The 121,896-nt window shown below is 40.6% G+C and overlaps 1 protein-coding gene across 1 annotated transcript; it reads right to left on the bottom strand.

Annotated features, from left to right (window-relative positions):
* Positions 1–20,107: 20,107 nt before the first annotated feature.
* Positions 20,108–120,080, bottom strand: LOC134205240 (uncharacterized). The gene is made up of 3 exons (XM_062680315.1): positions 119,084–120,080; positions 52,601–52,726; positions 20,108–20,666 (listed from the first exon to the last, which is right to left on the bottom strand). Exons 1-3 carry the CDS (start codon positions 119,436–119,438, stop codon positions 20,557–20,559), a joined length of 591 nt encoding a protein of 196 aa, XP_062536299.1. The 5' UTR covers positions 119,439–120,080; the 3' UTR covers positions 20,108–20,556.
* Between the last annotated feature and the right edge of the window lie 1,816 nt (positions 120,081–121,896).

The raw sequence follows: 121,896 nt of genomic DNA on the forward strand, positions 1-121,896 counted from the left end.
ACAAATAATCAATTAATCGAAGTAATCGATTAATTTGCGACATCTCTACCGATGCTGGGACCGCTCTCCGCGATATTTCAAATGAAATGCCACACGCGCGGGGGAAAGCAGTTTTCTTATAATCAATGAAGATGGCCCATTAGTCCCGCCTCTTTGTTGTCCGGTATGACTGCAAATATTGTGTACCCGTCACACACTTACTAAAGGGGCGTGACTACAGGTTTAACTTTATAAAATTCTAAAATCCAAGCCTCGGCCCATTCCACCTTTGATCCCGCTAGACAATAATGGCTCTAAGGATCGCTTGATAACTCCTGCAGAGAAGGTCGCTGAAATAGGTCGTCACTTCGTCAGCTCACACAATCTTGGGCAGAACATCGTCAGTCCACACGAAGCAGCCGTCAACGAGCATGCTAACAACATCCATTTGATTCCCAACGACTTCTCGGAGGAGTTGGAGATCTCAGCTGACGAATTGACGGCCTATAACAAATCGTCGAAGAACATGAAGGCCCCAGGCTTCGACAGCATCCTGAATCTCGAGCTCAAACACATGAGTGCGCCGTTCTTTGAGCACCTCTCGCTGATCTTCAATCAGTGTCTCCGGCTCAGCTACTTCCCATCGTCCTGGAAGTCAGCGAAAGTCATCCCCATCCGGAAGCCTGGGAAGGATCCTTCCTCCCCCAAAAGTTATCGACCCATCAGCCTTCTCTCAGGGGTATCCAAGCTATTCGAAAAAGCTATTCATCATCGGTTACTTGAGTCTGCCGAAAATCTCAACATCTTGCTCGAGGAACAGTTTGGTTTCCGACGCGGTCGGTCAACTGTACACCAACTGACTCGAGTTACCAACGTCCTCAGACGGAACAAGTTTGTCTCAAAAACATCCGCCATGGCCTTACTCGATGTCGAGAAGGCATTTGACAATGTATGGCATGATGGCCTGGTGTACAAACTACAACGCTACAATCTTCCCAGCTACCTGGTGAAAATCATCAACAATTACCTGTCGGCAAGGACATTCCGGGTCTCAATCAGCGGAGCGAGTTCCAATGCGCACAACATCGTCGCAGGCGTCCCCCAGGGCAGTATCCTCGGGCCCCTGCTTTTCAATCTGTTCACTTCCGACATGCCAGAACCTCCAGAAGGCGGCATTCTGTCTCTGTTCGCAGATGACACATCCATCGTCTACAACGGTAGAGTGATCAGAGCGCTAGTGGCAAAACTCCAACGAGGCCTGGATGCCCTGACAGAGTACCTCACCAGCTGGAAGATCTGTATCAACGCGGCGAAGACCCAGGTCATCATTTTCTCCCACTCCAAATCCCCTAAACTTGTTCCGCCTGGGGACTGTAAAATCATCCTCAATGGCACGACTGTGGAATGGGCCAATGAGGCCGACTACCTTGGCTTGACCCTCGACAGCAAGCTTATTTTCAGGCAACAGGTTGACAAAACGGTGACAAAGTGTAACGTTTTGTTGAAACTACTGTACCCTTTGATCAACCGCCGGTCGTCATTGTCCTTGAAAAATAAGCTTGCTGTCTACAAGCAAATCATCCTCCCTGTGATCGAATATGGCATGCCGGTCTGGGAGAGCTGCGCTAAAACCCACCACCTCAAACTTCAACGGGTCCAAAACAAATTCCTGAGGATGATCCTCAACACCCCTCCCAGGACAAGAACATCCGAGGTCCACCGTCTGGCCGGGATAAAAACCTTACATGAACGCTTTGGTGAGTGTAAAGAAAAGTTTAGGGTCCGTTGCTTGCATTCGGATCAGGCTCCAATTAGGGCGCTAGTTTCAATCTAGGATAACAAATTATTATTGTAAATATTAGTGTACATAGTAGTTAGGTTATCAAATTATAAAAACACACTAGCGCCTCCTAAAGGCCGTCATGATATATCATATCTTAAAACTTGAATAACAATATAAACAAAAAAATCAAATTGAAGTTGGAGGGCCAAGCCGGCCGAGCACTGTACATGTAAAAAATAATTGTAGAACAGAAAATGATGAAATAAAGAAGAATTTTACTACTACTACTAGGTTTAACTTTATTGATTACAAGAAAGCAGCTGATTCGCACGCGCGAGCCATTTCGTTCAAGATGTCGCGAAAAGCAGATCGTAGTCCTACCATCGGCTTCGGCGGAGCTGCTACCGGAAATTTCATTCTCATCGATGGTGTGGTTCATGCGGTCGTTCGCGCTCAGAATAAAATTTTCTTGTCTGAAGTACTAACGATTGGCTACCATCAGAGAAAGTAGCTCGTAAGTCATAACTTGAGGCGAGATGAATGTTGTTCAAAGTAAAACTTAATTGCTTGGTGATGGCAGATTGTTTTCCATCGGCAGCAGAATCACAAGCGCGCGTTATAAAAAGACGCTGCCGATAATTATTCGCGTGGATAGCAGTAACAGTCAAGTGAAACTTCCCCTAAAGAATATAATTTTAGCAGGTAGCCTGCTACTTGTTTCGGGTTTCATTTCCATGCATGCAAATACATTTTTGCAGCTTCTCCTTCTGACACGCGCTCGGACCGGCAGTAATGCTATGATTCCGCTACCGATACCAAACAATTATGTTTTGTTCTATGAAAAAGTTCGTCTTATATCAACTTTCTCAATCACTTATCAATCACTGAATCATTGTTCAAAATTAAATTCACAGCAAGAAGAGTATTTAGTGCTAGACAAACATCATATAATTGAGCTCAGAATCACGCTAGAATATTTCACTGAAAAGTTTTCTAGTTCCTAGCGGTTGCACTATAGACAAATTATTTCAACTTAACCTTCCTCCCAAACATAATGGTGGTTCTGAAAAGATCCGATTCATTCCCAATTATGTGCCTCACCAACAACTACTGGTCTGCGCGACAGCCATCTGATGATTGGGCTCTACGCACGCCGTTAATTGCCAGATCCAAAAATGCTGCTTGTAACACGGATGTAAAGATGTACTGCTGTTGCCACGACCGCCACCACTATCGAACGAAACATTTTCATCCGCACCACCACAGCCGTTGTCGCTAGGACCGCTTCTGGACGCCTTGGTCCGCTTTCCATGAAATCCAGAATGAAAATGACGCGCGCACGCGAAACACGGGGCTTTTTATACACAGGAGAAACGAAGCAGTGGATCAAAAGGCCCGTACCTTACTGCAATCTGATGTCCGTGTTGGGGATTTATGAACGGGATTGATTTTTTGATTTTTCACCCGGTTTGGAAAGAAATAACATTTACAATAGTTTGCCGTTGATAATGAATAGTTTTAATACAATTAGCAAATTGGTGAAAAGTTTCCGAATCTATTAATAACAAAATCTCGAAAATCCGTCGAAAGATAAAGTCGCCATTACCGTTTTAAATCTTACATGATTTCGTGACGGTCCCCAATTTGGAAATTTTCATTTTGCACCCTGTATCCGAGGCTTCCCTTAGACGTAGTTAACGTTAAAATGCGCGAACAAAGAACACGTCCGTACGTGCTGCTGTCTCGAACTGGAATGAGCCACGCGCGCGTAGTAGTAGTAGTAAAATTCTTCTTTATTTACACAATTTTTGTTCTACAATTATTTTTAACATGTACAGTGATCGGCCGGCTTGGCCCTCCAACTTCAATTTTAATTATTATTATTATTATTATTTTTATGTTTCTACTTAATTTTTAAAATATAATGTATCATGACGGCCTTCAGCAGGCGCTAGTGTGTTTTTTAAAATTTGATAACCTAACTACTATGTACACTAATATTTACAATAAAAATTTGATAAAATTTGTTGGTCCGAGTGCAAGCAACGGACCCTAAACTTTTCTTTACACTCACCAAAGCGTTCATGTAAGGTTTTTATTCCGGCCAGACGGTGGACCTCGGATGTTCTTTTCCTGGGTGGGGTTCTGAGTATCATCCTCAGAAATTTGTTTTGGACCCGTTGAAGTTTGAGGTGGTGGGTTTTAGCGCAGCTCTCCCAGACCGGCATGCCTGATTCGATCACAGGGAGGATGATTTGCTTGTAGACAGCAAGCTTATTTTCAGGGACAATGACGACCGGCGGTTGATCAAAGGGTACAGTAGTTTCAACAAGACGTTACACTTTGTCACCGTTTTGTCAACCTGCTGCCTGAAAATAAGCTTGCTGTCGAGGGTCAAGCCAAGGTAGTCGGCCTCATTGGCCCATTCCACAGTCGTGCCATTGAGGATGATTTTACAGTCCCCAGGCGGAACAAGTTTAGGGGATTTGGAGTGGGAGAAAATGATGACCTGGGTCTTCGCCGCGTTGATACAGATCTTCCAGCTGGTGAGGTACTCTGTCAGGGCATCCAGGCCTCGTTGGAGTTTTGCCACTAGCGCTCTGATCACTCTACCGTTGTAGACGATGGATGTGTCATCTGCGAACAGAGACAGAATGCCGCCTTCTGGAGGTTCTGGCATGTCGGAGGTGAACAGATTGAAGACGCGCGCGCGGGAGAGCAGTTTTCTTATAATCAATAAAGATGGCTCATTAGTCCCGCCTCTTTGTTATCCGGTATGACTGCAAATATTGTGTAACCGTCACACACCCCCCAAAGGGGCGTGGCTACAGGTTCAACTTTATTGATTACAAGAAAGCAGCTCTTCTGCGCGCGCGTGGTACCACCTTCGGCATCGGCGGAGCTCCTACCGGAAATTTTATTCCCGGCGATGGTGTGGGTCGCGCGGTCGTCGTCATTAACATTAGCAGCGCTCAGTTTAAATTTTCTTGTATGATGTAGGAGGAATGACGGCTTTGGCAGGTTTTGTTCTATTATTGTCAGGGGGTTTTTGTTGACCAAATTTTATGAAATTTGGCCACAATATTCTTTGATATGATATGATATTTGATATGAAGTACTAACGTACTACTAACAGTACTAACGTCTTGGGAGCGTCCACAAATTACGTAACGCTTAGAGGGGGGGGGGGGTTGGTTGGGCGAAGTGTGACGACCCATACATAATTTTTAGATGCTTCATACCAAAAGTGTGACATAGGGGCGAGGGGGGGTTAAAAATGCCCAATTTTTACGTTACGTAATTAAAGGATCTTCCCTTAAGGTGACTCGGGGAGGCACTACACACCGTGTTATTTTTCCTATCTTTTGTCTCTTTCTAACATTGTCACCTCGTAATTTTGGAGTGGCGTATTTCGGTTTTCAGTTGTTTGATGTAACTGTAAATGTATCAGCATGTAGATTGCGAGTAAGCACGCGCCGGTGATACTTTTTCAAAATCATATTTGTTGTAGAAAAAAATTAAGCATTCAATGATAATCAATAGTATTAATAGAATTGGCAAGTTGCTGAAGGGTTTCCGAATCGATTGATAAGCAAATGTCGAAGATCCATCGAAAGATAAAGACGCTATTAGCGTTTGAAATCTATCCTAGTTTTTGTGACGGTCTCGAATTTGGAAATTTCCGTTTTACACCCTGTATCTGAGTCTTCCCCTTAGACGTAGTTTACGTCAAAAATTAAGCATTAATGATAATCAATAGTATCAATAGAATTGGCAAATTGCTGAAGGGTTTCCGAATCGATTGATAAGCAAATGTCGAAAATAAGATAAAGACGCTATCAGCGTTTGAAATCTATCCTAATTTTTGTGACAGTCTCGAATTTGGAAATTTCCGTTTTAAACCATGTATCTGAGTCTTCCCCTTAGACGAAGTTTACGTCAAAAAATCTGTAGCAAACATCAATACTGACGCCATACATTTTTTTTCAGTCATAATGCGAATCAATTGTTTGCATGGTCTCCTTCCGATACTTGCTTGGGATTCAACTACCGACGTTAGCGTTGCGCTTTGAATAAAGTTCATCTCGGAACCGATTTCTTTTTCAATCAACAGGAAAAAATACAAAATTAGTCTCGCGGGAAAACTTCATGTTGTGCCGACAACATCCAAATCGTTGCAAACGCCACATTAGTGAATAAATTGCTGTAGCAATCTTCCGATGACAGCCTATGCTCGGACCGGCACTAATGCTATGTTTCCGCTACCGATGCCAAACAATTATGCTTTGTTCTATGAAGAAAGTTCGTCTAATATCAACATTCTCAATCACTAAAATCATATAACTCCGAATTACGCTAGAAAATTTCACCGAAGAATTTTCCAGTTCCTAACGGTTGCACTTTAGGAAAAATATTTCAACTTAACCTTCCTCCCAAATATAATGATGGTCCTGAAAAGAACCGATTAATTTCCACTTATGTGCCTTATTAACAGCAGCCACTGGGCTGCGCGACCGACATCTGATGATTCGGCTCATCGAACGCCGTCGATTGCCAGATCGGCCGAAGATGAGACACCGGTGAAAATGATGTGCTGCTGCTTCCACGACCGCCACCACCACTGACCGAAAAAAATTTCATCCGCACCACCACACCGCTGAGACAGCCGTTGTCACTGGGACCGCTTCTGGACGCCCTGGTCCGCTCGCCGTGACATCCAGAATGAAAATGACGCGCGCACGCGAAACACGGGCCTTTTTATACACAGGGAAAACGAAGCAGTTGATCAAAAGGCCCGTACCTTACTGCAATCTGATGTCCGTGTTGGGGATTTATGAACGGAATTGAATTTTTCACCCGGTTTGGAAAGAAACAACATTTTCAATAGTTTAACGTTGATAATCAATAGTATCAATAGAATTGGCAAATTGCTGGAGAGTTTCTGAATCGATTGATAAGCAAATGTCGAAAATCCTAAATGAAATCTATCCTAATTTCGTGACGGTCTCGAATTTGGAAATTTCGGTTTTACACCCTGTATCTGAGTCTTCCCCTTAGACGTAGTTTACGTCAAAAGGGGATAAGTGTAAAAATCGACTAGAAGAATTGGAATTGTACATACTTTACAGTTTTTTACGACATCATAACATTATGCAAGAATAAACATTGATACTCACACTAATACTATATTGAAATTTGCTTAATACATACACTAACACGGTTAACGCTTGAACTGTAATTTTAGGTTTCGCGAAAAGTTGATTTTTGCATTCATAAAATCAATTCTTATTTGCACCAATTGTCCCTGTTTCCAGTGAATTTATATCACAGGTGATCATTATAATACAATTAAACTAATCCCATTCAATTGGTAGTGGTTTGTACCAAGAAAGCAAATAATTAAAAGATTTTACACTTACCCCACGTATCAAACACTGCGGGGGAAGTGGATAATGTTCTGATTACGGATTTTTTTTCTTCCCTCTAGGGTTTATTTCGACAGCTGTGAATCATAATGTGTTCCTTCTTTGTTATCATTGTGATTCCAGTGGTTATTGGACTAATATAAATGAGAAAATGCCTGATTAATCTACCTATCGGTATTGATGCCTTTCACATGTTTTACATATGAAAAAAATGTATAAGAAAGTTAAAAATAGCACTGATAGGTAAATATATTCTATAATTCACATTAATTTTTATTCATAACAAGTTTCGCCGTTGAATGCAATTTTTTTTTGCGAACAAATTGGTTAAGGACAAGTGCTTAAGAATAACTGATAGTTTTGTACGTGCTTTGCGCACACATATACAAACAAATACGCACATACAGACCTCATCTCAACTCGTTAAACTAAGTTGATAAGTCTATAACCCTGTACGTCCCATTTTTTCCTTAAAAAGTACATCTTTGGGGCGAACATATAGATTTTACATACACTCAGTGTTCGAAAAGGCAAAACCAGCCCTCCCCTAGCTATTACGAGAATTCCTTGAGGATCTATTCCGTTAAAGTAATGAAATTATTCCACAAAAGATACTCAGAGCAATTATCGTATTGATTATAGTTATATGTAACTACTCATCACTATTGAAGGTCAAGGTAACATGGGTTTTCCACTTACCCCATCCCACTAGGGTAAGTGGAAAAACAACTCCTTATTTTAAAATCTATTTCCATAAATTTCAAGCGACCAAAATGGTATGAATTACTGCACAGTTGGTGCAAAATTGACTGTTTTTGATAGCCCATTTTGATTGAACGCATTTAGATCATTTAAACTGGTTTTACACTAATTCAAACATGCACTATCGATTTTTCCTTTTCCACTTCCCCCAGTGTACCTTATATTTACCCGAACCTTCTATTTTAATCTCTTGTGATATATTCTCAATTGGTAAAGAACTAATTTTGTGAGGAATACATAGTGGTTTGGTGCAAATTTGTCAACTGACTGAAAAGATATCTCACTTTTACTCAATGTGTTGTACTGCTTACAACACTGCGAGTCCCGGAAGCTTAAGGCAGCGGATCCCATCACAACGTTTGAAAAAAGATTGAAAATGTAGTCTAAATCATTGACAAATTGTCTGTGCCGAAGCTAATGGGTACCATCTGACCGAAATTCCACGCCTTGGTGTACGATCAAATGGATCTCGGATAAGTGGCGCTCAATTGCAGAAAAACATTGTAAAGGACCTAAAAGCGAAACAATAGTATTTTTTACAAAAACCTAGGTCATTATGTTATCTTTAAATCACGCTTATACTTATTTGGACATTTCGTTTTCATTTATTTAGTTTACATCTAAACAGATAACACTGAATCAACAATTTGACGCCACAATACACGGTTCGAGGCCACATCTCTCCATCCTCGAATGCGCCATATGCTCGCCAAGTCGTTTTGCACCTGGTCTGCCCACCTTGCTCGCTGTGCTCCACGCCGTCTCGTACCCGGCGGATCGGAAGCGAACACCACCTTTGCAGGTAAGCTTTCCAGGAAGCTGTTCTCGTTCATAATTTTCCATAGCTCTACGCGGTCTACACGGAGAACATTGGAAAAGCTAGTTAGCTTATTGTTTATCCCTTCTGAAGCTTTTTTAAATTTTATTCTTTTTGATGCTTATAAAATAATCATGACTTTATGCATTGCAATGATTTCTTGAAATTTATTCCTTTTATAGCTTTTTAAGTATCAATTTAAAGCCCTGAAACTCAGCATTATTTCTGCACCGGACCAGGCCGCGTTGAATTTGATTTTTTTTCGAATTTGTTCCGCGTAGCGCGTATGGCTGGATAGGACAAGTATGTCCAATCAACTTGAAGCGGATAGTATACTCTCCTCAGCTCGCTCCTCGGGTAACGCATCAATTGATTTTATCGCATAGAGAATTTATCTCATTATTAACATTCATCATAACCTCTAACTCAGGATATAAACTTGCAGTCTGCTTTCCGGTCACCAAACATGGTGCAACATCATATCGAGCTGATCGCCAACGGATTGCTACGGATTTTTGTAGTTCCCGCAAAATGATCGTGCACGGTTCTGAAGAAGTGCATCATTCCCCAAACTCAGTCATTGGATACCAGACTTTTCGCATAGCTGGCTCATGGATTTGTTCGCAAAATCGAAGTAGGATTCCGTAGGCATCCGCTGCCGGCGGCACAATTGATGCCGAAAATACCATTCCGCTGCCATCACTCTGTGAACACTTGTTAATAATTTGGAAAGTGCCTGGGATAGAGGCAATCGAAAAAATAACATTCGTCTTTGTAAATTTTTGCATGGAATAAAATCATAAAAACGATATTCGACTTGTTTATTTTTTACTATGTTTTGCTCTTAATCAAAATAAATAAAAACATGAACGTCACCGGAAAAAATCCATTCCCTGCAATAAACGCAATTTAATCATTGATAGATTATTTGTATTTGTATTTCTATTTGTATTTGTTTTTTATTCATCGGACTGTGTTGTCTACATGAAATTCTTAAATCTAATGGTGGTCAAACAATAAAAACATTAAAGACGGCTCAGCAAGCGGCAGCGAAATCTGGATGTAGAGATGTTGAAATCAAATTCATCGGACACTTCGTTGAAGCGATGGATCATGGCGACAATAGAACTGTTTGCAGCATAGTTAGTAGCTTGTGGCTCCTCGTGTAGCAGCGCTCGCGCTCGAAGCGTCCGGACAGGTGCGTATAAACTGATCCTCGACAGCAACTCAGGAGCATCGTATTCAGATAATAAAAGCTTGGCAATGAAGACACACTGAGCCACATTCCTCCGCTTGGCTAGAGTATCCAACCCGAGTAGACGACAGCGATCAGCGTAAGCAGGCAAGTTCAACGGGTCATTCCATGGAAGGTGGCGCAAGGCATATCTGACAAATCTTCTTTGGACAGCTTCGAACCGGTCACTCCATACAGCCTGGTAGGGATTCCAAACAACAGATGCAAACTCTAGTATTGAGCGTACCAGAGAGCAGTACAGTGCTTTGAAACACAACGGATCTTGGAACTCATTGGAGATTTTAAACATGAACCCAAGCTGGCGATTGGCTCTATCGATGGTATTTGAGAAGTGGCGGCTATAGGTAAGCTTTTCATCCAAAACAACTCCTAGGTCTTTAACGTGATCAACCCGTTGAAGTTGAGAACCAGCAATACTGTAGTCAAACTGGATGAAATTAGTCGTTCGTCGGAAACTTATGACACAGCACTTCGGAATGCTCAGAACCATCATATTCCGAGTACACCAGTCATGGAAGATTTCGAGAAGGTTCTGTAGCTCATAGCAGTCAGTGAGGTCTCGGACAATTACATACATTTTAAGGTCATCGGCAAACAACAGCAGCATACCTCCACGTTGCAGTATAAGGGTTACATCGTTTATAAAAAGCGAGAATAGCAATGGTCCAAGGGTGCTACCTTGTGGAACTCCAGAAAGGTTCGAGAAACAGTCGGACGAATTGTTTCCAATACTGACCGACATTTGGCGTCCAACCAGATATGATCTGATCTAGGTGCATAAAGCAAAAGAACAGCCATTTTCTTTTTCTAGTTTTGCAAGCAGCAAGTCATGATTAACTTTGTCAAAGGCAGATTTGAGATCGATGTAAACGGCATCTATTTGGAATTTTTTTGCACATGTTCTCCATGCAAAACGAAGTAAAACTGGTAAGATTCGTTTCCACAGAGTGGCCGGGAAATAAACCATGCTGATAGGGGCTGGTGTAATTTTTGCAGGAAGTGAACATTCTATCGTTCATCAGCGACTCGAACACTTTCGACTTCGACTTCACTCCGAGTGATGTAATGCCACGGTAGTTTTTCACATCACGTTTGTCGCCTTTCTTGAAAACTGGGAACATAGTAGAGCATTTCCACTGCACAGGAAATTTACTCTGCTGGAGTGATAGGTTGAATAGTAGACAAAGTGGAACAGCTAGAATATCAGAGCATTTCTTCAGCACGGCCGATGGAAGAACGCTAGGTCCAGGAGAAAATGATGATTTAATCTGACTTATCGCTGACAGAACCATTTGAACGTCTATATCAAAGACGTCCACATCCACTACATTACTAGGTACTCCACTCACAGCTCTATCAGTGTCATCCTGAGAAGGCGAATAGCTCGAGAATACACTTGAGAAGTGTTTAGCGAAAAGGCTGCATTTCTCCTCAGTATTCAGCGCAATGTCGTTATCGAGAAAACACTTGATGGCAGTCCAGTTTCCTTCCTTTTAGAATTCACGAAAGACCAAAACTTCTTAGGGTGTAATCGGAGATTTTGTTGCGTGAGATGAACATAATGTTTGTAACGAAAATTATGTTACTGCCGATAATCATTGCTGGCAATGTTGAAGTTCCGTTTAGTGAAGGCACACCGTCGATAAGTATAAGCGCGAAGAGCTCTAGCGCGCACTCTTTTCAGGTTGCGTAATAGAGCATTAGTCCACGGTGGTTTCCTCGGAGGCTTTCGCTTCGGTACAGTGGCTGAAACGGAGTCACGTAGCAGACAGTTGAAGCGGTCTACAGCTGATTCGATGTCCAGGCGGTCTAAAACATTCCAGTCAATACGGGACAAGCATTGTCGGAGCTGTTGAAAATCGGTTTTGCGAAAATTGAGTCGGTCGTCACTCACAGGTCCATCGAAACGTAGATTAAATCCGTTGTCAATAGATATATCCAACGCAGGATCAGTACATTCAAAGTTAATTGCCTATATGCCGGGTATTAAGCCACCCGGAGTGGAAATTAATTACTATGTCTGAAACTTGATTATGCATATGTACAACATGTGATAGATTTAGTTCGGAAAAGGTATTGGAGGGTAACCGCCCCTTCGGTGGGATCGTGGGATCAAACCCCACCGAAGGGGCGGTTACCCTCCAATACCTTTTCCGAACTAAATCTATCACATGTTGTACATATGCATAATCAAGTTTCAGACAACGCAGGATGATAGTTGTCAAGTGGCACAACGGCGTCCGGAGCCTCAAGGACAGTGCCCGAGTAGCACACATCATACACAACGATCACAGTAACTTATATTTGACCGAATTAAGTCACAATTAGGTTGCTGCAACCAGTTTTCCTTGACTTGTGCTGCTTGGGTGCATTCATGCAGTGAATAATCATTGATAAACACCAAGTCGAGCATGTTTGATTGAAAGTTGGAAATCCTATTGATTTGGCTGAGTCCAAGAAAAGCAATTCCATCGACTAGTTGGCGACTAGCAGGTGTAGTTGTAGACGAAAGCGGATCAGGAAACGTATATCCATGGTGCGAGAGAGACCAGACAAGTCCGGGTTGATTGAAGTCTCCAAGCAGAAGAACCACATCCGATGATAAGGCCAAAGCAGAGGCAAATTCTGTAGCACCAAGATGAAGTTGTATTACACTGCAATCATGTCGTCGGTCGGGAGGAATGTACGAGGCACCCATGAAAACGCTGCGTCTAGAGAGACTTATTTTGGCCCAAACAGTCTCAATTGAATTGAATTGTCCGACAGCGATCTGGCAAGAAATAAGCTCATTGGAAACAGCAAGAGCTATTCGATATACTGCGATCCACTCCATAAACGACGAACTCGTCACCGAAAAGTTGAAGTGAGTAGATTCTCCGATCAAGCCAGATTTCGGTGAACACATAAACATCATACTCGCCATCAAGCACAGCCAGATAAACGTCGTCCAATTTGGTAGACAGTCCTCTAGTATTTTGGTAATACACTCGTAGACTCCTAGTGGGAGCGGTGTCCATGCCGGAAGTTGAAACCGAACTGAAAAGCGGTGAATTTTCAGGCAGCGACAGATCATTAACGTGATTATACTCGCCTGGTGAAGCAGATCGGAAGTCCCGTATACCATCACCGACCACAGGACCGGGACGATGACGATGGCGGTTAAAAAATATTCATTCCAAGGATCAACTGAAATTTAGTTATTATGAGCCTAATCTCCAAATAATCTTTTCGATGAGTGGATAGACCGAATATGCATTTAGATTTAAATTTAAGCTAACTAACTTATTTATTTTTATCCGTGTATACTGTCGTATGCCGCCTTGAAATCAACGAACAGATGGTGCGTTGGGACCTGGTATTCACGGCATTTTTGAAGGATTTGCCGTACAGTAAAGATCTGGCCCGTTGTCGAGCGGCCGTCAACGAAGCCGGCTTGATAACTTCCCACGAACTCGTTCACTAATGGTGACAGACGACGGAAGATGATCTGGGATATCACTTTGTAGGCGGCATTAAGGATGGTGATCGCTCGAAAGTTTTCACACTCCAGCTTTTCGCCTTTCTTGTAAATGGAACATATAACCCCTTCCTTCCACTCCTCCGGTAGCTGTTCAGTTTCCCAGATTCTGAATATCAGTTTGTGCAGGCAAGTGGCCAGCTTTTTCGGGCCCATCTTGATGAGCTCAGCTCCGAAACCATCCTTACCAGCTGCTTTATTGGTCTTTACCTGTTGGATGGCATCCTTAACTTCCCTCAAGGTGGGGGTTGGTTGGCTTCCATCGTCCGCTGAACTGTTGTTCCAAGTGCTGTTCCATCTTCTCGCACTCCGCTTCTTCCAGGCAAAGACTTACAGTCCCCCACTGGCACTCAGACGATGATCAGCTGTTGTGAGCCGATCCTGACATGGAGAACAGACGCTCAGTAAGATTTGCACCTCCGAAGCGGAGCAAACCTTCCCCATCCCTGTCAGAATACGACCATAGTTCCCACCGGGGTTGGTTACCGATCTTCCCTAAAGTTGCTCGTATCCCGGCCAGCACCACTGGAAGGTAGGGATAGGCGTAGCTGGGTAAGATGCTAAGGACCGCAACTTCAGCAACTTATTCGAACATCCTATATGGATAAAACTATGTATGTATATAGACGAATAAAATGATTTACACCGTTTTGACTGTAGCATCCTTTTTAAATGTTGGTCTGAATATATCACTAATGCGAAATTAAACGATTGTATCGAGAAAAACACCATCACCGAAGGGTGATAAATTTGGGTTTTTGAAATCCGATTTAAATTTATATGTCGACATATAAATCGATCCATACGACAAGTCTAATATGAATATGAAAGCACACCGTGTGCTTTATGCTGGTGCTTATCTACTCAGCCTGATGGGTATGCAATCAGTAAAACACGTCGATATAACATAAGGGTATGCGGTACCTTACAACACAATATATAGATCTAATCAGAGTCTATTATATAGAGTTACGCAAAGAGGATCTTCTCACACTTATTCTGAATGGTGCTCTTGTTATTATGTTGGCAACTTTCATTTTTGTTCAACCCTTCAAGTGACTTCACGGGAGTGTTCACTTCTAAAGCTTTTTAATTCGATAACAAAGTCACCCAGAAAGTGAAAACGCGTGAGTCTCTTGTTGCTACTTTATTGGGCGGTGTATTGAAGTTTTTTTTAAGCTGTTCCTAGAACCAATCTAATGCATTTCAATTCATGCGTTTCAATTCGCCATAATAATCATTAGGCTATAACAATACTTTCGCCTTACCAACAAGCATTTGTTTACTTTGCACGATAGGTAGACGGTTTGACAGTTCAATAGGTAGATTTGGCTTCACTCTTTGCGCGACTCTATTATAATAGACTCTGGATCTAATAACTGGTCACAGTAGCACACTCGAACAGGAATAAAAAAATACGGTGTCTCGAATTCCACGAAATATCGTAGCGATAAAACTCATTTTCTTATTTGACTAGTTTACTCAAGCATGGGAAGGGGGAGGGTGCGGGGTGAGCGTTTTCATGTACATGAAAGTATAATTATTAATATAATTATAATTATTCCCCTTGATTTTAATAAAGTTTCAAACAAAAACCTCAAAAAACCTCCTAGACACATGGATTTTAAATGTAGAACATTAATTGTTGTGCAGTCTTCTCCAGCGATCTGTTTTGCCCGATTCTCCCTAGATGAAGAAAAAATCACAACATTTTCTTCAAGGAGTGAAGGAGTCGAATAAAATGGACATCTGCGGTGGTCTGATAATTATCGCATAGGAATCCATTACACTGCAGTTTATTTGAATCCGTTTTTATGTTCACAAAATTCGAATAAAGGAACATGTTTTAAAGAAAGCGGGGTGAATTGAGCCAAACGGACAACTGACGAAGGCTGTACAAAAAAGAACATCCCTAATGAAATTTCAAGCACATTATTTAAGAATGACAATGAATTTTAAGTACACCTTCATTTCCCTTTTCTTTCGAATATCATATGATATATGTATTATGTGGAAAGAGTCAGGTACAACAGATAATTGTCATGGTATTTATAACATGATATTTCCTGCATTACATTCCACCAATTTAATCACGGTATTATAGTTGTATTGACTTCTTAAACTTCTTCCAATTAAAACTTGGGAAGATAAGAAAAATATATTAAGCTCTTTTAGTGGAATGTATTCAACCGTCTAAGACGAATTAAGTACTCTACATTTAATTCCACCAATTATTTTCGATATCTTTGCAGACAAGGATGTTAACAATCATTCAGTAATTTGCGTTCGATCATTTAGTAGTTTGTCCATAACACATTCCAGAAGCTGAATTTCAAAATATGATGTATGGTGGACTTCTAGTGCGAAGGTTTTTCTACAACTCTGCCTAATGGTTCGTTGTTTGAATTCCACTAGTAACGGAGTTATAGCTATAGTTTCAGTAACTTAGACTAAATGATAACAAAATTCCAATCATTTAGTTTAAGTTACTGCAACTAGCGCTCTAACTCCGTTATTAGTTGAATTCTAACAACGAACCTTTAGGCAAAGTTGTAAAAAAACCTTCGCACTAGGAGTCCACCATACAACATGATTTGAAATTCAGCTTCTGGAATGTGTTATTGACAAACTACTAAATGATCGAACGCAAATTACTGAATGATCGTTAACATCCTTGTTTGCAGATACGTATTTCGACCACAACTGTGTGGTCGTCTTCAGTATCTCGTACTTGACTCGACTCGTCAAGTACGAGACACTGAAGACGACCCACCACACAGTTGTGGTCGAAATACGTATCTGCAAAGGTATCGAAAATAATTGGTGGAATTAAATGGAGAGTGCTGAATTCGTCTTAGACGGTTGGATAGGAAGATACTTCGACTGAAGAGCATCGGAAAAAAAACAACTGACGAAGGTTGCACAATGCTATATCTTCTTTATTGGATTCAGAAGACATTTTTTAGAACATGATTGAGTTCGGATTGGTTTTGGATTTGATTCGGTTGTTTTTGAATAGGATTTAGATTGGAGTTGCAAAAAATTTGGAATGGATTTGGATCAGATTTCGATTGGATATGGATTGAATTTGGATTCAAATTGGTTTGGAAATGGATTCGAATTGGTTTTGGATTAGATTATGATTGGATTTGGATTTAGATTGGTTCAGAATTCGATTTGAATTGATTTTGGATTGGATTTAGATTGGATTCAAAATGGTATCGGTTTGGACTTGAATTTGTATTTAGATTGGTTCGGAATTGGATTTGGATTAGATTTGGAATGAATTGGGATTGAATTTGTATTGGATTCGGATCGTATTTGGATTGAATTTGGATCATATTTTAATTGAATTCGGATTCAATTTGGATTTTTAAATTTAAATTAAATTTGGAATGGATTTGGATTGAATTTGGATTTAGATTGGTTCAGAATTTGATTTGCATTGGTTTTGGATTGAACTCGGTTTGAATTTGGATTGGTTTAGAATCGGATTTCGATTAAGATTGGTTCTGAATTATATCTGGATTGAATTGGGATTGGATTATGAGTGGATTTTGAATAGATTCGGATTGGATTTGGATTGAATTCGGACTAAATTTGGACTGAATCTGGATTCGATATAGATTAGATTTGGATTGAATTCTAATTGGATTTGTATTGACATTTGTTTGGAATTGGATGGGAAGCGGATTGGATTTGGATTTGATTTCGATTGGAGTGTCGATTGGATTTGGATTAAATTGGATTAGATTTGGATTGGATTTGGATTGAAATCAAAATTTAATTTGGATTAGATTTGAATTGTATTTTGATTGTATTAGGATTATATTTGGATAAGATTTTGTTTTGAATTAGATTAGGATTATGTTGAGTCGTTCTCATATTGTTGAAAAGGGGGAAATTCAATATTGAGTTAAAAGGAATCGATAATGATATTTCTTCAAGCTACATAGGTATTTTATGTTTATAATACATCTCTAGAGTAGAGGAGGGAAAGAATGTAGTGGATAAGATTGGAATGAGAAGTTATTACGATTTAATTATTTCAAGTATTGTTACGACGAAGCAAGCAAGCTAATTTATGACATACCGAGCATTTTTGGATTGTCCGACAAATCATACACGGAACCGCGAAACAACTCACTTTATGGTTCCTTTCATTCAAATCCGCCCTTGCGTTGAAGAAGCCAAAAATAAGTAAAATGCGAAGAAATCCGGTGAGTACTTTGCCTTTACTCCCGTGTTGAATTTTCACCCACTATGAAGTTTCACCGACTCAAATTTATGTAATTTTCACTCACCCGAGACTATGGTGAAAACAACACAAATTTGGCTTCTTCCACGGAACAACACACGTTGGGTCGATGCAGCTCTCTTTCTTTATAACAGTGGTACCCAGCATGTTTACTATCACGGGCCACATAGAAATTTTGAACTGTTGAAGCGGGCCGCAGTAGTTTTGCAACATTTGTTTTTCAGTTTATATTGAATCATCTTCTTCTTAATTAGAATTACATCCCCCACTGTGACATTGTCGCTTCGCAGCCTAGTGTGCATTAAGCTTTTTCACCAGGTATGAACTGCAGAGTTTCTAGACGAAGTTACAATTTTTATATTTGTATATCATAGCATCTTTTCGGCTCAGTTTTTCCAAATGATCATATGCCGACCGATTATGTAATTTGATCTTATGTTTTTATGCTCGAGGTTCGAGGCTCGAGGAAAAAAATCCTACTGGGATTCTAAGCAACGTCCGGTGGAAATTTTGAGAAACATCCACTCAGGCATCCGTCTGGAATTCTGAACAGAACCAATTTGAGATTCTAAACAGAATCCATTAGAGATTCTGATAAGAACTGATTTTAAACAGAGTTCCGGTTGAGATTTGGATAAGAATCCTGTCGGAATTCGTTTAAAATTTTGAATAGAATCCGTTCAGGAGATTCTGAACATGATCTATTTGAGATTCTGAACTGAATCTGTTTGAAGGTTCTGAACGGAATCTGTTTGCGATTCTGAAAAATGTACGAATGGAATTCAGAAAGAATCCTTAGTTGCTAGTCAACGTATTGTCTGGAGGTAATAATCCAGTAACATTTCAGTTCAATTTCGTCAAACTCATTTTAGTAAATCAAGTATTCTGTATTTTAATCTTTAGTTTCTTTAAATCTGTTTTTAAAAACAAATTGACTATTACCATAACCCGGGGCGATAACATCGAAGTTTTATGTGCTGTTGGCCTACATAACATCCGTGTATGAATTTCTTGAATTATAAAAATACAATTATTCGCTATATATAAATAGTGCTTTAACATCATAATGATGTTAGCTTGTCAGATTTCCTAGTACACCAAAATATTGGGAATTTAAAAAAAGGTTTTCGGTCATATAATGCAAATCAATGGGCCACTTGTATTGTAATCTCAAACATCCTTCGCGGGCCGCAAGAAAAGACTTAGAGGGCCGCATGCGGGCCGCACTTTGGGGATCACTGCTTTATAATATCATTCATGAGAGAGCGTGAGAAAACTATCTAATATTGAGATAAAAATTTGAACTTCGTACTCAAAGTTGAGTTCTTTACACTTTTTTTTTAGGTTCTTTATTTTTTCTGTGTACGTTTTGAACATTTTGACCAACGCCGTCCTAATTCTTTTTTTGTGACACGTGGTACCAGATTCTTCACATTTTCTACAAACAACGAATTCGTCGTTCATTAAAGTGTTTTTTACATAATCTACACCAACTGCTAGTTTATGACACTGTTGACATACATTATTCGCCGTTTTTTCTTCATCGTTATGCTGCTCAAAGAAATGAGTTATGTCACTCGCCAAATCTTTCGATATATGCCCAAAGGAAAGGGGTTCATGCATGTATGTAATCGCCAACTTTTCAGAAAGTACTCTCAAGTATTCCGAACAACGTCCCCACCCTTTAGGTTTAGTGAACAAAAGGTAGATGTTCAGAGTAGCCATGTCCGTGCATTCCAGGCCAATTTTTTTGTTTACCAAACTCGACTTCTTCTCTGCAGAATCGCAGCAAGCCATGATTGCTTTTGAATTAGCAGTCACTTGTTTTCGTTCCCGCAAGAATTAGATTCGGCTGATGTATATGTTTTGCATATGCACTAGAAGGAAAAGTTCAAGTGATCTGAAGTTTGAAGTATACGCGATTGGTGTCCTTTATTGAAGCGTATTTCTTAATTGAGTGCGTAAAATCGTTTGTCAAATTTGTATACAGGGATGTCTTTGGTGAAATATGTGTGGCTGTGTGATAATTTCAGAACAAAAATACATGGATCAATAACGAATTGCTCAGAATAGAAATAGAAAGAGTAAAGAGAATTGTTCAGGGACACTAGAACATTTGATAGTTTTTGCACAGACAAACAGACGTAACACTTGAATAAAATCCATCGTCTATAACTGTTTTTTGCGTGGTTCTGCCTAAAGAAGTGCTAGTCCAATACATATCCAGAAAATTCATTATTCCTGGCGAATATGTTAATAAAACAATCAAACGAATCAATAGGGGTATTCACTTAACGACGTATAGGTTGCTTGTGTCAAGGCTTGTTGGGTATACCATTTGGTTCCCTACTTTTTTTATTTCTGTCTATTCGTAACTAAAAAGAACTTTTGATCATAAATTATAAATACATCTTATTTCTTATCAATAGCACTGTTTTTTTATTCATTATGACACTAGAACCTGCCACAGCCTCAAATATATATTAAGTGTAGATAATGCTGTTAAAATCGCATCTTTAGTACGGCACGAACGATTGCTCCGCTGCTGTTGCTTTGTTAGGTAAGTCTAATTTGGTGAACGATTTATAAGTAGTCATATGCCACATGTCAACCTTTGAAACACGATAGTTTTGATCGCCGGTGGGGACCATCATCGGTAGCCGTGGGTAAATAGTAGTACGGTATCTTTCTTTTGCATTTCTTTGGTGGTGGAACGCGTGAACCATCGCGATCGCATGTCACTGCCACTACTGATGATGTTAGCTGAGTCGGCCGATTGCCGAAATCGCTGTCAGCAGCAATGAGATAGTCCAACCGGCCATGTGCAATCGGCTGCAGGTGGGACTCCCTGCGGAAAATTTTGCCAGATCTGAAAAGAAAAGCAAAGTAGAAGATAAGTTGGTGGTGGATGTAATCTGTACATCTTGATTCTTGAATATATTAGAAATGAAGATAAGTGACAGGTACTTAAGATAAAATCCAACCTTATAGTTGAGCTGACTGGTGCACAGTAGAAAACACATAAATTAAAGGTCCAGATCAGCTCTGCTGGTCATGCATGTGGAGCGATATAATCGATTTGCGGTTTTCCGATCCGATTTCTGTTATGCATCAATGAGTTGAACTTGAGAGTCTCTTACAGTGATAGGTTCTGGCGTTCAACGTGATTTGATTTTAGATCATGATCATCAGTGACAATGGGTACTGCACATTTGGTAGTAATCGTAGTTGATCAGTCATTTAATAGAAACGTAGAAATATTCTTCACATGAATACCGACTCAAATGTGGGCTTGTTCGTAAGGCAGCACAATCCTTGAAATTCTTACTTCATGAAGTAAATAGCACATAGTTCCTGATCGGATGGACAACTGCAACCAGTTATTGAAGCTATTATAGCTTTATCCCCTCAAGTACGTGCCGAATTACTCCAGTTGAGTGCAAGAAGATGTTTAGGCCTTTCCGAACTAGATAGTCAGTAGGAATCTATACCATTTCGTCGAAAGACATTTCGTCGAATGGACATTTGGTCGAAGGGACATTTAGTCGAAATCAGATTTTAGAATTAGGAATTAAAAATATTGGTACATTTAGTCTAATGACGCTCCGTCAAATGGCTATTTGAAATAAAAGTACTTTAGTCAATAACAATTAAAAAATAAATGGTTCATTGCGGTGTTTCTAAAAGTCACATAATTGTTGCTCCAATATTGTCCAAAGAATGATGGGTTCATAAAAAGAATAATCAATAACACGAAAACGGTGAATATTTCGAGAATATTTCCGACTGCGTATTGACTTTGGTGAACTCCTCTTACCGACTACAATGAATTTATACAACCTGGTCAAAAGAAATTCAGTCGAATGATGTTTTGTCATTAGACATAACGTTGAATAGATTAGGTTATCTACACCCAACCTGCGGTTGTTCGATTTTCTAACAATTCTGTATAAGAATCTACCAAAACCTGTATAAGAACTGGGCATATGCGAAATTGTTAGATTCTTATACAAAAATTGTAAGACAAGCTTACAAAATTGTTAGATTCTTATACAATATTTGTATAAGAATCTAACAATTTCGCATATGCCCAGCTCCTATACAGGTTTTGGTAGATTCTTATACAGAATTGTTAGAAAATCTAACAATCGCCGGTTGGGTGTACTATTTTGCGCTCGATAATGGCGGCATCGTGAGTTCCTTTTTGGCATTCAAGAGGTAGAAAATATTTACATCTTTTGATCAATGTAGGCTTTGATTCATTGGCAACATTGGCACTCATCAAGGCTCATACAGCCATACAGCCTAGATATAAACAATCGAGCGTCAAATATTCCGCTTAATACTTTAGTATTTTCTCAGATACATTTTTCTTATACTTTATTTCTATTTTCTATGAATGTTTGCTTTGTTAATTTATGCTGACCATCCTAATGGATTTCCATATGTAGTTTCTTTGCAATTGAAACCAACACTCCTGCTTTGCTTCGGTTTTTCAATTTTAATATAAACTGTTGTACATTGTTATATTCATTATTTGCCTCTTTTTTAGCAAGTTCGTCGATTATTATCGAGCAAAAGACCGTCCACAACTCTCCTTAAGCACCAGGAACAAAATTTTGTTACATTAAAAATCAACATTTTACAATAATATTAACAGTTACGTTTTGCATTAAATCCTACCCATTCAATATGCATAAAACTACTCAAGTAATATTTGTATAAGAATCACACATTCCCGCACCAGTTAAGCTTCCCAAAAAATTGCTAAAGGATGTAATATCTAGTTCAACCCAAGCTTAAATATTCCACAATGCTACTTGCGCAAGTTAAACAAATCACTCTTCTAATGATTTCCAATTTTCTAATCATTCTTTCCATGTTCACTATCCCAAAACTCTTTTAAAATCTTTCAGATAAATTTGTGTACATTTTTTTTCTTAATTAAATCTATCTGTAAAAAGACGTGGGTACTGAAATACCGTCAACTAATAACTTTCTCTTCTTATTTCAAAGCGAAACTGGACAAGTGGAAAGAAGATATATTTCATTCTCTCCAAACACTCCGACCAGTTCGGACGATCTTTGACGAGGATTGTGACACCGCGTTTCGCGAATTGAATTTTCTAAAAGAAAAAGAAACTGAGAAACTCAAAAAACTGACTAACCTAAAGTGTAAATTACTGTAAATAATAGTGATGAGATTACAATTAGTTACTGTAAGTATTCTCCATATAGTTAGTTTCATTGGGTATCAACTTGACGGACGTGTTTTCTGGGCAAATTTCTTGGAAAAAAAATTGCTCAAGGGGACGGTCCACATGTGGGAGCGTGATGGAGACGGGAATTCAAGACAAGATGGAAGACGATGATTGGGGACAAATCATAAGAAAATCGAAAGCTAGACATAAATCAGATGATCAGATGAAATCAGATGACGAAAGTGAGAAGGAAACAAGAGTGAAGCGCAGCAAACAAAATGGCGACAGAAAACGGAAACAAGACAAATATCAAATGACACGTGACATTGCTGGTGACGATGAGACGAAAAAACAAAATGGCGACGCCGACAAAAACACACACACTCACAAATACAAAACACGGAACAACCACGTACAACGACAACGACAACGACAAGTACAAAACCAAAAACAGACTTAATGACAAAAAGACAAAACAAAGACAAGACTGACGGAAATTACAACAATTGGACCAAAAACCATCACTACACGACTTTTATCATTGAAAAGGAAACTAAAGAAAATGACAAGGAGAAAGGTATCAAATATCCACATCCGATGAAAATGCTCAAAACATAGGTGTAACCAAGTACAGCCCAATGAAAGGAGTCGGCCGTGGTAAATTTCAGATAAGCTTCGACAAACCGAGAGATGCAGAACAATTACTAAACTCAGATTTACTGAAGAATAGTTTTGGATACACAATCTTTGTTCCAACCAGATTTAAGGAAAACATAGGAGTGGTAGGTGATGTGCCGCCATCAATAACAGAGCAGGAGGTAATGGAAAATGTTGTATGTGAAAACAACATCAAAGTGTTCAAGGTTGAAAGGATCAACAAAAGAATAGGAGAAAACAGGTTCCAACCAACATACTCCATTAAAATTTTCGTCAGGGGTGAAAAACTCCCGAATTCACTAGAAATTCACGGAACAAGGCGGATGGTAGAACCGTATGTGTTTCCATTAAAAATTTGTATAAAATGTTGAAGATTTGACCATAGGGATAAGTTTTGCAAGTCTAGGGAAGCAAGGTGTTACAACTGTGGTCAGGAACATACTGAGGACAAATGTGATTCAATGGAACCGAAATGTGTTAATTGTGCTGGAATTCGTAAAGCGTCGAGTAAGGAATGCCCAGAAAGATCTAGACAGGATATGGCTAGACAGGACACTAGACAGGATACACTAGACACGCTAGAGAATTTATTCAATACTCAAAACATCCATCACGACTTTTCACCAGAACCATACAGAACCACCGGAATTGAAAAAAATAGCACAACTAATAAAAGACCTAAACAACCTAAACAACCTTTTCGACCAGATTAAAACCATCATCCAAAGTGCTAACAAAACTGACAGTATTGACCAAGATTTATTACTAATAAATATCAGCGAAGAACCTAATAAAATAGTGAATCCGGAAGAAAACGAACTTATCACTAGCATAGATAAAGTGTCAACTAACAATGCATAGTATACTTAAAACTTGAAATAATCCAAAACAATATCACTAGCTTAATACCAATAGACACTAGAAAGACCTTAAAAAACTTCCTACTAAAAAACAAAACTGATATAGTAATCCTCAGTGAAATCTGATTAAAGAAAGACGAACACTACAAATTTCCAGGCTATAAAATTCTGACTGAAACCAGAACCCCGGCTATGGTGATGTTGGTTTCCTCGTCAAAAATGAAATAGAATTTAAGCCACACAAACTACCCAAATTACGTCCCATTGAATCAATTGCAATAGTCACACAAAACACACAACCCAAAATTTTGTTTATCTCAATTTACATTTCACCCCTACCTGTTAACAATAATGATATAAAAGAACCCTTTAAAAAACTATTGGACACAATATATGACTTTAATGGCTCAGTTATATCAGCAGGTGACTTCAATGCCCATACTCAACTATGTAATCCATCACATGAAAACTGTCCGAGAGGAGAACTGCTCGAACATTTGTTAGATAATAGGAACTTAGTATTTCTGAATGATGGTCCGAGTACATTAATTAAGGCCCCTAACACTATTCCATCTGCCATAGATTTGACATTTGCAACACCAGAACTAGCTAGTAAAATAGATTGGAAGGTCATCGAAGGAGACTTTTTTTAGCAATCATAGAGTTATTCATTTCAATATAGATAGCACAGCATCAAGGAATGTAAAATAACAACATTGCCAATGACAACAACATTGTCCTCGCGTGTAAACGTGGGGACAAACTCAACTCGCAATAAGCGTTTGTCCCAAACTGCAACAGAATAGGACAATGATCGCCTGCCGCTCATTTTGAGAAATAGTCGGTTTCCGATGATGTTTTTGGTTAAATCAGTATCAGTTATCATAGCTTAGACATAAACTTAACCATCTGTACACATGATTTGTGTTTTACTTCTGAAATATACAAGTTATCGCAGTTTGAAAAGTTCTCAACAATTACCTCTCCATGTTTGTTGCAAATAAAATGGAACGCAACAATGTCTTTATCCTCTGCAGATGAGGACAAAGAGTTATCGCTATTCTCTTTTGTCGCTTGTTTTTCGCATTTTTCAGCGACAATTACATTCCTTGCACAGCATACAATTACAAGTACAAACATGATTTTTTCAATTAAAACCAAGCCATACAAAAACTAAATACATTACAATCTCATGCTTCCCATACACTAGAAGACATAAGTGAAATAGGAATCTATGACAAAAGGTCGAAAGACAAAAGGTCGAAAGGACAAAAGGTCGAAAGTCAAGAGGTCGAAAAAACAAAAGGTCGAAAGGACAAAAGGTCGAAAGGACAAAAGGTCGAAAGGCTCAAAAGGTCGAAAAGGACAAAAGGTCGAAAAGTACAAAAGGTCGAAAGGGACAAAAGGTCGATCAAGAACAAGTTGATAACAAGTTGGGTGTATTCCGAAAGAATTTATGAAATGCATTTAACTTGAAGTAGAAATAACACACTCATCACATCATTCAAAGTTGAAGAATGAGCAATTTTCAAAGAAGGAGTAATTACTATGGAACAATATTATGAATATCTAGAGAGTTCTCTTGTGATTGTTGATTTAGGAAATGAATAAAACTTGTATTGCGCGAGACAGAGTTGTCCTCTACAGTTGGCAAAAAAAGTTGCTCTTTTATTTTAAACTATTTTTAGCAATTAAATAAAATTCATTCAATGAGTGCAAATAATAGATGAAAATCTAGGTTTTCTGAATGTCGCTTCGATCTGTCAAAATAGTGCACTCCGCAGCCACGCAGGCGCACGCATTGAAAATACACCGGCGTGTAATATACGCCGGTGTATTTGATGTGCGGCGTGCACCATTATGACAGATCGAAGTGACATTTAGAAAACTCAACATCCATCTATTAGTTGTACTCACTGAATGAATTATATTTATTTGTTAAAAATTGAGAAAAAAAAGATCAGAGTTTTTGTTAACTGTGTAGGGCAACTCTGGTGCTAGATTGACTCTCTCCGTTTCAGTTGCTTGTCCATTTCGACCTTTTGATCTTATTGATCTTTAGTTTCTTTCGACCTTTTGTCCCATTCGACGATCTGTCCGTTTCGACCTTTTGTCCCGTTCGACGTTTTGTCCTTTCGACCTTTTGTCCCTTTCGACCTTTTGTCCTTTTCGACCATTTGTCCCTTCGACCTTTTGTCTTTCGACGTTTTGTCTTTCGACCTTTTGTCCTTTCGACCTTTTGTCTTTCGACCTTTTGTCCCTAACCCGTGAAATAGTTCAGGAAATAGTCCAAGATTGCACATACAAGATAAATTCAAACAAAAATAGAAACCCAAAATCATGGTGGACCAATCAGATCAAAGACATGCTAGACGAAAAAACCGTAAATTTAGAGACTTCTTAAGAAACCAAGCAGATCAAAACTTTACAGAATTAAAAAAAAAGTAGAGCCATACTGAAAAGAGAAATAAGACGAGAAAAAAGAAAGAGTAGAAAAAAAAGATAGACTCAATTGACAATACTATGGACAATAAAACATTTTGGAATACAGTAAGAGTAGTGAGTGGAGGTCGACCAGCTAAAAACAACTTAAATCTCTTGAACAACAATAGTTTATCCCAGCAGTTCATGAGCTCAAATTTCCCTCCAATAACAGACAGAATAACATTTACCCAAAAACCAGGAAAAGAAATAGAGGTTAATTACATACAAATAAGTAGAATAATCATATCCAAAAAAGATCATTCAACACCAGGTATAGATAAGTTATCATTCTTTATCTTGAAAAATATCAAATTTAACTTAATAATTCGATTTACGGAACTCATGAAGGAAGTATTGAATAAGGACGAATTGCAAAAGACTGGAGAACAATAAACATAATACCCCTACTAAAACCAACTAAGGAACCCGACAAACCACAATCATATAGGCCACTAGCTATGATAAATGTCCTAATAAAACTAATAAACAACGTAGTTAAAAATAAGCACAATGATTTCCTAAAAGACAATAACGTCATACCGCTTAACTCATACGGTTTCAAAAAACATACCTCTGCTATAAATTGAATAAACAAACTAATTTCAAAAAAAAAATAAAGGTAAAAGAGAAGGTATGGTCCTTGCGACAACTTTTCTTGATCTTACCAAAGAATTTGACAATGTAAATGTTGGTAAACTCCTTTCAATCATGGAACATCTTAGAATACCGAATACCATCTGAAATTGTCAATTGAGTTTATAACTATTTAAAAGAAAGAAAAATGATACTAGAACTAAATGATGGTACACAAATAGTACAAACTACAAACAAAGGCTTACCGTAGGGATGTCCTCTATCACCCATCCTTTTTTATTATTTACACTCATACAATTCACCAGGTGATTAGGAATGACGAAATACTCATACAGTTTGCAGACGATTTTACAGCTTTAGTAATAGGATTTAGTGTAGCAACAGTAGCAGAAAAAATGAACATATTCATAGGAATGGAAATAAACCCATTAAAATCGTCAACAATAGTTTTCAAAAATAAATCCGACCCGTCTAACAATAATCCGACGCATTAACAATTCAATAATACCAGTAGTACCAAATCATAGAATACTAAGAGTTCATTTAGACCATAAATTGTCGTTCAAAACACACATTAATAATAGTATAATAAAAGCAAAGAATAAAATAATATTTTGAAAATGATTAGTAGTGGCGCACTCCCGGAACAAATGTTAAAAATTTATAAAGCTATAGTAAGACCCCACATGGAATATGGTTTCACAATAATCGGAATAGTATGTAAAACAACATTTAAGAAATTAGAAACTGTTCAAAGCTTAGCTATTAGAACTTCTCTAAGATATTTACAATCGACACCCAACCATGTAATCCTATGTGAATTAGGAGAAATACCTTTGAAAAAATGAGCAGAACTGCTAGCCCTGAAAGAAATATTTGAACACTGTTCCATAGAAATAGTACAATAGTAGAAAGTTTATATGCCATCATGAATTTAAACCATCTTCCAAAACAACAAACACCTCCATACTAAATAATAATACACCATTGATTAACATTCTTTAAAAAAATGACCCCAGAGAACACCAACAAATTGTTGAATACCTGAGGAAGATTGGCAAATAATGTTTGAAATTAAAAAAAAATAAAATTGTGATCAAATCACGAAAGATTATCAGTAAAATACTGAAGGGGCTTCAGTTTCGGTATCCCGAACGATGATTTTCAAAACAACACAAATGTCACAATCCTTGGCTTTATGGATCAAAAGGTCTGAGCCATCAACAAGAGAGAAAAAAAGATGTAATTGTGATAGATAGATATATATATACTTGTAAGAGATATTGTAGCACATTTATTCCCAACCCCAACGTTCAGTTTTAAATGAAAAAAAGTTAATATTGTTTAATGGAAATCTTACCGAGTAATAAGGGACGTCACCGGAATCAAGGGACCTTTTCCAAGCAAAACTTATCTTATTGAAATATGGTGGGAATTTTCAGACTTGAACATCATTGGTTCTTTTTTTGAATCCAATATTTTTTTTATTTTCGCCTTTACCGGCGAATCTTCAGTAACCCTGAAGAAAGTATAATTATTAATAATTTCAAATTTAAAAATAATCAGCATTTTTAGATACAAGTTCAACTCTCGTTACGTAAAATCGTTGACATTTGTTTATTTACTCAACAAATTTTTATCTGATCAAGGCAGACTAGATGAGTTCCAATGTTTTCTACCTCTTGAATGTCAAACTGAGAGGAACTTGCGACGCCATTATCGAGCGATATGACTATTTGGTTGGAATTAAATTTTCGGTCAATAATTACCGAATTAGGGTTGGAAGACAATTTTATACTGAGCTAATTTTTGAAAGAAAGAGTGTCAATGAAAAGAATAAGAACACCATTTCTATTCGACCAAATGCCCCTTTGACCAAATGTCCTTTCGATGAAATGTCATTTGACCAAATGTCATTAGACTAAATGTCAATCAACGAAGTGTTCCAACGCCGACTACGATGAAGTATTGGCATAATAACATTGAAATAACAACATAGAATAGAGGGTATTTCACCACCTGTACCTAATATTTGACTGTTTCTAAAGGTTTTCAATTTTTCTTTAATACACCGGGTCTCCAGAAGTTTCTGTTAGCTCAGGTGAAAAATCCTCATCGGCATCCGTATTCGTTTCTTCCGCTGCTGATTGAACTTTCTCACGTCCACTGAATTCCTCTAATCAATTTATTCATGTATCTTGTGGATTATTTATTCAAATTAACCAAAAATCTATTGACGAATTATCCATTTAACCAATTACCCTTATTACCGACTAAACATTTTCAACATTCTACTTATTTTCCATTCGACTTAATTTTCTTTTCTTCTAAAAGTCCTTTCGACTAAATGTCCATTCGACTAAATTTCCATTCGACTAAATGTCCATTCGACTAAATGTCCCTTCGACCAAATGTACTTTCGACTAAATGTCATTCGACGAAATGTCATTCGACGAACTGTCCCAAAGCCAAAAAAAAAGATTATACAAAAAAATGTTATACAAAAACAGGGTTTCATTCAATTTTAGGGCATTTATCCTTAATCGATTTGGTCTCAACAGGTTGTACTCGACGTGGAATCCTGCCTTACTATTTCCTATTAAAAATTAGCCGGTTCGGATAATGTGCTTAGAAGTTATGACCAAAATACATTTTTTAATACAAACAAAAAACGCGTTAAAATGACTCACTATTTTTTTTGCATTTTGCATTCATCCTTAATCAATTTGCTCGCAACAAGTTGCATTCGACGGAGAATTCTCCTCTATTGTCTCATATTGGAAATCGGTCCGATCGCTCTATGCGCTCAACAGTTATGACCAAAATACAATTTTGGACACAAAGCCCATGCAAAAGCTGGGTAAAGCGTACTGTTGGTACTTCGCGGAATAAAATAGACCCCTTCTCGCGGTCCATAGCCTCTTACTCAGCTACTCCCATCCCTACCTCGTCGTGATGCTGGCTGGGATACAAGTAACCTTAGAGAAGATCGGGTAACCAACCCTGGTGAGAACTATGGCCGTATGCTGACAGGATAGGGGGGTTTGCTCATCTTCGGGGGTGTGAATCTGATCTACCGTCTGTTCTCCATGTAAGGAGCGGCTCACAACAGCGCCTGTTCTCCATGTTAGGGGTGGCTGATCATCGTCCGAGTGTCAGCGAGGGACTCCAAGTGAAACTGTGCACAATGGTCCTCCGGAAATGTAGAGGGTTTGGTGTCAGGCCCTGCAAGCCAGCCTTTAAAAAACTCACACAATGAACAATCAACAAGAGAGTACGGACCGGAACCATGTGACGAAAAGGGGCTAGCAATAGGAAACTCGGTTCGTGGAACTGCAAATCTCTCAACTTCATCGATAGCACACGCATACTCGCCGATGTGCTCAAGGACCGTGGATTCGGAATCTTAGCGCTGCAGGAGGTTTATTGGATTGGATCAATGGTGCGAACGTTTAGAGGTAATCATACCATCTACCAGAGCTGCGGCAACACACACGAGCTGGGAACAGCTTTCATAGTGATAGGCGATATGCAAAGGCGCGTGATCGGGTGGTGGCCGATCAATGAAAGAATGTGCAGGTTGAGGATCAAAGGCCGGTTCTTCAACTTCAGCATAATCAACGTCCATAGCCCACACTTCGGAAGCACTGATGATGATAAGAACGCATTCTACGCGCAGCTGGATGTGAGCACGACAGCTGCCCAAGCCAAGACGTCAAAATCATCATAGGAGATTTGAACGCTCAGGTTGGCCAAGGGGAGGAGTTTAGACCGACTATTGGGAAGTTCAGCGTCCACCGGATGACGAACGAAAACGGGATACGACTAATTGATTTCGCTGCCTCCAAGAATGTGGCCATTCACAGCACCTACTTCCAACACAGCCTCCCAGAAGCTATCGGTACACCTGGAGATCACCACTGCAGACAGAATCACAAATTGACCACGTTCTGATTGATGGACGGCACTTCTCCGACATTATCGACGTCAGGACATATCGTGGCGTTAACATCGACTCTGACCAATATCTGGTGATGGTTAAACTGCGCCCAAAACTATCCGTCATCAACAATGTTCGGTACCGACGACCGCCGCGGTACGATTTAGAGCGACTGAAGCAACCTGATGTCGCCACTACACATGATCAGCATCTCGAGGCAGCGTTGCCGAAAGAGGGTGAGCTCGATGGGGGCCCTCCTGAGGACTGTTGGGATACAGCCATAAACGACGCAGCGGAGAACAACGTCGGGTATGTTGGACGAAGTCGACGGAACGATTGGTTCGACGAAGAGTGCAGACAGATTCTGGAGGAGAAGGACGCAGCGCGGGCGGTCGCGCTGCAGCAAGGTACCCGGCAGAACGTGGAACGTTATAGACGGAAGCGGAGACAGCAGACCCGCCTTTTTCAGGAGAAGAAACGCCGCCTGGAAGAAGCGGAGTGCGAGGAGATGGAACAGCTGTGCCGTTCTCAAGATACACGCAAGTTCTATCAGAAGCTCAACGCATCCCGCAAAGGCTTCGTGTCGCAACGAAATTTGCAGGTATAAAGATGGGAGCATCTTTAGTTCAATAAGACCAAAACTTTCAGTTGAATGTCAAATAAATAAATATATAAATAAATAATAATCTTGACGGGCGAATGTGTGGTGATCGAAAGGTGGAAGTAGCACTACGAAGAAATTTACAGAGTACAGGCAGTGAAAGTCAAGGCATCGGAAGTGATGACTATGTCAGTTCAGCGTACGATGGAAGCCAACCAGCCCCCACCTAGAGAAAAAGTTATGGATGCCATCCAAAAGCTAAAGATCAATAAAGCAGCTGGTATAGATGGTATCGGAGCTGAGCTCATCAAAATGGGCCCGGAAAAGCTGGTCACTTGCCTGCACAAACTGATAGTCAGAATCTGGGAAACTGAACAGCTACCGGAGGAGTGGAAGGGGTTATATGCCTCATCTACAAGAAAGGCGACAAGCTGGAGTGTGAGAACTTTCGAGCGATCACCATCCTTAATGCCACCTACAAAGTGATATCCCAGATCATCTTCCGTCGCCTGTCACCACATCGCATTTTTCTGTTTTCATTTTCTTCTTTTTTTTATATCATCTTGTACCTTTGCTCCTCCGTCTATTTCCACCGGAGAGCATTTCTTATCTTTTCTTCTTACTCCTCCTACATCTCTCTTTTACACAAAAAATACCCCGAATCATGGCCAGCTACCAACCGCGCCATGTCGGGGCCGAGCGAATATCCTTAGGACATCCGTCGAATATCTGAATTATCATGGGCTGTGTACTCACAAGTATGCTCTGATAGAACGAGTAGCTCTAGTGATACATAGAAGATGTACCCAATATTCGAATTAGTATCGTCTCGTTCTTTGTTTCGTTCTGTCAATCGAGTTCATATTCGTGTGCTAATGGGCGCCTACTATTCGAACGCCGATTGCTTCGATTTAGAAATTCAAATCTCATTCAAATAATCCATGCTTTCATTTCGTATCTCCGATTATTATTTTAACACAATCCGCTACTACCACACATTAGTGAATAAGTTCGTGGGAAGTTATCAAGCCGGCTTCGTTGACGGCCACTCAACAACGGACCAGATCTTTACTGTACGGCAAATCCTTCAAAAATGCCGTGAACACCAGGTACCAATGCACCATCTGTTAATTGATTTCAATTGATTGATTTCGGTGCTCGCTGGAAACGATAGCGTATCAACGGCAGTTGAAGGGCTAGCCAGCTAAATGGACTACGACGAAGGGAGCGCTGGTTAACGCATTGAGTCTTAGACTGCCAGTTAAGTCTCAATTACGGTTCTGCCAGGCGCGTTAAAGGTTGTGTGTTTTGGTATATTGTTATATCGTGTATTGCGAGGGCTGACAACCGAGTCATTCTACTTCCTTAGTAAAGCCGGGTGAAACCGACTCGAAACGGCGAGTAGGCTAATGGCAAGGCTGCCTTCCGTCCCATAAAACCGTGGCAGGCCTTGTGGCACGCAGTTCTACTTCCTTAGTAAAGCCGGGTGAAACCGACTCGAAACGGCGAGTGGGCTAATGGCAAGGCTGCCTTCCGTCCCAGAAAATCCGTGGCGGGCCTTGTGGCACGCTGTCCAATCCTGCTGCCTGGTTGGTGACCAGACAGAAGTAGGCTCAGATGAACTCCCTGACTAACGCCGATCTGGCTCTGAACACGAGAGTGTCAACCCACGCATGGCCTTCCTGCTTGCTCGCAAGCATAGACAACCATGAGATCACAGAGGCGACTACTTCAGTAGGATTCGATGGCAGCTGCAAGGGGGACCCATGAGCTATGTCAAGTACTCCAGTTTCCAGAGGTAAGGGCGCCGTAGGCGCAGCGGGAGATCCCTTCGCAAGTAGGGGTCTAGCGAGGTCTCCTCCCACTAGGAAGGAGAACGGTGTTGAGGCAGTAGCTAGTTTGCATTGGACTAGCACTACCCCAGCGGGAGGGGTTGACAGTCAGAGCGATGCACAGGCAGTCAACACACCAGGCGAGCATCTAACCGGTATCCAGTTAGTCGCCAAGCGGCTCGATGAAATCATCAAGTTCACGAGCGGTCGAAACAATATCAGCAAGGATCTGAAACAGAAACTTCTGGTACTTCGACAGTCGGTTCAACCGACAGTCGGTTCGGTCCGGTAACGTTAAGCGGCGCCTAACTGTTACGGACAGCGGTACGGTCGAGTTCGATAGGGCGCCCGATTATCAAAAGAGGGCACCTAATCAATCGAAACCACGAGGGAAGGGCAACGGTGCGGCCCAGGCTACTAAACCCCGGGGTGATGGTAGCCACTCTGCGACGGCTGCTCAGCGGACCTGGCAGCTCGTTAGCAGAGTTAAGAGGAGGGAAGAGGGTCCTCACCCCGCAAGGAAACTTAGGGACAGAGGTGAGGCCTTGTTGGTCAAGACCGATAAAGAGAGGTACGCCGACGTTCTTAAGACCATGCGAGGGCCGAAAAGCTTTCGAAACTGGGTGAGAACGTGCGAAGCGTCAGACGCACCAAGGCACGGGAACTGATCTTGGTACTGAAACGTGGAGCAAAGGCGAGCGGTACCGCCTATAAGAGGTTGGCCCAGGGGATCCTGGGTGAGGGAGCGGAAGTGAGGTCTCTGGGCACCGAGGTGACCCTCCGGTGTAAACAGCTGGACGAGGTCACTGAGGCAGAAGACCTCATTTCATCGTTAAAGGCGCAGTGCGATATAGAAGTCGAGCGGTCTTCTGTTCGTGTTAGACGTGGGCCCTTTGGCACGCAGGTAGCTTGGTTCAAGTTACCGGTAGCGGACGCCAAAAAGGTCCTGGCGGTCGGGAAACTGAAGGTTGGATGGTCAATATGCCCAGTAAGCATATTCCAGCCACCTTTAGTCGAAAAGTGTTTTAGGTGCTTCGAATCTGGTCACAAGTCATGGGAGTGCAAGAGGCCGGACCGAAGTAACCTGTGTCGTCGTTGTGGAGAGGAGGGACATTTTGCGCAGGCCTGCGATAAAGCACCGAGGTGCCTTATCTGCGCTAGTAGGAAGCAAGCCCGTAACCATGTTATGGGTGGACCTACTTGTCCCTTCGGTGGTGGCAATAAGAAGTCGCCGTGCGGGTAGCACAGCTGAATCTTAACCATTGTGCTGCTGCCCAGCAGCTGCTGTGGCAGTCGGTCTTTGAGTCAGAGACCGACGTCTCTATTCTTGCAGATCCGTACCATGTCTCTGCCAATAACGGAAACTTGGTCGCGGACGACTCCAAGATGGCGGCGATCTGCACAACCGGTTCCCGATCCAAGAGGTCGTACACACACCTGTCGAAGGTGTCGCCATAGCTAAGATCAACGGGGTGTTCTATTGTAGCTGCTATGCCCCACCACGGTGGCCAATGGAGCAATTCACCCGGATGGTCGATAGGCTATCGCCCGACCTTGTGTGTCGGAAGCCGGTGGTCATAGCGGGGGACTTCAATGCTTGGGCGGTGGAGTGGGGAAGCCGGTGCACCAATCAGAGAGGTCAAGCTTTGCTAGAGGCTTTAGCAAAGTTGGAGGTCGTGTTAGCCAATGTTAGCACTTTCCGTAGGAATGGGGTGGAGTCGTTCATTGATGTTACGTTCTGTACCTTAACAGGGCCATCAGTAGCAGTAAGAGGAAGTGTTTTGACAACCTATGCCTGAACGCCAATGCTAATCCTTGGGGCCTACAGGATTGTAATGGTGAAGACCAGAGGGGGGCTGGCGCGTCCTGTCGCTCGCCGGACCGAGGTTCGCATTATAGAGGTTCTCTTCCCGTCCCATGCCACAAGCCCTTGGCCACCTCCAGCACCGCAGAACGCGAGTGCTGAAATGGCTGAAGTGGCAGCGGTGACGAACGAAGAGTTGCTTGCGGTGGCCCGAACCCTTGATACGAACAAAGCTCCGGGGCCCGACGGAGTGCTAAATCTCGCTTTGAAGGCAGTGATCATGGCTAACCCTGACATGTTCAGGACAGCCATGCAGAGATGCCTGGACGAGCGCAGTTTCCCCGATAGGTGGAAGAGACAGAAGCTGGCGCTGTTGCCGAAGCCTGGGAAACCACCAGGTGACCCATCGGCGTACAGACCAATCTGCCTGCTGGACACCACGTGGAGGTTGCTCGAGAGAATTATCCTCAACATGCTTACTCCGTACACCGAAAGTACGGACGGCTTGTAAAGCAATCAGTGTGGGTTTCGTAAGGGTAGGTCCACGGTGGATGCTATCAACTCGGTTGTGAAATCTGCAGAAGTACCGATACAACGCAAGCGGAGGGGAACTCGATTCTATGCGATAGTGACGCTCGACGTCAAGAACGCATTCAACAGCGCTAGCTGGGATGCCATCGCGCTCTCGGTACTCCGGTTGGGCATTCCGGTGGGCCTGTTTTAAGACTGAAGTTCCCTCCAGGTGTTAAGATCATTGGCTTCGCCGACGACATAACGCTGGAGGTTTACGGAGAGTCGATTGAGGAGGTGGAACTGACGGCGGCCCACGCGATCGCTATAGTAGAGGAATGGATGAGCTCAAGGCAGCTGGGGCTAGCTCATCACAAAACGGAGTTGGTTGTTGTTAACAACCGTAAGTCGGTACAGGAGGCAGTGGTTCGCGTGGGCGACTGTGAGATCATTTCCAAGCGGGAGGTGAAGCTCCTCGGGGTGCTGATCGACGATAGACTGAACTTCGGCAGTCACGTAGATTACGCCTGCAGGAGAGCTTCGACAGCTATTGCGGCATTATCCAGGATGATGTCCAATAGCTCGGGGGTGCGCTCCAGTAGACGCAGGTTATTAGCTGGGGTTGCAGTATCTATCCTTAGATACGGCGGCCCAGCTTGGGCCTCGGCGCTTAGCGTCGAACGTAACCTGCAGAAGCTGGAGAGTGTACACAGGCTAGCGTGTCTCAGAGTGATAAGTGCCTACCGCACGGTATCACGGGATGCAGCTTGTGTGATTGCGTGTATGTTACCCATTGGACTAGTCATACGGGAAGACGAGGAGAGTTTCGACATGCGCGGAACCAGAGGAGCCCGTAAAGCCATTAGAGTCACCTCGACTATCAAGTGGCAACGGGACTGGGATAACTCTTCTAAGGGTAGGTGGACCCATCGGCTGATACCCGGCGTATCAAGATGAATTTATAGGAAGCATGGGGAAGTTCTCTTCCACCCGACACAGTTCCTGTCAGGCCATGGCTGCTTTAGGTGGTACCTACATAGGTTTGGGCATACGCACTCTCCCGTCTGCCCGGACTGCATAGAGGCCGACGAGACTGCCGAACACGTACTATTCGTATGTCCTCGTTTCGTCGATGTTAGGGGCGGAATGCTCGAGGTGTGCGGGAGGGACACTACCCCGGATAATCTTATCCAGATGATGTACCAAGATAAGAAAATGTGGAACGTGGTCTCGGCCGCTACCACTCAGATTGCCTGCATCATGCCATGCAACTGGCGCGCCGAGCAGCAGTCAGAAAGCGCCGATTAGTGAGTAGCTAGTCTCGAGGGTGAGGTACCAGCGGGTAGTTAGTTAAGTAGCAGAGGAACTAGTGGGTAGCTAGTTGTGATTTGAAGCTAGTGGGTAGCTAGTATGTGGGCGTGCATAGTCGCACGGACCCCTCCTAGAAGTAATGCCGCAAGACTGTTCCGGGGAGACTCAGGGTCTGTGAACAGGGTGGTTTTAGCGGGTCGGCAGTAGCTAAACCCCGTTCGCCGGTAGAACACCAGATTTCCACCCTACTGGAAAAAAATATACGCACGAGATAGGCACCAACACCGCTAGGTGGAATGATCAGTTTTTTTTAAACAGACCCTGGCCGGGAATAAGACAACAGACGAATTTCGCGCCAACCCTTCTATGGGGCTTGCAGCACCATCTCAGAATCGAATGAAACTTGAATGGCATAAAGATATGGTATTTTTAAGCCACTCTGCATACTCAGTTTTTCAAAAATTGTCACGAGTAACATTTAATGAGGGCCTAATTTTTTTCAAAGATTTTTTTAAATCGATGTTACTCTGAAATTACAAGACCTACAAAAAAGTGTTGTATGGCGGACTGTCGTGAAATTACCAGAAGTTTTTTGGAAAAATATCTAAAAAATGAAAAACCGATTTCTACATTGAAAAAAATAGTTTTAAAAATTATAATCGATATTACAAAAAAACCTCATCTCAGAAATCGATGAATTTTTTTCTGCAGATAGGTATTTTAATTATAACAACACTTTTTTGTAGGTTTTGTAATTTTAGAGTTACATCGATTTAAAAAAAATCTATGAAAAAAAATTAGGCCCTCATCAAATGTTACTCTTGACAATTTTTGAAAAACTAAGTATGCAGAGTGGCTTAGAAATACCATATCTTTATGCCCTTCAAGTTTCATTCGATTCTGAGATGGTGCTGCCAACCGCTGGTCGAGTTGGCACGAAATTTGTCAACAGCGATATGTAATGACTTCTTGCATGTATCTGTTAGAAAAAAGCCGAATAAGCAAATGAGTTTTTGAAGCACTTGTTTGGTGTTCCATTGTAAATTTTATTCCTGTTCCTCTGAGGTACGCTAACTCCAATGTGAAAGGAGCGGCCTTTCATGTCATTCGTTGCTGACGGCATAAACGTTATTAGGTCCAGTTTTTCGCTGAGTGAAATATGGTACTATAATAGAATGTTTATTACTATATACATTGAAAGTATTTTTTTAAACAAACAAAAATAAAAAAAATCTGGGAAATGGTGCATTCTGCTATTGCAAAGGTAAAGCCATACTGGAGAATCCGTATAACATGCAAATAAGTTCGCTAGTATATTTTGAAAATTTGGAATTAAATGCGTTGTTGAAAGGTTGACTGATATGTGTTTGCAAAAATGTTGCTCATCTGAGCAGAAATAGGAAAAACATTATCCAACAAAAACAAATCCGTTCGCTACGGCCATCACAGTCACAACACTCCCGTGTGGGGTAGGCATCATCTCGGAAACTCATTTCATCACTGAAAAATGCACCACCTCAAAGCGCTCTGATAGATTTACAAACATTCCTCCACAACTAGGTGCTAACCAATTTTCGATGGGTGATACATGAACTAGAGTGGAGTAGTCAAAGTCAAAAAGCCTTCGCTTAGGTATCGTAATTTCGCTAAATGGAAGCGCGCTACGTGCCACTGGTTGGAATATGAGAATCGATGATTGATTCCGCGGGGCATCCAGAGCAGCAACTTGTCGAACACTTAGCACCTCACTGTTTACCGACTACGGTGGTGGTGACGATGGCGACGACCGACGCGCTGCTCCTAACTGGAGACGGGGTCTTCGAGTTTGTTAGATCGGACACGCTCGAGCGATTAGACGTGCGGGGATCTAATAGAGGTAATAAACTATAGAGGACGATTGTCGCTGCGGTTCCCTTTGTTATCGTTCTCAAACATGTTGGGTACCTATCTGTCAAAACGTACTGATTTTTCCTTCGTTGACATTTAGTGCCCTATCTTCGCCAGCAAAATATGTTTCGCCAGTGACGACAGCGACAATCTTCCTCTATAGTTTATTACCTCTATTGGGGATCTGGATTTATTTTTGTTTGGTTTGGATTATGAATGGCTAAAGTAAATATCGTTTGGTGGCGGAGAACAGTACCGAGAGTTCGACACCAGCGTTTCAGCATCACATGACGACGATCATCGGAAGCGGAATTATTGACACAATCGGTCGGTTTGTTGGAACACGCATTGGCAGTTTTCGAACGCCCGCCCGCCGCATCGAAACGGATCGAATTCATGGGCGAGCCAATTTTACGGTTATAAAACGGAACCGCAATTTCGGCGTTGATTTATTTCATGATTCATGGGACAAGCCTGTGATCCTGAACCAATAATGCGGTTAGGGTTGAATATTTGGAATGTTCTATTTTTAAGATCGGCATCATGTCGCAATCGTCGTTGATTTCGAAATAATTAACTTACGAATAACGCGGTTCAGTAATGAACAGTATCGAAGAGAAATTGATGAAGCTTACAATTAAGTTGTACACGAGGCTAAGGGCATTCGAAAGGAGGACAGATTAATTCTTTGGCCAACCGTGATCTTTGGATGGACAACTGAAAGCTCCGGAGGATCGTAATATTTCATCGTTTTCCGTTATACATAGCGACAGTTTATCGACATTGGGTGACCACTGGAAAGCGTGGTGTGACTGGCCTTGCCATATTCGCTAGATATTTGTCACAACCAAGATCAATTGAACGCATGTCATTTCGATGTCATGGGACTAATTTGATAATAACTTTTTTCAAAAGTTATGTACAATCGTGTAACCTTTAAAGGATCCTAAAACATTTCCTAATAGGTCATTGTTCTACATCTGAAAATGGCAGCGTCAGAGCCGAATTAGAGTCAAATGACAATAATGTCATCAAATTCTGTGACATTTTTTAAATTTAGTTCTGATGCCTCCCACTTTGTATTTAGAACAATGATCTGTTTGACAAAGTTCTAGAATCCTTAAGGCATTATATTTTAACCTTAGTAAAATGTTGAGGTCAATATTACCCAAAACGGAACTTCAAAGTAGAAAAACTCTTTAACTGATGTGCCGATCGTTCTGAAATTTCGTCATGATACGAATGCGGCTCTTTCGTCATGATACGAATGCAAAAATGGTAACTTGGCTTAGAAACCTCGCAGTAAATAACTGTGGAAGTGCTTAATGAACACTACGCTGCATGAATTTTCACCAAATTGATGGTTATGCACTTAAAATCGATTAACGACCACATTGACCACTCTTGGAACCTATGAGGTGCCCTCGGGGAATCCGTAGAAGAGAATATTTCCATTATAAAACCAAAATATGCGTGCGGCAACTCTTTATTCACAATTTTCCATCAAATGGATGGTTATGCACTTGAAATCAAATTTTGACTATATTGGCCACTCCTTGAACCTGCAAGGTGCCCTCGGGGAGCCCGTACAAGGGGACTTCTTCTTCTTCTTCTTATTGGCATTACATCCCCACACTAGGACAGAGCCGCCTCGCAGCTTAGTGTTCGCTAAGCACTTCCACAGTTATTAACTGCGAGGTTTCTAAGCCAGGTTACCATTTTTGCATTCGTATATCATGAGGCTAGCACGATGATACTTTTATGCCCAGGGAAGTCGAGACAATTTCCAATCCGAAAACTGCCTAGACCGGCACCGGGAATCGAACCCAGCCACCCTCAGCATGGTCTTGCTTTGTAGCCGCGCGTCTTACCGCACGGCTAAGGCCCCATTTTACACCAAAATATGCCATGCGACGACTTTTTCGGCGTGATTTTTCAACTAATAGATGGTTATGCGCTTGAAATAGATCAACAACCACATTGGCCACTCTTGGATCCTATAAGGGGTGGAGGCTTGAATTTTTTGCCTACATAGAAAACTATGTGTATAGATTAAACACTGGAATGATCGATGAGTCTATTGGTATATAGCTATCAGGCCATGTGTTCTCTTCCTTGACAGGACTAATACATGCTTTAAAATAAAGAATCAAAGAGAGACAAAATGCATGATTTAGTAGCAAATGCATCCTTTCAAAGAAGGGACCATATCACCCTTTGCATTGAACCGAGCAAATGTTTGAATTAAAAGAAGGAGTCATGGCCTCTCTGGCTTCTCCTGGACAAATCTTTCTTTGTTTTTTGCAAATCTGATTGAATTATTATTATACCAAATTCAATTTATTATTTAAAGCTAAATAGTCTAGCTCAAACCTTTGTAGGGGTATTTGGCGGGACGAAGGAGTGTTGGCTTGAGAAATGGTTTGCGAGTGATTTGACTATACGTCCAATTTGAGAATCTCGAGCTCGTTCAGTAGCTGCTAGGTTGCGAAGGCCCACGGAGGTCCTTCGTAGCTTAGTTGGTTAAAGCACCAGTCTAGCGTACTGTAGGGTCATGGGTTCGAGTCCCATCGAAGGGAAAGTGGTTACCTCCAATACATTTTCCAAATCAATATCTTCCACATAACGTACATATTCACATATGAGTTTTCATAACATTGTAAACTAACGTCCAAGTCGGGTGGTTTAATCCCCGGAAATAGGCAATTAACTTTGATTGAACAAGAGAATTTGTTCAGTAATAAGAACTCCGTGTGTTCCTCTCACTACCATTGATCGCCAGTTCATGAAGAGTTGGTACGTATTTAAATACCTAACTCGTTTTTCCAGCAGTCAGTTTAGTCTTAGACCGGGTACCGAGTTTTTTTTAACTAATTGCTTGAAAAGTTGTCTCCGCTGCATACAGTTTAGCCTCAAACAAGAGGAATTATAATAAATATCGCTGCATTTTGTTTCGGGTGTGAAAAGAATTGGTTCTGAGCTGATCCACAATCGATCTAGGTTCCGGAAACTCTAAAAACTGGGAAACCGCATGAGTATGACACAAGTTAGCTACGAGAAATACAAATTCGGTAAGACCAACCTAATTATACTGTAGATAGCCACAACAATCCCGAACCATAAATAGGGAGACGCGAACTATTCCATCAGGGTTCGCTCAACCAGTCAATTTAGCGCCACGGCGTGGCTTACAGTGTTTTGAGATGAGATGGCGTTCGAAGCGCATCTTTCTATTTTCATACTTGCTAACTTCCTAACAAAGCCCGATATGTGTAAGGACATAAACGGGAACCTTCTTACAAACGAGCGTGAGTTGATCCAAAGGTGGCGGCAGCACTACGAAGAGCACCTGAATGGCGATATGGCAGATAACGGTGGCGGTATGGTAATGAATCTAGGAGCACGCGCGCAGGACATGCGGATAATCTCCAAGAAATCCAGGAGGAGATCGGCCGGCTGAAAAACAACAAAGCCCCTGGAGTTGATCAACTACCAGGAGAGCTGTTTAAACACGGTGGTGAGGCACTGCACTGACTAGAGCGCTGCACGGGGTGATTACCAAGGTTTGGGAGGATGAGGTTCTGCCGCAGGAGTGAATGGAAGGTGTCGTGTGTCCCATCTACAAAAAGGGCGATAAGCTGGATTGTGGCAACTACCGCGCAATCATATTGCTGAACGCCGCCTACAAGGTACTCTCTCACATTTTATGCCGTCGCCAAGCATCAATTGCAAGGGAGTTCGTGGGGCTGTACCAGGCGGGTTTTTATGGGCGAACGCTCCACCACGGACCAGGTGTTCGCCATTCGCCAAGTACTGCAGAAATGCCGCGAATACAACGTGCCCACACATCATCTATTCATCGACTTCTAAGCCGCATATGATACAATCGATCGGGACCAGCTATGGCAGCTAATGCATGAACACGGATTTCCGGATGAACTGACACGGTTGATCAAAGCGACGATGGATCGGGTGATGTGCGTAGTTCGAGTTTCAGGGGCATTCTCGAGTCCCTTCGAAACGCGCAGAGAGTTACGGCAAGGTGATGGTCTTTCGTGTTTGCTATTCAACATCGCTTTAGAGGGAGTAATACGTAGGACAGGGATTGACACGAGTGGTACGATTTTTACGAAGTCCGTCCAGTTATTTGGTTTCGCCGACGACATTGATATCATGGCACGTAACTTTGAGAGGATGGAGGAAGCCTACATCAGACTGAAAAGCGAAGCTGAACGGATTGGACTAGTCATCAACACGTCGAAGACGAAGTACATGATAGGAACAGGCTCAAGAGAGGTCACCACGAATTTCTATCGGTGGTGACGAAATCGAGGTGGTTGAAGAATTCGTGTACTTGGGCTCACTGGTGACCGCCGATAACGATACCAGCAGAGAAATTCGGAGACGCATCATGGCAAGAAATCGTACGTACTTTGGACTCCGCAAAACGCTCCGATCAAATAGAGTTCGCCGCCGTACCAAACTGACTATCTACAAAACGCTTATTAGACCGGTAGTTCTCTACCAACGCGCACTTGCAGTTTTCGTAGAATTGCCGCACCACAAGTTTTGATGTAAGTGCGAAATCGTCCGCTTTTACGGGCTCCTCGGGGGCACCTCATAGGCTCCAAGAGAGGCCAATATGGTCAAAAATTAATTTCAAGCGTATAACCACCTATCATGACGAAAGAGCCGTCGCATGGCATATTTCGGTTGAAGGGTGTTTTCGATAAAAATGGCACACACATATTTACTCACCAAAATCAAACCGATTATCGGATTTTCTTGAAATTTTCAGGGAATGAAAAACTTTTAACGAGTTATGATTTGCAACATTTGTTTTATTCGATTTCATCACCCATTCCGAATGCGCGCATATTACTTTTCACTCCACCCATCAAAATTGGCTTAACTAACGAAAAATTCTAGGGGTGCTAACTTTCTTTTTATTTCTATCAAAACACAAAAAAAGATATCGTTCTCGCTCAACACTCGACCAAACTCATGTATACTGTTCGCAAATTGGGCTACAGCTATTTCAACACATGCATTGATGACTTGAACATTACAAATAATGTTCATCGAGGCTCAGCGCTGACACAAAAATCTAGAGATGTCTTAGGACTCTCGAAAACTTTGGTACGTTTTGAAGGAACTTAGCAATAAATCCATCTGAAAGAATTACAAGTTCTTTCACATTTAAATTTTAGTTGCCTTTCCTTGAAATCTCTCTCTCTTGATAATCCTTTTAGAAAGGTCATGCATCTTTTGGGAACATGTCCTAAAGCCAAAGATCACACGTTCGGGTTAGTAAAAAATACTCAGAGTATTGAAAAACGTGTAGTTTTTGGCTGTTGCAGTTTTGTAACGTGACAAAAAAAGAGTTCAATTCAGCATCCGACGGTTTCGATCAATTATTTTACCTTTTTAAAGGATTGGACGATTTTTCTTTTGTATATCTAATCCATGAAAAAGGTAAAATAAATTGCCGAAACCACCAGATGCATGAATAAACTTATTTTTGCTGCGTTACAAAGCTGCAATAGTCGAAAACTACACGCTCCGCTTAAAAATATTAAAGGCTTGATCATTTGCTGCGAAATTAATTGAAAACCAGAATTTGTAATTTCCGGTATCCTATGTCGATTTGAATCTAAGACAATTTGCCAAAAAATTTACGTAGTTCAAATAAATATTAAGATTCAGTATTTCTCTTGCATTTTCTTCATTAAATCAAAATCACAGAAATGGTGTTGGTTGTTTTCAGTCTGTTACTTCTATTATTTATCTGTTCAAAATCACTGCACTGTTCCTACTTACACTTCCTTAAGTTATAATTTCTGGTACTGGAGAATCAAGGTAGCCTAATACAGTCAAACCTCCATGAGTCGATATTGAAGGGACCATCGACTCATGGAAATATCGAGATGAGGAATATAAAGTCATTAGGAAGCTGTTTGAAGGGACCATCATAGTAACCCAGAAAATATTTTTTAATATGGAATAATTTGCTTCCATGAGTCGATATCGAGTCGTAGAACATCGACTCATGGAGGTTTGACTGTATCCTTCGTTTTCAGCATTTTTATCGCAAAACATAACAATGAATCACATACAGTGGTTGGTTTCTAACCCGTCGCTGCCGTATCCAGGCGCTATCGTATATGTAAAATTAGCCAGCATGAATTAACCATCTGAAGTTTGTATGGCGAAAGACATCTAACGCGGGTTTTCTCTACAGTAGGAATTTTTGAGCTTGAGCTTGAGCTTGATTGACTGCTCGTAGTTGCTACTCCATTATGACCAGATCAGCTGTTCTTGCACAGGGAACCAACAGATGTTTGCTTGGGACTAGCACACATCTTCAATGTATAAGTACATGCGCCTGCCACGTCAGAATGCAAGTCAATGTAGGGAAGGGGGAGGAAATGATGATACAATCACTCGCCAACTGCAAGCCGAATATACTTCTGCACTTGCCATGAGTTCATGCGGAATTTTTGTTGGAATTTTTGGGTTAGGTTCGAGAGGCAGAGGTTCGTCTTGGTTAACGAGCTGCTAATGTGACAGATAGGAGAAAGCAACTGATGGAAATTCTTATTGATTGTAGGAAACGCTAGTAGAAGCTAGTTCATTTCCAATTCTAGCAGATTACTGCTAGAATACTCAAGTTGAAGGTATAGGATAGAAATGGAATCGGTATGGAAGTCCATTTCCAGTTCTAGCGACTGCAAGAACATGAGAATTATAGAGAAAGATACGGACCTGGGATTGAACCCACGACCTCCTGCGTATGAGGCAGAAGCAGTAGTTATATGACTACCAAGCCCGTCTCAACAGTAGTACTTTTCACGAAAAACTATTTGGTACCAGTTATGTAGGAAGGTGTCCGCTACTACGCCTACCAAATATTTTTTTCGATTAAGGTGCTTATTTTCGAGATATTAAACATTAGATGCCTTTCGCAATACTGATTTTCAAAAGTTAACTCTTAGTGTGCCGCTGTAAGCACGCTCAAAGCAGGCGATTCATTGTTCAAAGTTTGAAAACTTGATAAAATAGATTCAACTAGCTCGTAGAGAGATGATGGAGAGAATCCATTGCTTACAGTTACGCCTTCATATGACCAGAGAGCTAGATATGAGCAATATGAATGCAAAGTGACCATTATTCTAGGGGGGGCTAATTTGATCCTAGGTGGGGCTATAGCCCCCCTAGCCCCCCTGTAGTTACGCCAATGCCCATCAAATTTTGTACAATCGATTTTTCCAGTGTTTTTGTTGTTTTTACCCAAATTTTCGTTAACTACAGCTCTATTTTACTAATTTTGGGATGTTTGCGAAGTTTTGTCTTCACAATTGCACAGAATTTTTCAATCGGGCGAAGTTCCGGTGAATTTGGTGGGTTCATATATTTTGGTCAAATTTAACTTCGTTAGCTCGGTACCATTCCGGCACATTTCTAGCGTAGGGGCAGGACGCCAGATCAGGCCAAACCAGAGTTAATACTTTGTGTTGTCTTATGAATGGTAAAATACGCTTCTTGAAGCACTCTTCGGTGTAAATCGTACCGTTGATTGTTCCGGAAATAGTGAAGGGAGCGCTTACTTCACCACATTCGCAAATCATCTGCCTTCTGTCCGGAATATCTAACTTAGACTTCGCAACGAAATATTCTTGCCCAGGAAGTCAGCCTTGATGTAGGTTTCATCATCCATCACCATGCAACACGATTTGGTGAACAACTTCATGTAAAATTTCCGGGCGCGAGTTTCTGCAGTGGTGTTTCCCTTTTGATCTCAGTTTGGGTTTTTTTTTTGCATCTTGTAAACATATAACCTAGCACGCTTCATGGTTTTCTGCACAAAACCAACCGACACCTTGGACTTTTTAGCGACATCTCAAATGGACACGTTTTGGAACTTCTTGAGCTGTTGAACCACTCCTAGTCATTTTACTGTCCATTGGACCATTCACTTCCCTCATTTGAACACTCAGACGCTCCTTAAAGGTTCTCATTACACGAGATACAGTTGAATTTGCAATCCAAAGCTTGTTAGCGATCGATCGGTGGGACGCCTCCGGATTTTGATTGTAGATGCACAAAAAATTTTCCCTGGCAATCTCTTCTTCCGACAACATGATCGTCAGCACTGTATATATAACTATGAAACTCTGCAGATGCAAACAGTACACTATGAATAGGATTTGCTCAAATTTTCATGTTTTTTACTCAAACGGTTCAAAAGTTACAGAAGATTTTCGGTGTGCCATTTTTTCCAAACACACCCTTTAAAAACGAAAATGTATCCTTCTACGGGTTCCCCGAGGGCACCTCATAGGTTCCAAGAGTGGTCAATGTGGTCGTTAGGGTGGCTCAAACTAGTATTGGAAAAACTTTTTTCAATTTTTTTGATTGGCCGCCTTCTTATTTGGTTCTATTTGATGCCCTGATGCTCTGGACAAAATTTCAGCCAAATTGGTCAACGTTTGGGCGGTGCTAAACTCGTTGAAAGTTTATATGGAAAAATGTATGCAGAAACATCCTAAAACAGTGATTTGCATTTCGACGGCACAATTTACGATCAAGAACCATGATACTCATTCAGATCTTGAAGAATTTAATACAGAATGTTACGCAGAAAACCGCGAGAAGATTAGAGTTTGCCCGGTTAAGTTATTAGCATTTCTATGAATTGGGGTTTGAGCAAATTTCGTTTCTTTTACCTTTGAAAAGAAATAAATTCACCCCTCACTCCAGTAAAATGCTAATATATTTGCCTTATAAACTTTAATCTATCCCCGAGGGCACCTTGCTGGTTCCAGGAGTGGTCAATATAGTCGAGATTTGATTTCAAGTGCATAACTATCAATTTGGTGAAAATCATGATGAAAAAGCCGTCGCACGGCATATTTTGGTGTAAAAATAGAAGTTTCCCCTTCTACGGGTTCCCCGAGGGCACCTTGCAGGTTCCAGGAGTGGCCATTTTGGTCGGAAACTCTCTTATGGACCATACATCCCCGTTTTATGAGAATCTATGAAGAGTTACCCATCGAAAGACAGATATGGAGCGATTTTTATGCTCCCCTTATATGACCGACAAGGTCCCCGTGGAAGTCGTTTCCCGGTGGCCATTGTCTCTGGAACCAGCGTATCATCACATAGCCATCAAATTGATGAATTTATCTTTCGAACGATATGTAAACTTTGTGATTCGGATATAATTTGACTAGTCTACAAGCATTTACATTTCTGGGTCAATATGACCCTAACATCTTATTTGTAAGTTTTTCCTAATATCCGAAGAAGGTTAAAAAAAATCTCAATTGTAAATATCATTTGAAAAAAGGTCGAAGTTCGAAGGCCATCCTTCATCAAACTTCCCAACTCTCAGGTGGACATCACTCCAGGACAATGCCCGTTCTCGCATATGATCACTTGGCTGATTGCACTTGGAAGAAGTGCATCTTCACTGACAGTTTTAGTAGAATCTATACCATTTTGTCGAAAGACATATAGTCGAATGGACATTTAGTCGAAAATTCATTTTTAGTCCACTGAAGACGCGGAAAATTTAGTCGAATGATGTTTGTTTGAAAGAACATTTAGTCGAAAACAGAGTTTAGAATGAAGAATGCCAAATGTACGAAGGTACATTTGGTCGAAAGTACGTTACGTCGAACGGACATTTTGTCGAATTGAAATTTAATCGAAAGCAGATTGTAGAATGAATAATCTTGGTACACATTTCGTCGAATGTATATTCGAAAGAAAGAAACTTAAGTCAATCGTAATTTAAAACAAAAATGTAATGATTTATTGCGGTGTCTCAAAAAGTGACGCAATTATCCAATATTGACCAGTGGGTTTATAGAAATAATAAATAAAAAGAAAACGGTGGATATTTCCGAAAGGATTCTGAATTTGAAGAGCTCCTCTAGCCAGTTACGATGCATTATGTTGAACTATGTGACAGTTCGTCGAATGACATTTCGTCGAAAGGACATTTGGTCGAATCGACATGTGGTCGAATGGACATTTAACCCTTATGCGGCCGACAGGGTACCCGTGTTCCATTTTCAACTTCAAGTGGTGATATTTCAATGTCTTTTTATAGCTGGAAGCTGAAACTCGGTGACATCTAAGAACTCCATAAAATGTAGCATCTGTGAGAAAATCATGTTGATACAGTGAGGGGGACGTGCGGAGGGGCATCTGATTTTTTTTACCACGTGGATGGCCGACAGGGTATCCCATAAATTGATATTTTCAAAACTTTAACAATTTTCAACCGATTTCGATAATTTTGACAGTTTTGGAAACAGAAACTTATTTGCCCACTATCAAGGTTTATAGTTTCTGTCCATGGTTATAAAAGAAATCCTTGAATTAAGGCTTAAGAGTCTACACGCTTAACCGAAGGACTATCAGTAATCTCTGGAGTAAAACGTTATGGTCTACACGCGTAGCCAAAGGTCTATTGACCCCCTGTAGTGTTTCCCAAGCCACACCACTTGCTTCTCAGTAAGTTCTCATCATATGTTCAAGGATGATCAAGAAACCCATGATGTTCAAGAGTTCAAAGTTTACACTTGTAACTGAAGACCTACCAGCTTGCTACAAATATGGAAGATTTTCCTTGTGGTACTTGGAACAGAATGTCTTCAGGAATATTTTCTGATTCGTCCAAGAAATGGCAATGTCACATTCTGTTCTAACGTGTGTAGATCCTAGGGCCTGATTCCAGAGATATCTGTAATAACGCAGAATATATGTTGTGATCGCATTCTATTCTAAGGACCACAAAAAGCATGCACCACTTTTGAAAAAAGACCCTATGGCTTTCTCCAGGGGTTTCTTATATAACTGAGACCTTATCCTAGAGATTTCGTGGATAGCACAGAACATATGTAGTGATCAGTTTTTAAGACCACAAAGAGCATTTATCACTTTTAAAACTGTCGATAGACCTCTGGTTACGCGTGTAGACACTAAGGCCTAACTTCTGAGATTTCTTGGATAACGCAGAACACATATTGTGAACACACTTTAATTCTAAGGACCACAAACAGCATGTTACACTTTTGAAACCATTTGAACCACCTTTGGTTACGCGTGTAGACCCTTATGTCTTTCTCAGGGATTTCTTATATGATTAAGACCTAATGCGAGAGATTTCTTGGATTGCGCAGAACATATGTTGTGATCGTATTATTTTCCAAGGACCACAAAGAGCATGTACCACTTTTGAAACCAATTGACAGACCTTCGGTTACTCGTGTAGACCCTATAGCCTTTCTCCAGGGATTTCTCGTATGACTGAGGACTTATCCGAGAGATTTCTTGGATAGCGCAGAACGTAAGTAGTCATCACAATCGATTTCAAGGAGCATAAAGAGCATGTACCAATTTTGAAACAAGTCGATAGACCCATGGTTACATTACCTTAAGGCTTTACTCCAGATATTTCTTGGATGACCCGGAACATATACTGTGATCGCATTCTATGCTAAGTACCATAAAGAGTATGTACAGTATTTGAATTTGGATAATAGGCCTTTAGTTACGCAAGTAGATCCTAAGGCTTAAATCCAGAGATTTCTTGGATGACTAAAACCTCACTCCAGGGATTTTTTTCATGACTCAAAGCATATACTGTGAACATCTTCAATTCCAAGAAGCGCAAAGAGCATGTAGCATATTTTAAACTGGTTGAATGGCCTTTGGTTACGCGTGTAGACCCTCAGGCCTTACTTCGAGAATTTCTTGTATAACCATGAACAAAAGCTGTAAACATTGACAGTGGACAGAAATTAAATGAGTTTTTGTTTCCAAAACTGTCAAAATTATCCAAATCGGTTGAAAATTGTTGAAGTTATGAAAATATCAATTTATGGGAACACGGGTACCCTGTCGGCCATCCACGTGTGTTTTTTTGTTGGCCGCATAAGGGTTAATAGAATGTTGAAAGTGACATTCAGCATAATAGGTCGGTAATAGGTAATTTATTAAAATGGATAATTAGTCAATTAAGTTTTGATTGAATTTGATTATATAATTGCTTAAGATACATGGATGAATTGATTGAAAGAATAAAATGGACGTGAGGAAGTTCAATCAGCAGCGGAAGAAACTTTGCAGCCAATAATTAGGAAAATTATCAAAACGTACTTTTGCATGGCCGAAATATCTCAAATGAGAGAAGAACAGTTTTTCTTTTTCAATAAACAAAGAAGTGTTATTTTGAAAACGAGGAGTAAACGGCAATGCACAGGTTGTCTGCTTTTCCTAATTATAATTTTGCCAAAATCGACCATAACCTTGTCAACGATTCTTTGATCGTTTCGCCACTACGGGTAAATAGCGCCTTTATGAAAGTCACATCTCTGATGAAATCCTACTGAAGATATAAGACAAAAAAAATCCAAATATTTACATATCGTTGGAATCGATAGATTTTATTGGCATTTTTATTGCCATAATCACGCTGCAGTTTGTTGTGTTTATTGGTCCGTGCGTGTGTCGGGTTGTGTATTTGCGGCGAATCGAAACTTCCCTCAGTTTAGCGAACAAACCATCTCTGAGCCAAAAGCAACAAACACGCACATATGAGCATGTGCAATCCCTGAGAAGGGATCGACTTGATTTCGGACGTAGATAGTTTGGATAACATTATTTATGGGTTATATGTTCTGAACGAGGTAGTGCTTCCACAGTTCCACTCGCATACACACATCCTTGAGTGGTAACAAGACATACAAAGGCAGGGCTGGCAGCGGTAAAGCGATCTATGCTATGTTTGATTTGGAAACTAGTAACCCTTTTCACGGTGTCTGACTTCAATCAATTGAACAAGTCTCTGAAACGAATCCGATACCAGCCCTGCATCAAAGGTAAACGCATGCGGATCGATTATGAAGATTATTACGGCAGCTGCCAACGCGCACAGCAGGGAAGCCCTCGCTTTCGGTCGAGCACAACCGCAATGCAACGAGCAGCGTGGCTAAGGTTCTGGTTTCTGTTAAGGTTAGACGGCCGCCGGCGCGGTAAATAGTTTCAGTATCTGATGGGACTTCTAAAACTGGGTTAAGTTCGTTCTGGTTCACCGCGTTTCATACTCACACTGTGCGGCGAGTATCCGATCGCAGCAGCACTCCCGTATTTCTCGGTACCGACTGCAGGAACTGGTGTGCGGTTGACATCGTTCCTTGCCAAGGTAGCAAGTGTGCGGGATCCAGGGGAGTTTCTCTGTGAACAGAAAAGCGAGAACAGGAAAAAGATTTTACATCAATTAGGTACCATTTAAACGAGGTGGTTGTAGAACAATGCCAGCTTAGCAATCATTTTCCACTCAATCCAATTACCGGATGAACCCGAACATGAATAATTGTCTTGGCAGTTTAGTTCGAGCGACTGCACAGTTCGATTGGGCACGCGCTCTGTCGCTTGTTTCACGATCAATTGATCACGTCGTCAAACTTATCAAAAACACGCAAATCTACTGTTCTGATCTGAAGGGCTGAAGTGGTTCATTGCGTTTCTATTCCGATGCCATTAGTCACGCCAGGTTGGCTAAGCAGAATAAAGTAAAAGACAAGATGATCGTCGTTGGGATAGGTACGTAGGCTAGAACTTGTTCGATGATTCCATGATTTGGTCGAGTTCATTGAGGGTTCAATAATAGTTTTTCAAGTAGTGTTTGTAGCCAACTGAGTGCTCAATAAAAGAAATTCAAGTCCAAAGAGACCCTTTGATTTAATTCTATTTCATCGAAATATTAGATGTGCAACAGTGTCGCTCTTTATTATGAAAATTCAACAAAACTTGAAAAAAAAAAATTATTGAAAATATATCGATCGAAGTGTCGGCCACCGCTAGCCAAATTATTTGCCCATCTTTTTCTGGGAGAGTTCCAATACAATGACGGTAGAATTGTTTGTCTTCGATAATATTCACAAATCAAGAGATTTTGCGATGTGTTCATATGATTGATCTGCTGAATGATCCAGACCATGTGTCATCCATCGGAAAAAGTAATATTCAAAGGGATGCTATATCCGTGGAAGGGTTAGGGGCCAATGGTCGAAAGACAAAAGGTCGAAATAACAAAAGGTCGAAAGACAAAAGGTTGAAATACTAAAGATCGAAGAGTCAAATAGCCGAAAGACAAAAGGTCGAAATGACAAAACGTCGAATGGGAAAAAGTTCGAAATGACAAAATGTCGAACGGGGAAAATGGTCGAAAGAGTCAAAAAGTCGAAAAGAACAAAAGGCTTTAAATAGAGAAGAAACTGAAACGGAGAAAATTAATCTCGCACATACAAGTTTTACGATGGAAACTTTTTGAGAGCTTACTATGGAGATTTATTGACACTCGTTTTCACTTTATCCGCAACTTCCAGCGTGAGGCTAATACATACAACTTGTAATCAACTTATTGTTGATCGACCTTTTATCCCTTTCGACCTTTTGTCCTCCTACCTCTTTAGACGTTTTGTCCTTCCGGTCTTTTGCCCTTTCGACCTTTTGTCATTTTCGCCTTTTGTCTTTGGAATTTTTGTCTTAAATTCTCTGTGGCATATGGCGGTTAAGGTATAAATTCCCATTTGTCATGCAGGAGAATCATTCTTTCTTGCCTCCGCACATATTGTGGTCGTTTTTCATCCCACGCTTGGCTTAATCGCAGCAATTTAGTCTTATACTATTCCCCATTGATGATTGCACTCGGTTTCGCTACTCATAATAGATAACATCAATTATCACAATCATCACAGTCATCATCAATAATCAATAACATCAATTGAATAGTTTTCTCGGGACTAGAAAGCTATTATCACTGTACATGCTTCGGAGTTTCTTTAACTCAAGACCAATAAAGATGCCGGCCATGTCCTCACAAATTAGTTCGACACTCATTGCTACAAGAGACCAAGGAATCCTCTGCATCTACATGAGCTCACTGGAAAGGAATAGTATGTTAGTTGGGAAGGAAATATATTGGAAATCACCTTGGTAAGCGACTAATCATTTCTTTTGAACGACGCCATATTCATGATGATACAAAAATGGAAAATCAACGCGTGTCTCATGTATTTTCCCGAAGACTACTTCGCGACGACTAAAACACGCACTACACAACGCTTGCTCGATGGCTACTCCGAAAAAACACGCACTGAACTGATTAACTTATTACCGGCCGCGCGATCAATTCGCTAATTGTTTTAAAACTATTGATTATCAACGTCACACTATTGAAATTTTTAGTTCTTCCACGTCTGGTGAAAATTTCAGAACTAACCAATTCCGTTCATGCATCCCCAACACGGACATCAGATTGCTGTAACGTACGCACCTTTTTGACCACCGGTATAGAAGGTTTAGAGTCATTTGGCCGAATGTCGCAAGCAAGAAGGAAGAAGGAAGCAGGAGGGAAGAACAAGGGTGAAGGGAGAAGAAAAAAGGATGGTGAAGGAAGATGGAAGAGGGAAGAAGGATAAAAGGAAAATGAAGAAAGTAGAAGGAAAAAGAAAGAAGAAAATGGAACAAAAACGAAGGAAGAAGGAATAAGAAAGAAAGTAGAAGAGATAAGGAGAAAGGAAGAAAGAAGAAGGATAAAGGGAGGAAGAAGAAAAAGGGATAAGGAAGAGGTCAGAAGGAAGAAGGAAAAAAGAAAAGGAAGAAGTAAGAAGAAAAAAGGAAGAAGGAAGAAGGAAGAAGGAAGAAGGAAGAAGGAAGAAGGAAGAAGGAAGAAGGAAGAAAGAAGAAGGAAGAAGGAAGAAGGAAGAAGGAAGAAGGAAGAAGGAAGAAGGAAGTGTAACCTGCGGCTACAAATGTTATTTGCGGCTCCTCCGCAAGCGGTATTTTCCCGTCCACTAAGCCCTACACAAACAATCTCACTAATATAAGTGGTGAATACTGTGATTACCGCAAAATCACAACACCATACATGCTGCATGGGTAATATTCATTTAGAGCGGTTTGAGCATGAGCAAAACATAAAAAGCTCACCGTATTTCTTTCATCGGCTTCCAGGTGGTGTATGATGGAAGGGTTGCCATACAGAATACGCTATATGTAACTTTTCGTGTTCTGTCGTTACCAATCATACTTATAAACTCAGCTATCGTCTTGAGGAGGATTATTCTGTCCGAAACTCATGTCGGTAGTAGTGCGCGTTGGTTTTATAATATTAATTGTAAGTTCTTGTTGATTATTACTAGGTGAAGAATTCTAAAATAAGTGTAATCTTTAATAGATACGGCATTAGGGCAGTGAGTCGGCAATAGTGGCTATTGTGAAGTAGGGCAGCTGAAAAGAAGTGTGTGCGTGTGTGAAACAAGGAAAAAGGTAAAAATACTATTGAATGGTACTATTGTTGGTGATTATTGTTAAGCGTGGCGTCACAAGGTGTTAAAGATTGGGTCAGGTCCATATTGTGGGCCTTTTTTCTTTTTGTGCCCTTTTGGCGGTGCCGGAGGTGGCGTGTTTTTGCCACAGAGCAGACGTGCTTCAGTTCCCAGGGCCAGGCGGTGCCGAACAAAAGTTTATACGGGCAATTGGACGCGAGATCGCCTCGCACGTGGCCAAACAACTATCGTTTGAGCCATCTCGCCATTGTGCATAGGGCGATACCCATTATCGTCTCGATCCATTGTCCTGGTATAAATACAGCCACGCATGGGCCCGGCCACGACGCCATTACTGCAGTGACCAGCCACTTCGTTCTTTGACCGACCAAAGCTCCGTTCGACCAAACCATCGCCCTGCAAGACCAAAGCCACTTCGTTCCTCGTCGCCAAGCACCGTTCGACCAAACCATCGCCCTGCAAGACCAAAGCACCGTTCGACCAAAACCATCGACCGACCAAAGCCCGCCCGCCAGGTCAGCAGTCGTTCGACTTGTAGCAGGTCCGTCCAAAGCATTCACGGTGGGATTCGACCAAGAAAATCTCGGGAACAGGCCGACACTTCCGGCGATCGTCCAGTGCACCAGCCATCATCTGTGCTCGCGGTGGGATACCTGAGAACGTCGTGGACAAAAGCCATCGGCGAATATGCAGAATCATCGAGAGCCTTCTGCATGTCGCTCGCCAGCAACAACCATCGTCAGCAAGCCTTAGCGGTTACCTACGCCGTTTAAACACCAGCCCGACACCCTAAACCGCAAGTACCCATTCCAAAACCCTATGACGTCACAACGACCAATATTAAGGTTTAATAAATAAGCATGTAAAACATATTGCCGTGTAGGTAGCAAAGCCCTTTAGGTTTCTCCACCTTTTTTGCCTTTCATCGTTTTCCGGGCTCAATTCGGAGTCGTCAAGCCTTGCCTACGGTGTTTCGGTTGTAAAATTTCTCCTCTAGCAGCTTTTGAGTCTACGAGGTGCGACACTGTTTGGCAGGTTTTCGATCGTGTAACACAGGTGGGTACGTGTCGCGCGACACACGTGCGTGTGTAGCTCCTGCTACTGGTGAGTAGTACCGTGAGCGTCTGTGGTGTGTGATTACTAAGGTAAACGACCCTGTAATTGTCTCCCCTCCCTAGCTTCGGAGTTGGCTAGCGGGTAACAGAAGAGGAAGAAGGAAAAAGGAAGAAGGAAGAAGGAAGAAGGAAGAAGGAAGAAGGAAGAAGGAAGAAAGAAGAAAGAAGAAAGAAGAAAGAAGAAGGAAGCAAGAAAATAGGAAAGGAAGAAGGAAGAATAAAAAAGGAAGAAGGAAGAAAAAAGGAGAAAGAAGGAAGAAGAAAGTTGAAAAAAGGAAGAAGGAAGAAAGAAGAAGGGAGAAGGAAGAAGGAAGAAAGAAAAAGGAAAAAAAACGAAGGAGGAAGAAGGAAGAGGCAAAAATGAAGAAGGAAGAAGGAAGAAAGAAGAAGGAAAAAAGAAAAAGGAAGGAGGAAGAAGGAAGAAGGAAGATGGAAGATGGAAAAAGAAAGAAGGAAGAAAGACTAAAAAAGAAAGATGGAAGAAGGAAAAAGGGAAAAGGAAAAAGGAAGAAGGAAGAAGGAAGAAGGAAGAAGGAAGAAGGAAGAAGAAAGAAAGAAAAAAGAAGAAAGAAGAAAGAAGAAAAAAGAAAGAAGAAAGAAGAAAGAAGAAAGAAGAAAGAAGAAAGAAGAAAGAAGAAAGAAGAAAGAAGAAAGAAGAAAGAAGAAAGAAGAAAAAAGAAAGAAGAAAGAAGGAAGAAGGAAGAGGGAAGAAGGAAGAAGAGGAAGGAAGAATGATTTTTTTTTCACTATTCGGCCAAACGGCATTCGGCCAAATGGCCTGACACCGTATAGAAACAACTGGCGAGGCATTATGTTGTTGTGTACCGTTCTCAAAGTTCTGTGCAAAATTATCCTAGCCCGGATTCAGGAGAAGATCGATGTGACTCTCCGGCGGCAGCAAGCCGGATTCCGTGCCGGAAGATCCTGTGTGGACCATACTGTCACGCTCCGAATCATTTTGGAGCAGGTCAATGAATTCCAAGAGTCCCTTTACTTGGTATTCATTGACTACGAAAAAGCTTTCGACCGTCACGAGAATATGTGGGGCGCCCTGAGACGCAAGGGGGTTCCTGAGAAAATCATCGGCCTCATCGAAGCACAGTACGAGGCCTTTTCGTGTAGAGTGCTGCACAATGGGATCCTGTCCGACCCTATCCGGGTCGTAGCTGGTGTGAGGAAAGGATGTATTCTATCACCGTTACTGTTCCTCATCGTAGTCGATGAGATTCTGGTAGATGCGATTGACCGTGAACCAAACCGCGGGCTGTTATGGCAGCCTATAACCATGGAGCATCTAAACGACTTCGAATTGGCGGATAACGTTGCACTCCTCGCGCAACGGCGCTCTGATATGCAGAGTAAGCTTAACGACCTTGGCGTATACGTAACTTCTTTAGATTACGGCAGAGATACAATCATGAGAAAATAGAGACAAAATTTAACGAACTATAAATTAAAACTATTTTTGGGCTGTCCACAAACCACGTAGACCGAAATTTCACATTTTCAAACCCCCGTCCCCCTAGTAGACTTCCGTAGACTTTCGCGAAACCCCTCCTCCCCTCCTTTGAAGTCTACGTAGACTTTTCTAAATTTTACAAAATATCATTCATTCATTTATTTAGTTTACATCTAAACAGATAACACTGAATCAACAATTTGACGCCACAATACACGGTTCGAGGCCGCATCTCTCCATCCTCGGATACGCCCCACGCTCGCCAAGTCATCATAGTCGCCAAAATATCATATGTGGTTTAAAAAATATGGAGATCAACCATCTTCTTCTTCTTCTTATTGGCATTACATCCCCACACTGGGGGACAGAGCCGCCTCGCAGCTTAGTGTTCATTAAGCACTTCCACAGTTATTAACTGCGAGGTTTCTAAGCCAAGTTACCATTTTTGCATTCGTATATCATGAGGCTAACACGATGATACTTTTATGCCCAAGGAAGTCGAGACAATTTCCAATCCGTAAATTGCCTAGACCGGCACCGGGAATCGAACCCAGCCACCCTCAGCATGGTCTTGCTTTGTAGCCGCGCGTCTTACCGCACGGCTAAGGAGGGCCCCATGTTTTAAGCAATTCAGCTATTCAAATCAATTTCAGTATGTAAATATTACCATAAAATGCGAAATTCAAAAACAAAATTAAACTGAACAAAATCTAACAAAACAAAAATCAATTGAAAAAGTAATAAAATTTAATCCTTCGTCCACAGCTCCGGAAACCAAATCTCAAAGCCAATTTAATTTCTGTTGAACTTGATTCCTCACAGAGGTGTGCGCCACCGCCGCCGACACTTTTGCATAGGCACGCCATTGCCTCAAATCTGTAACGCATCTGAAGGGTTCAAATTTGTAGAAAACCGAAGTCCCGAGTCCCAGTCTTCTAGAATCCAAAAGTTTTCCCGTTATTAGTAATTTTCAGTGAAAATTTAAATTTATTTCCCGAGGTAATTTTAAGTTTAAATGAACATTTCGAAATATTTCCCGTGGAATTTTAAAATGGTTTCCTACGATATTTTCAAATTTCTGTTTCAAATTTGGAGCAATTTCCACATTTCAAAGAATTTTCCGAATAATTTTCGATGGAAATTATGAAGAATTTTCTGTTGAAATTTTGGTGAATTTCTTATAAAAATTTGAAATAAATTTTCGTGAAAATGATGAAGGATCTTTTACAAAAATTGCAAATATTTTAGTTGTGGAAACTCATAGAGTTTTTGGTGGGAAATTAAAATAATTTCCCGTAGAAATTTTCAACAATTTCTTTAGCAATTCCGAAGATTTTCCATCAGTAATTCCAAAGAATTTGCCATAGGATAGAACTCTTGAATAAATTGCCGTAAATTTTTCTGATAATTTCCTATGGACATTCCGAAAAGTTTTGCTTATCGTATATTCATCGTCTTGGGAAAACATGAATCAACCTTTTTGTCTAACCCCTGTTGGAAAATAAATTGGCAAATTTCTTCCTTTTGTAATGTAGGTATTTCTACATTGAGCACGCAGCAGTAAAATCTACTTCAAAATAGTTCTAACATAAGGCGAAATAACCTGAGGTTTAAAATTTATTTTTGATAATAATTTTGAATACATTTCTGTCGATCAAAGCGCTCAAATTTATTTCCCGGGATCCCGGGAAATCCCGGGAATTACTAGAAAATCTCCAATGGAAATTCTGAAGGGCTTCTCGCGGAATTTTTCTGAGTATTCCCCTAACAAGTTTAAAAAACTGTCTTGGAAATTCAAATGACTTTTTTTTTGATATTCTATAATGCTTCCTTTGTAAATTCCAAAGAATTTTCCGTTAAAGTACGACATAATTTCCCGTAAAAATTCTTAAGAATCACTTTTCGTTTCCATAGAAGTTCCTGCCGAAAATCAAAAGATGTTCTAGTAGAATCTGTAATAAAATCGGAGAGCAAATTTTAAAAAAAATCGAAAGTTTTTATAGAACACTTCAGAGAATTTTCATTATCAACATAGAAGAATTTCCATGTGAAATCCATGGTAGTTTTAAGCCGTAGTTCAGCAAAAGAAAAATTTAAAAATCAAACAACTTCTCATAAAGCTGCTGCACAAATTGTTATAAAAAAAAAGTCTACGTGGACTTTTAGTATACCCCACCCCCTCCCCCTTCGTAGGCTTACGTAGACTTTTTCAAAACCCCTCCCCCCTCTCAAGAGTCTACGTGGTTTATGGACAGCCCCTTTACACTCGATTACATGCTTTAAACTTAAGAATGTTAAACTTATTTGCTCAATATTTTAGAATGCTACTTGCACAAGGTACTGTCTATGCTTTTGTTCGTTTTAAATCATTTTCACCCTCGGAATTGCTTATGTTGCATTCGCAGTGCACTCGTATTGGTGACTCAGAAAAGATGTTGTCATTCCCGTGGATAATTCGTCTCAAATCAACTATATACGCGTCTTAATGCTTCTTCACAACCACTGACAGCAACCAAATGATCATCCGAATCTGAAGAAAAAAATCACTTTCTACCGCTAAATGGCTGTAGCAGCTACCTACGGGTAATAAATTTTCTATAGCAGTCTTCGCCGACGGCCATCTTTGATATCGTTAGCATAGCTAACGAGGAAATCATAGCCATTTAATTTTATTTCACTTTAAAGAAAAAAGAAAACGATTTTGGCTTCTTGAAACCTTGTTGAGATTTTTTAACATTACGAGAAATTATCACTTTCAATCATTAACTGAGTGACTCGCGCTCGGGAAAGCAGCTTTCTCATAAATAAAAAAAAATTGTTTGGGAAAAATCTTACATGGGGGGAGGGGGGATCGAAAAACCCAGAAAAATTGCTTACTATTAAGTGTACGACCCCTGATGCTGTTGGGATGGGTAACAACGGAATCGTTGCCATTTGAGTGTATGTCTCTTTGAAGAAAATACAGTTAAAACCGATTCTTCTGTTTCAACGAAGAACTGATTTATGCTTATTGAGGCATTTACAACTACTAACAGCAACCAACTGAATCTTGCGAGAATAATTTACTTTTTATATCAGATTTTTTTTAATCCAGTATTATATACAACAGCAAGTTTAATATTGAGAGAAGTTTTCACCACATTACTAAGCACATTCTCATGGTGACTGTCGAAAATTGGATGGCGTCGTACTTGACCTCCGTGCCGGTCGTCGTCAGGTAGATGCAACATAAAATTATAGACAAGGATGCGCCTTTCCAAATATTAAACACAATCTAGCAACAAAATTTCACTTTTTAATACAATTCTCTGTTCCTGTAAATAATATTCGTCACATATCCAGTGTCTTCCATTTAAAATATTGATCCTGAAAAGGACCGGTTTATGCCCCTCGATACATATCCCGGGCAGAAGCCATGAACAGAATAACAAAACATGATATGGACTTGATTGATATAAGAGATAAAAGAACAAGCAACAATATCAAAAATTTGCACCGAAATATCATTTAAATATCAAGATATGCTATGGATAAGAACAAACTAATGGCACATGATATTGATCACTTTTTACAAATAGCATAACTTGATCTCCTGATGATATTTTAGTGCAAAATTTTGATATTATCGTCTGATCTTTTATCTCTTATATCAATCATGTCCATATCACATTTTGCTATCTAATCAACATTTGATATTATTGAGCTATTTTCGTCTACTCGGGATCCGCTGACGATTGTTGCGGATGGTCACTCAATGCTTCACCACGATTTGCTGTACTGCTGTACACCTGAGTACTGCTGATGAAGGCCACGCGATGATGATTCTACAGCAACACGCCGACAAGCACCACCGATATCGATGCTGGGACCACAACCCGCTAGACGCAACAGACTCCGACGACTGCCACTGATGCCGTTGCAGGGGCCGCTGCGTCCAAGGAATCTCGAACAACGTGGCTCGTGTACGCGGAAAAGCGGCTTTCTTGTATTCAATATAGTGAGCCCGATGCCCAGCCCCTTTGTTAATCTTTGTGGGTGCAAGTTTTATGTGCACTCATTACGAATAACAAAGGTGCGGAGCTAATGAGCTTATTTCATTAGTTACAAGAAAGCAGCTTACCCGAGCGCGAGCCACTTTGTTCGAGATTTCTTAGAGTGCGGTCCTATGCGGTTCCGGCATCACACCCGGTAACCAGTTAGTTCGAGATTCTTCGCAGAGTGGTCCCAGTATCGACATCGGTGGTGTTCGCTCGTATAATTGACGGATGCTGCAGATCCGGTTTGATGTGAATAATCGTGTGGCGGTGGTCAGCAACTTCATCAATATTTTGAAATTCATCCAACAATGATGGCCGTCGGCGGTGGTTACTGAAGAAATCTCGTCGTCGGTGGGAGCAGTACCAAAGCGAAATTTTCTCACATACTGATAGTGAATGGCGCATGTAATCGGTCTCTTTTCAGGACCATCATTTTTTTTTTAAAGAAAAAGGTTTTGTTTGCTGTATTGAAAATTGTCACAAAAGTAAAATTTTCTCGCAATGTTCTTACTTTCGTTTTGCTGCTGTTAGTGACGGGGGAATTTTTGCCAGTGGTGGCCGTTGACGGGTAGTTGCTGCAGATTTTTTTCACAAAAATGACATCTGTAGCAAGTAAGCGGTAAATCATTGAGTGACTGCCATCGGTGACAGCAGAATTGTGCAAGTGTATTTTTCTCTCTTATTTTTCATTCGCTACCGACAAATCTGCTCTACTAATATTAAAAAAAATCCTTTTGAACGCTGCCGATACTGATGACAATCGCACGATGATTATTCCATCAAAACCGCAAACACGCGCGGGAAAGCAGGGTTTTTAATTGACTTGAGACGACATCTTCGCCGGTAGCAGTCGAACATCTGTGATGGTCGTCGGTGGTGTTTGAAGAAAATGTTTATGCTGAACAGAACAGATTATGATAATTTTTAGTTGAAATTCGCGATTGTATCATGTTTACAACCTAATATTCATATGATATTACGATTCACATTGCACTAGGAGGTTTTACGTACTTTACGTCGAGCGGTCGTGTCTTGCACGTGTTTTCTAGTTTTTTTTTGTTGGCAGCATTTGCCGGTAATCGTATCGCTGCTGCTTGAGTACCACTGCATTCCTATCATTGTAATCTGCACTTCACTCAGCTTGCATTGTTTGTCTATCGTAATGATCTTTTTCAGGCCTCGGCACTCGATCACAGCCTTTTGCATTAGTGTTCTTACGTTTGATCCTTCTTCAGCTTGAATAGCAAATTCCCCTTTTGGGTACGCTTAGTCCTCATCACTTTCTCACCCACTGGGTCCTCTCTTACCTTCCTTACACGGAGATGCGAAACAACTCAAAATTAAGTCTTTTTAACTCAACTTGACAGCAAAGTGCAACCACTCAAAATTGAGTTTTTCAGCAAGAACTCAATTTTGAGTTATTTTGAAAAACCTTTGGTTGAGTGAATTTTACTTTTTGTCAAGGAGTCGACTTTGAGTGAAAAGTACTAAAAAAGCTGGTTTTCCAATGTAGCCAAATTTAAGCTAAAAGTTTGCTGGAATTTGTTTCGCATATTTTTATCAAAACCCAGAAATATCCACATGTTTATATTTATTTTACCAGAATATCGTAAAATGAGAAAAATTTTCTGTTGGCAAATGAATGGCATTGATGAATTGATGATTTTTAATTATTCAGTCGAGGATTCAGCAAGGTGTAACGATGTCCGCTGCTGTCACGAAAGGAAAGATTTCGATCTGTAAAAGAGAAGAAACATTGGTGAATCAATCATAAGAAGAGGCCATCGAAATTAAGTGGATTATGCCACTAAAAGCAAATGACTAAATATTTCGAGGTTAGATAACGCGTTGCCGTTTACATTTATTGGCATATGTATTTACATGTAAAAAATAGTGTTGATAATGTTGTACTTACATTGTGGAACGTGTGGCAGAATCAAACAGATATTTTGTGGGATCGTTTTCTTCATAAAAGCGGAATTGTCGTCCGCGTCTCCCTCGTTGATTGATTCATTCAGGATATTTCATCCTAAAACTGTATTATTTTATTTATTGATGAGGAATCGATTGTAACTCACGAGATATTTAACTCACCCGAAGCGAAGGACTTTCCATTTTCCATTTCCACTTTCAGTTTAATCATCAAATTCAGTTGAATGTTTCACATTTTAAAATCTTAACAAACGAATCAAGCGTTGTTGAAATGTTTGCAAGTGAATTTTCAGCCAAAATCAGGTATAGCTCCAAAACTTCATTTTGGATAGTTCCGTATAAACAAAATAACTCAATAGGGAGTGTTGGGGGTAAGCTTTGAATTTAAGTTAAAAGCACCCATCAACCAAAACAAAATTGTATCCAAAATGGGAGTGTTGAGAAAGTACTTAAATTTGAGCACTTTTTATCTTGATTTTGGATAGTTTCGAATCACAGTGTAGAATCGCTGGGTGCATCGCAACCGATCACCTTCCCCTATATTTGCGTTTCCCGCTTCCGATTCTGCTTATTTTTCCTTTTTCTCGGATATTTTTTAGGATGGTGTCTTCTGGGATTCGAGTGGCTTCAGCGGCGATGGGGCCGATAAGTCGTGTTAATCTCTTTTCCACGGTTGAAGACTTGAAGTCCATCCTGGGAGCTGCTTTTCGGTTGACCTCCGAGCAGTTTGCTCAATGTTAATAAAGAGACACAAACTATGATGACAAATACCATCCATTTCGTGTAGCTACGTAGTCCTACGTCACCTTTGCGTACAACCCGATTGAGCTGCACCTTTTTTCCAGGGTTCAGCACGCATGATAGCAATAATGCGGCAATAAAAACAACCCAGATAAAGCTCTCACCATTTTGAACAGACAGTTAAACAGGGTCCGTGATTGATAGTGCGAACAAATTGAACAATATTTTTTGATAAAATCCACGATAATCAAAATAGAAAACATGAATGACAACACGACACAAGATTACAGTGTAACAAAACAACGAAAACAGTAAAACTAATTTCCCCAGAAGAAGGCTGCCAAACACAGCCGAAACGTCGGGCAGTTAAAACATTATTGTTTGAACAATTTTGAGACTGTAAAGCCGAATCCCATCACATATATTTAACAGTCGAGACACCATAGAGATAAAGCTGAAATAGTCCTTTTTGCGAATGTTACTAATAGAGTGATACGAATATCCCAATTATGTTAGTTCTAAGTTACAAATCCCTATGTCAAATAATCCGTTGAACCCGTTAGCATTTATTGACCTTAAAGGCTGTTGAACTCAATACGCCGATACTCAAGGGTGTGTATTTACTGCGATATATGTAGACAGGAAATAAATCCGACGCCCTTTCCAGTAGGTATCTGATAGCGATAAGTGGCTCCACTGTGTGAAAAACTTTCTTCTTCCTCATCATCCTTCTAGGTGTTTATTCTCTTCTGTTTCGGTTTTCCTCATACATTCCATCCCTTTTGCAGTAAGTAGCTTGAAAGTCTTATGGGCTTTCCCCGCTCATTTCCAGTTCTTCATGCTGTTCTGGTAAGTATTATAGAGTTATAAGATGCACTTCATATCATCGACAAATGTCATCAAGGTAGCTGAACATGTTTAGTCGCAAGCCCACAGTCTGAGCATAGTAAGTATAAAGAAGGACTGCAGAGTGCAGCTGTGCGTTGACGAACGGCTTCGCACCCACCATAACCCCATCCAACAGACATTTGAATGACAATGAACTGCCGGCTGCCACCTCGCTGGTTTACGTCTTCACCGGCGCGCCACAACGGTCAAACATACGCTGGTAGACACTTAGTCCACATACTTTTTTTTTTTGTACAACGAACGTACTTGTTTGAGAACGATTCACTATAGATAATAAATTCGTAAGAAGAAATCCGAACCGAATGTGCACATTTTGCTCTGCCCTTAGGTTGTCTACCTACATATCTTATCTTTCGATAATTTGCATAACAATATTTGCTCATCGGAGTAGGTTCCAACAACGCGGCAAGATGTATAGTTCTTGTGTGGTTCCTTTGAATACGTCGAAAATCGTTTTAATTTAGAGATAATAATGTTTATGAGTTGTAGATGTGTGCGTAGAAGTATAATAAAAATCAGTAAGAGGATAAAATTTATAAAGCAAAAAACTTTCAACTTTAAGAATATTCATTTCAAATTTGATATACTTTACCCCACTTAGGGTGTCCCAAAAAAAATCGATGTTCGAAAAGTCATGGTGCTCAACCCTAAAATGTAAGATATACCTGTCTGGATAATTTTTGTAGAACAAACCGAATTTCTAAAAAATCGTTTAGAGGTCGCGCCAGATCGATTTTTGAAAATGAGCTTTTTTAGGTCAAAAATCAAATATTGGGCCCTTTCACATTTTTTTTCAGGGTCACCCATTCGTTTTATATTTTTTATTTTTCTGTGGATCTTTGCTCATATTCTCCATGAATTAGTTTTAGTATTATACGTGTTTACAGTCAGAAGAACTTTTAAACATCGAAAAAGCACATTTTTTTGACTAATTTTTTAAGTTATTTCATCCTCACACAAAAAATATTTTTTTCTCGTTCAGAAAAACCTACATACTACGAAGAGCTATTTATAAGGAGTATTTTCATAAAAAAATATCCAAGAAATGTTGTTCTGGGGCTGAGATATTGCAGTTTTAGTAAATAGTCAAAAAGTGTACAAATTCGGTAGTTTTTCTTTACATGTTATAATTTCATCAAGATTGCACCAATATTTTATTTTAAATTAAAAACAATTCAAAAGCGAATAAATGGGAATATTTTCTATGTAACATAGCTTTTATTTCCGATGGAGTTGGTTACCTGAATTACAGGATTTGGTCGGAGTATATGGATGGAGACAGTTATAAAATGATATCACATTCAACAGTGGCAATGTACAAGTAATCAGGTTTACTATGATCTCTTTATAAGTTTTGGTTCAATCATAGGCTGCTTTTCACGGTATACAAAAAACAAGGCAGGCTCAGCACGTATGTAAACATTCAGTTTGAATGTAAACATGTGTTGTCACTACTATCTTCGCACAAGCTGAACTGAAACGATGCTCTACGGTCTCAGCATGCTTACTTTTGTACTCTAACATGTGGCGATAAAATATGCGTCTCACTTGAAGTGTCATTTTTCCATTTTTACTTTACGTTTATTCCGTTTTTACTTTTCCAATATCTCAAGTGAACTCATGGAAAAGCTGTCGAACTGGTACGACGAAAAAAAATGTTTGACTGTCATATGACACATCAAAAGCATCACGGTATACAGACAACAAGGTAGGCTTGTAAGAAAAGTGACACGTCAAGAGTGACGCATATTTTAATGCCACATGATAGAGTACAAAAGTAAGCATGCTGAGACCGTAGAGCATCGTCTCAGTTCAGCTTGTGCGAAAATAGTAGTGACAACACATGTTTACATTCAAACTGAATGTTTACATACGTGCTGAGCCTGCCTTGTTTTTTATATACCGTGAAAAGCATCCTATGATTGAATCAAAACTAATAAAGAGATCATAGTAAACCTGATTATTTGTATATTGTTACATATTAACTGTTGGATGTGATATCATTTTATAACTGGCTCCATCCATATATTCCGGCCAAATTCTGTAATTTAGGTAACCAACTCCATCGGAAATAAAAGCTATGTTACCTAGAAAATATTCCCATTTATTTGCTTTTGAATTGTTTTTAATTCAAATTAAAATATTGGTGCAACTTGATGAAATTATAACATGTAAAGAAAAAGCATCGAATTTGAACACTTTTTGACTATTTACTAAAACTGCAATATCTCAGCCCCAGAACAACATTTCTTGGATCTTTTTTATGAAAATATTCATTATAAATAGCTCTTTGTAGTATGTAGTATGTTCTGAACGAGAAAAACATATTTTTTGTATGAAGATGAAATAACTTCGAAAATTAGTCAAAAAAATGTGTTTTTTCTGATGTTTAAAAGTTCTTCTGACTGTAAACACGTATAATACTAAAACTAATTCATGGAGAATATGGGCAAAGATCCACAGAAAATAAAAAATATAAAACGAATGGGTGACCCTCAAAAAAATTGCGAAAGGACCCAATATTTGATTTTTTACCTCATTTTTCAAAAATTGATCTGGCACGACCTCTAAACGATTTTTTAGAAATTCGGTTTGTACTACAAAAATTATCCAGACAGGTATATCTTTCATTTCAGGGTTGAGCACCATGACTTTTCGAACATCGATTTTTTTTGGGACACCCTCCCACATTCTGCTAGGTTATTAGGTTTCAAGATTGAAGAAGCGATTCTAAAACATTAATTGAAAACTCAATTGATATGATAAAATTTGGAATATTTTGATCATTAAAGCCGATCAACCTACAATTAAGATGTGATACGGCTTCACATTTCCTTCGAAACAAATATTGTAATTTTTTATTTAAGCACTTTTGATTAGATTATGAATAACAGAATGAATCATTTGCATTTGAAGTTAAATGCGAAAACAGTTTTTTTGTGGCGATATCTCAAACAGACAGATAATAACAAAGTTTCCAGAAAACAAATATTAGCATAATCGGTCAGCACACTTCTGTTGCTTTGCATCAATCATGTTTTGCACCACCTGATAAATATATGACCAACATACGCAATCACAATATATATTTATAATGCTTGTGCGATGTGAAGTGATATCACCATAAAAGGGGTGACTAACTGACTCTAAACTCCTCAACGAACTCGTAGCATGGCAAAAGAAATATTGGCGATGCTAGCCTTAAAAATAATATTTAAAACATATGATATTTATTTATTTATTAGTACACCATCTTCGACCATGTCGCACAGATTGCTTCCTTAATAGCTAAATTATTCTAATTCTCTAATCCTAGCACTAAACACATTTTTGGACAGAATAAAATCGAACTTGTTACAAACATCGTTAAAAGAACGCAAACACAAATCAAAACAATTATTGTAGCCAAAGTTTGTTCTGTGAAAAGGGATCACATATAAAGGCGAGTTTCGCAATCTGCGTGAGCGAACATTCCAACGTATGAGCTCCAATAGCTCGGGACAATCCAGATCCCTGTCAGGAGGTCGAAGATAAACAATCTCTGCGGTTCCAGAAACGGGAAGGATTCTCTTTCACAGAAGCTTGAACGTTGTGCACATAGTTTTCGTGGGCAGCAGAAAGAATTGCTTTATATTCCAGCTCGAAATCACGAAGTCTGTCCCTGTCAGAATCGTTCTTTGTTACGAAGTATCGGCTACGCAGCTTGCGGAGATTGTTTCGAAGGTTACGTAGCTCAGGAGTCCACCAAGGTTGATTAAAATCAGACTTTGAGGCACGCTTCTTACGAGGAACGTGTGTGTTGATAACTTCAAAGAAAAGTTCGTAGAGAGCCGATAGCATTCCGTCCACTGTATCAGACCGCAGAGATGATGTCCAATCGATGTCGTCAAAAGTAGAATTAATCAGATCGAAGTTGCATGCCGAGTAGTCATATATAAAACAGTCTACGTCAACAGGTAATGCTGGCATGACATTCTTGTCAAGAAGTACGATGATTGGTTTATGGTGGATATCAATAGGCAGTAGCGGAGATGTTGGCTCAATTATATCAACGATCTCAGGGAGAGTTGTGAATATCAGATCGAGAAGTCTTCCATTTATGTTTACAACATGGTTAATTTACCTCAAGCCATTGGTGAACATTGTTTCCGTGAAGTTGAGCTCGGTGTCAGTGGAAACGTTGGAAGGGACGTACCCGTTGATATCGACATCGAAATTCCAGCGCAAAGATGGAAGGTTATAGTCACCAATCGATAGAACTATATCAGACTCAGAGGAATTATCTGCTATGGAGCGTACAGTATTCGCATGAGCAACGTATAACTGCATACTAAAGTTTGACAGCAATAACGAAAAACGAATTAATGTGGACTGCGATTTGTTCCAGTTCAACCGAGTTGGCTAACGATACAGATGCACTTTCCAGTGAATTTATGACTGCGACTTAAACGCCACCACCTCGCGAATGATAACTACTTAAATCGTTGCGATCACAACGGAAAAAATTGTAATCGGAAGAAATTTCGGTACTTTTGATATCTGATCGTAGCCACGTTTCCGTGAAAACGAGCACGTCATAGTCACAGGTGGATAACGCCAAACGAAGCTGACTGATTCTTATGCGCAACCCTCTCACGTTCTGGTAGTAAATAGAATTCATGTGGTTTGAGGAATGCCGAGCGCTGGTAGGTGTAACTGGCAGAGGCGGTGAATCGTGGTTTGGTGGCCTGCTGGCTGAGACGATATACGGAGCAGCCTGAAGTTCACCAATCACACTGCGGCTGGAATCACGTGAGATGTCAGGCAATGAGCCTATCCTACTAGGAGTGTACTTGCCTGAAGATGGTTGCCGGAAGACCCTCTCCCCTGATTCATACATAGGATATAATAATATAATTATTCTTTTAAGACGAAGTCAAGATAAAGGCGTTTGATCGCATGGCTAATCGCGTCCATCGCTTTTTCAACTCGATTACTGCCGTCCCAAGCATATCTGTCCCATGTCGGAAAATATGCAAATGAGGAAAATGCGATTATATTTTGAAAAATGTTTTTCACTTTGAAGCTAAACTGCTCTACGGAAATTGAATGTTTGTACGTATTTCGATAAATGCAGTGTATTTTCAATGACTTCCCATGTATAAAAATATTGTAAATATTGTTTTTTAGAGATTTTTTCTCACTGGGACAGTTATGCCGTGAAATTTGAATGCAAAATTGAAAGTTCCAAGCATATTTGTCCCAGTGCAAGTGTGCCTTCAAACTTTCATTTGTGATCAGCTAAAATTTGTTTACGTTTGTGAGCATAGTTTACCAGCTGCATAGTGTTTTCTGATCCAAAATGAATGCGCTAGATCTTCTCAAGGTTTATTGTAGTGACAGTGAGGACGAGTTCCTTGGATTTGATCCTGAAACAGGTTCGGGTGAAATGTTTTTCGCTGCAGGTGTAATTCGTTGTGTATCGGCCAGTGTTAGCGCCGCGGAAACGTCCGAAAATGAACCCGTACTTAGTCAATACCCAGAATCAATATCAACAGTGTGTGACCGCATATCCGAATTAACAAATACTGCAGACGTTTCCAATGATTCCGATGGAAGTTTTTTTGGACCAGCCAGTGATGATCCCAGTGGAAGCGAAGTAAACAACAATTCTTGTGAAAACATTTCCGGATCAGGTAAAACAAGAAAAAGGAAAACAAAAAAAGAAATTCGACTAGAAAACTCGGCTAAGAAGCGACGCATGGCTCATGAAATTATTTCGGAAAAATGCGGTTGCCTGAAAGATTGTGCTGAACTTTTGTCGCAAGATGACAGACGCAACATTCATAAGGACTTCTGGGAACTCGATACAAATGACCAAAAGAACTTTATACCGAAATATGTGCAATTCAACTCTGTGGTCTATCGACGTACTGTTGGTGATTTGATTAAAAAAAAATCTTATTTATTCAGTCTTCCTGCAGCAACTGGCGATCCTGTTCGGGTTTGCAGAAAGTATTTCCTCAATGCATCGGATATACTGAACATTGTGCATAAGTGTTGTTGTTGTTGTTATTCAATATTTAACAGTATAGTGATTCTATGCTAATTATTCATGCAGAAACAGTATTTATCGATGTTCAAATAAGGATCAAGATGCACGCGGTAAATATATACGTAATTTGGATACGCATGGCGTTATAAAGGCACACATCCGCGGCTATGAGCCGTCCATTTCTCATTACCGTCGGAAGCATGCACCTAACCGTTTGTACCTTCCGTCGGATTTGACCATAACAACCATGTACAAAAATTTCCAATCAACAAATGATACACCGGCCAGTTATCAACTATACTCACGAATCCTGAAAGAAATGAACATATCATTTGTTAAACTTGGACATGAAGAATGCGAAGTTTGCGTTGCAATGCAGCAGCATAAAAAGGACTTTGGACATTCAGAGGAACAGCAGGACTGCCTTCAATGTTCTAATCACGCCATATTAAAAATGCCAGCGTCACTCGAGAAGAATTTTGTGCTGATGGTGATGATGTTCTACCAGATCAATTGATTTTGTCAGTTGACTTACAAAAGGTAATTAATTCCCTTCATTTTAAATTTATGAATGAATGCTTGAAAGCAGTAATGTATTTTTAGGTCATACAATTACCACGATTGGATGGTCTGAAAACTATCGTGTTTTCACAGCGTGTTCTTGCGTTTAACGAAACGTTTGCTCCTGTTGGTGCATATGCGAGAAAGTTTCCTGTGGTTGCCTGTCTATGGCCGGAATCAGTTAGTGGCCGTAGTGCTAATGATATTCTCAGTTGCTTTCATCAAGTGATCTTGAAGTATGGACACCTCAAAAAGCTGACATTATGGTTGGATAATTGCAGCGCTCAGAACAAGAACTGGAATTTCTTTCAGCATCTGGTTCTCCTGATGAAGATAGTTCTAAAATATTTTGAATCAGGTCATACCTTCATGTCTGCTGATAGCTTCCATGCCAGTGTTGAAGCTTCTATACGAAAGGATCGAGTAGTCACATTTGTTGACTTCAAAGAAGCTGTGCAAAGAGCTAAGAAAAATGTGGATATTATCGACATGCAGCCGGAGTCGTTCTTCAGAACCGAGCTGACCGTTACGCAGTACACATTGAGCCAAATTCATCCTAGACCGTATATCGACCAGATTCGCAAGGTTGAATTCTAGAAAGGCAGATACGATATCGGATACACGGACTCGGCAACAGAAGCTAATTTCGAATGAAGGGTTTTTATTGGAAAACAATCTTCACCGGCAGAAACATCCACGAGGTATTGACGAAGTTCGGAGAAATGCTTTGGTATCTGTGATTTCCTCTGTTATTGCAGAAGAGAAGAAATAGTTTTTTCAAGATATGCCGTTGAAAAAGAAAAACACAGACAGCTGATTTTGTTAACGACAAAATCGACTTTTATTTGATTTTATGTATCAAACAATTCATCAACAAATAAAAATACAGTAAACGTACGATTTAACTTTTTTTCTGTCAACATACCATACAGATATGTGTGTGGTTCCTCTGAGTTGCTTTATAGTGGAAACTGCCCTCTTTGATCCTAATTTATACATGTTTTATGGAATTTGTTCCAATGGGACAACTATGCTTGGAAATTCTACAATGGGACAAAATGACCCGAAATTTTTTTCGCTAAGTTGTCGAACAAACCATCATAATTTATTTGTTTATAATAAAATATACATGTATTTGGAACGTTTGGTGAATAAAATTCGAAAATGATAAAAATCGACATGGGACAGATATGCTTGGGACGGCAGATTAGCCATGTTAAACATTGAAGCCTCATAAGGGATTTTGAAAAGGCTACACCTGACTATACCGTTTTATCACCAGTAAATCAACATCGGTATATTGTATGAACTATTTTGACCTTCTATCGCATTATAACGGGAGCCAATTTGTAATATGATCTACCATCGGTAGCTCTCGATCGCTACTCGATTTCCATTGCCACAGTTAAAATAAATCAACTGGCATAACGTGACACCGCCTTATCGCATCGGCCCATACTTGCTGTGTGTATGGTTGTTGGTTTCGATCTGATCGCGTAAGTTTATCACGGTAAAGGCCATAAGACCAAGACTATCCAATTGCGCTTAATGCCTTCATCGCATCGGTAGCAGGAGCATGGTAAATCGGAACGTTGGGGATAAGGTAACGTGGGGGAAGTGTACAAAGGTGGTTAGTGTACAAATAGATCCGAAAAATTGTAATTATACATATTCCAATGTTTTTGCCGCACCATAACATTGTGCAGAAATATGCCTTTATAATATGTACCGTCGTTCGGGGTGACATTGGGCCTAGGGGGTAAGATTGGGCCAAAAATGAAAAATGTTTGAACTCCTTATATCTCAGAAACTGTTACGAATTTTGATGAAAACTTCAAACGGTTCGAAATTATATTAAAATTCACGTCTAGGAAATCACAAAACAAATTCCAAGAACTAATTGTGCTCGTACCATAATGCTTGGATTTTGAATGTAAAACTATTGATCGAATTTTTGTTTTATCGAATTTCATGAATATTTATATAGCGGTTCTGGTTTTTCTTAACAACGAGCAATGCACGCTGAAAAGGGGTGAGATTGGGCCAAGCCTTTGGTTGATTTGCCATGCTTAGTTGGTAAGAGCCGTAATGTAGGCAATTATTTTTAATGAACGATTGAATCGTTGCATCGTCACCGCGGAACTTTATTGTACTTGGGCCAATATCACCCCCTGTGAGGGGCCCTCCTTAGCCGTGCGGTAAGACGCGCGGCTACAAAGCAAGACCATGCTGAGGGTGGCTGGGTTCGATTCCCGGTGCCGGTCTAGACAATTTTCGGATTGGAAATTGTCTCGACTTCCCTGGGCATAAAAGTGTCATCGTGTTTAGCCTCATGATATACGAATGCAAAAATGGTAACTTGGCTCAGAAACCTTGCAGTTAATAACTGTGGAAGTGCTTAATGAACACTAAGCTGCGAGGCGGCTCTGTCCCAGTGTGGGGATGTAATGCCAATAAGAAGAAGAAGAGGGGTGAGAATGGGCCAATTTTAAACAACATATAACTTTGAAGAATTTCCCTCATTCATTATTTTTTCCTCACACAGTGGTAAATTCATTGTTCAAGCTTGTACCAAACTAATTAAAAGTTGATTCCAATGTTAACTATTAGAGCTTTGTAACATTTCTGAAAATTAATTTGGACTATCTTTCAAATGACATTGATACACTTCTACGATGGTCCTCTTTAAATGGTATGGAAGTCAATGTTGCTAAATGCAGTTCCATAACATTCAGCCGTTTGCGAGAGCCATTGCTGACTGATTACTTTATTGGAAACAGCCGTTTACTACGAGTTTCATCGATTAAAGACTTGGGTGTCATTATTGACTCTAAACTCAGATTTAACGACCACATCAACATGATCACAGCCAAATCGTTTGCCATGCTGGGATTTTTGAAAAGAAACACGAATGCATTCCAGGACATATATGCGCTAAAAGCGTTGTATTGTGCTCTCGTCCGCAGTCTGCTAGAATATGCAGTTGTTGTATGGGCACCCTTTCATGCAACATTGATTAACAGAATGGAAGCGATTCAACGAAACTTCATCAGATACGCCCTCCGGGTACTACCTTGGAACAATACGGCTAGCTTGCCCCCTACGAAGAACGGTGTATGCTAATAAATCTGCAATCGCTAGCTGCCAGAAGAAAACTCCTTCAAAGACTCTTCGTGTTCGGAATTCTCGCTGGAGATGTAGACTGTGGCTTTCTCCTAGCTAAAGTACACATCAACGTGCCTCGAAGACAACTACGGCATTACATACTTCTTGCCGAGTCTACTCACCGTACAAACTATGGATACAATGAGCCATGGAGCATGTGCTGCCGCACGTTTAATGAAGTAAGTCACGTGTTTGATTTTAATATTAGTAAAGAGGCCTATAAGTCAAGAATACAAAACCTAGTATAGCTAAGAAACATCTGTACAACTTTACGTTGAAGATTGAAATAAATAAAGACCAAGCTTTAGACGTAAACTACGTCTAATGGGAAGACTCGTCTAATGGGAATACTCGGATGTAAAATAAAAATTTTAAAATTTGGGACCGCCTCAAAATTATGCAAGATTTTGAACGTTAAGGCGCTGTTTACCTTGAATTGATTTTTAAGATTTATTTATCAATCAACTCGAAAACTCTCCACCAATTTGCCAGTTTTATTGAGACTTTTGATTATCGGTGTTTAACTATTGAAAATTTTAATTCTTTCCAAATCTAGTAAAAATTTCAGAACCAATCAATCCCGTTCATGCATCCCCAACACGGACATCATTGTCATGTAAGCTAGAAAAATGAAGCGGTGGCATTTTCGCTGTGTATAAAAAGACTAGCATTTCGCGCGCGTGCGTCATTTTTTGTTCGAGTTTTCACGGAGAACGGTAGTGGTCCCATCCGGGAGGTAGCAGCAGCATTAGTGGTGTCAGACAGTCAATGGTGGTGGAGCGGCGAATCATCGACGCATCGCTGGCGTCGGCAGAAGAAGAAACTCTCAAGACAGATTGATTTCGCAAGATGTTGTTGTTGTATACAGAGTTAGAGATTAAAGCCCACTTGCCGTTTTTCATTCATAATGGTCAACTTTGGAGATCTAGATCTCGATTGCTTGTGAACCAATTTTGCTGAAAATTTGACCAGAGCTCAGATTTACTTGAATTTTACCACACCTAAGTTTCTACCATACTGATTCATAGGGTAAACAAATATCGCGGTAATACCAAAACGATTTTTTTTGGAAAAAAAAATTGATTTTATAATATCTTGAAAACTACAACTCTTAGTGTACAAGTATATTTCGCAAACTTTTTTGTATTGCCAAAATACGCGTTTTTGCTGAATATGTCATCAGTTTACAACATATAGAATTCAAGATATATAAAAAAATAATTTTGACGTAAACTACGTCTAAGGGGAAGACTCGGATAGGGGAAAGTGGGGTAAGATGGCCATATGGGGCAAGACAGCCAACGTTAATTATGCCTTAAGTGAGCATTATATTCACATTATTATTACAAGGAATGGTTTGCAATAATGTAAAAGGGCTGTACAACTGAAAAATGCACTTTGACAACCTCACTTGTTCTTGTAATATTGATTTGAAGATGGTTTAGTTGAAATTCGAATTTTCTTATAATTTTCTAGTTACATAATTTAACAATTGAAGCCTAAATTATTAATTTTTCAGGACAAATTGATATTTATCGAAGCTTTCATATAACTATAGCCTATATACAATAATAATTTGAGGAGATTCACAGTAATTAGGTTCGATAGGATATAAATCTTTGGATATACGTCGGCCTGGGGCGGTATTGCCAACTGTATATGAACAAGGTCATCTCCAGGATTAAGAGTCGCCTAACCCTTAAATGCATTTAAAAAATGATCAAAATAGTTTCTGCGTGAATCAGAGATGATTTAAAACAAAGGATATGGTTTTAACAGTAAAAATTAGTTTTAGGCAAATTCTGATATTGTCGTAGTGCCAGTTGTCAAGAAATCAACATGAAATACGACATTTTTAAACGAAGCATCATTTGAACATAATCCATAGAAGTGCAAGAAATGTGTCCCCTATTCTAAATAAATTTAGCACACTTTTGACATAGTTTTTGGTCCATGCTCGTCTTGCCCCGAGGGGGTGGTCATATTGCCCCATATAGCAAATATAGGCATCATAGAAACACCTTTTTTAAAACCAGTTTATAAGATACTGAAACTTTATTAATCAGTGTTAATTGATACTTATGTCAAAGACGGGTCATCATAAAGGTGTTTCATAGACAAATCAGCAGAATTTGAAGGAGTGTCACTATTTTACAAGGGTTACCGCTTAGGATGGCCATCTTGCCCCACTTTCCCCTACAGGGTGACAAATGAAAATTTCCAAATCCGAGACCGTCACGAAATCATGTAAGATTTTGAACGTGAATAGCGCATTCATCTTTCGATGGATTTTTGAGATTTTTATATCAATCGACTCGAAAACTCTCCACCAATTTTCTAGTCAAATTGAAACATTTGATTATCAACGTTAAAGTAGGGTATTGCACCATTTTGGCAGCACCTCTTTTTCCCGTTCGCAACGTGAGTCTCATTCGGCCGTCGTTCAGTGTAGGGTAACGGCTGTATTTTGGACCGGGCTCTTATTTTGGACCACCTAGCTGAATTTTGTATTTATATCACACAAAACTAAATAAAACGTGCAATATTTAAATTTCATTGCACAAAGAAACTATCCATAAGGTATTTCCTACATTTGTTTCTTATAAAATATTGCAATTATTAAGAATATTTTCACGTGTTTACCCATGCCGGCTGGATTAGACCAAAACTAAGACGACATTGTAAAATTGAAGTCAACTTTCAAAAGCTGTAAGTTTATTTGTACATAGATTTAAACCACGTTAATGATGTTGTTGACTCATTAAAACCTAATTGAAGCAGTTTCATATCTCGAACGAAACATTGTAAGTTTAAAAACAGTATTCTGAGGCATGTCCAAAATAGGTTAATTTTTTATTGAACCGAACATATTTTCGACATATCTTCTTTTTAAGTTCTAGATCTCTTAAACTTTTGTTTTTAGCAACCATTTGTTTCTCTAGTATCAAACCATTCATAAATTACTGTTCATACCGCATTTATAAATTACCGTTTATTGATGTAAGCCCTAGAAAAATGTCTATTAACCCAACATGTAACTGCTTTTATTATTTCCGTACGAAAATATTGCCTATGATCGCATATCAGTCCCACCTTTGCTGTAATTCCTATCTATATGGGACAAATATGCGATTGTGAGCAGAATAGTTGAGAAATCTCTACGACAAGAACCAATCTTTGCTAGAGCAAAAGAATATGCAATGAGCAAGGAAGAACCAGGCAACCCACTACTATCAATGGCGCAAATGGAACAGATTTAACAAACTACATAAAAAATATGCAGGGTATGTATGCAGGTGTATACATCACGGCAATGGGCCACAAGTTTGTTTTGCTTTGATGATGCTGTACCGAGTGGTACTGACATTGAAATTAGTTTCAATACCCTAAGCTTGTAGATATTGTTCTAAGCTTTGAATGCCTATAAAAATGTATTGCTTCACAAGGATTTTCAGGATGAAAACGCCGAAAATGCTGGAGATCGCTAATTTAATCCAATAGTAACATAACTTTGCAAGCAATACAAAATTGTTCGAGTGGTCCAAAATATGTTCAACAGGTGGTCCAAAATAAAAACAGGTGGTCCAAAATTAAATCTTACATATCTTCAGAATTTATGGTAGTTTGGTTCTTTCGGTGGGATTTACAACATTTTTACCTACAAATCCTACTTAGCATTCACCACTTTTTAGTTGCATAGGGAATTGATCAAGTATTATTACAAAATCTAACTTTTATACGACAAAATTGTTCGGCCATCTCCTAAAGTGGTCCAAAATACCTCCCTTACCCTAGTTGGTTTTTGGGCTCTTCTTTTTGTGCGGTGCTTCGCACCAGTTTGCCACAAAAAGTAGGGCCAGAGCAGTGACCGCAGTCGGCGATATACATAAAGCGCATGTTTGTGCAAGGATAGGATGATCGATTGTTAGCAACGGCAATGCAATGTCATAATGCGATAATCGCAATGCAAATGAACAAACATGTTCGATTCAAAGATAACTTAGGAGCATGGTAAGCCATTTTATGATAAACTGCAAATTGTTATTTATATTTTTATTATAAAATATGCGCCAAAATCAAAAGAATTCAATTTTAATTTAGGAAGTTTGAATTGCACTTCAGATACTCTGTTGGTACAATCATGCGGGGCTTATTGTATACGGCTATAGCTTCGGAACGCATACTTTATTGAAACGGGCTATAGGTTACAATAGAACTATTACTTTCTAGCTCCCGGATCTAAGATTCTTGCAATTATATTAATAATATGGTTGCACGAATATGTTATCCATAATGCCACTGCCAGATAGTGGGAGTTAGATTGTAATAAAATAGCACAGATACCCTATTCCCGTCCGCAGCGTTTACTACTCTGGCGCATCTCAACCGAATGGCTTGGTTTTTAGTACCGTTCTGACTCAAATCCCGAACATGACTCATATTCCGAACACTGGCGTTTTAGCGCCCTAAAGCTAAAACTGTTATTGGTTTTCCGTACTGAGGATCAAGATAACAAACGAATTCAAACTCCTGTGGAGAAAATTGCACAAATAAAGTTAAAATGGTCATTCAAAAGCTAAAGTTCGGAATATGAGTCATGTTCGGAATTTGAGTCAAAACGGTACATGACTAGGAGGAGGTTCGGTTGTGGGCACCGTTCGGTTATGGGCACCCCTACGTATCTTTAGACAGATATTCATTTCATTTATTTAGTTAACATCTAAACAGATAACACTGAATCAACAATTTGACGCCACAATACACGGTTCGAGGCCGCATCTCTCCATCCTCGGATACGCCCCACGCTCGCCAAGTCGTTCTGCACCTGGTCTGCCCATCTCGCTCGCTGCGCTCCACGCCGTCTCGTACCTGCCGGATCGGAAGCGAACACCATCTTTGCAGGGTTGCTGTCCGGCATTCTTGCAACATGTCCTGCCCATCGTACCCTTCCGGCTTTAGCTACCTTCTGGATACTGGGTTCGCCGTAGAGTTGGGCGAGCTCATGGTTCATTCTTCGCCGCCACACACCGTCTTCTTGCACACCGCCAAAGATGGTCCTAAGCACCCGTCTTTCGAATACTCCGAGTGCTTGCAAGTCCTCCTCGAGCATTGTCCATGTTTCATGTCCGTAGAGGACAACCGGTCTTATAAGCGTCTTGTACATGACACATTTGGTGCGGTGGCGAATCTTTTTCGACCGCAGTTTCTTCTGGAGCCCGTAGTAGGCCCGACTTCCACTGATGATGCGCCTTCGTATTTCACGGCTAACGTTGTTGTCAGCCGTTAGCAAGGATCCGAGGTAGACGAATTCCTCGACCACTTCGAAGGTATCCCCGTCTATCGTAACACTGCTTCCCAGGCGGGCCCTGTCGCGCTCGGTTCCGCCCACAAGCATGTACTTTGTCTTTGACGCATTCACCACCAGTCCAACTTTTGTTGCTTCACGTTTCAGGCGGGTGTACAGTTCTGCCACCTTTGCAAATGTTCGGCCGACAATGTCCATGTCATCCGCGAAGCAAATAAATTGACTGGATCTATTGAAAATCGTACCCCGGCTGTTACACCCGGCTCTCCGCATGACACCTTCTAGCGCAATGTTGAACAACAGGCACGAAAGTCCATCACCTTGTCTTAGTCCCCGGTGCGATTCGAACGAACTGGAGTGTTCGCCCGAAATCTTCACACAGTTTTGCACACCATCCACCGTTGCTTTGATCAGTCTGGTAAGCTTCGCAGGGAAGCTGTTCTCGTCCATAATTTTCCATAGCTCTACGCGGTCTATACTGTCGTATGCCGCCTTGAAATCAACGAACAGATGGTGCGTTGGGACCTGGTATTCACGGCATTTTTGAAGGATTTGCCGTACAGTAAAGATCTGGTCCGTTGTCGAGCGACCGTCAACGAAGCCGGCTTGATAACTTCCCACGAACTCGTTCACTAATGGTGACAGACGACGGAAGATGATCTGGGATATCACTTTGTAGGCGGCATTAAGGATGGTGATCGCTCGAAAGTTCTCACACTCCAGTTTGTCGCCTTTCTTGTAGATGGGGCATATAACCCCTTCCTGCCAGTTCCTTCAGTTTCTCAGATTCTGACTATCAGTTTGTGCAGGCAAGTGGCTAGCTTTTCCGGGCCCATCTTGATGAGCTCAGCTCCGATACCATCCTTACCAGCTGCTTTATTGGTCTTTAGCTGTTGAATGGCATCCTTAACTTCCCTCAAGGTGGGGGCTGGTTGGCTTCCATCGTCCGCTGAACTGACGTAGTCATCTCCTCCGCTGCCTTGACTTTCACTGCCTGTACTCTCAGCGCCATTCAGATGTTCCTCGTAGTGCTGCTTCCACCTTTCGATCACCACACGTTCGTCCGTCAAGATGCTCCCATCCTTATCCCGGCACATTTCGGCTCGCGGCACGAAGCCTTTGCGGGATGCGTTGAGCTTCTGATAGAACTTGCGTGTATCTTGAGAACGGCACAGCTGTTCCATCTCCTCGCACTCCGCTTCTTCCAGGCGGCGTTTCTTCTCCTGAAAAGGCGGGTCTGCTGTCTCCGCTTCCGTCTATAACGTTCCACGTTCTGCCGGGTACCTTGCTGCAGCGCGACCGCCCGCGCTGCGTCCTTCTCCTCCAGAATCTGTCTGCACTCTTCGTCGAACCAATCGTTCCGTCGACTTCGACCCATATACCCGACGTTGTTCTCCGCTGCGTCGTTAATGGCTGCTTTGACTGTATTCCAGCAGTCCTCAAGAGGGGCCCCATCGAGCTCACCCTCTTCCGGCAACGCTGCCTCGAGATGCTGCGCGTATGCAGTGGCGACATCAGGTTGCTTCAGTCGCTCTAGGTCGTACCGCGGCGGTCGTCGGTACCGAACATTGTTGATGACGGATAGTTTTGGACGCAGTTTAACCATCACCAGATAGTGGTCAGAGTCGATGTTAGCGCCACGATATGTCCTGACGTCGATAATGTCGGAGAAGTGCCGTCCATCAATCAGAACGTGGTCGATTTGTGATTCTGTCTGCAGTGGTGATCTCCAGGTGTACCGATACGGGAGGCTGTGTTGGAAGTAGGTGCTGCGAATGGCCATATTCTTGGAGGCGGCGAAATCAATTAGTCGTAGGCCGTTTTCGTTCGTCAGCCGGTGAGCGCTGAACTTTCCAATAGTCGGTCTAAACTCCTCCTCTTGGCCAACCTGAGCGTTCAAGTCTCCTATGATGATTTTGACGTCGTGGCTTGGGCAGCTGTCGTACTCACGTTCCAGCTGCGCGTAGAATGCGTCCTTATCATCATCAGTGCTTCCGGAGTGTGGGCTATGGACGTTGATTATGCTGAAGTTGAAGAACCGGCCTTTGATCCTCAACTTGCACATTCTTTCATTGATCGGCCACCACCCGATCACGCGCCTTTGCATATCGCCCATCACTATGAAAGCTGTTCCCAGCTCGTGTGTGTTGCCGCAGCTCTGGTAGATGGTATGATTACCTCTAAACGTTCGCACCATTGATCCCTTCCAACAAACCTCCTGCAGCGCTACGATGCCGAATCCACGGTCCTTGAGCACATCGGCGAGTATGCGTGTGCTCCCGATGAAGTTGAGAGATTTGCAGTTCCACGAACCGAGTTTCCAATCGCTAGTCCCTTTTCGTCGCAGTGGTCTTCGCCGATGGTTCCGGTCCGTACTCTCTTGTTGATTGTTCGTTGCTTATGATTTTTAAAGGCTGGCTTGCAGGGCCTGACACCAAACCCCTAAATTTCCGGAGGACCATTCCTCCTTATTTCCGGTGGACCATGGTGCACAGTTTCACTTAGAGTCCCTCGCTGGCACTCGGACGATGATCAGCCGCCCCTAACATGGAGAACAGACGCTGTTGTGAGCCGATCCTGACATGGAGAACAGACGCTCAATAAGATTTGCACCTCCGGGGAGGAGCAAACCCCCCCTTCCCTGTCAGCATACGACCATAGTTCCCACCGGGGTTGGTTACCCGATCTTCCCTAAGGTTGCTCGTATCCCGGCCAGCACCGCGGGGAGGTAGGGATAGGAGTTGCTGGGTAAGAGGCTAAGGACCGCGAGATGGGGTCTATTTTATTCCTTCAGGTACGCGAAGTACCAATGGTACGCTTTACCCAGCATTTGCCGTGCCCTTTTGACAGATAGCAGGTGCTGTCACTCTGACAATCGTTATTAGTTTGCTTTTGTAACATGATGTTTTGTGCTCAATATCAAACCGGATGGGGATCTCTACTTTGGACTAGGAACAAATCAATTTTATTACAAAAAAAACAACACGAACGTTTTTTTGGCCTTTTTTTAAAGTGTCATAAATTGAAGTGATTTAATTCAAAAAGTGAGTTCCAATGCATATTTATACAGTAAATTTAATCTATTTTGAGGCTCAATGACGATTACCATTTAAATTTTAGCCCGAATTTTTTTCTTCTTTTTCCAAAAAGGGGGCGAAATCCGGTTGTTGGCACCTTTATTGGTTCGGTTATGGGCACCCTTATTTTATTGACAAATCATTCAATATCGTTTTTATTGTCCCCTAAGTTATTTCAAATGAAGTTTTCATGCAGGTAATATATTATTTTGACATAATTGATTGAAATAAAGGGTTTAATTCATATTTTTATTCTTTGGGTATGTCTAGTTATTATATCCACACTTTTTGGAACAAATCGTTGACTGATTTTCTTGCAACAAGTTTCATTCGACGGGGAATCCTTTCCCATTGTTTCCTATTGAAAATTGGTCAGATCGGACTATGGGATCAAAATGTATGGCTAAAATATTATTTTTCAAAATGAACGAGAACTGTTACCGCTAAGATTAATCAGGATTTTTTTGACTGTGAGGTATATAAAAAAACATTAATCAATGAAAAATTGAAACCCATTTACCTAAAGTGGTGTTTTAGACTTTTCTTATGATTTTTTTTTAATATCGCACCGATTGAGGCATCATCACTGCTAGGTGGATTGATCTGATTTTTTTAGTGCCTCCTGGCTATTAGAAAGAATAAATGATTCCTTTTCTTTAAATCTGGGTGGTTTCTATTCATGCTTCTTTAGTTTTAGCTGAGGTTTCAAGGGTGCCCACAACCGAACCACAAAATTGAAATGTCCAAAAATGTCAAATTTACAAAATTTTCAATATTTTTTTTCAAACCGATGAAATCAAACTATTTTTCTCGCTAGTAGTAAGGTTATTAGTCTAGCCATTGTTATACAAATGTGTTCAACTGGGGCCAAAGTTATGGATCAAAGACAAAAGGGTGCCCACAACCAAACCTCTTCCCCTAGTATTTGTTGATTTCTAGTTGGCGCAACCGTGTTTTATCGACTCGCGCTTCTTTGTCGGACTCAACAATACGACTATCCCTTATCTGCCAACTAAAGCCTGTCCACGTTAAATTTCGGACACACATCATACAATGCGATTTTTTTAAATTTTCACCAACCATTGAGAAGATCAATTTACATGACAGCTCAATCTCTCTGCTTTATGTGATTCGTTCAGCGTGTTTTCATTCTTGTACAAAGTGATAAAATGGGTACAAATCAATTGGACATTGTCACAGTGTCCGAAATTTAACGTGGACAGGCTTTATTCCTCGTCACTCCAACTAACAGAAGGCGGAGATTCTGCCAAAGGTCCAAGGCTCGTATTCTTCCACCAGTGATGACTCGATGCTCTGACTACCATTGGACAGAGGCACCTGTTTATCCGTAGCCAGAGCAGAGATTCTTTGCAAGGTCCAGGGCCGATGCGTATCGTCTCGCATCTGTCGTAAAATCGCTAAATCGTGGTACACGCACTCACCAGTATATGTACACCCCCAGCAACAAACATATTGCACATCGATCACAGTAACTTATATATGCCCGAATTCTCTCACAATATGGTTACTGCAACAAGATTGGCTCAAAGTGTGCTGCTTGGGATATCATAACCATGTAACGCTATTGAGTTATTTTTATTTCAGAATAGCAAGGATGTTATCAATCATTTAGTAATCTGCCTTCGATCATTTAGTAGTTTGTCAATAACTCATTCCAGTGGCCAAATTTCATAATCTGTTGTATGGTGGACTTCTAGCGCAAAGGCTTATCTACAACTCTGCCTAACAGTTCGTTGTTTGAATTTCACTAATATCGGAGCTACTAGCACCGTAACTCCTTTAATAGTGGAATTCAAACATCGACCTGTTAAGAAGAGTGGTAGAAAAACCTTCGCACTAAAATTCTACCATATAATACATTTTGAAATTGGGCCTCTGAAATAAGTTATTGACAAACTACTAAATGATCGAACGCAGATTACTAAATGATCGATAACATCCTTGCAGAAGAGTATTATTTAATAATCATATTCCACTATTTCCACCCATATATTATTACAAATAAACTAGAATTGTGGTCGAAAATTTGGAATGAAACTGAATCCCTACTAATTTTACTCTAAGTCGAATGCAACAGATGGAATTGCGAAAAGCATTATTACCACTTGGGGTTTTAAAGTTAAAATTTTAAGTTATCGTACCGTCGTCGGGGAGACAACGGGTCAAATGGGGGTGAGAATGGGTCACTGTTTCAACTACATATAATGCTACAAATAGATTTATTGTATCTGAGAACAATAAAACTGAATTAAAAGTGACCTTTTTGAACGATTTTGTTATCCAACCTCCAGACTGTCGGTGAGGGCTCGGACGTCACCCCTGACTACGGTATCCAACATTTTTTTTATATTTTAAGTTATGGTAATTTTGTTCTAAACCAGTGACAAAAGTAATCGAATGAATTATCTTAAAATATGACTACATTCCTCAATGCACAAAACTGTTCTACGTAGTTTACGTTGGGCGGTCGTGTCTTGTAGATTTTTTGCTAAAAAATTCATTTTGGTATTACCGCAATAGTTTTCTACCCTATGAATCGATATGGTCCAAACTCAGGTGTGGTAAAATTCAAGTTATATCTGAGCTCTGATCAAGTTTTCAGCAAAATTGTTTCACACACAATCGAGATCTAGGTCTCCAAATTTGTCTATGTTGTATGAAAAACGGCTAGTGGGCTTTTTATTATGCCGGTCACTGTAGATGTCAAGTGCTCAGTCTGTGCGATCTCTGATCGAAGACGGTGACCCTGTCTTTTTATATAAAACAGATCGATTCTGCGATGGGCCTACCTACTACAGTCGACTCTCTACATCTCGATATCGAAGGGACCAGGGACAGGTGGAGAGATCGAAAAAATGAAAAAAAAAAAAAACATTGAAATGCATACCTACTAGATTGGAAAATGCTCGTTACTATAAAAAACGACAACACACACAGTCACTTCTTGTTTTTGTTGGCTTTGTTATTGCTCAAAGAGGGTCTACAGGTTCTCCAAACACACGCGATTCGGCAGTCGCGACGCGATTCTATCGCTTGGCGACAGCGATTCTGTCGCCGTTGGTATGGAAGCGTAAATAGAACCAAGATTTTTTTTATGTATAGGTTATCCGACTTGTCAATATCCCCAACTCAGCCATCTTGGATTTTTGTATGGAATTTATGCTCGTTTGTTTACGTTTTGCACTGAAAATGTATGTTTCCCCCCCGCGCTGGTTATTCCCATCTACTGACGAAGTCGGATAACCTGTACATAAAAAAAAATCTTGAATAGAACATTGTCTGCAGCGAACCAACGATAGAATCGCGGCGATTAGTTGATGCCGTCGCGGCGATGAAATCGCTTAGGTCTGGGAAAACCTTAATAGCGTAGAAATTTTAAAATATCTACGTAGGGAGAGATAATCCTGAACCAAATATGAACAGAATAAATCGAGATAGAGAGATATCGAGATTGGGAGAGTATTGAGATGTAGAAGCAAAAATGTATGTGGATTGAAGAGACCGTGAAAATCATCGAGTAAAGCCCTCAATACAACGGAACGGCGACGGAAACGGTAAACTTGACAAAAAATATATGATTTTCCGTTTCCGTTGCCGAAATTTCATCGGCGATGGCATTATAGTACATTTTCAGCCAGCAGCGGAGGCGGTGTGGCCTAATTCCTCCGGAAGCTCCTCCAGAAATCCTTCCAGAAGTTCCTCCAGAAAACCCTAAGAAAGTTCCCCCAGGCATTCCTCCGAAAGTTCCTCTAGTATTTCCTCCGGAAGTTCCTCCAGAAATTCTTCCGAAAGCTCCTACAGGAATTCCTCCGGAAGTTCCTCCAAGAATTCCCCCGGAAGATCCGTCAGGAATTTTTCCGGAGGTTGCGACAGGAATTCCTGCGGAAGTTGCGTCAGGAATTCTTCCGGAAGTTCCGTCAGGAATTCCTACGGAAGTTCCGTCAGAAATTCCTACGAAAGTTCCGTCAGGAGTTTCTCCGGAAATTCCTCCAGGAGTTTCTCCGGAAGTTCCGTCAGGAATTCCTCCGGAAGTTCCGTCAGGAATTCCTCCGGAAGTTCCGTCAGGAATTCCTCCGGAAGTTCCTTCAGGAATTCCTCCGGAAGTTCCTCCAGAAATTCCTCCGGAAGTTCCTCCAGAAATTCCTCCGGAAGTTCCTCCAGAAATTCCTCTGGAAGTTCCTCCAGAAATTCCTCCGGAAGTTCCTCCAGAAATTCCTCCGGAAGTTCCTACAGAAATTCCTCCGGAAGTTCCTACAGAAATTCCTCCGGAAGTTCCTCCAGCAATTCCTCCGGAAGTTCCTCCAGCAATTCCTCCGGAAGTTCCTCCAGAAATTCTTCCGGAAGCTCCTCCAGGAATTCCTCCGGAAGCTCCTCAGGGAATTTCTCCAGAAGTTCCTCCAGGAATTCCTGCAGAATTTTCTTCGAAAGCTCCTCCAAGAATTCCTCCGAAAGCTTCTTCGCAAATTTCTCCAGGAATTCCTCCGCAAGTTCCTTCAGGAATTTCTCAGAAAGTTCCGTCCGAAATTCCTCTGGAAGCTCGGTCAGGAATCTCTCTGGAAGTTCCGCCAAAAAGTCTTCCGGAATTTCTTCTGGAATTTCTCCGGAGGTTGCGACAGGAATTCCTGCGGAAGTTGCGTCAGGAATTCCTCCGAAATTTCCGTCAGGAATTCCTACGGAAGTTCCGTCAGAAATTCCTACGAAAGTTCCGTCAGAAATTCCTACGAAAGTTCCGTCAGGAACTCCTCCGAAAGTTCTGTCAGGAACTCCTCCGGAAGTTCTGTCAGGATCTCCTCCGGAATTCCCGTCAGGAATTCCTCCGGAAGTTCCGTCAGGAGCTTCTTCGGAAGTTCTGTCATGAACTTCTCCGGAAGTTCCGTCAGGAACTTTTTTGGAAATTCTGTCATGAATTTCTCCGGAAGTACTTTCAAGGATCTCCTCCAGAAGTTCCGTCAGGAACTCCTTTCAGAAGTTCCTTCAGAAATTCCTTCAGTAGTTCCTTCAGGTATTCCTCTGGAAGTTCCTCCAGGAATTCCAACGGAAGTTCCGTCAGGAACTCCTTCGGAAGTTCCGTCAGGAACTCCTTCGGAAGTTCCGTCAGGAACTCCTTTGGAAGTTCCGTCAGGAACTCCTTCGGAAGTTCCGTCAGGAACTCCTTCGGAAGTTCCGTCAGGAACTCCTTCGGAAGTTCCGTCAGGAACTCCTTCGGAAGTTCCGTCAGGAACTCCTTCGGAAGTTCCGTCAGGAACTCCTTCGGAAGTTCCGTCAGGAACTCCTTCGGAAGTTCCGTCAGGAACTCCTTCGGAAGTTCCGTCAGGAACTCCTTCGGAAGTTCCGTCAGGAACTCCTTCGGAAGTTCCGTCAGGAACTCCTTCGGAAGTTCCGTCAGGAACTCCTTCGGAAGTTCCGTCAGGAACTCCTTCGGAAGTTCCGTCAGGAACTCCTTCGGAAGTTCCGTCAGGAACTCCTTCGGAAGTTCCGTCAGGAACTCCTTCGGAAGTTCCGTCAGTAACTCCAATCGAATTTCCGGGAGGAACTCCTTCGGAAGTTCCGTCAGGAACTCCTTCGGAAGTTCCGTCAGGAACTCCTTCGGAAGTTCCGTCAGGAACTCCTTCGAAAGTTCCGTCAGGAACTCCTTCGGAAGTTCCGTCAGGAACTCCTTCGGAAGTTCCGTCAGGAACTCCTTCGGAAGTTCCGTCAGGAACTCCTTCGGAAGTTCCGTCAGGAACTCCTTCGGAAGTTCCGTCAGGAACTCCTTTGGAAGTTCCGTCAGGAACTCCTTCGGAAGTTCCGTCAGGAACTCCTTCGGAAGTTCCGTCAGGAACTCCTTCGGAAGTTCCGTCAGGAACTCCTTCGGAAGTTCCGTCAGGAACTCCTTTGGAAGTTCCGTCAGGAACTCCCCCGGAAGGTCCGTCAGGAACTCCCCGGAAGGTCCGTCAGGAACTCCCCCGGAAGGTCCGTCAGGAACTCCCCCGGAAGGTCTGTCAGGAACTCCCCCGGAAGGTCCGTCAGGAACTCCCCGGAAGGTCCGTCAGGAACTCCTCCTCTCTGAATATTCCTCCGGAAGTTATTGCAGGACTTCCTCTCGAAATTTGTTCAGAACTCCTCCATTCCGTCAGGAACTCCTCCTCTCTGAATATTCCTCCGGAAGTTATTGCAGGATTTCCTCTCGAAATTTATTCAGAACTACCGCTGAAAGTTCGCCCAGAAATTGCTTCGGAAATTCCACTAATAGCTACTATTTATACTATTATATCTTGAAATTAACTTCATGCTAATTGTAATTATGGTTGCTATCCAATGATTTAGATTTAATGACTTGATCATAGATGAGAATAAGTTCTGTATATGTAGGTACTAGAAAGTAGATAAATGTCATATGAACTTGGCTGAAATTGTGTATTTTTGACAAGAACTACACAAATTTATGAAAAAATGTGCCCAACCCTACTGCTACAATAGACATCGGCGTGGTAAAAAATTATTCGGTGGTGTAATCAACTTTCATATGGCGGCGCGACGTTTCATTTTTGACGGCAACGGCTACGCTAGAAAATTGTCGGCGGTGGTGGCGTGGCGCGGCGGTGCATTGGTCTTTTAACGGTAGATTCGATGTCTTTCGGAGTTTCTCAAATCATATTCTTACTCACAACATCTACTCAAGAGCATCGTTAAAATCCGAAATACGTACATCTCCCTCGATTAATTGTCATCTTGACTATAGTGTCAGTTTATCCAGAAATCATTATTAACAGCTATGGCCGTTCTTGATCGTTTGTTTTGTTTCCAGCATAGAAGTTGACATGTTGCTGGACTTACTGGAGCTGGATATTTTATGTCCAGTTCCTCTCCTCCTCGCGCAACGGCGCTCTGATATGCAGAGTAAGCTCAACGACCTTGCCGAGCGCTCCTCCTCGGCAGCCCTAGCAGCACATTATAATCAAATCTGGTTACAACAACTTCATTGTGACCAAATTCGGTCACATATAAGTTCCGGCAACTGATTTGAAACATGTGTGCTACTTGGGAGGTTTAGTCATCAACGTCAACAAAACCAAATCGTTGGATGTAAACACGGTGACTCCTTCCAGTTTCACAGTAGCCGGGCAACCAGTGGAGAATGTTGAAAGCTTCCAATATCTTGGTAGCCAAATGGCGTCAGACGGCGGTACCAAGATCGACATAGGCGCACGGATCAAGAAAGCAAGGGCTGTTTTTGCGAGTTTACGAAATATCTGGAAAAACAGGCAGATAAGTGATCGCACCAAAATACGAATTTTCAACTCTAACGTGAAATCTGTGCTGTTATACGCTAGCGAAACATGGTGTGTATCAGTGGAGAACACTCAACCGCTGCAGGTGTTCGTTAACAGATGCCTGCGGTTTATATTTCAGCCTGGTGGCCTCACAACTGGATCTCAAACAACGAGCTCCATCGTCGTTGTCACCAGAGGCCGATAGCAACAGAAATTAGGGATCGGAAGTGGGGCTGGGTCGGCCACACTACGTAGGGGCGGAAACGAAATCTGTAAACAAGCATTAGACTGAAACCCATCGGGATATCGCTGCAGAGGCAGACCCAGAGGCTCATGGCGGCGAAGCCTTAATAAAGAAATAAAAGAAGTCGACCGAAATCTAACCTGGCAACAGGTTAAAGCGATAGCTGGGAAACGCTCAGGATGGAGATCTTTCAAGTCGGCCCTTTGCACCACCGGAGGTGTACAGGATCCATAAGTAAGTAAGTTCATCTCCTCGTTTACTGCCTTATCGCTCGAATTTGGTTTAAAAATCGATTGCACCACGATGATGTTTGATTTTCAAAGCAAGTTAATGTTTTCTTTTTTTTTGCTTTCCCATCTTTCCCCATGATAAATTTCTTTTAAAAAGCTCCAAACGCATGGGACACTGGTCCCGATGATGCATTTCAACTTGCTTTACACGGCTGTGTGAAAAAATATTGGCTCCAACGCAAAATGAGCGAAATATCATCACTTCTTGGTGGGGACTGCCTATCCGGTTCTGTTTTTCCGCACTTGTATACAAGTTTGATAAATTTGCTATCATGGCTTGTAATAATAATTATTATTATTATTATCTTTATTAAAGAGGTTTTCGGCCCTGGGCCGGTTCACCTCGTGCTTGTAATAATTCGAAACAGTTTTTGCCTCTCTTTTATCGTTGTTCGTTATCTAATGAGAGCGATTTCTGCAAACCCTGCTTCTAACTTTGTTGTCGTGTTCTTTGAATTCTAAATATCACAATACTGCTAAAGTAACTAAATGAGGAAACCATTGACTCAACCGTAGTATAGTGGTTGAGCACACTTCTACCGTACAAGGAGGAGTGAGTTCGATTCCCACCAATGATTTTTTTGCATATTTTAATAAATATTCTCCTCCTCAAAACACATGTTTGCGGTTTTCAGTATAGTTTCCCACATACTTAGTAAAAAGTAAGACAAAAATCGATTGCTAATAATAACGAAACTTGAAAGGTCGCCCAAGTTCCAGCGGAAAATTGATGCTTAAAAATATAAAAGGGTTCGTTTACAAGTTACAGAACGCAAAAATGGCATCTTTTAACTCCCACCCACCCCTTCGTAACTTTTTTTTTTGTATAGAAAGTTTCTTAAATTTTTTATGGGCCGTGCCGTTCTGACAGAGAAAACCCCGCTCACCTCCTAATGTGCTACGTAATTTGAGATGGTCCCAAATACGAAACAGTGACATGACATTACTCTGGGATTAATTGCATTCCGAACTGATTTCTTTAGTATTTGCGTTATGTACGCTCCAAGTGAGGAGACAGTTTACGTGACTTCAATCATGCAAGTCTAGCGACCATAATGCATACGCTAATAAGCGCTGTCGATGACGAGTGACGCCGGTCAAGAACGATTAGTAATTCCGATCAAGTATTTGTGAATTTTGGGTGAAAGTCTTGTTCTCAGTTGTCTGACGCGTTGCTGCTGCCTATCGGCGCTGTCACGGTAGAACAAGTGGCTAATTTAAAAAACGGCTTGTCCCCGATCAATATCGCATACAATTATGAATTATGAACGATGATGATAGCGGATTATTATCCACATAATAGCCACAATTATCAACTGCTGCTATGTATACTGATGGTCAGCGGTTGCAAGTGCAACGCAGTATGATTGTCAACTCAGTTGCAACGATTTGTCTCTGATAAATGGGAACCGCTTTGATATGACTACAATGACAAAACGTTTTAGCGTCGGTCAGTTAATGTGCGAGATAATCACCTAATGGGACTGCGCTAGTGGTGAAGTTATCAAATTAATCATGAATTTTGAAACAGTTGTCAAATTAGAGACTATTTGGCATTCGGCAATGCAGGCCAACAACGCTACTATCGGATATCGAATCTAACTATGTTTGATGAAGTTTTACGAGAATCGTTAAGCACATGACGTTACCTTGCTGTTATATTTGTAAACGTCACGCTTGACGAGTCTGGGAAACTGCAGCCCTGTTTCGGCCTCGGCTAGGTCGGAGAAAATGTGCAATGGAACGCATTTAAATCATAGGGTAGATTCAAGGCTAGAACTGTACCTACGGGCAGTCTGAAACATAGATCACCATATCAATTGTCCGGTAGACGCCTAAGCATTTGATCCACATCGTGATCAAAACAGTTATCGTGTTTCCAGAAAGCAAGGCGATTGTTCGAGCTGAAGTGACTCAGCTCGCCTTGCATGAGTGGTCGAATTGCCCATTGCATTCGTAAGAGAATCTTATGTGATTGACATTTTTATTAGAAAGCGTACTCGATTAATTGAACAGTGCATTTTGAATTAAAAGTGTTAAGAGTAAAGCGATAAATGCTATGAGTACTTATTTTCAGGGAAACTTACTGCACAATTTTGAAATATTTCAAAGTTAATGAGAGAATATTCCATAAGTGTAGAAATTGCATGAACTTATTGATACCATTATTGTTGGGGGAAACTCAAGAATTGCTTTGTGTACTTAATCCAATTCAGACCAAAATGTATCTTACACCCCTTTGCCAATAGCTGCCTGAATTATTGCACTTTGGAAAATGTGTCTTTGCATATTCTTTTTGCATCGGTAGATTGAAACAATGCAATCCAAAGTATTTGATTTGCATCTAAAGCGATCAGAGGTGCGCTTAGTTCGTACGCCGCATGATTTACAATGAGGATGCGTAGCGCACAGGAAGAAGCACATGCTGTGTTGCAGTTGCAATTATTGAGTGGATTCAAGTTGAGTAAAAAGTGTCTGGCAAATGATTGTTTTAGTGATGATAAATAATTTCACTTAGTACAGTACTAATGTACAGTTTTTTTATCACACTTTTCATAACTATCATCTCATCTTGTCGTCTATTCTTATATAGATAGCAATAAATTTCTGGCTGTCTGAACCTTATAGACTCGGAAACTACTTAACCGATCAGCGTGAAAATTTGTATGCAGTGGTTTTTGGGGCCGGGGAAGGTTCTTAAGATGGTTTGAGACCCCTCCCTTACAAATGAAACAGAATTTTTTGCATAACTCGAGAACTAATCAGAGAATAAATCAATTTTAGGCGAAACGAAGTTCGTCGGGTATGCTAGTTAAACATATAGGAGAACTGTTTCGTTACCTATCTCACTGAACATATATTCATCTCATAGCAAAACAAAGAAATACAGCATCAATCTCGTCGCTTCTTTTTGCTAACATGCGTGCTCACTGCTGAAAAAATCACAAAAATAATAAATCTAATTTTTTTCGTTGCTTTGTTTTCGATGGGATGAATATGGGAGCTATGAGATGAAGTGCCGAACCGTTCCCTTATGTAAGTATAGTATAAAAGAAAACCGACGAGAGTCTTCGATTTCGAATAAAAACTTTGAGGGAGTGTCACCAATTGAGCGATACGAGAAACATTCATCTTCGATCGCACAGTTTTAGAAAAAAACATGATTATCGTTAGTGTTATTTAAGCAAAGCAAAACAGTAAATCAGTAAATTTATTTCTCATGGAGTATACTTTTTCAGTCTTTGCAATAGTTTGTAGGTATATGGTCCCGGGTATAATAGATTAACCAACTATGAGTCATTGTTTTTTTAGCGCTCAACCAAAAAATGTATACGTTCATGCTCAAGTTCGTGATTGCTTTCCCAATCACAATGAACGAATTTTACCACTTTTTATTTTCAGCAACTCCTAGCAAGACACTGATTTATGCTACTCTATCACGCGATTCCTTAGAGGTAATCCTTGCACAATGTACATACGTGTAGCATGCAACTGGAAATAATTTCTTAGTCATCACCAGCATTACTCCCTGACACTGTCGTCTTGCAAGTTAGTGTTCTATGCTTGAGTACCTACGTATAGTGTATGTGTTCTGGGATGGGGTGAGGACATGCGAAGCGTCAGACAAACCAGGGCGGATAAACTGGTCCTGGTGCCAAAAGGTAAAGCACAACACAGCTCTTAAATAGTAACTTGTGCAGTTTGTTAATGTAAACTAGGGTTATGCGCTAATTCGTACATGGTGCTAGTATCCGTCATATCAAATTCTAAATCACTAAATACTCGCGAATCGTAAACTAACATAATGAACTAATCATCTGGCGAGATAGAAAAAAAAGTGTACACTACGATCTGCATTCATTTAAATTACATTCCGGTGTTACTTACTTGAAATACAGTTAAATTTAACTTTGAGACTAAGACTTTTTGCACAATTTCTCACGTTATCCGTGCGATGAAGAAAAATCTAGTTCGTTCACTGCTGTAGAAGACGCGCAACATCGTCACCAAAAATACGTCACCAACGTAATTCACTGATTTTCACTGCAGAGGCATTCCAGGGAGGCATGCCAGTCGATTCTGAGCGACCATTTCAAAAATATCTGAAACTTTGCACAGTTTTTCAATTTCATCTAAATCGTCATTTTTCGATATCAAATCTTCATATTGAGTCACGGCTAACTTTTCAAAAGGGTGTATGTGAAAATGGTTCAAAAATATTTAAAAAGCTGCTCAGCAAAAACGGAATGTTCGATTGTTATGATTTTTCCAGCAAATTCAGATAACTAAATGATAGTTCTTTAGAAAATGTGCACAGTAAAAAAATATAAAAAAATATCATTTTTGTTACAAAAACTCAAATATCTCAAAACCCTATCTTTTTATGAACGTAATTTTTTTTAGGGAAAACGGTCCATTATATTAGTTATCTACCATAAACATTTGGTGATGGTAAACCACTAAAAAAAAGTTATGATATTTCAAACATTTCACAATTTTAACATTTAGTTAACAAAAAAATTTTCCGTGTAAGTTATTTCGAGAATTGCAGTTTGATGCAGATTTTAATGTTAAGGGCTTTACGTGATTTAAACAAGTTGTTTTCATGATATTTTGATATTTTATCATGATATTTAATTATTCATAGCATCTATAAGAAACTTAGACACGATCCAGTGTTGTGATCAAAAGTATTGATAATGTCATCAGACCGCATCGTGCTTTCGTGCTGTGCGGTTCTTTCTCTCTTTGCGGAAGGAAGTTTTAATACTACCCGAAGCTATTTTAATTTCAACGATGCTTCTTAGCGCTATTTGTACCCACTGATCCCGTTACGATCTTTGCAAGGACCCGTGCCTTCGTTTTACGTTGGACCCGTTTGCGGAAGTAAAATTCCGACAAGCGGTGGTAATCCTACAGGGACACCGTTCTGGGAAAAAACCTTTTAGAAGGTCACGTCTCCACGCTCAGCAATGAGCATTAATAAAAACAAGAGGAAGGGGGAGTACTGCAGAAGTGCCGCGAATACAACGTGCCCACACATCATCTATTCATCGACTTCAAAGCCGCATATGATACAATCGATCGGGACCAGCTATGGCAGCTAATGCACGAAAACGGATTTCCGGATAAACTGACACGGTTGATCAAAGCGACGATGGATCGGGTGATGTGTGTAGTTCGAGTTTCAGGGGCATTCTCGAGTCCCTTCGAAACCCGCAGAGGGTTACGGCAAGGTGATGGTCTTTCGTGTCTGCTATTCAACATCGCTTTGGAAGGGGTAATACGAAGAGCAGGGATTAACACGAGTGGCACAATTTTCAATAAGTCCGTCCAGTTATTTGGCTTCGCCGACGACATAGATATTATGGCACGTAACTTTGAGAAGATGGAGGAAGCCTACATCAGACTGAAGAGGGAAGCCAAGCGGATCGGACTAGTCATCAACACGTCGAAGACGAAGTACATGATAGGAAGAGGTTCAAGAGAAGACAATGTGAGCCACCCACCGCGAGTTGGCATCGGTGGTGATGAAATCGAGGTGGTAGAAGAATTTGTGTACTTGGGCTCACTGGTGACTGCCGAAAATGATACCAGCAGAGAAATTCGGAGGCGTATAGTGGCTGGAAATCGTGCATACTTTGGACTCCGCAAGACGCTTCGATCGAATAGAGTTCGCCGCCGTACCAAACTGACCATTTACAAAACGCTCATTAGACCGGTAGTCCTCTACGGACACGAGACCTGGACGATGCTCGTGGAGGACCAACGCGCACTCGGAGTTTTCGAAAGGAAAGTGCTGCGTACCATCTATGGTGGGGTGCAGATGGCGGACGGTACATGGAGGAGGCGAATGAACCACGAGTTGCATCAGCTGTTGGGAGAACCATCCATCGTTCACACCGCGAAAATCGGACGACTGCGGTGGGCCGGGCACGTAGCCAGAATGTCGGACAATAACCCGGTGAAAATGGTTCTCGACAACGATCCGACGGGCACAAGAAGGCGAGGTGCGCAGCGGGCAAGGTGGATCGATCAGGTGGAAGATGACTTGCGGACCCTCCGTAGACTGCGTGGCTGGCGACGTGTTGCCATGGACCGAGCCGAATGGAGAAGACTCTTACATACCGCACAGGCCACTTCGGCCTTAGTCTGAATAAATAAATAAATAATAGGAAGGGGGAGTCTCTGAATTCTCCACTTCCTTCAAAGAAACAAGGTTTCAAGACCGTCCTGCCCAAGCGCGGAAAAAATAGAAGGAAGCTGGAGACTTCAGATATTCCTTCTAAATCTAATGTTGACATTGTTTCTTCTCCTATCGAACTGAGCAATCAGTTCGATTTGATTAATGATGAAATTGAGCAAATCGATTCTACCTTTAGCCCAGGTGATTCGATTCATGCGAAGAAACAAAGGATTCCGCCAATTGTGGTATCTGTTGCCGAGTTTTCTGGCTTCCGGAATGAGATTTTGAGTAACCTTCAGGGGATCAAGGTTTCATTTCAGATTGCTAGGAAGGGTGACTGCCGCGTTTTGCCGGGATCCTTTGACGATCGCAAACGTCTTCTTCAGTATTTAACTGAGAAGCGCCATAAATTCTTCACATACGACGATAAAACTGAGCGATTGTTCAAAGTCGTCTTGGAAGGTCTCCCCAGTGATGACAAATCACTGGATGAGATTAAAATTGAAATTTCTCAATTACTTGGATTTTCACCAGTTCAAGTAATTAAGATGAAAAAGAAATCCCATTCTGGTCCCAGAGGGGCATTTCTCAAGAATTTTATTTAGTTCATTTTAACAAAAGTGAACTAAATAATATGAAAAGTTTGGAAAAGGCCTGTATTATGTCTCATGTCCGTGTTACATGGGAACATTTCCGCAGGCCTGGGGGAAATTTCCAAAACCCCACCCAGTGCCGTAAGTGCCAAAAGTGGGGTCATGGAACCAAACATTGTCACATGGATGCTAAATGCATGATTTGTGGTGGAACCTCTCACGCCAAGGACGCATGTCCTGTGAGAGAAGATTCCAATAAATTTAAATGTGCAAATTGTGGGGGCAATCATAAATCCAATTTCTGGGAATGCCCTTCACGCAAAAAAGTTTTGAATTCCCGTGCAAAATTGATGACGGGAAATTCCAATCGGATCACAGATTCGACGGGTAGAAATTTTTCAAACGCTCAAATTCCGAAACCGGTTACCGGTCGAGCAATTCATACCCACCACAATTCACAAACAAATTTTGCCGCTCGTCAACGGGTAGCAAGCACTTCAGTAAATTCCAATTTTTCCAATGTACCTACGTATGCAAACATCGCTGCTGGTAGACAAAATTTCTCTTCTCAAAATGAGGTTTATACCCATGTCCCAACGGAAAATAACGGCCATGTTGCCGATTCAGGTAGCATGACTGCTTCCGATTTTGATTTTTAACTGAACAATTGCATCACATGATTGATGCAATGTTCAAAGCAAATACCATTCCTGAAGCTGTTCAGGTTGGTATAAAGTACACACAAAATTGTTATCGGACTCCGTTTCAATGGATCCAAATAATTGTGTGAAAGTTCTAAATTGGAATGCCCGCTCTCTAAAGGGTAAGGAAGATGAATTATTCAACTTCCTAAAAGTTCATAATGTGCATATTGCCATTATAACAGAAACTTATTTAAAACCAGGACTCTCCATTAAAAGAGATCCAAATTATTTTATCTACAGAAATGATCGTCTTGACAGCGCCTGTGGTGGGGTCGCCATTGTCATTAATAGACGTATCAAACATAAATTATTTTCTTCGTTTGAAACCAAAGTTTTTGAAACTTTGGGAGTTTCTGTTGAAACAAATTTTGGACAATTTTCCTTCATTGCAGCCTACTTGCCTTTTCAATGCAATGGGCAGCAAAAGAATTTGTTGAAAGCTGATCTTCAAATTCTGACTCGCAACAAATCAAAATTCTTCGTAATTGGTGACTTCAATGCCAAACACCGTTCATGGAATAATGCTCAAAGCAATTCCAATGGTAAAATTTTATTTGAAGATTGTTCTGCGGGATATTATACTATTCAATATCCCAATGGACCAACTTGTTTTTCTTCCAGTTTAATTGTCGAAGCTATAGGCATTGGAATTCAGAAATGTGAAGTTAAATTCAACTCCATTATTATTGACGACGATCTTCAGCTACTGATCGTCTTAAAAATGTGAGAAGAAGGCAATACCAAAGAACTCGCGATCCCGCGTTGAAAGTTATTTGGCGAGATTTGCAAAATGAAATTAAAAAACGTTTCGCTATTCTGAGAAATACCAACTTTGAGAATAATGTCTCGAAGTTGGATCCCAGTTCGAAACCCTTTTGGAAATTAACAAAAATTCTTTAAAAAGAAACCTCAAATGCCAATTCCAGCCCTTGAAGAAGGAAATAAAATTTTATTAAGAAATGGCGAAAAGTCTCAAAATCTTGCTCAGCAATTTCAATTTCAGAGTGCGCATAATTTTAGTCTAGGTCTCACTAGTCCAGTTAAGGATCAGGTTACACGGAGCTTCGAAGACATTCTCAATCAAGAGAATGTTTTTGACCCTTCGTTGGGAACTAATTTGGATGAAGTGAGATCTATTACTAGAAAATTTAAAAATATGAAAGCCCCGGGTGATGATGGTATTTTCTACATACTTATCAAAAAACTTCCTGAGAGCTCTTTATCCTTTTTGGTTAATTTATTTAACAAATGTTTTCAATTGGCATACTTCCCAGATAAATGTAAAAACGCCAAAGTTGTTCCAATTTTGAAGCCGGACAAAAATCCAGCTGAGGCTTCTAGTTATCCTTAATCAGTTTGCTTTCTTCAATAAGCAAACTGTTTGAAAAGATTATTTTAAATAGAATGATGGTTCATATCAATAGCAATTCTATTTTTGCTGATGAGAAATTCGGTTTTCGCCATATGCATTCAACCACTCATCAATTATTACGAGTAACCAATGTAATTCGAATCAACAAATATGAAGGATATTCGACTGGAGTTGCTCTTCTTGATATAGAGAAAGCATTTGACAGTGTTTAGCAAGAAGGTATGATTGTAAACTTTATGAATTTTAATTTTCCTCTGTACATTATTAAACTGATACAAAATTAATTATCAGATTGCTCACTGAAGGTAAACTATCAGAATACTAAATCTGATAGATTACCTGTAAGGGCTGGTGTCCCCAAGGCAGCATACTGGGGCCCATATTGTATAACATTTTTACTTCTGACTTACCTGATTTACCACCAGGGTGTCAAAAATCTTTGTTTGCAGATGACACGGGCCTTTCAGCCAAAGGGCGAAGCCTTCGTGTCATTTGTAGTAGATTGCAAAAAGTTTGGATATTTTCTCCACTTACTTGCAAAATGGAAAATTTCCCCGAATGCTTCCAAAACTCAGCTTATAATTTTCCCACATAAGCCGAGAGCTTCTTATTTGAAACCTTCTAGCAGACATATTGTCACTATGAATGGGGTTCCAATTAATTGGTCTAGCGAAGCTAAATATTTAGGACTTCTGCTAGATCAAAAATTAACTTTTAAAAATCACATTGAAGGCCTTCAAGCCAAATGTAACAAATATATTAAGTGTCTATATCCACTTATAAACAGAAAATCAAAACTTTGTCTTAAGAACAAACTTTTGATTTACAAACAAATTTTTGACCTGCCATGTTGTATGCTGTGCCAATATGGACTAGTTGCTGCAATACCAGAAAGAAGGCACTCCAGAGGATTCAAAATAAAATTTTGAAAATGATTCTGAAGTTGCCTCCGTGGTATAGTACCAATGAACTTCATAGAATTTCTAATATTGAGACATTGCAACAAATGTCCAACAAAATAATTTCCAATTTTAGACAAAAATCGTTGCAATCTTCTATTGCGATTGAATCGATATTGTATGAATTGCGATCTATAACGATTAACTCCTTGTACCCTTAGTATAAAATAGGTTAAGTTTAGTTTAAGTTGAAAACATTGTAATTCCTACATGGTTCAATTCAACCAGAGGAAAAATTCTAACTGCCAGAGGCAATTGAAATGTATTAATAATAACTAAAAAGTAACATAGCAAATAAGGATGATAGTGTTAAGAAAACACGGAACACCTAGTCTAAGAGATGAATGCATGTATTAGATAATTAGCAAATAAAATTAGCTTAAAAAAAAAAAAAAAAAAAATTGATAATGTCATAATTTTTATTGTACGTGACTGGCGAAAAATTCTTTTAATAGTTTTGAAACCTGTTGATAATAAGAAACATATCAGAAATGTTATTTTTAAGACAAAATCAAAGATTTACATACACGTATACGTCTATAGTTTACCTGCAAAAAATATACCTCTTAGAGAATAGACTTTATGATCGGGAGGAAACGGGTATCTTCAACAACAACAAATGCATGATAGGTACATACCATGACAATGCTCACGAAAAGCAAAACAAATTACTACCACTAAGGTTGTTAAAGATCTTATGGTAATTTTTTTGTTCAGTCAAGCAAATGACACCAAACTAGTCAATAAAAACTTAAAAGTGATTTTGTTTATTGGAATATAACGAACAACATGAGTAGCCGCTTTCTCAACTGTTGTAGGCCGTTTGATGGAAAAAAGTGTTCAAAAGAGTAACGAAATCTCACCGAAAGCACCATAGATAAACTGAAAGCGACTGGTTATGCTCCAATGTCCACATTGAATACAAATTTACGCATTTGAACGTCCTATCGTCTAAACGTTGACAAAAGAGCAATCTGTATATCATCGGTTGAGCAGATCGCAGGAAGTTCGAAAACGACAACTGAGGAATTGCCAGATGTATCAAGTGCTGAGAGCCTTGCCACCGTACCATCAGCGAAATCTGTTTCAACAAATCAATCGGAAGATGAGTGTATCCAAAAGGTCAACATCGAACGCTTTAACGAGGGCATAGCTGGGATAAAAGTGACTCCGATTAAATGGAGTAAGATGGACTACGTTTATTATCCGGAGAAAAAATACCGTGAAATAAACGAAGCTGTACGAAGAAACCTCTTCAAATTAGGACCTGATGATGTGGAAAATACAGACTACGATGAGGTAATTATAAATATGAAGGAAAGGTTCTCGAATGCAGCCACGACAAGGAAAGAAACATTATTGATTTTGTCGATGCTGCCAAGTTCGTGGTCTATTCAGGATGCCATTGATGATTTCAAAATCAATAGAAATACAGTAAAAGAGGGAAAACAATTGAAGTTTAACTGTCTTTCAATCAAAAATACTAGGTCTAGTACTGCATTAACAGATGAGACAAAAGAAATAGTAGTTCAATATTTTGAAGATGATGAAGTAAGTCGAGCTATGCCTGGTCAAAAAGATGGAAAGCGTCAAGCAATCCAAAAACGATTAATGATGACGACTTTGAAAGAAGCGTACACACGCTTCAAGGAAATTCACGATAATATTAAAATAGGTTTTTCCTCATTTGCAAGCCTTCGGCCAAGGCAATGTAAGCTTCTTTCCAATTCGAAAACACATAATGTGTGGGGATATGCACATCCCTTAAGAATATTAATCTTTTTTTACATAGTTTGAAAAGAATCAATTTAACAAAGGATATTAAAATGTTAACTGGTAGTCTTTTGTGGGAAAATACAACATCAAATTGCTATCTACGATCTTGTTCGGATTGTCCAGGTTCTTCATCATTGGAAAATACTTTATTCGCTGAGTTTGAAGAAAAATATATTGATCAGTTATCATTTGAGCAATGGGTGACCACGGATAGGTGTGACCTAGAAACTATTGTAAAACCTGTAGTTGAGTTTGTGTCATATTTTTGCTTGAAATTAGAAAGTTTAATCCCTCACGATTTCATTAAAACAGAACAATCCAGCTTTTTAAAAAATACGAAAAATACATTACAAAATGGTGAATTTTTAGTCATTTGTGATTTTTCTGAAAATTACAGCTTTGTATTGCAAGATGAAGTGCAGTCCCATCACTGGAACGTACAACAAGCTACAATTCATCCATTCGTTATTTATTTTAATGGAAGTGCGCAAATTGAACACTTAAGTTTTATTATAATTTACGAAGATTTAAGACACGATTCAGTATCCGTAAACTAGTTCATTGAAAAAATGATTAACTTTTTACGCGTTGATAAGAATAAAATAGTCAAAAAGATATATTTCATGTCTGATGGAGCAGCGTCGCAGTACAAAAATCGTAAGAATTTTTCGAGCCTATGTCAATTTAAATCTTTCCCCCTATTACTACAAGTAGATCAAACGTGAACTTTTACAAATTTTCAAATTTGATCTAGACTATCTTTTGAAAAGGGCCAAACTTTTTTTTACTGATTTTCAAATTTGATCTAGACTATCTTTTGAAAAGGGCCAAACTTTTTTTTTACTGATTTTTTTCAAATGAATACAATCGAAAAACGATGCTTCCTACAAAAAAGTGTTGTGTGGGTGACTATCGCGAAATCAGTTAAACATTCTAGTGAAAATATTGGAAACAATCAAAATTTAGCGACACACCACAATAGGACAGCCCCATATAAAGGTGTGGCCAAAACTACCAAAAGGCCAATTTTCGATTTGGGCGAGTAAAATGTGATGAATACACAGCTTATAACCTATATTTCTATAATCAGCACGGTTTTTATTTTTTAGATTTTTTAGGGAGGGGTGGGGGGCGTTCAAACTAGCCCCTCCTAGAAATGATATTTTTACGTTTTTTGGAAAAACGGACAGCTTTGCCATGTTTTCGTCTCAAAACTAACATATTTATATATCGTTACAAAGCTCTTAAACAGATATATGCAATAGGTTTGATAATGTAATAATAGCTCCGTCCAGAATTTAGTTTTTAGTAGTTTTGTAAAAGCATATTTTATGCAATATTTAACGAACAAAACAGTTTGGTACCCCGCAATACCCCGCAGTAAAACATCATGCACTACACTATTGAACTCTTAAGCTTTGAGGACCATGAATAAAATTCTGCCCAAATTCGCAATTTTGTAAGATACATGAATTTTAAAAATTGCCCATTTTTGCCTTTTTCGTGTACTAAGTATACGTAGAAGCTATATGATCGCTCTAAAAGCATTAAAAAAAGCCCAAACACTCGTAGTATTGTATACCGATCGACTCAGTTCGAAGAATTGAGGTGATGTCTGTGTGTACGTGTGTGTGAATGTCTGTATGTGTGTGAGCAAAAATGGTCTTAACTCTTTTTTAAGCACTTACTTTGAACCGATTTACTCGCAACAAGTTTCATTCGTCAGAGAACGTTGTTCCATTGTTCCCTATTGAAAATAGGCTGGATCGGACTATGGGCTCAAAAGTTATGGCCAAAATACATTTTCTTATAAAGTACGAGAAAGACAACATTACCGCTTGGGGATTAATCAGGTGTTTTGGTAAACTTCTTATTTTTCAATTTTAATCTGAGTTACTCAATAATGCCACTTTAATTGAATTTGGTGACGAACACAATTTACATAACATTTCAAGATTAAGCCTTAACGTTGCGCATAATTCAAGAAAAAATCATCTATCATATAAAAAAGCGTTACGCAGTGAGAAAGGAAGTTGTTCAAAATTTACAATTTTGAGATTACTACATTATAGGAGCGAATTTCAGATTTAACCATAACGTGTTGGATGAGTAGTGTGTTGAATAACTCCTTGCCACAATACCTTTTTATAATTATGAAAGAAATCTTAATGAAATATCAAATAAATGAAATTCCAATTCGTTGATGCCACAATATGACGCTAATTGAATCTGTTCTACCCTCCTTTGTTGATTTAATAAATTCTACTCAGTGAATTTTCAACACCAGAAGCTGATAGTGCTTTTTTGATCATTTTAGGAAATCTGTGTTGCGTCCATTTGTCTGTGACACGAATATAGAGTTTTTATGACCATTAGTATTTTATCCAGCACCAAACAGGCTTATTGCAAGCCAAAAAGTGACCAAATTCCGTTGGTTTTGTAGAATATGACAAAAATCGATACTATGCCGAAAATTGGCCCCATACCCCATTGAAGGCTCAGAAAAATATTTTTCTTTTCTATCTATGTTTTTATGATGAATACCACTGTTTATTGCAGGATTCATAATTTTGGCCAAAAATACCTCCATTTTTCCTATTGTGCACACTGAAAAAAAACAGTTTTAAAAATTAAAAGTCGATTTGCGAAAAAACTCCACTTTTGATTTGAACGAAACTTTGTCTCAAGATAGGCTATTATGTTCCCTACCAACCGTCCATACATCGCAAGCTGGGCACTTCTAAGGGAGAAAAGTTTTTCTGACAAAAACTTTTTTTTGTCGGAATTATTGTCAGTGTATTTTTATCCGAAACTTAACCGATTAATGTCATCCCTAGTAACATTTTGGTTTTATGCTGGTTTTATAACTCTCTTCTAGAGTAAATTATGCTCTTCAAGAGCGTGATAAAACTTAAAATCTTACTTGAGATACTTATCTCAGAACCCCAAACAACTCAATTTTAATGATATTTTGCCTAATTTAGCAACTAAATATAGTTTTTTTTAATTAAGAGTAACATTAAAAAATGGTCCATATCTTCAAAAAACACTATATTCCTTTATTCGCTTGTTTAGTTGCGACTAGTTACGACCAAAACATTGTATTCTGCTTGACTTTACTGGAATACTTAATATATGTAAGTATGTATATGTTGAATCAACTCCCTAGTAACATTTTGGTTTTATGCTGGTTTTTTGACACTTTTGAAGAGTAAATAATGGTTTTCAAGAGCACCATAAAACTTAAAATGTTACTTGGACTGACACCCTTTAAAAACACTGAAATTCATACTAGAAAAAGTTGTTGTTAGAAAAATGCCCTTAAAAATGCCCAGCTTGCGATGTATGGACGGCTGGTAGGGAACATAATCATCCATCTTGAGACGAAACTTCGTTCAAATCAAAAGGGGCATTTTTTCGCAAATTGGCTTTTAATTTTAAAAACTGATTTTTTTTTCAGTGTAGGGCTTAATTTAGAATTTTTCGAATATTTTTATTAGAAAGTTTGACTGATTTTGCGATAGTCATTCATGCAACACTTTTTTGTAGGATGCGTCGATTGTCAATTATATCCATTTGAAAAAATCAGTAAAAAAAAGTTTGGCCCTTTTCAAAAGATAGTCTAGATCAAATTTGAAAATTTGTTTGTAAAAGTTCATGTTTGTTCTACGTGTAGTAATTTAACTATATTGAACTATCAATTGAACAATCAAACGGCAACAAAGTCAATCAATAACGGTGTAGATCATTGGTCACGCGTGTAGATTTGAAGGCCTCCACTACAGGAATTTCTTGGATAACCGCGAACATCCTCCATACACATATTCTATTCTATGTTCCGCAATGTACACACAATATGTTCAGAACAGGTCTATATTAAATTAATTTAACGGTAACATACCGCATAAAAATTAATATGGTGTACTTTTAAAATAGCAAACCAATACCAACAGATTTATTTGACAGCAATCCATCGAATTTTGGAATGGACGAATGAAAATTCTCATGGACGTAAACAGATTTTCGTAAGACAAATTTTAAAAAAAAATTAAGGGTATTTTTGATTGCCGATTCTCAATAAACCATGATTTGTTCATTGTGCTAATACTACGCAATGAAAACTAGGAACTCTAAAATACATGTTACATACAACTTAGTTAGAGTCAGTAGCTGGGCTAGCGTATAAATTAGATTTGAAAACCAAGCACTACCTACTACGACGGGAATTAGCTCACTACCCTACGTCTAAGTGAAACGCTCGGATACAGGGTGTAAAACGAAAATTTCCAAATCCAAGAGCATCACAAAATTAGACTAGTTTTTGCACGCTAATAACGCCTCTACTTTAGATGGATTTTTGAGATTTTCTCATCAATCGACTCGAAAGCTGTCAAACAATTTTCCAACTCTATCAAAACTATTGATAATCATCATTAAACAATTCAACTTTTGATTTTTTTCTAAACTTAGTAAAAATATAGAAACTAACACAGCCCGTTCATGCTTCCACAACATAGATATCAAACTAGTGGAAGTGCGCAAAAAAAATCGAATCTCGCGCGCAAGATTAAAACATAAAATATATTATGTATTTCAATAATTCGCCTTTCCAATCACTAACAGCAACAAATCCAAAATCATTTTTTATTTTTATTTTATTATCAGACTAAGGCCGGAGTGGCCTGTGCTGCACATAAAAGTCTTCTCCATTCAGCTCGGTCCATGGCTGCACTTCGCCAACCACGCAGTCGGCGGAGGGTCCGCAAATCGTCCTCCACCTGATCGATCCACCTTGCCCGCTGTGCACCTCGCCTTCTTGTTCCCGTCGGATCGTTGTCGAGAACCATTCTCACCGAGTTACTGTCCGACATTCTGGCTACGTGCCCGGCCCATCTCAGTCATCCGATTTCCGCGGTGTGAACGATGGATGGTTCTCCCAGCAGCTGATGCAACTCGTAGTTCATTCGCCTCCTCCACGTACCGTCCGCCATCTGCACCCCACCATAGATGGTAAGCAACACTTTCCTTTCGAAAACTCCCAGTGCGCATTGGTCCTCCACGAGCATCGTCCAGGTCTCGTGTCCGTAGAGAGCGTTTTGTAGATTGTCAGTTTGGTACGGCGGCGAACTCTATTCGATCGGAGCGTTTTGCAGAGTCCAAAGTACGTACGATTTGAAACATTGACCTCTCTTGAGCCGCTTCCTATCATGTACTTAGTCCTCGACGTATTGATGACTAGTCCAATCCGTTTAGCTTCGCTTCTCAGTCTGATCCTCCATCCTCTGGCATGATATCAATGTCGTCGGCGAAACCAAATCACTGGACGGACTTCGTGAAAATCGTACCATTCGTGTCAATCCCTGCCCTTCGTATCACTCCCTCCGAAGCGATGTTGAATAGAAGCCACGAAAGACCATCACCTTGCCGTAACCCTCTGCGGGTTTCTGAGGGACTCGAGAATGCTCCTGAAACTCGATCTACGCACATCCGTGTTCGTGCATTAGCTGCCATAGCTTGTCCCGATCGATTGTATCATATGCGGCTTCGAGTACTTGGCGAATTGCGAACACCTGATCCGTGGTGGAGCGTTCGCCCATAAAACCAGCCTGGTACTGCCCCACGAACTCCCTTGCAGTTGGTGCTAGTCGACGGCATAAAATTTGGGAGAGTACCTTGTAGGCGGCGTTCAGCAATGTTATTGCGCGGTAGTTGCTACAATCCAGCTTATCGCCCTTATTGTAGATGGGACACGACACCTTCCATCCACTCCTGCGGCAAAACTTCCTCCCCCCTAATATTGATAATGACCCAGTGCAGCGCTCTAGCCAGTGCCTCACCACGTTGTTTAAATAGCTCTCCTGGTAGTTGGTCAACCCCAAGGGCTTTGTTGTTCTTCAGCCGGCCAATCTCATCCTAGATTTCCTGGAGATCCGGAGCCGGTAAAATTATGTCCTACGCGCGTTCTCCCAGGTCCACCACCATACCGCCATCTTCGTCTGCCATATCGCCATTAAGGTGTTCTTCGTAGTGCTGCCGCCACCTTTGGATCACCTCACGCTCGTTTGTAAGAAGGTTCCCGTTTATGTCCTTGCACATATCAGGCTGTGGCACGTGGCCCTTACGTGAACGGTTTAACTTCTCATAGAAGTTTCGTGTGTTATTAGAACGGTACAGTTGCTCCGTCTCTTCACGGTATCGATCTTCCTGCTGGCGCTTTTTTCTCCTAAAAATCGAGTTTTGTCTGTTCCGCGCTCGTGCGGTGTTGTTGGGAGTGCCACTTCCGCGTATTCTTGGGCTAGTCTATTGTCTTGTAGCCGCCCAATGTTAAGCCGCGGCGTCCGACTTTGACGCGTGTTCTACACCGTTGAGAGTTTTGAGCGCAGGCATACTGCAACGAGGTAGTGGTCGGATTCAATATTCGCACTGCGGTAAGTGCGGACGTTCGTGATATCGGAGAAGAATTCACCGTCGATTAGAACGTGGTTGAGTTGGTTTTCCTAGGGGCCCTCCTCAGCCGTGCGGTAAGACGCGTGGCTACAAAGCAAGACCATGCTGAGGGTGGCTGGGTTCGATTCCCGGTGCCGGTCTAGGCAATTTTCGGATTGGAAATTGTCTCGACTTCCCTGGGCATAAAAGTATCATCGTGCTAGCCTCATGATATACGAATGCAAAAATGGTAACCTGGCTAAGAAACCTCGCAGTGAATAACTGTGGAAGTGCTTAATGAACACTAAGCTGCGAGGCGGCTCTGTCCCAGTGTGGGGATGTAATGCCAATAAGAAGAAGAAGAAGAATGATTTGGTTTTCCGTTTCTTGATTGCGTGATCTGTGGATGTGACCTTGTGGATATTTTTGCGGGGAAAGAAGGTGCTTCGGACTACCATTCCGCGGGAGGCTGCGAAGTTTATTCATCGTTGGCCGTTGTCATTCGATACGGTGTGCAGACTATCCGGTCCGATAACCGGTCTATACATTTCCTCCCTTCCTACCTGTGCTTTCATGTCACCGATGACGGCATCCATCGTATGTCTGCTCCAGCTGTACGTAAAACGCTTCTTTCTCGTCGTCGGGTCTCCCTTCGTGAGGGCAGTGCACGTTGACACGGCCTTTAATCCTCAGCTGGCACATTCTTGCGTTGATTGGCTGCCACGGTATCACACGTTAGCGCATCTTTCCTAGCACTATGAAGCCGGTTCCCAGCTCGTTGGTGGTGCACACAGCTTTTGTAGAAAGTAGCCGCTCGATGCCCGCTTTTCCACACTGTCTGTCCTGTCCAGCATGTCGTAATCTTCCGGACTACGATCAGACTCAGTGTCCTCGCAACGGGGGTAGAGCTGACCTTTGCTCTCCATTGCAAGTTGTTTTTCGAATCCTTGTCGCAGCTATAGAGAAATTAATTCAATATTTATTATAAAAAGCCGTTTTATACCAATCCTCCAATCCTCTTTAAAATGCCGAACCACAACATATCAACCAACCATAGGTTGGTGTCGTGTTATGGAAGGCGTATTGCCAAGCGTACCGCTAGCGTATCAGCTGAATGCTGTTAGATGCGCAGTAGGCCGGTTATTATGATTTTTCTTGATGCCACGAGGTTGCTGTACAAGCGTGCGGATTGCCGTGGTAGACGCCGTCCGCGTCGTTGTTATGGCGACCGCTGAATGCACGCCGTCTTGCGCGCGCCGCGAAATCGGGTTTGTCCGCGAGGTAGTTCGTCGTGATGGACGCCGTCCGCGTCGTTCGTTGAAGCGTTGTTATGGCGACCGCTGGGGGCACGCTGTCTTGCGCGCGCCGCGGAATCGGGTTCGTCCACGAGATAGTTCGTCGCTTGGTAGTGGGCAGGCAATCTGCCTCTTCGCTGGATTGTGCCTCTCCGTAATGCTATCCGTCGCCTGTACGTCCTCCGCTGGTGGGTGATGGTTGCCAATGGCAACTGATGAGTCCGCGTTGGTTTCCTAGCCTGCTGGGATCGGTTGGCTGTTCGAAGCGTACGATATGACGTTCGAGAGTAGAATGACTCTGGTCTCCGATGACCGTCCGTTTTATAGACGAGGACTTGCCACCTGGAGACTCTGTTCCCCTTGTTACTATAGCAACCGTTTTTTTGTTTCCCCTCTTCTGCAACGATTTGATTTTTATTTTGGGTGTAGATGGTCTTGTGACATGAAGTTCGTGACATGGGATTTGTAACGAGAAACATCTTAGTTTGTATTTTAGTATATATTTATTATAATAATGATATTGCATCAAACAGTTCATTTTATTTGTTTTGTTATTCCTAACTACTCTACAATGCCCCTTTCTCCTACTCTTTAATCAAAAATAGAATAGTAATTTGAATTAATATATATGTATATATTTTAGTTTTTATTTTATTATCATTATTATTATTATTTTTTTTTTGGCATTTCACATTGTACATTTATATTTTAATATTTCACAAATTCCTTATTACTCTATAATGCCCATATTGGCAATTTCACTCAAAAATTGAAAAAAGTATCATGTCTTTAAATCTATTGGGTTTCTTCAACGTTCTTTGGGGGCGTATGATCACTGATGTTTGTTTGTTGTCTTCATCGGTCGTATCTTGTGCTTGCGACAGCACATGGTTTGCGTCTTTATCGGCATGTTTGTTTGCTTGCTCTGATTCTGCTTCCAGACACATGGGGATTTTTTTTACATCCTGGGCATTTCGGGAATATTGAACTCCACGATCGCTTTGTACCACCACTTTAGCGCCATCTCTAGCTATCACTGTGAACCTGTAGAATGAAATAGAACTTTTTTTTTTTTATGTTTAAAAAATAAGTATTACTTTCATCATTACCTGTCTGCAGAAAAGTTCGGGTCTGATTTATGTCTTTTTGGTTGGGTTATCAGCACTCTATCGCCAACTATTACATCGGAAGTCCTGGCTCCACGGCGGTTATCTGCATATTGTTTGCTTTCAAGTTTGGAAGCAGCATCTTTCTCTCTAATGTCTTCTCGATCCACCATTTCTGATGACTCCCTATCCCAAAGACAGGGAAATGTTCCTCTCCATTTCCAACCCACTAGCAATTCAAAGGGTGTAACCCCTAGTCGCGATAAGGGTCTTACTTTATTGTGCATGTGTACGTATTTTTCGAGTGCCGTTCTCCAGTTGTTCTTATCCAGTCTTGCAGCTGCCAAAGCATCTTTAATTCCTTTATTTTGTCTTTCTACAGCACCATTGGATTGCGCGCTTAAGGGTATAGATTTTCGGATCTTTACCCCTCTTTCTTCCCATGTTCGAACAAATTTATCGCTTTGAAAGGGTGGGCCATTGTCGCTTTGTAGAGCCAATGGGTAACCCCAAACTTCGAAAACTCTCAAGAGTGCCTCGCTGGTAGCTTTAGCGTCCATACGGCTCATTTCCAAAACATGTAGATAACGAGAATAAGTATCTACAATGATCAGGAATTCTCCTTTACCGAAATCTTGGTCAGTAAAAAAATCTATCTGTAGTATTTCCCACGGACCTTGCGGGAGTTCCCTGCATGTCAAAGGTAGCGGCGCATTTTTTCGAGACAATCTTAAACACGTTTCACAGCTTTTTACGTGATTTTCAGCATCCTTACTAAGTTTTGGCCACCAGAAGTAATTCCGCAGTATCCTTTTCATAGATGCTGCTCCCATATGGCCTTGATGGGCCATATCTAGAGCCTTTTTTCGAAGTTGATATGGCAGTACCACGCGATCTTCCTTAAAAATCAGGGATCCGAGCGTTCTAAGGTACTTGGCCTGTGATTCATAGCATTGGAGATGTTGGTCCCATTCTCCAGTGCTGAGTGCTTCTCGTACTTTCGACTGCTCATCATCCAGCTCAGCTTGTGTTTCTATCTCATTCCATGATAAATCCATTATTCCCGCGTCGAGCAAATACAGGAGATGTCGATCGGTGGCCTCATCGAAAGGTTCTGTGGATTGTTGACTTTTAATCAATCTCGAAAGCGCATCAGCCAGATTATCTTGTCCAGGAACCCGTTCTACTTGGAAATTATATGGTTGAAGCCGTAGTGCCCAGGCCTCGGCTCGTGAAATTGCCCTTTTTCCAATTCGATGCAGTCCGCCAAAGATGTATTCATTTGATTCTGCATCAGATCTTATAGTGAACTGGATACTTATAAGGTACGTGGAGAATTTTTCCACTCCCCATACCATTGCCAACGCTTCCTTCTGGGTCTGGGGATATTTCATCTCAGTGGCCGAAAGTGCTTTAGAGGCACACGCGATTACCCTTGGCTTATCTTCTTTATCGAATTGCACGAGCACAGCACCTAGACCATATGGTGATGCATCCACGAATAGTTCCGTTCTGTCATTTCTGTTGTAGTATCCCAATGTTTGAATCGTTTTCCAGGCGTTTTGCGTGAGAAATTCAAATTCTTCCTCGTGATCTTGAGTCCATTGGAATTTGTCGTCTTTTGCTAGCTTCCTGAGATGCCGTGTTTTATCCGCACGTTGTGGAATAAATCGCTCTATGAAGTTGATCAATCCCAAAAAACTTTTCACTTCTGCTTGGCTCTCTGGTCTTCGAAAATTCTGTATCGCTTCTATTTTATTGCCATCTATACTCCATCCATCTCCTGATAACTTGAAACCCAAGAATATCACGTTTTGCTGCCCCAACACGCATTTCTCCACGTTAATATTGACATTGTGGTCCTGCAGCCGTGTCATTACTTTTTTTAAATTCTTGTCGTGCTCTTCTTTCGTATCTCCAAATATAAGAGCGTCATCCAAATAATTAACCACCCCATCACAGTCCGAGAGAATCGTGGATTGCATGATTTCCTGGAAAATGTCAGGAGCATTACAAAGTCCGAACGGAAGACGACAGCACCTGTACATGGCTTCGCCGGAAAAGAAGTTAGTTAGGTGGCGGCAGCTTTGATCAAGAACAACGTGGAAAAAGGCGTTCTTTAAATCTATGGTTGAAAACCATTTTGCTCCATGAAGTTTCATCAGTATGTCTTCGAATGTTGGCATTCTAAACGGTGTTCTGTGAATACATTTATTGGGTCCTCTAAGATCCACGACAAGCCGTATATCATTTATTCCTTTTGGGACTACCAGAAGGGATGAACAAAATGATCGATCCATGTCTTCAGTAACAACCTCGATGATGCCCGATTGAAGCATTTCTTCCAATTTGCGTTTTGCTAGCTCTTTGTAAGCAACAGGTATGAGAGTATATACGTTCCTGGCAGGGGCATCTGCTTGTCATAATACAGTACGACTGGTGGTACATTGAACTTTGGGTACTCCTTTACATTGGCTACTGAATTAACTAAGGCGAATTCACATGGCCAAGAACTGTCGTGGACTGGTATTGTCAAACCTACAATTAGGAGGCTATACCTTGTTGCAGTATTGAAACCCAACAAAGCTCTTCCTTCGTCCACCACATAAAATTTCTCAATGTAGGCGGGTCTATTTTCGATACATGTAACTCCCCTGAAAACGTTGCTAATACTTTGATGTTAGTAGAAGCGGCATAAGCTCTAAGTTTGATATCCGTTGTGTAACTCAAATCCACCAACTTATTGCGCGATGATTCTTTTCCAGCATCTTTTTGAACTGAGTCTTTGTCACAGTATTGACTTGTGCACCAGAATCAACGAAAAATACTATGCGAGTTCCTGCCACTCGTCCTACTACGAAAGCATCTTCTTCAGTTTGAAATTGCATTGGCGAGGAAATAACTTTGTCGATGACTACTAGATTTTTGGGATTTTGGATTTGAACCTGGAACACAAAGAAATAAATCTTATTCTTTATTTCCGTCGCTCTTTTTTTTTTCTTTTCCTGAGTTGATATTGAGAGAGTCAACAAAATCTAAGCACGAGAAATTTGAATCTTGAATCGACGAATAATTTATTGGTAGCAATCTTATTGTCCGAAGGGAAGATCAAAACCTCAAACCTCAGTATATATTACACCCGACATATTTTTTTTTTCAGCAAAAAAATCAATATCGACTCAGGACATTTTTTTTTTTATTATTATTTTATTTCAACAATTTTCTCAAAATTTAACGTTTCCAATTACATATCAATCAATTTCACTTACATCAGCTTGTGTATTGTCATTATCGTTTTCTTCGTTTTTAATGGCTGCAATTTTCCTAGGAGGAGCTTCGTTGTCCACATCAGCGAATCGTTTCGGGGCGATTCTTCCACGGTTTTGAGAAGGGCAGCAACGAGCTAGATGTCCCAGTTGCTTGCAGTTATGGCAAATCTTTCTCGTTCCGTAATTGGTCCAATTCTAGTCGCATGGAGGATAACTCCTCTAAAAGCATCTTTTCGTGATGCTTTTCTTGATTTCCTGTGAAGTAATCACATCTTACGTTAGTTAAATTTCGAAATTAATTTCTTTGTTTGTGCTTCTAAAGCTTCCGAAGCAAATCAAATCAGTTTTCTGCCTTCTCATCAGAAACCGATATTCAATTTGATCTTGACTTGCAGTCCAATCTCCACCTTCTCATTGAAGATTGCTTTGTGCAGTTAACTTCGCCTACTCATCGAAGCTTTTTTCTTTTAGCACACCGTCTACTCTTCGGAGGCTTATAGAAGCACACAATTGAGAAGCACTCTCTTCTCTACGAATACACATACCGTTTGGATGGCTTGTTCGTCGTACCGACTGAACCATTGTCGTAATCTTCCGGACTACGATCAGACTCAGTGTCCTCGCAACGGGGGTAGAGCTGACCTTTGCTCTCCATTGCAAGTTGTTTTTCGAATCCTTGTCGCAGCTATAGAGAAATTAATTCAATATTTATTATAAAAAGCCGTTTTATACCAATCCTCCAATCCTCTTTAAAATGCCGAACCACAACATATCAACCAACCATAGGTTGGTGTCGTGTTATGGAAGGCGTATTGCCAAGCGTACCGCTAGCGTATCAGCTGAATGCTGTTAGATGCGCAGTAGGCCGGTTATTATGATTTTTCTTGATGCCAAGAGGTTGCTGTACAAGCGTGCGGATTGCCGTGGTAGACGCCGTCCGCGTCGTTGTTATGGCGACCGCTGAATGCACGCCGTCCTGCGCGCGCCGCGAAATCGGGTTTGTCCGCGAGGTAGTTCGTCGTGATGGACGCCGTCCGCGTCGTTCGTTGAAGCGTTGTTATGGCGACCGCTGGGGGCACGCTGTCTTGCGCGCGCCGCGGAATCGGGTTCGTCCACGAGATAGTTCGTCGCTTGGTAGTGGGCAGGCAATCTGCCTCTCCGTAATGCTATCCGTCGCCTGTACGTCCTCCGCTGGTGGGTGATGGTTGCCAATGGCAACTGATGAGTCCGCGTTGGTTTCCTAGCCTGCTGGGATCGGTTGGCTGTTCGAAGCGTACGATATGACGTTCGAGAGTAGAATGACTCTGGTCTCCGATGACCGTCCGTTTTATAGACGAGGACTTGCCACCTGGAGACTCTGTTCCCCTTGTTACTATAGCAACCGTTTTTTTTTGTTTCCCCTCTTCTGCAACGATTTGATTTTTATTTTGGGTGTAGATGGTCTTGTGACATGAAGTTCGTGACATGGGATTTGTAACGAGAAACATCTTAGTTTGTATTTTAGTATATATTTATTATAATAATGATATTGCATCAAACAGTTCATTTTATTTGTTTTGTTATTCCTAACTACTCTACACAGCAGATTTCCTGCAGCGACGTCGACGTCGAAGTGGCGGGGATGTAATTCATCGTAGATTATCCTGTCGCAACCTGCGAAGCCTAGCGACTTGCAGTTCCATGTTTCAAGCTTCCAATCGTGATCCTTTATTCGTCGCCTAGGTCGTTGCCGATGTATCGAGTCGTATTATCTTCTATGTCGTTCGTAATGGTTGATTTTAAAGCCGGCTTATTGGGCCTGCGCAAACCTCCTGTCTCGTTGGAGGGCCATCGTATCAGGGTTGTTTAGTGTCCCACCTAACACCAGAACTTGGGCTTGTTCGCTTTGAGCGGCACACGGTCGCTTTGGCGGAGCCTGGGGAGGGATCATCAAGTCCTTGGACATAGTCCTGCTGCCCCCGAAGGATGATAGTGTTAAGAAAACACGGAACACCTAGTCTAAGAGATGAATGCATGAATTGAATATTTTTGTAAAAACGGCTACTCAATCTTAATTTGGTAAAACGAGTATGTTATTTACCCAAAGTTTCGACACAGGGATTGTGTCTTCCTCAGGGCGAAAATATTGTCGTTTTTTGTCTATTGTTTGGTCTAACTTCAACTGTCACGGTTGAAAATTTGGTTTGTTGGTACATTTCTTCGAAACCACTGCACTTAAAAATGTTTTTACTCGCCGGCAATGGCGCTATTTCTACTCGTAGGAACACATTTAACACATATTATCAAATTTACTGTCTGAGAGAATTGTACTAGTTGTCACCTAAATTCGAGAGCCTTCTGAGCTCTTTTCACTTGTTATACTGCTGCGGCGATAATAGAAGCTTAGAAAAGCAAATCATGTTCTTTCTTATTGAACTTTTAGTTACCATTCCTTGAAATCTAAGATTTTTAATGAACCTTTCTCCAATCTGATAATCGGAGATTCATCTTTTAGGATTAGTTTTAGCCAGAAAGCTATATATCATTCGCTCGATTTAGTCAAAAATTACTCAAAAAACATTGCAACAACTTAAACATCTTAAAGGATTGATCATTTGTTGATAAATTTCATTGCAAAATTTAAATTTGATAGAAATTGTACGGTAATTTAAGCAATAGTAAGCATTCAATGACATTATAAAAACAACTTGTCCAAAACTAAAACAACTTCTCCAAAAATCTATGTTTGCTCAATATCAAGACAGTATTTTTTTATTCGAATAAATATTTTAAATTTTTTTAATAATATCTGGCATTGATGCAATATCCATCGTGTTCAGCATTCCTATAAGGGAAGGACAATATACACAAATCATTTTCTTCATTTTTCTCCATTTATAACAAGAAGGCTAGATATGTGCAATACTTATGCAAAGCAGCAAATTTTGCAGGGGGCCCCTCCTGTAGTTACGCCAATGGGTTTTCCCTATCACATTTTTCCGTAAAGGACAAGTTTTTCATACTAACGATCTAAAACAAACTTTCAGTCTATTGTTTTCACGCTAATTTATAAAATTTCATGCTTTAGTTGGTTGGGAAATGAGTCTTCATTTGAGGTAGAGCAATCTCTACATACTCTGCCTTTTGAATGATTTAGTAGATTGCTGACGTGTCATGAATGTAGAGAAATTTTGTAATGGTGACCAAGAACGCGGCATAATTTTCTATATCACAAAACTTTCTCTCAATTATCATACAGCATTAAAATCTTGGCAACTCTTCAAGACAAACAACGCAAACCTCTGACCGAAGGTAGAAAATCATCAGAAAGTATATTTCAGTTGAGCATGATTTACTTAGCCGTTGTTCAAGAAATAGGTCAAGGCTTATACCGACGACGAAGATTTCTCCACGTAAAACTAAACTAACCTTTTGCATGGCGATGCTCGCAGCAGCAGTGATCGTTGATGAAAGCCGGCGACCGACAAAAATGAATCTTATCAATGCCGCACTCGTCACACCAGGCCGGCACTCGATTTATCCTGTCCAAATCCAACTGCTGGAGAGCGATCCGGGACTCGGTTTCGGTTACTTCATGCTCCTTAAAGTACTCGGTCATAGGAGCGGTGGGGTGCATCGCCTTGTTGGAAGACTGCTTCGTATCCTCCGAACAGTCAATGTGAACTTCATTCGTTACTATGCCGGCACAACCACTGACGCCAGGTGTGATAATAAAAGCAAACAAAACTATCACAGGAACCGTCAGCATAACTTCCCCACCCATTCCTGTTTAATTTATGTTTGAACTATCACAGCGACCAGTACGAGTGGAATCGCACATCAGACTGATTTTGCGACACACAATAAGGCACGAACGGGCATTCTCTGCCAAGACGTAGAAAGAAGGCTCTTCGCTTCGTTTCACCGCTGATCACATAGATGTTACGTTTGGTAATGACTCTGCTGGTTAACGAATATCATCAATTAACACATTACCAGCGCTGGTTAGTTGCTCAATGGGCCTATCTTCGAACCGTGATATGAGCGGAAGAGCATAAACTTTAAAACTCGCGTAAAAACTAATCAGATCCTTCGACCCTATGAATCATCACTTCCTCTTTCACAAAACGAGACTCCTTTCCGCTAGGGACACCAAAGATTACACACGCCTCAAACGTCGCGTCGCGGTAAGGCACATCACATTCTGTTTACGTCGAGGACTCCGTGGTGTCGCCGTTTTTTGGTTGGCAGGGGAACCTGCGCGCGCTACAACAAACGCGTTTTGTGCGGTGTGGATAAGAAAAAGGGAAACTGTCGCACATCTATGGGGAGAAAATGATCTAATCGACACTCGACACGGGGTGGAAAGAAAAAGGGAAATCTATTCGAATGTGACTGACCGACCCGTTTCGTGCGATGCTCGATGTACACTGAATGGCGAATGCAGCCGGCAGAAACGGGATTACCTATGTTGCTGTTCTGAAGAAGAGCGCGAATGGGGGTATGGTCGAATATGCATGCACCGGAGCGGACTTTTTGAATAGAACATAAAATGAATAAAACGTAAAACTTGTCAAACTCATAAAAGAACATAAAAATTGTCAAACTCAATTAGTTTGAGGTGCATATGTGATTTGTTAAGCCTTCGAGTTAGAATTATAGAAATAAAGAACACTTAATCAGCACGATGTTTGTTGCAGCATGCCCCTATTACTTATGTTCGAAACATGCCAGCAATAAATTTTATCCTATTCTCCCCGACGTCCCTGTGGCGCCACACATTCGGTTTTGTACCACGCGTTTCGTCGGCAATGTTCGGCTGCAACGAGCAACGAACGTGGCTTGGCGAACATGTGGTGGTAATGGCACCCCCTTGACTAGCGCACACAGTCAGTTGGTGAGCTCGCGGTCCGTTATAGCGAGTGATAATGCAACGCATTTGCGTGGGTGGAAAGAGTTTCCCGACAGTGGAGACTCGATTTTGTAGCAGTTGATTTTCATATATTATTTCCGGTGTTGGAAATTAAAGCCTCACATTATGTTTATCTTAGTTTAAAGAATATCCGTTTTCAAATTATTTCTGTATTAAGCATAATCTTGCAATTTAAGTGACCCACCTTCAATTTTGTTCAATTTAGTTTGCGTGGGTCTCATCCCATTGCCTAATCTATGGCAATCAGAAGACGGACTTCCTGGCAAAGGTGGGTGCAGAGGAAGGTGAAATTTAGATATGATAAACAAATCTCGAACAACGAGTTTTTCCCATTAGTCCGTCAGAGTACTCTTCAAAATCGACAAATGAATTGATCACACACTGGACTTGGACGGTGGCTATTTTCCATAGTTCCTAAGAACGCTGCGCAAACGTGGTGCAGAGGTGAGAACCTAAGTCAAGGCTTTTTTTTGCACAATGTCGAGATTTAGGGTAACGATGGTATTTTGGACATCTGGATATATTTTGGAATTTTGGCTATATTTTGTTACATACATGTGGTTAGGGGCCGTCCAGAAACCACGTGGTCACATATGGGCGGAGGGGGGGGGGTTGGAAAATGACCACGATAAGCCACATGGGGGGAGGGGGGTGTTGCTCTCGAACCACGTGATTTTTTTCTACACGAAAAACTTTTGATGAATAACAATAGCGGTGTAAAAAATACAAATCATGAAAATTTAATGATTTAATCATTAAACGCAAAGCGCATCTTAGGGCCGATGCCCACGTAGCGTCTTTTAAACTCAGCGTTAAAAAGACGTAGGTGTGCATCGAGAAAAACCGGTAACGCAGCGTCGGTCGCAACGCCGATACATATCTGCGTTATTTGACCATCTTAGTCTTAGATCCTATTTCCATAAAAAAATAAACGAAAAAACAGGTTGCTCAAATTCCACAAAAAAAAAAATAAAAAGGAAAAATGGAAAAATATTTTTGAAAAATTCCGCGCCGATGGTTTTTTGCATCATGCCGCCGACACTTTTGCATCAGCGGACTGCAGCTACAATTTTGAAAAATATTCATGTTTTTACAATAATCCGAAAAAAAAACTTCGAAAATATTCAGGAAAAATCCAGTAAAGCAATTTCCTGTAAAAACTTCGACATTACTTTATACAATCCTGATAAAGTGCCGGCATTCCGAATGATTTTTGAACAATTCTCTCTGAAAAATTTTGCTTGGAAATTTTGCTACAAATTGTTGATGGAAAAAAAAACAAAACATGTCAAGTGTAAATTCCGAAAAT

This window comes from Armigeres subalbatus, chromosome 1 (genome assembly GCF_024139115.2).
Source record: "Armigeres subalbatus isolate Guangzhou_Male chromosome 1, GZ_Asu_2, whole genome shotgun sequence".
NCBI lineage: Eukaryota > Metazoa > Arthropoda > Insecta > Diptera > Culicidae > Armigeres > Armigeres subalbatus.

Bases quoted from the DNA above. Each gene is read 5' to 3' on its own strand.
- LOC134205240 (XM_062680315.1), bottom strand. From the start codon at position 119,438: ATGGGTGGGGAAGTTATGCTGACGGTTCCTGTGATAGTTTTGTTTGCT. The intron at 52,727-119,083 runs GTTAGTTTAGTT...TTCTGTTCACAG, and splicing joins CGAGCATCGCCATGCAAAAG to AGAAACTCCCCTGGATCCCG. The intron at 20,667-52,600 runs GTGAGTATGAAA...TTTTCTTTTCAG, and splicing joins TCGGATACTCGCCGCACAGT to ATCTGGCAAAATTTTCCGCA.